At 40.4% G+C, this 144179-nt stretch overlaps 1 protein-coding gene across 2 annotated transcripts; it reads left to right on the forward strand.

Annotated features, from left to right (window-relative positions):
- The first annotated feature begins 14552 nt into the window (after positions 1-14552).
- Positions 14553-80877, forward strand: PDCD6IP (programmed cell death 6 interacting protein). 2 transcript variants are annotated; one of them, XM_047769798.1, is made up of 18 exons: positions 14553-14921; positions 22750-22804; positions 24484-24553; positions 31704-31831; positions 34098-34251; positions 35553-35653; positions 37923-38054; positions 47219-47441; positions 50063-50186; positions 52490-52667; positions 56631-56742; positions 57641-57810; positions 65776-66024; positions 66369-66503; positions 67653-67747; positions 74512-74635; positions 76084-76301; positions 77345-80877. In XM_047769798.1, exons 1-18 carry the CDS (start codon positions 14713-14715, stop codon positions 77517-77519), a joined length of 2652 nt encoding a protein of 883 aa, XP_047625754.1. In that variant the 5' UTR covers positions 14553-14712; the 3' UTR covers positions 77520-80877. The 2 variants fall into 2 exon arrangements, with proteins under 2 accessions (XP_047625754.1, XP_047625763.1); XM_047769807.1 differs by having other exon boundaries at positions 37938-38054.
- The last annotated feature ends 63302 nt before the right edge of the window (positions 80878-144179 follow it).

The following is a 144179-nucleotide window of genomic DNA, read 5'->3' on the forward strand; positions in this document are numbered from 1 at the left end:
ATCCTGAGGAACAAAAACCAAATAGGAAGCATAACTCTCCCAGACTTCAGGCAATATTCAAAGGTGCAGTCATCAAGACAGTGTGGTACTGGTACCAAAAAAACCCATACAGACCAATGAAACAGAATAGAGAAACCAGAAATAAACCCTGACACCTATGGTCAATTAATTTTCGACAAAGGAGGCAAGAATATAAAGTGAGAAAAAGTCTTTTCAGCAAGTGATGCTGGGAAATCTGGACAGCTGCATGCAAATCAATGAAACTGGAACACACCCTCACACCATGCACAAAAATAAACTCAATGTGGCTGAAAGACTTAAATGTAAGACAAGACACCATCAAATTCCTAGAAGAGAACATAGGCAAAACATTCTCTGATATCAACCTTACACATGTTTTCTCAGGTCAGACTCCCAAAGCAACAGAAATAAAAGCAAAAATAAACCAATAGGACTTAATCAAACTGACAAGCTTTTGCACAGCAAAGGAAACCAAAAGGAAAACAGAAACAGAATAGGACAAAATAGTTTCAAACGATGCAACTGACAAGGGCTTAATCTCTAAAATGTACAAACAACTTAAACAACTCAACAGCAAAAAAGCCAAGAACACAATAGAAAAATGGGCAAAATACCTGATAGACATTTCTCCAAGGAAGATATACAGATGGACAAAAAGCACATGAAAAAATCCTCAGCATCCCTGATTATTAGAGAAATGCAAATCAAAATTACCATGAGATACCACCTCACACCAGTCAGAATGGCCAGCATTAATAAGTCCCCAGATAACAAATGCTGGCGGGGGTGTGGAAAAAAGGGAACCCTCCTGCACTGTTGGTGGGATACAACCACTATGGAGAACAGTATGGAGATACCTTAGAAATCTATACATAGAACTACCATATGACCCCGCAATCCCACTCTTGGACATATATCCAGACAAAACTTTCCTTAAAAGAGACACATGCACCTGCATGTTCATTGCAGCACTGTTCACAATAGCCAAGACATGGAAACAACCCAAATGTCCACTGACAGATGATTGGATTAAGAAGATGTAGTATATATACACAGTGGAATACGACTCAGCCTTAAAAAAGAATGGAATAATGCCATTTGCAGCAACATGGGCAGAACTAGAGACTCTAATACTGAGTGAAGTACGTCAGAAAGAGAAAGACAAATATCATATGATATCACATATCTGGACCCTAATATATGGCACAAATGAACCTTTCCACAGAAAAGAAAATCATGGACATGGAGAACAGACTTGTGTTTGCCAAGGGCGGGGGAGGGAGTGGGATGGATAGGGAATTTGGGGCTAATAGATGCAAACTATTGCCTTTGGAATGGATAAGCAATGAGATCCTTCTGTATAGCACTGGCAATTATATCTAGTGGAGCATGATAATGTGAGAAAAAAGAGTGTATACATGTATGTGTAATTGAGTCACATTGCTGTACAGTAGAAAATTGACAGAACATTGTAAACCAGCTATAATGGAAAAACTTAAAATCTTTATTAAAAAAAGAAACGTGGTCATGCAAAATATATGACAAAAATTATTTTCTTAGCAAACAAAGAATACTTATAAGTCAATAAAGAAAAACATGAGTAATCTAGTAGAAAATTAACCAAAGGATAAAAATAAGCAGCTAACAGAAAAAAAACCATGTAAAGAGTTTTTATTTTTCTCATTAAACATAAAGATGAAAACTATGAGATGCTACTTTTCATCTAATCAATAAATTATTAATAAATAATAAATATAAAATAGGATAATAAGTAAGTTAATAAATATTAAAAAGTAGGATAACATTTACTATTAGCGATGGTGTGAAGAATCTCATAAGCTATTAGTGGAAATAAACATGAACGGAAAATTTTGGAAGGTAAATTATTAACATATATTCAAATTTAAAATGCATATACCAGGAGTTCCCATTGTGGCTCAGTGGTAACGAACCTAATGCACATGAGTTCGCTGGTTTGATTCCTGGACCCACACAGTAGGTTAAGGATCTGGTGTTGCCGAGAGCTGTGTCTAGTTTTGCAGACGAGGTTCAGATTTGGCATTGCTATGGCGTAGCCTGGCAGCTGCAGCTTCAATTTAACCCCTAGCCTGGGAACTTCCGTATGCTGCAGGTGCGGCCCTAAAAAGCATATACCCTGTAATCCAGTAGTTGTTCAGAATTTAGGAATATTTTCCAGTTATTGTTTCTGTATCATTGCAGATGTATTTTATTTTACTTTTTTTTTTTGTCTTGTTATAACCACACCTGCAGCGTATGGAAGTTCTCAGGCCAGAGGTCAAATCGGCTACAACTGCAGGCCTACGCCACAGCCAACAGCAACACCAGATCTAAGCCTCTTTTTTGACCTACACCACAGCTTGCAGCAACGTTAGATCCTTAACCATGGAGCAAGGCCAGGAATTGAATTTATATTCTCACAGAAACAATGTCTGGTCTTTAAGCCGCTAAGCCGTAACAGGAACTCCCAGAGGCATTTATTTATAAGTAAGAGAAAATCCAATTTAAACAGGTTCAAACAACAATGGGGATTGACAAGACCATGGACCTAGAACTCAGAGACAGGGTGGGCTTAGTTCTGGTTTGATTCAGTGTCTCAGTGATATCATCACTGACCCAGCTTCTTTCTAGCTCTCCTCTCTAACTTCTGGCATGTCAATTTCATCTGAAGTTTAACTCTCCATCAAGGTCATAAGCTGGTTGTCAAAAGCTTCAAATGTATGGTGGACATACCCATTCCTTTTTTTTTTTTTTTTCTTTTTTTAGGGCTGCAGGTGCTGCATATGGAAGTTCCCAGGCAGGGGTCGAACTGGAGCTGTAGGGATCGAACTGGACCTGCAGCGGCTGGCCACAGCCACAGCCACAGCAATGCCACATCTGAGCTGCGTCTGCGACCTACACCACAGCTCAAGGTAGGGTCGAATCCTTTAACCCACTGAGCAAGGCCAGGGATCGAACCTGAGTCCTCATGTATATTAGTCGGGTTTATTACCACTGAGCCACGAAGCAAACTCCTTCTTCCCACATACTTTAAATCATCTATAGATTGTTTATAATACTTGATACACTGGAAATGCTATGTAAATAGCTGTCAGCCACAGCAAATTCAAACTTTGCTTTTCAGAACTTTCTGGAAATTTTTTCCAAATATTTTCTGCTATTGGTTGAATCCACAGATGGGGAATGTGCAGAGGTGGAGGGCTGACTGTACACTTCTAAAAAATAAATCTCACCTTCAGTACTTCTGACATTTTGGGCAGGATACGTTTTTGTTGTGTGGGATGGTTTTATGTGTTGTAGGTAACATCCTTGGCCTCTACCCATTATATGCCAGTAGCAGCTTCCCATCCCCAAATTTTGACAATCAAAAGTGTCCCCAGTCATTGTTAAATGTTCCTTGGGGAGCAAAATTACCAGAATTTGAGAACTACTAGGTTTAGACAAATACCCTGGGGGAGAGTATGGTGGGTGAGTCCTGTCATACTCCAAGTTAAGGTGGGGTATCCCGACCCCACAAAGAACAAAATAGGTGAATGAACTCACTGCTACTGAGAGTTTTAGGTGAGATTCTTTTTTTTCTATGAAAGATGCTTCAGGTGACTGTTGAGTCATCATCTCCCAAAGACAAACATTACTTTCCATGGAGAATATAGTCTAACCACAAAGTGGAAAATATATACTTTCTCATCTGCCCTATAACTTGCAAGGCCACATCTCTCATAATGAGGTTATTATTACACATTATTCACAGCAGACTTAACCCACCTATTTTGCTTCCAAATGTATCCTCTTTGCATCATCCCTGAGTGATACTCCTTTTAATTCTCTTAGATACTCAAATATTTAGCCAAAAGATTTGAAATTGTTATTTATAAATTTAACCTTGCAGTGTCTTTTTTTGTGTGTGTGATGGTGGTTGCTGTGTTGATACATAGATATTTTAGGTTATCTGATACATAGATATTAAACCCTACAATTGTGGCTTAGTTATAATTTTTTCTGGACAATTTTTTTCTTTAACATTATGAACTATCTCTAATCATATTTAAATATTTTGGGATTGAATTGTCTGATATCAAGATAACCACCTCTGCATTCTTATTGTTTCCATTTGTTTGGTATCTCTGTCTATTTCTTTCTATTTGTCCTTTCTAAATCACCTTGTTTTATGTATATTGCTGGTAAGTGCAATGTTGGTGTATGAGTTAGCTTTTGTTATATAACAAACTGTAACAAAACTTAGTGGGTTAAATAAGAATCATTTATTAAGCTCTTGATTCTGTGGGCTGATTGGGTATTTATGGTCTAGGCTGGCTTGGCTAAAACTCTGCTGGACTTACTCATGTAACTGACATCAGCTGGGGGTTGGTTGGCAGCTGAATGATCTAAAATAGCTAATTCACCTGTGTGACAATTGGTTAGGACTGGGGGATGACTAGGCCATATGTCTTTCATAATCTGTCAGGCAAGACTTCACACAGAGAGGACACAGGTTTTAAGTGCAACAAGACAGGACAAGCCCTGATGGCTGAAGTGTCTGGTGCATCACAATTACTAATGCCTCATTGGCCAAAGAGATTTACATCAACAACCCATACTTCAGAGTGGAAAGACAGGATTCCCGCAATGGGATCAAAGGCCTCATGCGAGCACTGGGTCTTTGGTTTGATCCTTGGCCTGGCAGAGTGGGTTAAGGATCTGGTGTTTCACAGCTGCAGCAGCTGCAGCTTGGATCTGATCCCTGGCCCGGGGAACTCCATAGGCCATGGAGTGGCCAAAAAGAGGAGTCGAGAGACAGACTCCAATTGTTGATGGGTGGAAAGAAAGGTCTACAATGCCACACTGCAAAGTCATATATGAAGAGAAGAATTTTTTTAAAAACAATCTTTCACATTTGGGTTTTCCCTTTTGATTTCAATATAAAAGTCTTTTTCTTTCAATTGTTGATTTATTACATGACTGATCTCAATTTGTCATATCATTTTGTGATATATTTATTGAGTGCATTGTCATTTTTTATTATGTTTCTGACTGTGGTCTGTTTGCTATTTTAAATTTTCTTTTGGTTTTAGGAATGATTATATTTTTGTTTCAATGGTTATCTTTATACTAACATCTTTTTCTTAATTATTAGGTCCTCTCTTTCTTTTTTTGTCTTTTCTAGGGCCGCACCCTTGGCATATGGCGGTTCCCAGGCTAGGGGTCGAATCGGAGCTGTAGCTGCTGGCTTATGCCAGAGCCACAGCAACACGGGATCCGAGCCTCATCTGCGACCTACACCACCGCTCATGGCAATGCCGGATCCCCAACCCACTGAGCGAGGCCAGGGATTGAACCCGCAATCCCATGGTTATTAGTTGGGTTCATTAACCACTGAGCCACGACCGAACTCCCTAGGTCCTCTTTTTCTTTACTTCCTTCTGCTATTTGATTTGTCAGCTTTAAATGACATTTGTTGATATCATTTAGATAATATCTTTTGACTTCCATCTATCACTCATTTACCAATCAGGTCACTTTTTTTACTTTTCCTTTCTGATGTTTGCAATGTACTGTGAAATGGATCAAAATAAGTGATGGATGGATGGATAGAAGGATGATTTGATAGATGTGTGATAAAGACAGATATGTGTGATAGTAAAATGTTAGAATCTAAGTAGATGGGGATGTAGATGTCAACCGTAAAATTCTACACTGTTTGAAATTTTAAAAAATAAATATTGGGAAAAAGAACATAGGAGCCAGCCTAGAGGTGCTTCCATTAGTCAAACCTTGGACAAATAGAACGTCAAAATAAATAATGATAACAGTAAATCATAGTCTAGTGAATGAAATAAAAATCATGAGACCATGCTGGCATAAACATATAAATTAGTAAATAAATAGAAAAAGAGAAACTCTTCCTTATAAAATAATGCCAACTAATAAATGATGGATAAGAAACTTACTCTTTTACAACAATAATAGATATAATAGTGTCAGGTGAGATTCAGCAAAGGATGCTAAAACTAGTAAAAGAAAAAAAGTTTAGGGACTTCCCTTGTGGTGCAGTGAGTTAAGGATCTGGCGTTGTAACCACAGTGGTTCGGGTAACTTGTGGTGTGGGTTCGATCCCTGGCCCAACTTCCACATGCCTCAGGCATGGCCAAAAAAAAGTTTAATGAGGAACTACACATTTATATAGTCTCCCAGGTATATCCCACTTTTTTCTTATCTTTTCTTTTTTTTTTTTTGTATTCTGGCCACACCTGTGGCATGTGGAAGTTCCTGGGCCAGACATTGAACCCATACCACAGAAGCGACCCTAGCCATAGCAGTGACAATGCCAGATCCTTAACACACTGAATCACCAGTGAACTCCCCCCACAGATTACGTCTTAATTACAAAGATAACAGTAATTTTTCCAAGAAGAAACCTGATGGACACAACTTCGAACAATTAGTGTGTATCATGACTGTAAATGTTGTTACTTTATCAAGGGATGCACTATGATTTTATTTTCTTACTTGCTTAGTCTTTTGTTTTTCTTAGCATGTTGCAGCCTTTCTTTTGTTCTTCTTTGTAATAATTCCTACTTTTTTTTCTAAAAGCTCCATCACGTTAGGTATTTTAATCCCTCTAATTCTTTTTTTCTTATGGACCTTCTTTCTGGCAGCCCTTCATCTTCCTGTTTTAATCTGGGCTGGCTACTCTGTTGCACAGCTACCATTTAAGACTTAACTGCTTTCCTAGACCCCCTCCTATGAACCATCTTCTGAACTATTCTCTTTGAAGGGTGAAACCAAGATCTCTGTAAATATATGCAATAGATTGATGCACTAGTTTTGGAATCCTCTAGATTTAAATTTTGCTTGGCACATAAAGGAAATTGAAGATATATTTGCCTTTTTTTTTGGCTGTGGCCATGGCATGTGGAAGTTTCTGGCCCAGGGATCAAACCTGAGCCATAGCAGTGACAATGCCAGATCCTTAACCACTAGGGAACTCCAAAGAGATATTTGCTGAATAACTCAGTATGACCATCTACAAGTTACTGATAATTTCCTTTGTATCCTGAGACTTAAAGGGTTTGATTTTTAATATATGATCATAAATACTAAATAACATAAATGAAATCATGGAGTTGCCGTCGTGGCTCAGTAGTTAATGAATCCGACTAGGAACCATGAGGTTGTGGGTTCGATCCCTGACCTTGCTCAGTGGGTTAAGGGTCCGGCATTGCCGTGAGCTATGGTGTAGGTCATAGACACAGCTTGCATCCTGCGTTGCTGTGGCTGTGGCACAGGCCAGTGGCTATAGCTCTGACTGGATCCCTAGCCTGGGAACCTCCATATGCCACGGGAGCGGCCCAAGAAATGGCAAAAAAAACCCCAAAAAATAAATAAATAAAATAAAATAAAATAAAAAAGCATAAATGAAATCATGTATGTTCTGTGTATAGGCATGCTTTTCTTACAAGGAAATTCAAGAGTGTTTAGTATGAGGAAATACCAGTAAGTATTTACTTATTGGTCCCTAAATCTGAAACAGAGAGCTAGAGTATGCTGGAGGGAACAGATTAAAGACACTTCATATAGCTCTAAAGGCAAATAACAGAAATCAGGGTGAGAGGGTTAGGGAGCTCCTCTTCAACTGTGGATACCACTTAAACAGATAAAGGATTTTAGTGAAAAGTAGGAGATGAATGCCCTCAGTGTCCAGATACGCATAAGATAATTTCCAGCTGTCCAGAATTCTTTTTCTTTTTTAAAAAAATTAATTTTTATTTTACATTGGAGTATAGTTGCTTTAGTTGTATTAATTTCTGCTATACAAAAAAATTTCTGCTTTACAGCAAAGTGATTCAGTTATACATATATGTATATCCATTCTTTTTCAGATTCTTTTCCCATATAGGTTATTACAGAATATTGCATAGAGTTCCCCATGCTATACAGTAGGTCCTTGTTGATCATCTGTTTTATTTTTAAAATTTTTTTATTTCTTGGGCATGCCTGCTGCATGTGGAAGTTCCTGGGCCAGGATCCTACCTGCACCATAGCAGTAACTCAAGCCACTGCAGTGACAACACCTGATCCTTAACCTTCTGGGGACTCCCTCTGTTTTATATATAGTAGTGTGAATCTGTTAATCACACACTAAATTATTTATTTTTTACTCTATAAAGCAATTCCTTCAATGCTGATATCTATTCCCAGAAGTTATCTCACACAAGTAAAACAACTGTTGTCTAAGAGAGACACTGGTGGAAAAGGACAGTAGTTATTTAAATAGCTGTGAATGGTATTAGAGAACTGGCAGTCGATGAAGACATGGTCTTAAGTATAAAGAATGAGAATGGGCTTGCACAGGGAATAATTCTAAATAAAAGGCTTAAGAATTTCCTTATTTCTCTTTAAAAATTTAGAGGCCATATGGACAAAATTTACATACTCGTGTACAAAATAGGTAATTTTCCCTTCTTGTAGTATTTATTTATTTATTTTAATTAAAAAAAATTTTTTGGCTGCCCCACAGTATATGGAGTTCCTGGGCCTGGTATCAGATCCAGGCTGAAGTTTCAACCTAAGCTGTCAATGCAGCAACACTGGATCCTTAACCCTCTGTGCCGGGCCACGGCAACTGAACCTGTGTCTCAGGCTCCCAAGATGCTGCCAATCCTGTTGTACCACAGCGGGAACTCCTGAATTTTTTAGTTTTTAAAAATTAAATATGCACAAGGGTGTCCTGTTGGCCTAGCAGTTAGGGATCCAGCGTTGTCCCTGCTGTAGTGCCGGTTTAATCCCTGGACTGAGGACTTCCTCATGCCACGAGCATAGCCAACAAAATTAAATATGCAAATAGTTCTCTATTACATGGTGCCAAAAACTCAGTGCCCTGCTCCACACCATTCTCCTCTTTCCATTCCATACACGTGCTGTGTCTCCAATTTCAGCAAGTCTATTTGAACACTTTTATTCCATGCTTCCTTCCCATTAGGTTTACCTTGAGAGTGTGGAGTAAGGAAGTGAGGACACCTTATTAACCTTTTGCCCTTCACTTTCTTTCTCTTGGACTCTTCCTCCTGGGACCCAAAAGGACTTTCTTACATTGCAGGGTCTTTCCTTATGCCAAATCCTTGTCCTATTTACACTCTCACTTACTGCAAAAACTCATTAGTCTCTGGGCCTGGCTTTTTTTTTTTTTTTTTTTGGCTGTGCCTGCAACATTTGGAAGTTACTGGGTTAGGGATCAAATCCACACAGCAGTGAAAATACCATATTCTTAATCTGCTGAGCCACCAGGGAACTCCTGGGCTTGGCTTTTATAAGCTTCTTTTCTTCTCAGCAAAGCTTGGCTCCTCCAAGGATCACAAGTGTTAACTTTCAGGCTATTGTCCCAACATGCACTTGAAAAACTCTATTGTGAAACTGAAAGCTGTTTTCAGCAGGGTTCTGTCCATCCAAAGAGGATTGTTTCCATCAGTTCTTGCATTGGGGGTAATGATGGGATTAGATGATTATCACGGAGGGAAAAAAAAATCTATTGATTTAATATTCCCCCAAACAAGGACCTACTGTATAGCACAGTGAACTAGACTCAATATTTTGTAGAAACCTATAAGGGTAAAGATTCTGAAAAAGAATATATGACTTCCTGCTGTGGTGCAGTAGGTTAAGGATCTGGTGTTGCCACAGCTGCAGCTTGGATTCGATTCCTAGCTGGAAACTTCCATATGTCGTGGGTGCAGCCAAAAAAAAAAAAAAAGAAAAAAGAAAAAGAAAAAAATAACATATATCTGAATTTCTGTGCTCTATGCCTGAAACTAACACAATACCAAAAATCAACTATACTTGGAGTTCCCGTCGTGGCTCAGTGGTTAACGAATCCAAATAGGAACAATGAGGTTGTGGGTTTGATCCCTGGCCTTGCTCAGTGGGTTAAGGATCTGGTGTTGCCATAAGCTGTGGTGTAGGTTGCAGACACTTTGGATCCCAAGTGGCTGTGGCTCTGATTTGACTCCTAGCCTGGGAACCTCCATATGCCACAGGAGTGGCCCAAGAAATGGCAAAAAGAAAAAAAAAAAAAAGAGAAAAAATATAAATCAACCATACTTGAATTAAAAAAAAATAAAAACAATAAAACCAAATATTCCCCTGAGTGTTACACTGTGGATACACTCTCAGAACATATTTTATGGAGTTTCATTATATAGACAGATAATCAGTGTTACCATAAGCATATTTGGAAGCTGTGTAACGCATGTTGGAATGCTCACTAGAGCACAGAGAAGACCACCCTTCCAATCCCATTCCAGTTTGATGGAGCCAGGTGAGAAGTTCTAGCCAGTGAAAGCTAATGGGAGAGCTGAGACAGTGAAAAGCTGCTCCGTGGTGATGTCATAGATTCCTCTTCCCCCTTTGAGAGTGGAGTCTCACGGTGAGATGGCTGAGCTACAAAGATCAAACCAGTCTAAATAGTTCCTGAGTGGCAAAGTACATTAAGAAGGATCTGGCCTTGTTGCAGCAGTGGCACAGGTTGCAACTTTGGTCCAGGTTTGACTCCTGGCCCGGGAACTACCACATGCTGCAGGTGTGGCCAAAACCAAAACCAAAACCCAAACAACAAACTAGTATGAACAGTAGTCAGCTTGGAAGTCAAGTAGTCTGCTTGGAAGTCAGCTACCCTGGATAGTTGCTTGTCCCATAGAAGACTTTGTATGAACAAGGAACCAATTATTATGCTAAAAGGCTGAGATTTATTTATTTATTTTTTTGCTTTTTAAGGCTGCACCTGTGGCACATGGAGGTCCCAGACTGGGGGTCAAATTGGAGCTGTAGCCGCCAGCCTACACTACAGCCACAGCAACATGGGATCCTAGCTGTGTCTGCGACTTACACCATAGTTCATAGTAATGCCAGATCCTTAACCCACTGAGTGAGGCTAGGGATCAAACCCACACCCTCATGGATACTAGTTGAGCTCATTACCGCTGAGCTGGTGCTGAGATTTTAAAATTATTATCAAAGCATGAGCTAGCCTACCCTTATATACCCTCCGCTGGTCACTGTCCTGTTTAATCAATGAGGCTACCTCTTATTGAGGGTAAGGTGTTATTTTGATAGTAGAAATCTAATCTTTTTCAAGAAGTGAAATTCATTTACTCGCGTAAAAATATTGAGTAAGTTGCCTACAAATGCCAGGGCTAGGAATGTAACAGTACACAAAACAAACACTATTTTTGTCCTTAAGGAGCTTATTTTCTTATGGGGAAATCAGAAAAAAATTAACTAACAAAACACTTACCAGATAGGATAAGTATTATGATGCAGATGGACAATGGCTGAGTTAGACATTAATGGGGCGGGGGGGAATCTACTTTAGATAAGGTTTGATGGGGAGGAGATATTTCTTCCTAAATATGAAGAAGGGGTAAAGTATTCCAGGTCATATGAGGAAAGATCTTAGTGAGTCTGAGAAACTGAAAAAGACTAATGTGACTGGGCAGTAAAAAAATGAGAAACAAGCAGCAAAACATCAAGTTGGAGAGATATGCAGAGATAGCTCTTGTTCCATCAGATAAGGTCACCCTAATCTTCCTTTGATCACACAGTTAACCACATCTATGTTTATTTCCTTTTTCCCTCCATCTGCCTCAGCAAATGACACATCCCTCATCTTATGACAGTGAATCCCTCCCTGTGTATGCTCCTTGCTCTGGTTACCCTTTGCTCTCCACTTTTATTTATTTTTTTCTTTCCTCTTCTCCTTTGGTTTCTTTGGTTATTCTCAGCTCTTCTGAATCGTCATTCTGTCCTCAAAGGATCAGTCCTGTCAGCCAACCTATAAAATACTCAACTATCTTCTGTCTTAAATAACACATAATCTAATACTGTATTTCCTGACAGTTTCTGACCTTTTTCTATTTCTTTGTGTTCCTTCATAGTTCCAGAGACTTAAAATTAATTTGTATGCTGAATGTTGATTCCCAGACAAGGTATCTTCTTGGAGCTCTAATCTCATATACCCAACTGTCAATTTAATGTCTCTACTTGAATGCTTGGGTATAAACACTTTCCATACTCTGGCCCCATCAGTGGGTTATCCATCAGTATTTTTTTTTAAAATATCAGTAAATAATTCCACTGACTGTTCAGAAGTTCAGGCCCTGGAGTTCCTGTCGTGGCTCAGTGGTTAATGAAGCTGACTGGCATCCATGAGGGCTCAGGTTCGATCCCTGGCCTTGCTCAGTGGGTTAAGGATCCAGTGCTGCCATGACCTGTGGTATAAGTCACAGAGGCAGCTTGGACCCAGCGTTGCTGTGGCTGTGGCGTAGGCTGGTGGCTACATCTTGGATTGGACCCCTAGCATGGGAACCTCCATATGCCACAGGTGTGCCCCCACCCCCCAAAAAAGACAAGACATTCAGGCCCCAAACCCAGGTGCCTGGCTCACTAATACTAATATCAGCTTTCATGATCCCTTGCCAGACCTTTTTTTGGGGGAGGGGGGTACGCCCACAGCATGTGGAAATTCCCAGGCCAGGGATCAAATCCCAGCCACAGCAGTAACCTGAGCCACCACAGTGACAATGCTGAGGCCTTAATTGCTAGGCCATCAGGGAACTCCTTGCCTGGACTTCAAGATTTGGCTTCCTGCTTCTAGCTTGCCTTCCTCTAATGCATTCTCTACATAGCACCCAGTTACTATTTTATTTTAACCTAGAACATTTTAACTAAAATAAAGTTAAAAAATTAAAAAAATTGTGGCAAAATAAACTTTCATGAGAGAAAGTAGCATATGCTATAAAAAGTTACACAAAAAATATAGGCAAAAATAAATAAAAGTATACATTTCCATTTCCAAAGATCACTTACAACTGCTAACATTTTAGGGTATAATCCTTCTAGACCTTTTTTTTTGTAGTACATAAGTACGGGTTTTTTTTTTCTTTTTTTCTTTTCAGGGCTGCACATGTAGCCTATCAATGTCCCCAGGCTAGGTGTTGAATTGGAGCTGTAGCTGCCTGCTTATGCCACAGCCACAGCAAGGCCAGCCACATCTTTGACCTATACCACAACTCACGGCAATGCCGGATCTTTAATCCACTGAGGGAGCCCAGGGATTGAACTGCATCTTCATGGATACTAGTTGGGTTCGTTTCTGCTGAGCCACAATGGGAACTACCCATATGCGCATTTTGTAATCAAAATGAGATAGTGCAACATACATACAGTTTTGTGACTTGCCCTTTTCATTTAATGACCTCCATCTTTCCATGGCCATACATTTTCATCTCATATTCAGTCCATCTATATTCAGATTTCTTTAACTGTCCTGAAAATGCATTTTATACGTGGTCTGTTGAAATTAGAACTCAATCCAGACTCTATGTCCCTCAAATTCCTTTTCAAAGGCTTTTTTCATAACTATAAATTGTTCAAGAGATGGGGCCAGTTATCCTGTGGAATGTTCCACCTTTTGGATTTATTTGGTTACTTTTTATGGTATCATTTGGCTTGCTCTTCTATTTTTTATATCTCTTATAAATTGTGTGTTAGATGCAAAGAATCGATAGATTCAAGTTAAACGTTTTTGCCTGGAATATATCATAGATGGTGACATTGTAAACTTCATACTATATCTCATCAGACTGATGCACAAGGTGGCTTTTAAAAAATGTAAATTGTATCATGTCACTGGTGCTTAAATGCCATTCATAACTTCCTTTTCATTTATTCTATAATACAAATTCTTTAACTTGGCGTGCAAGGTTCTGAAAGATTTGATGCCTATATACTCTTCCAACTTCACTTCATCCCATTCTCTACTTGCTTTTTATGTTTCTTCCACACTGTTTGCTAATACTCCCTAAACATGGGAAGTGCTTGTCTCCTAGGGCCTTGGCCTCTTGCTCTGGGAGGCTCTCTCCTGCCAATACTCTCCTGGACACTCCTCCTTTCTCCTAATGTCAAGCATCTTCTCAAACTGTAGATTTTCTACAGGTCATCGTCTCTAATTATCTAATTATTATTATTGTTTAAACTAGGTTCTTTTGAGAACCTCATAACCCATATTCCAAGCACTCTGCTTTTTGCACCATGATACTTTTTTGGTCCACCTTAATATCTGTTTCCTTACCTGACAATAAGCTGCACAATGGCAAGGACCTTGCCTACTCAGCTCACTGTGCACGCAGTATTTGTATAGAGGAGCCCCGTGAATAAATTACCATAGGTCACAATATACCCTGAGGCTGCCAGGTCTTGGATAGGTGGTCGAAAACTCGCGCAGGTGGCAGTAACAGGAATACATCCCTGGGAAGTTATTCCCGTAGAGAAACATTTATCTTCACTTGAGAGTGCTTTGCCCACCCGCCGAGGCAATACGCAGAAAGCAAAGAATTCCGCAAGAGGATAGAGCCACGACCTTACGGCTGAGCCTGGGTGCAACCGGGCCCAGGTGAGCTGCGCCGTCGCGGGAACTCCCTCACGTGACCGCGGGCGTCGCGCCGAGTGCGCCTGCGCGGAAGCTCCCGGAAGTGGCTGGACCCCAAGCGCAGGCCGGGCGCACGTCCGTCAGCCAGTCCAGTCCGCCGGTGGGCCGGTCCGTGGTCCCGGTACTCCGCGCGCCTCGGCTCTTGTCGCCGTTCCGCGGTCTCTTCGGCCCTAAGGGCGGCCGAGGTGCTCGCCATGGCGACGTTCATTTCAGTACAGCAGAAAAAGACCTCGGAGGTGGACCTGGCCAAGCCGCTGGTGAAGTTCATCCAGCAGACGTACCCGAGCGGCGGGGAGGAGCAGGCCCAGTACTGCCGCGCGGCGGAGGAGCTCAGCAAGCTGCGCCGCGCCGCGCTCGGCCGCCCGCTGGATAAACACGAGGGCGCGCTCGAGACGCTCCTGAGGTGGGCCTGGGGTCTGGACGGGGGAGGCCGTCGGCGGCCTGCCACTCTCCTTGCTTCCTCTGCCCTCCCTGCCTCCCTCCTTTACACCCACGGCCCCGGGCCCGGCCCCGGCTTGCCTGGCCGCGTAGGTGTGGTCTGCATTCCTTCCTGTTTAGCAGGACCCGCCTAGCAGGCCCCGGTGACCCTACCCGCTTCCCCTGGCTTCCCACCCCGGCCCTTGGTCTGCTGGGACTCGGTCGGTCTGGGAAGAACGCTCTGCCACGTACTGATCTATCTTGCCACATTTACCCAGAACTAGTTTTCTTCACTTTTTCGGGGGTTCTAAATGAGACTCCTCCCTTCACTGCAAAACTTTCCTGGTCAGGTTTGGATTTCATAATGCTAATTGCTTGAGGGAAGTGGCAGAATTGGGACATTGGAACACATGTTTATTACCTAGTACACTGTCCATTTGAAATGAGCCATCTTCCTAAGTCCTTCGTAACCAAATAATTATGTAGGTTAGGAGCTGCCATTATTTGAAATTAAACTTGACTGTCAGAATGTTCAAGGTAGGTTGCTTGAAGTCAGTTTGTTCATAAACAAGTAGGCACATAATGGAGTAAATTTATCTTAGCAAATGTTTATTGAACTCATGCTGTATTTAATGGGAGTTCCTTTTGCAGTACTTTCCAGTTAGGATGGCAGAACATTTCTATAGCGCTTTGTAGTTAAACATTTCTTTGCTCTACCTTGTTAATGATCTCATTTCCTATGTGTAACACTTTCTCCTTATTTCAAGAGAAAAACACAGCTCTGTTAGAATGCAAGTAAGGAGAAGCTCAGGTTAAACTAGCTTGTTTGTTCTAGAAAAGCCAAGGAATATTGCTCCCTTAGCTTTAGGCATTCCTGAAGATCATCTTGCCTCCATGATTCCCTCTTAGGAGGGCTTTGTTCCTTTATTAGGAGAGATGGCCACCTGCTGTACTGTAATTACAGTGGTCCTTAGCACTCTGGATCTTACAAAAGAGTTCTTTTTCTCCGTCCTACTGAACGTCCAAGAGAGGCCTCTGATTGGCTTGGCTTCTGCCCGTGTGTGATGGTAGGAAATAGCCTAATTTAATTGCCCTTGGCTGAGTCACTCTGCTGGTTTAACTTTTCCATGCACCGTGGATTAAAGTAATATTGGCATGGCCTGGGAAAGAATTGGTTCTCTAGAAGGAGGACAAGGAATAGATTGCTTAGAGAGATTATGACCCCTTGGTGTCAGTTTTAAAGATAAGACTGTTGGGTTGCAAAGATCAGTAGTTTGATACTTAGTATAAACTTATAGGCTTTTTTTTTTTTAAGTTCACCCGTGAGTACTTAGTCATTCTTCAGAATTAACAGACTTAAAAAAAATCTCCAGTACAGCAGAAATTACCACAACATTGTAAATCAACTATACGTCAGTAAAACTTAAATCTTCAAAACAGGAGTTCCCGTCGTGGCGCAGTGGTTAACGAATCCGACTAGGAACCATGAGGTTGCGGGTTCCGTCCCTGCCCTTGCTCAGTGGGTTGACGATCCGACGTTGCTGTGAGCTGTGGTGTAGGTTGCAGACACGGCTCGGATCCCGCGTTGCTGTGGCTCTGGCGTAGGCCGCTGGCTACAGCTCCGATTCAACCCCTAGCCTGGGAACCTCCATATGCCGCCGGAGCGGCCCAAGAAATAGCAACAACAATAACAACAACAAAAGACAGAAAAAAAAAATCTTCAAAACAATACTTGCGTAGACATGAGTAGCATTTAGTGACGATTTTTCACTAGTAGTATTAAAAAGCATAGGTTGTGGAACAATGAACACATGAATAAAATAGATGGAAGATTGGTCCCAGCCCTTAAGGAGCTTGGAGTCTACAGAGACATTTCGTACATGAGTAACAGAAGAGAGAATAGTGGATAGTGGCTCTGTGAACTTTAAAACTTCATTTATTCATTCCTTTAGTCTTTTCTCAAGCATAAATGTGAGAACTGTTCCCATAGGGCTCTTGCAAAGAAAATCTCCTTAAAACCTCGTTTCACCAGTCACCTCTGTGTTATCCTTATATTAGCATATTCATTCAACAACCACACTTTGTTCTTCCTCTTCTAGTGGACTTAAGATAAGCTGATAGATGTACTACAGTCTAATGGAGGTGTGTACAAAAGTACCTTTGGTATACATGCTGTAAATAGTTGTGGGGTGTTCATTGATTCAAGCAGAATATTGTAATAAAGAATATTGTAATAATTGGATAATTGTGTAAACTGAACATGAATTTACATATTTTTAACTTAATGAACTTTTAAATAAAAATTTTGGAAAAGAAGCTTTAAGCTTACTCCTAAAGAATAGAAGCTAGTTTGAGAAGTACTGATGCACTGCTCTACATACAGGTCCAGTGTTGGACTTCTTTTTTTTTTTTTTAAATTTTGGCTATACCTGAGGCATGGCCAGGGAACCTGTGCCACAGCAGCGACCAAAGCCGCACTAGAAATTGCCAGATTCTTAACCTACTGAGCGACAAGGGGACTCCAACTTGCCTTTTTATTGTTAACTTGCAGATGATATATTAAAATGTACACTTACGTGTTATAATATTAAGGGTGAATGGCATTTTTATAAGGTGACTTTGCAAATTGATTAGGAGAGCCTTGGTAAATGGTGAATTTTACACTAGGGTGATAAGATAGGAACCCTGCCTTTTTTTTTTTTTTTTTTTTGGTAGGGGGAAGCTCCAGATATCAGCTTCCATGTGTTTTGTAGTGATTAGTGTCACTTCAGTGACTTCCAGTCTCCCTCCATGAAAAAGCCTGGTCGACAGCTTTCTGAAATTTGATTGGGGGTTGGGTGGGGGCGTGGAAGTTTAGGATCTCAACAATCATATATACAGGTTTTTTTTAATAATGTATGTTTTAGTTTGCTATCATCTGTTGTACTGCATTAGGATTGGATTCAGCTGTATGTGGTAGATCTCAAATGATCAGTGAGGTAAATATGATTTTACTCCTGTGTAAAAAGTTGGTAGGTGGGTAGTTCTGATAGTCTAGCCATGGTAGAGTGGTTCTGTGAAGTTCATCAGGCTTAGACTTCTTCCAGTGGTGTGCTCTGTAAAACCTGGAATCTTTGTTCTCCAGGTCCAGATAGCAGTCATACCCAAATTTTAGACAGGAGATTGGAGGCAGGGAGAAAGGAGATAGAGAGCTCAGCCTCCAGGATGTTTCCTGGAAACTGCCTCATAACATCCTGCTCTTGTGTTTAGCTCCCCCCTACCTACCCCTTTGGCTGTGCCTGTGGCATGCAGAAATTCCTGAGTCAGAAACTGAACCTGCTCCACAGTAGTGACAATGCTAGATTCTTAACCTGTTGAGCCAGCTGGCAACTCCTTAGCTTTTTTTTTTTCCTCATCCGTTTGCAGAGCCAGTAGCTTCATCTACTACTACTTGCTTCCTTGTTCTCTTTAGAGCAGAGGTCAGCAAAATAAGGCTTGCCTAGCTGCCTGTTTCTTTATGGTCCACAGGCTTTCTTCTAGCAGATTGGCACCGTGAGCCTTGAACACCTAGCTAGGATGTCCCCTTTATTCCCAGTATCTGCCTCCCTGGCCAGTGGCCATGCCTCACTGCCGCCCAGGGCTTCCTCTGGTGCCACCTCTGCACTGGGCATTCTACTTGGCAGTGCCTTGGCAGTGAATGGTGGAATCTCAGACTGGTGATTCATGACTCAGCAGATTGCCTTGTGTCCTGTCAGCTGTGCCAGACACCTACATGAGGTGGCTGGACTCTCTGGGAGGAGCGAAGGGTGTGCCAGAATTTGAGTGTCACTGGGGCAAAGAATGAAATTGACTGTTGGCCACTACCCACACCTCTCCTCTGGTGCACAGTAACTCTTAGTGTATCTTTGTTGAATGAGTGAATGAGTAAGGACAAGAAAAATGGGAAATTTTGATGAGAAAGTTTCCAAGTACAGAGAAAAAATGGATGAAGGTGCTGAGCCGAGAGAGAGCATAGAATTTTAGTGACTAGAATGTATAGTGAATATTCTGAGATAAGGATGGGGAGTTGAATGATGGTCAGGTAAGCCACATTTTTTTTGTGGATGTAGTTTTCTGTATAATGAGAATCTGTTAAAGACTTTGAGCACTTTGTACTTCAGAGTTCTTTCCTAAATAAAGAATACTCTCCTACATAGCCACAGTACAACTTTCAAAATCAGGCAATTAACATGGATTGAATATTACCATTTAATCTGTAGAACTCATTCACATTTTGTGGATTCTCTCGATAATGTTGTTTACAGGTCCAGGATCTAATCCCAGATCCTGCGTTACATTTAATTGCCTTTTTAGTCTCCTTCAATCTGGAACAGTTCCTTGGTTTTTCTTTTGTCTTTCGTGACCTTGGCATTTTTGAAGAGTATAAGCTAGTTACTTTGTAGACTGTCCTTCAGTAAGGGTTTGCCTCATATTTTCTTGTGTTTTGTGCCTTTTGGGGCTCTAGTGCCATCCATGTGATACTGTGTTCTTTTTAGGGCATATTAGGAAAAAGGTTGGTTTCCTATTGCTGGTAATGTTTAACTTTTATCACTTTGGTAAGATGGTGTCTGTCAGGTTTTTTGACCTTATAATTAATAAGTAAGTTGTACTAATTAATATTTTTTTGGAAGATACTTTGAGACTTTGTAATATCCTATTTCCATCAAACTGTCATGTTTTAGCTTCTATTAATTATTTTACCTGAATCAGGTATTATATTATGAAAGGTGCCAAATGGTGACTTTTCTGACTTCATCATTTCTTCTAGATTTATTAGTTGGCATTGTATAGTAGGGAAGAGCTTTCCCTATTCATTTACTTTAGGATGGTTTTCTTATTTTCCTCAGTGGGTTATGATTTATTATTTATTTAAATTGTTCTGGACTTGGCTGGTGGAAGCTGCTTAAAGCTAGTTCCTGTGTTCTTTTGACATGTCCTTATCATTTTTTTGTGTTCTTCCTGAACTTTTTGGCACGGCTAGATGTTTTAGGCTTGACTCCTGAATTTTCTGTCTTAGCGTGGGAGCCAGCCATTTCTTTAAGGAGCATTGGCTCCCTTTAATGCAAAGCATTGTTTATCTGCACTCTAGGTATGCTTATTGCTACTGAGGTATTATTGCTTCTAGGGCCTCTTAGCATATACATTTAGGAAGTATGCACATCTACACATATTTACTGTTTTTTGTATCTCTATTACAGTGTTATAAAAAATGAGTTCACACTGATAATTCCAATCCAAAATTGTTCTTTTCCTAGCCTTCTACCTTTCCATACTTGTAACTTCTTTCTCTGATAGTTAGAAACCTAATTCTCATTATTTCCAGTGTATTTACTTAATTGCTCAGTTCTTCTTCTTTGTAACCAAACTCGTGGCCAAAAACTTGATTGTGGGACATGTTGCTCCCACCCCTCTGGAAAACTGGACCTCAGAAATAACAATAAAAATAATAACCTGGAGTTCCTGTCGTGGTGCAGTGGTTAACGAATCCGACTAGGAACCATGAGGTTGCAGGTTCGGTCCCTGCCCTTGCTCAGTGGGTTAAGGATCCGGCATTGCCCTGAGCTGTGGTGTAGGTTGCAGACACGGCTCGGATCCCGTGTTGCTGTGGCTCTGGAGTAGGCCGGTGGCTACAGCTCCGATTCAACCCCTAGCCTGGGAACCTCCAAATGCCACGGCCCAAAGAAATAGCAAAAAGACAAAAAAAAAAAAAAAAATAAAGAACCCTGAAGATGGGAGGGCAGGGGGAGGAAGGTGATAAGGGAAGGAGGAAATATTAAAGGCCAGTTAGAAAGCTTGGCTGGCTCCCCCGCCCCACCCCACCCCAAACTTCCATGCTAGCTCAAAGGTCAGCCTGATAAGGGAAGACTGCTTCCTGTTCGATGATCTTTCTAGCTGCTACTGGAGAACGGTTTAAAGAGAATTAGAAAGGATACGGAGTGATTGGCTAGAAAGCTTTTTCACTGGTCTACTTTCAAGGGAGAGTGGAAGCTTTGATGAACTGTATAGCAGTGATGGAGGTAGACAGGAGTGGCCTGCCCAAATCATGTTTGAAATTGGTAAACTTGTTTGTAATCAGTAGTTTACTAGAGGTGTTAATCTCCCCAATGGATACAAACAGTTATCTTAAGAAATACTGCTTTAAGAAGTAACACTGGAGTTCACATTGTGGCTCAGTGGTTATGGAATCCAACTAGGAAGCATGAGGTTGCGGGTTCAATCCCTGGCCTTGCTCAGTGGGTTAAGGATCCAGCGTTGCCGTGAACTGTGGTGTAGGTCGCAGACGCTGCTCTGATCCTGAGTTGCTGTGGGGTTCTGGCATAGACCCCTAGCCTGGGAACCTCCATATGCTGTGGGAGTGGCCCTCAAAAAGCAAAAAGACAAAAAAAAAAAAAGTAACACTGGTAACCTTGGGACACATTAGGTTGCTTTTAGCCAATAATAGCTGGTAAGTGTTTTTCTTTGGCGGTAAATTTTTTCGTTGATGGGTTTTTCTCATTGCATGCATTTTAGCTACAGATTTACACATTAAAAGACAATGTTAATTAACTTAAAAATGGCTGATTGAAATTTGATTTGCTGGCCACTGAAAGTAAGCATGCATAATTTTAGTATACTCTTAAACTAGTTGTATTTACATAAATGTGTGTGATGTATATATATCACTGGCAATTTAAAGTTTTGATCTGTTTTTATATTTAATTATTTTATATATATATATATTTTAGGGCCACACCTGTGGAATATGGAAGTTTCCCAGGTTAGGGATCAAATTGGAGCTGCAGCTGCCACCTTATGCCACAGCATAGATCCCAGCCCTGTCTGCGACCTACACCACAGCTCACAGCAATGCCAGGTCTTTGACCACTGAGCAAGGCCAGGGTCGAACCTGAGTCCTCATGGCTACTAGTTGGGTTCATTACTTCTGAGCCCCAATGGGAACTCCAATTAATTATTTTTTATAGTTCTTTTTTCTTCCTGTATTGAGATAAAATTGACATGTAGCACTGGGTAAATGTAAGATGTACTGCATAGTGATTTGACTTATATACATCATGACACCACAGTAATTCCCGTGAACATCAATCATCTCATATAGATACAAAATTAAAGAAATAGAAAAAACATTTTTCTCCTTGTGATAAGAACTCTGGATTTCCTCTCTGAATTTTTACATATAACATAGAACAGTGTTAATTATATTCATCATATTGTACTTGACCTAACTAGTACATATTTAACTTATAACTAGAAGTTTGTACCCTTTGTCTTCATCCAGTTCCCCCTCCCCTCAGCCTTCACCTCTGGTAACCACAAATCTTTTTTTTTTTTCTGTGTTCGGTTGTTTGCTTTTGAAGTATAATTTACCTTTTAGTTTCTATTACACAACGTAGTGATTCGTTATTTCTATACATTTCAAGGTAATCACCACAGTAAGTTTAGATGCCATCTGTCACCATATAAAGATAGTACATAATTATTGACTGTATTCCCCACATTCTACATTACATATCCGTGACTCATTTATTTTGCAATTGGATATTTGTTCTTAATCTCCTATATAGTAGGGAAAAGACAGCCTCTTTAACAAATGGTATTGGGAGAACTGGACTACTTTCTCATACAATGTACAAACGTAAATTCAGAATGGATTAAAGATTTAAATGTACAGCTTGAAACCATAAAGTTTTAGAAAAAAACATAGTATGCTGCTTGACATGTGTCTCAGTGGCATTTTTTTGTATGTTTTTCAGTCTGGGAAACAAAAATAAATTTGCTCCTTTTTTTTTTTAATTTAGATATTATGATCAGATCTGTTCCATTGAACCCAAATTCCCATTTTCTGAAAACCAGGTAAGTTATTACTTTTAATTTGTTTCAAAGTTATGTTATGGTAAATCACCCATTTCCTCCTACCAGTGGTGTTTTATTAAAATAAATGGTGCCTTTTCACTATCACTAGATTTTTATGAGACTTTTAAAGTACAAATTGGAGACTTTTAAGTCCATCTGGCATGAATCTGTGTCCTTTTGAAGAGTCTCTTGGAAGTTCTGTTCATGTCATTCTTCAGTCACTTCTGGGTTCATGTAGCATATTGGATTGTATTTTTTTTTTCCTATTTTTTTTTTTAAATCAGTAGGATCTATTGACTAATCTGTGGTATGCGTTCCTTTGGTTTTTACAAAATAAAGAAGGAAACTGTATAATCCAGGAAGTATTTACTCTCAGTTTATGTGCTTTAAAAATTATTTGCTAGGAGTTCCCGTCGTGGCGCAGTGGTTAACAAGTCCGACTAGGAACCGTGAGGTTGCGGGTTAGATCCCTGGCCTTGCTCAGTGGGTTAAGGATCCAGCGTTGCCGTGAGCTGTGGTGTAGGTCGCAGACTCAGCTTGGATCCCACGTTGCTGTGGCTCTGGTGTAGGCCGGTGGCAACAGCTCCAATTAGACCTCTAGCCTGGGAACCTCCATATGCTGAGGGAGTGGCCCTAGAAAAGGCAAAAAAAAAAAAAGACAAAAATTATTTGCTAGATACTGAAAATGTTGATTTTTTTTTTTACAATTTTATTTGGGAGACTTGTTAAAAGTTTTAATTTGTGTAGCATTTCTAAATTTTAAAATAGTTTATACGAAACACTTTAAACATTCTTGTACTAAAGTTTTTACAGGTCAAATAATGTGGTTGATTTCTAAAATATTTCAGTAAAAACATATATGTGTATTGTTAGTGGGGTGGGGAAGTGAGGGTAGATGAACCAAGAAGGGCAAAAGGCTAAAACTGGTGATGGGTATATGAGAATTCCTTGTGTTACTCTCTCTAGTTGTGTGGTACTGAAGATTTCTCTATCCAGAGTTAAGAATTTTTATATTAGATTGCAATACATAATTTAAAAGAGCCTAAGTTCTTTTTAACCTTCATATGTGAAATATTTGAGAGTAGAGTGAAAGGCAGTTTTTAATTGAGTAAACTTTTTATTTATGTATAACATACATACAGAAAAGTGAACATATCATGTGTATAGCTTGAACCTTCTCAAAGTGAATGTACAGCTACCACCCAAATCAAGAAATAAAATATCTCATCCTTTCCCCCAGAGGTAACCATTCTCCTACTTCTGTCATCATGGCATAGTTTTTAAATTTATCTTCTAAGACACCTGTAGAACTTATTTAGTTGCCTTTGCTTCTCTTGGTTTATTTGACAGTCATTTATTAAGTGCCTTGTTCTGTTCAGGTCATTGGGTATTTGTAAAGATGAGTAAGATTGTGTTTTCTGAAGAAGATAATGTGTGTACAGTTACTAAGGTGGAATGACCATTTGAAATATCCTAATGCCAGTATTTAACTTTAAAAGAAGAAAAGTTTATGGTTTACAAAAAGGAAAAGGAGTTGGCTGTTCAGAAAAGATGGCATTTTAGACAAGTTAAAGTTTTTGTCCTTTTGTTCACGGTGGATTTTCTTCAAAAGAGACTTTTATCTATAATGCGATCCAGGAAGGTAACATAATTTTCTGCTTTTTCTCTTTTTTATCAAGATCTGCTTGACATTTACCTGGAAGGATGCTTTTGATAAAGGTTCACTTTTTGGAGGATCTGTAAAATTAGGTATGTAATTTTTAAATAAAAATGATAGGGAATTGGTCTCAATACTTTGTATTGTTTTAGGTTTTTAAAATTGCTCTCTGAACAACTCTTATAAATAATAAAAATATTTACATTTCATTTCCTTTTTTTTTTTTGGCTTTTTAGGGCTGCACCTGCGGCATATGGAGGTTCCCATGCTAGGGTCAAATTGGTGCTACAACTGCAGGCCTACACCACAGCCACAGCAACGCCAGATCCGAGCCGCTTCTGCACCCTGCACCACAGCTTATGGCAACGCTGGATCCTTAACCCACTGAGCAAGGCTAGGGATCAAACCTGCAACCTCATGGTTCCTAGTCGGATTCATTTCCACTGTGCTATGAAGGGAACTTCTCATTTTCTTTTTAACTTCAACTTTTAATGCAATTTCCAATTATTTGTAGAGAGCCTACGCCTTGCCAGGCACTGTCCTAGTTTTAAAAATGGGTAAGATAGTTGTGCTCAGTCTCATTGGGAAGACATTTGATGATTCTAAGATATAGTAGGGAGTAAATTAGTCTGTGGACAAAATTATGGGAGCATAGATGAAGAAGTAGTTAATTCTGCCTGTTGAACATAAGTGATGTTTAAGTGAAGCCTTGAAGGATGAATTTGGCTTTTCAAGGTAGAAAATAATATTACAGGTGGAATACTATAACCAGAAGTCAGAAGAGTCAGTGCTTTTTGATCTACTAGCTTGGCAAGTTAACCTTTCTGTGTGTTCATTTTCTTATCTGTCTTATCTTAGTAGTAGTGAAGTATGGTATATTTTATTGGGTTCTTGTGTGCATTAAATTGAGTGTACATGGTAAATTCCTTAGAACGATGCTCAATAAATGTTAGCTGCAAGAAATATTATTTTACATGTAACTATGTAATGTATTATAAATAATACATATGCATTATAGAATATCATGTAATATTATATAACAATATCATATAGTATAAATTACTGTATGTAATACATACTAATATAATTACTGTTAGGCTTGAAACCATAGATGAATTAGAGATTATGGGGAGTTGATTGTTAAGAGTTGCAAACATACTATGAATTTGTGCTCTTCCCTCTCATTTGTTAATAGCTGCTATTTGTCGAGTACTTATTCCACTCGGACACTGGAAACGGCTTTACACACATTATCTTGCCATATTCCCTGACAGCTCAGTGAGGAAAAGTGCTATTATTACCAGTTGCACAAACTGGGTTCTAAAATCATATGGCAGAGATTTAATGAAGCTGGATATGCCTCCAGGAAGCCTAACTCCTGAGACTAGAAAGAAACAAACCAGTTGACTGAGAGGTGATGGAATTAGAGTGGGTAGTGTAGTGGGTCGGGATGGGTTTGAGAGAGCGTTAAGAGATGAAACTGATGGATCTGTGGGCTTTGTGTTGGAAGTAAGAGGAGGAGTTGAAGGTTAACTCATTTATAATTTGGTTTGACCTGTGGATAATTATTCCTTTCAGTAGGTTGAGTTTGACTTTTCTGTATTGTATCAGAGTAGAAACTTTGGCATTTGGAAATAATGTATTTAAAGCTCAAAAGAGGTAAAGACATAGATTTGGGAATACTTTTCATTAAATGATAATAAATTTATCTCTTCTGGTAGACTGTAGATTGGGAAAAGTATGAATGTAATGCTCAGGGGAAATAGAGGAAGAGGTTCCTGGGAATGAGGTTGAGAAGAGGAAACTAGCAGGTTGAGGATCTGGTATTGTCTCTGCTGTGGCGTGGGTTCAATCCCTGGTGAGTGTGGCAAAAAAAAAGAAAAAAGACTTTCAGATCTTGGAGGAGCCAGGGTGAAATAGAGACATGAAATTGAATGCCAGAAGAGTTTCAGAGGCCAGTGGTAGGCCATTGGTTCCCAGACCTGGCTGTACATTACAGGTATCTTGGGAAATAGATTGTATCTTTAAAGATAAAGATACTGAATGCCAGATGTGATAGGAGGAAATTTCAGGGTGAGCCAATGGAATTCATTTCTTTGAAAATACTTTCAGGTGTCTCTGATGTTGAAACATCATTGACAGAGTCATTGTGGCAGAGGTCAAAACATAGAAGGTTGTAGAATTCACTGATCTGGCAGAGAAAGAAGTTTCATTAGGGACCTGCTAAAGAAGCCAGATTGTCTCAGGTTGAGGGGTGGACTAGAAGTGAGGAAATGCAAACAGCATGTGTGGGCTGCTCACTCCAGAAAATATTCAGTGAAGATTTGGGATAAAGGGAGGATTATGCTGAGAAGGAGGCAGGGTCAAGGAAAGGACTTCTAGTGCTGTTGTGACAAGCAAATTGTTAAGAAAAAGGAGCAGATAGCCGGAGAACTAGGAGGTACTTAAGTGAGTTAGGTTAAGTTAATAAACCAAGGCCCTAGAAGAACTGGGACACACAAAAAATTGAGAGCATTGCCACAAGCCATAGGTCACAGATGTGGCTTGGATCTGTTGTTGCTGTGGTATTGTAGGCCAGCAGCTGCAGCTCCCATTTGACCCCTAGCTTGGGAACTTCCATATGCTGCGGGTGCAGCCCTAAAAAGAGCATAAATAAAGCAGGAGGTAGGTCACCATGGCATTTCTGGTAGTAAATAAATATTGGGGATTAAATGTCCATCAGTAATGTTTTGGTTACATAAAGCATGGGCTCCCCATTCATTAGAATATTGTATAGTTTAGAATATTAAGAATGATAATGCAAATATGTATTTGTTGACATGTAAAGCTTTGTCCACTTACTATTCAATAAGAGGCCTATTACAGGTCAGAGCTACTGCATTGTATAACTCAGGGCCCCAGAGTTGGTTTCCTTGGGACACCATTTGTGTAGAGCCCACGGTGATGGCTTCTTCCTGGTGGTGTGCATTCCAGGCACCTTGTATATTGTGTACTGTTTGTGAAAAATTGGCTATGTGAACATGTATGTAGTTGTCAAGATATTCACCAAGAATGAGGGGGTAACTCTGGGAGGTTGCATATTGGATGATTTTTAATTTATTTTCTTTTGTGTGTGTGTTTTTTAGCACTTGTTTGCATTTTATAACTTTTTTTTTTTTAATAATGAAGCTATTTTCATTTTGAAAAGCTTAATGAAAAAGAGCTCAGGTGTAAAAAGCAATGGAGTTGAATATTGGGAAAGAAGAGCTCTTTGAAGAAAGGAGAATCGAACACTTATTAAAAAAACAACAACCCTGATTTAAGTTTAGATGTGATAGAAGTCATAAAAAAGTTAATTACAAGAAAAAGTTTTCACAAAATCTCTTATGCATGAGAAATTTTCAAAATAAAATGACAGGGAGTTCCCAAGTGGCTCAGCAGGTTAAGGATCTGGCATTGTCACTGCTGTGGCACTGGTTTGATCCCTGGCCTGGAAACTTCTGCATGCTGTGGGTGTGGCCAAAACAAAAACAAAAACAAAAAACAGGCTACCATCAGGGGTGATAATATTTATGAGAAATGTAAGTTTGGAATAACGGTTTGGAATATTTATCTTCTATGTAAAAAGTTTACTTTTATCTGTTGCTTGGAGTATATTTCATTATTCTTGAAGTCTACTGAGTTTCTGTCATATGGTGGATGAGTTACTTAGTATTTAGACTGTGACTTTCTTTTTGTTTTTTTTTTTTTTGCTATTTCTTCGGGCCCCTTCTGCAGCATATGGAGGTTCCTAGGCTAGGGGTCTAATCGGAGCTGTAGCCACCGGCCTACGCCAGAGCCACAGCAACGTGGGATCCGAGCCACGTCTGCAACCTACACCACAGCTCATGGCAACGCCAGATCCTTAACCCACTGAACAAGGGCAGGGACCGAACCTGCAACCTCATGGTTCCTAGTTGGATTCGTTAACCACTGCGCCACGAAGGGAACTCCTCTTTTTGTTTTTTGCTTTTTAGGGCTGTACCTGCGGTATATGGAGGTTCCCAGGCTAGGGGTTGTATTGGAGCTACAGCTGCTGGCCTATGCAACAGCCACAGCAACTTGGGATCCAAGCCATGTCTGCGACCTATACCACAGCTCACGGCAATGCCGTATCCTCAACCCATTGAGCGAGGCCAGGGATTAAACCTGCAACCTCATGGTTCCTAGTGGGATTTGCTTCTATTGTGCCACAATGGGAACTCCTAAACTGTGACTTTCTTTATGGCTGTGTGGGTGTTTAGAAGTTTTAATTGCTTCACCACATTCATTCTGTGCTTTTGTCATATTCTCAAGATTTTCCAAACTCTCAGTCTTACTTTTTATGTCTCTGGACTCCCCTTTTCCTGAGAGAGTATTCTGTTTCCTTTGGTCTTTTCTGTTTCTGTTTGCTTGCTTGAATCTGGACTGTTTGCTATTCACAGCTACTGCATTTCTATTATCCCTTAGGTTAGAGCCATTTTATGGATAATATGTCTTTCTCTTTTGCTGGAATATATTCTTAAATAACTTTCTCAGAAGAGGTTAGATTTCTAAATCTTTGTGAAAATGTCTATATTTTGCCCTCATGAAATTGGTTTGAAATTCTGGCACCTGGTGCTTCAGTCAAAAACCTTGGAGTCATTCTTGGTATTTTTCACTTCATTCCCCACATTCATTGAGCTCAGCAGCAAATTCTATCAGATTTTCTTTTGAAAGAGATTCAAAATCCAGTCGTTTCTCGGCACCTCTACTACTGCCTTCCTTGTCAGAACCATCCTCCCAGTCTTTGCTGCAGCACTGACTGACCGAATCTCCAGCTCCTACCAGTTCTGCTTATCTACAGTCTTCTCCTGTTTACTTCCTGTGTCACTCAGAGTAAAGGCTAACGCTTAACAGCATAAGTTGGTTCTCTTTTACCTCCCTAACATCATTGCCTTCCATTTTGTCCCTTGTTCCCCCTTTTTCAGCCATAGTGGCCTTAACATATCTTTTTTGAATTAATTAGAATTATATTTTTTCACAACTTGAAGGCATTATTTCCTTGCCTTTTACTGTCCATTGTTGCTGATGAGAAGTCTGTGAGTATTCTTTGGTAGGTGAGTTGTTCCTTTGTTCTTGGGAAGATTTTTATAATTTTCTCTTATTCTTTCATAGTTAGAAATCCCAAAATACCTATTTGGCTTTGATCTTGTTCTTTGGGTATGTAATTTTATTGTTGGCCCTTTCAGTTTGAAGATTCATCATATATCTCCCTACAGCCCTGGGAAATTTTCTTACATTTCTTTGATTTCTTCTTCATTTTTTCCTTCTCTTCTCTTTGAATGCTGAGTTCGCCAGATGTAGGCTGTTCTGAGCTACTTGTTCGTATCTTTTTCACTTTTTATTTTTTTCCCTTATGGCCTGCCTAGGTATTATCTTCTAACCTTTCTTTTGAAAAGCTTTTAGCAGTCATGTTTTTAATTTCCAGGAGCATTTTCTTATTCATGGATTGTTCTTTTTAAATAATGATCCTGTACTAGTTTTATGGATGTTCTGTTTTTTGAGTATGTTAGGCATGCAAATTAGAAATGTTTTCTTCTATTGTTGGAGTTGTTTTTGTTTACTTTGGGCTCACATATTCAGTTCATCTTAATCTTTATTTTGCTGCATGCTCTACTTGTATCGTGGTTGTTCTAGATTTTTTTAATATGTTTATTTAAGAGAGTAGGTTATTTAAGAGAGTAGGTTAGAGTAGCTAGTGTGTGTGTCTCCTTTACTTTATGGTGAGGAGGCTAGAATTAGGTTGGAGGTAAGCTACAAGCTTGGCATAATTACAAGGAAGACTATTAAAATGCTATGTAACAGGGAAGGTTTTATTGTATGGCACTACTGTGTGGCACAAACACACAACTGTGGTGTTCTGATTTTCCTAGATGGTTTGATGGTTTGCTCAGTGTTTTAAGAAGTCTTCTAATTATTTTGTTTGGTGCTCAAATACCTGGTATTTTATGTAAGACCTTGAATGTCTCTTTGAATTTGTTCCTCCTTTTTTTTTTTCTTTTGTGGTTAAAAAAAAAAAAAATCCATAATATGAAATTGACTCTCTTAACCATTTCTAAGTGTACAGTTCAGTGCTGTTAAGTATATTTACATCGTTGTGAAACACATCTCTAGAACTTTTTGATCTTGTAAATCTGAAACTCTGTATGTTCTACACAACACCTGCCCTTTTGCTTCTTTCCCCATTCCTTGGTAACCACCATTCTTCTTTCTGTTTCTGTGACTTTGACTGCTTCAGATACCTCATATGAGTGGAATCTTAGTATATGTCTTTTTGTGACTGGCTTATTTCACCTAGCATATTTTTCTCAAGGTTCATCCATGTTGTAGCATGTGGCAGGATTTCTTTCCTTTTTAAGGTTGAATACTGTTCCATTCTAAGTGTATACCCTATTTTGTCTATCTGTTCATGAATCAATGGACACTTGAGTTGGTTCCATCCTTTGGCTGTTGCGAATAATTCTGCTACGAACATGGGTATACAGATACCTCTGAAACCCTGCTTTCAGTTCTTTTTAGTTTGTATCCAGAGTGGAATTGTTAGATTATATAGTAATTTTATTTCTAATTTTTTTGGGGACCTCTATACGGTTTTCCATTGTGGCTGCAACATTTTACATTCCCACCAACAGCATACGATTCTAATTTCTCCACACAACTGCCAACAATTGTTATTTCCTACTTTTTTCAATAGTGGCTATCCCATTGTGTGTGAGGTGTGTGGATTCTTAGCCAGATAATCTAGTTCTCTGAGAGAAGTATTGGCCTAAAGGTGTGAGAAGCTAGCTAGGAGGTGCTTGCATTGGTTTAGCTTCGTAGTAGTGAAGAACTGGATTAAATGTCATGGGAAGGTAAAATTTTGAGCAAGGTGATGGAAAAATGGAGATAATTTATTTGGATTGAATTTGAAATGACACGAGAATGACTTCATTTGAATCTGACTAATAGCAGTGTGGACATTAAGGGAAGGAAAGATGAATTTATGGGTCTTTAGGTTTTAGGTGATGAAAATATTGTTGTGGAAATAAATGCCTGGCAGGGCAGCTAGAAATATGGGTGAGTATAATGGGTGAGAAAACAGGTCTGGAAACTTGTTTTTGTGAGAGCCAGTGGGGTAGAGGTCACAGTATTTCTCTTTGAAACACTCGTTTTCCTTAGAAAATATAATCTGATAAATTTTTCCTTCTCAATTTTTTTTTACAGCTCTTGCAAGCTTAGGATATGAAAAGAGCTGTGTGTTGTTCAATTGTGCAGCCTTAGCTAGCCAGATTGCAGCAGAACAGAACCTGGATAATGATGAAGGATTGAAAATCGCTGCTAAGCATTACCAGGTATGCAGAACAGTAGTTAATACATAACCATTAACACTAAGTTGGATTATGGTGAAAATAATTCTCGTTTAGATTTAATAGATTTTTTTTATACATTTTCTTGAAAAATAATGTACTTTTTAATGAACCGATACATATTTTTGAAGCCCTTAGGTAGAGTGCTTACCTGTGGATCTAGCTCTGTTTTTCCTCACTATGGTATACCCAGCCCCTAGCACAGTGCCTGGCACATAATAAAGGCTCAATAAATGTTGGGAGAACAAATGATTAAATATTTGATGCGAAATCCTTTGTAAGTACCTTTCACATTAATGACCTCATTTAAAAAATCTGTACATTAGTTTTACATAATTTTTCTTAGAGAAACACACACTTAAAATTTCACCAGTATCAGAAAAATTAAGACCTCTTGGCAAGAAAGTTTTAACTCTGAGACTTGTGGTCAGATATCTAATGTTTCCAAGTCAGCTAAATTTAGATTTTAAACATGATTGTTTACTAATATGGCATATTATTTGGTGGCAATACATTATTTACTCAGCTTTTATTTTTTGTTTTAATTTAAAAAACAATAAGTGGTGATTTGCTAGGTGATATTGTCTGTAATTATGTTTTCATGTTTTGTACTGCTTTATAATTTATAGATTATCTTTGTGCTCTCACATAAGCTTTTTGATACATATTTTATAACATCATTCTCACTTTACAGACAAGGAGTCTAAAGGGTAGAAGTCATTGGGATTTCAGGTGTTTGGATTCCAAATTTTGTGAAATTCTAAATAGTCCTTACTACTCTCTCCCATGGCTCTGAAATTTGCTTGTCTCAGAGGTGGAGTTTAATAATTCCTGTTGTTGAAGGTTAGGGGAGAGGTAAAGAACACTATTTTAAGAAAGTGAGAGGAAGATGAACTTTAAGCAAGCAGTGTCCTCCAGATTGTGATATGCCTTAAGTTTTGGATGGGCACAGGTGACAGTTATGGTGCATGTACCTTTCCTTTGTGAAGCTATAAGGGGCAAATAATTTTTTTTTTTTTTTTTTGGTCTTTGTGTCTTTTCTAGGGCCGCACCCATGCACATGAAGATTCCCAGGCTAGGGGTTGAATCAGAGCTGTAGCTGCCGGCCTACGCCAGAGCCACAGCAACATGGGATCCAAGCCACATCTGAGACCTATATACCACAGCTCATGGCAACGAAGGGCAAATAATTAAAAGTGTTAAAATGAAATGAAGTTTTATTTAGTTTTCTATTAACTCTAATTTCATTACAGTTGGCAGGTGAGATCTTAGAGGGCATTCTGAGTTATTGAGGACACATTCCAATCTGTGAGTCATCTCTGATTCACAGCAGGTACCCTAGTGTGATGGAAAGAGATCTTAGGTCCCTGTCTAGGCTGTAAGCTGCCAAACAGCTCTGTGCCCTTGTAAGTGTCTTAACCTCTGTAGGTCTCCAGACCACATTTGTGAATGAGAGACTGAATTCCTTGTGGTTCTAGTCTGTGATTCTTAGTTTCCTAAGCAAGTCAGCTGATCCCGCCTTGGAGGCATTCTAGTTTTATGGTACTTCATTACTGCAGCAAACATGAGGTTCATGTCAGTATAGTTAACCTTGAGTTATCTCGCTGCAGCTCAGCTGCATAACCCACAGCACCATTTAATCCCAGACTGACGTCTTTCTTTTTCCCGGGGTCATTTGTTTCATAAAAGCAAAGTTATTTTAGCGTTAACCTCAGCAAAATATAATTGAGAAGAAAAATCTGATGGGGAACATTTCACCAGGGAGCTCTAAAAGCCAAATAAAAAAATCTTTAGCAGTGGATCGTCATGCTGTTCCCCAGAAACTAGGCATCTGTACTATTTGAGGTTTCTCCTAAGTATGGGAAATATTTGTGAGACGAATTTGGGAATAAAGCAAGAACATTTTAGTTCTAAAAACACTTTAATAATGTTTTATCCCTGCCTCTGTTCTCATGTTAGTTTTGGGAAAGTATTTCTAAAAAGTTTAATGAATTTGTCCCCAGTTTATTTTTTTTTTTGCTGCACTTGACTTTGAATGTATGTTAAATTTCTTGTTATTCTGTGGTGTTTCAGAAAAATACCCATATTCTCTGTAGGTCAGGTGTTTTAGATTGGTTTTTCACAATATAAACATTAAAGTACATTAACTGTTCAACTGAGTTAACATTTGAAGTGGTTTTGTGTGTAACAGTAGAAAACTGACTTGCTGGGTTCCCATAGGTTTTAAAGAAATTCTTTTCTCCCCCTCTAGTTTGCTAGTGGTGCCTTTTTACATATCAAAGAGACTGTTCTGTCTGCCTTGAGTCGAGAGCCTACTGTGGACATATCTCCAGATACTGTTGGGACCCTCAGTCTTATCATGCTGGCACAGGCCCAAGAAGTATTTTTTTTAAAAGCTACAAGAGGTAATTCCACTTTGTCCTCTATTTTGTTACATGTGAAAAGAAGCGATGGGCTTAGAATAAAGTGATTATAGTATGTTCAACAAAGAGCTTTCGCCTTTCAACATGACACATGGATTATTGAGAAATTTTAGCTGTCCTTTTCTGACCTTAAAGTGGTACAGATGCACATTTAAGAATATAGGCTGTGTTAGAAGTCTTTTATGAAATGGATAGTTATTATCTTAAAACCCTGAATTTATGTAGGTTTGTTGTATGTCAAAAAATTCATTCATTCAGCAAATATGTATTGTGTATGTCTATGCCAACCACTGTTCTAGGCTCTAGGTAGAATGAGCAGACAAACAAGATTTCTGTTTTCAGGAAGCTTATATTTTATTGTGAGGGAGATGATAAATAAGAAATTAAATAGCTAAGGTAATTTTAAGAGGTAATTGCTATAGAGAAAATAAGATGTGATAATGACTGGTGGTCTGGCTATGTGGTGGGGATGTGGAGAGAGAGTCATGCTAATTTTAGTTTCTTTAGTCAAGACGAGTTTCTTTGAGAAGGTCTTGTTTAAGCCAGACTTAAATTGACAAGAAGGAGCCATCTGGACAGAGTCCCTGGCTTTTTGAATGAAGGAGTAAGAACAGTTCTTATAAGTCATGTAAGTTAGTATGAGAGATTAGAATAAAGACTGGATATGTTAGTACAGAGAAATTGAAAATAAGGGAATAGTCAGCAGGTGAAAGCTAAATGAACTGGAAATGTTTTTCTTTTAAAATAATAGCTTAGCAGTTCCTGATGGCTCAGCAGGTTAAGGATCTAGTGTGATCACTGCTGTGGTTCGGGTTGCTGCTGTGGCATGGGTTTGATCCCTTGTCTTGGAATTTCCACAGGCCACAGGTGGGGCCAAAAACAAAAAAAAACCCCACAGTATTTATATTGAGATGGAATTCACATAACCCCTTTAAAGTATATAATTCATTAGTTTTCAGTGTATTTAGGGTTTTGCAGCCATCACTACTGTCTTATTTTAGAAGACTATCATCACTCCAAAAAGAAATCCTATACCCACTGGCAGTCACCCTCCATTCCCCTTTTCCCTCAGCCCCTGGCAACCACTAATCAATTTTCTGACTCTCTGGATCTGCCTGTAGAGTAATTACATTGTATGCAAAAGATTTGATATCATCAGTAAGGTTTTTTTTTTTTTTTTAGATAAAGGCACAAACTTGTGATCTCAATGTCTATACTGAGCTATCATGATATCTCAGATTATTTATTTTCATTATAATGATCAACTTAATATTTTATTCTAGATAAAATGAAAGATGCCATCATAGCCAAATTGGCTAATCAGGCTGCAGATTATTTTGGTGATGCTTTTAAACAGTGTCAGTACAAAGATACTCTTCCCAAGGTCAGTTATTGTTTTTTTGTAAACACTTGATTATTTTGCATGTGGAAATATTGGACATTTTTGTGTATAAGAAGCAAGTTGAAAATTGTCTTATAAAGAAATTTGAAGTTTAATGAGAGGCATTTGAAGGATATACTTGTAGAAATAGTGTTTTACTTAAGATGCATGACAAATTCTTTTGTATTTAGGGGATGCCTTTGCTTCTGCTCTTTACTAAACTTGTTTTTACAAGCTAAAACTCTTTCTGGGAGATTTTGAACACCTGTCTCCAATAGTTTTTTCAAGTTAGGGTATTGTGTAGTTCTGAATCACTGGAGATGTGGTACAGCATGAGTACTTGAGCATGTTGATTATTCACCCTTTTAATTATTGTCCTGTTTTCTTAAAGATGAATCTTAAAGCGCCAAAACAGACATAAAGACAAAAGGAAAAGGATATTTAACAAATTCATCCAATACTGTGATTAGAATTTTGCCAACAGGGATAGAAAATTGGGCTGCTATTGGACAGCTAAGGAAAACAACCATCTAAAACCACATATCCCAGGAAGTATTGTTTTAATGTAAACCTTTCTGACATGGCATTTGATAGGATTAGTCAGTGATGGTCATTTGAAAATGACAAAGCAGATGGTGAGACTAAAGTAAGTTCAGAATGGTTAAAAACTGAAAGTTACAGATTGAGTGAAATGTAGTGTGATTCAACTGCTTTCTTTCAGAAATGTTCAAGGAATTAATTTTGTATGATAGCAAATGGCATTTATTACATCATCTTTTGTAGGGGAATTTATTGGTTTATAAGTCTTTCAGGAATCTTTACAAATTATGAAAATGCAGACAATTTTGTGGTGAAGTAAAAAAGCATGTAAGTACATCAACACATTAGTCAGAAAATGAGCAATAAGGAATTTTTTGAAGATTCTTGAAGATTTAAAAATATACTAAGAGATCCATAGAACTTTGCCCAGGATTTTTGGGTGGTAATAGTGTTGCCTGTTAAAAGAGACTTGGGATCTCCTCTCACCTTTTTTTCATCTGAAAGACGTCATGTTCAGCTGCACAGTGTACCATTACATCCTGTTGGGCCTTTAGTTCAGTCCTGTCCTGGAGAGAAGAAGGTCACCTACAAAGACTTGGAAAACTACCTCTGCACCATTTCTGGTATTCATTGAAAATCTCCTGTTTAAGTACCAAGTTGCTAGTTGCTCTATACTTACCTTGAGAACTGGCATGAGTGCAGTCTGAGATTTAGATGTATTTATTTTTGCCTTTTTACTAATAAAGCTCATAAGGTATTTTCATATTCTAGTTATAAAACTGGAATATCTGCAAGTAGTGACCCAGGAAGCTAGGAAATTATTCACTGGGAGACAGGAAAGCACACAAGGTAGTAATCCAGTTTTTGATTCTCTTATTTTTTTTTGTCTAGACAGTGATTGTCTAGTATATTTCTTGGATATTATATATGGCATGTATTTCCTAAAAACAATGAGGTTGTAGGCTAGGATTTGACATTTTGAAAGACCCTCTACCAGTATAATTGCTTTTTTGGTTCATATTTTTGGATCTTCTGAAATTAATTTTGACTGGTTTTTTTTCCAAAACAAATTAGGGCAGAATAGCAGTTTATCATATTAGTCATTAATTTAGCATATCTGTCTGTTTACTGTATGCTTTTGAGTATATGATACCGAAATACTAGTCTTTATGTGATTATGGCTAAAAATCATCTTTATTAAGATGTCTCAGGATATGAATTTAAGAGGGAACTTATTTTATTCTTTTGTCTTTTAAACATGATGAAACAGTCAGCTATAGAGCAGTTTCGTTAGTGTATGTGAGTAATGGTGGTTTAGTTAACTCTGAGGGCTGGGTGAAGGCTCCTAAGAAAGCTTCTAAAGCCCTGTGCTTGGTACGTCTGTGAATGTCCATTCTACTTCTCTTTCTAATGCATACTTTCCTTTCTTCTTTGTAAACAAAATGTTGACTTCATGGCTCCATTAAAGAGAATTTTAAAAACTTAAATTGGCTTCACTTAACAGCTCAAAAACAAAACCAAAAAAGCCCTTAATTCTAATTGGAAGAAAAAACCCCGAATTTGTTGAATCCAATCCATGCAAAATCATGTGGTCTTCTCTGTTTACACCTAATAACTAACCTATCTTTAAACCATTAATGGGGTGATTCTAATTTCTGTCTCCTTTTCCTTTTTCTTCCTGCATCCCATGTTGTCTGTGATGGTTTGTGTGGTTGGACTCTCCCCTGGTCAGTATTTTTATTTCCAGGAGGTGTTTCCTGTCTTGGCTGCAAAGCACTGTATCATGCAGGCCAATGCTGAGTACCACCAGTCAATCCTGGCAAAACAGCAAAAGAAATTTGGAGAAGAGATTGCAAGGTTACAGGTGAGTTTCTTGGAAATAAATATTTAAGTAACTTGGATTTCCTTTTTTTTTTTTTTTTCCTTTTTCTAGTGAGATTCCCAAGTTTGCTTATAAAAAACTCTCCCGATCATTGCCCCTGTCAGCAGAGAAAGGTGATTGTTATTGTTTTTTTAGGTTATACTTACTATGAGCTTTTTTTTTTTTTAGTCTTTTTTGTCTTTTCTAGGGCCCCACCTGCGGCATATGGAGGTTCCCAGGCTAGGGGTCGAATCGGAGCCATAGCCACCGGCCTATGCCAGAGCCACCGTAACGCAGGATCCGAACTGCATCTGTGGCCTACACTACAGCTCACGGCAATGCCTGATCCTTAACCCACTGAGTGAGGCCAGGGATCGAACCCGCCACTTCATGGTTCCTAGTCAGATTCATTAACCACTGAGCCACGATGGAAACTCCCTACTGTGAGCTTTTTGAAGACTCATATTAAATCTAAAAATTTCATGCAACATTTACATTCAGTGCTCTTTTATTTATCCATGTTTATTTAAATATATAATATTCTAAATTAATTATGCTCCAGAAAGCATTGCAGTGCCTAACTTGTGGCCTAGCCTTGATATAAATTGGGTCATATAATTCCACGGCTTGAGAAGGACAGTGGTAATATGTATAAATAGACCTTGTGATCAGCAGAGTACCTTCTCTGCTGTTGTATCACACTGGGTATGTGAGAAACTTGCTGTGACATCTGGGGCAACGTCACAGCAGGGTCAAGGACTGTTGTGTGAGTTGTTTGTATTTTGAGGACTGGTAAGCAGAGAGTAGGAAGAGGACTGTTAAGAGGAACTGTAAATACAGACTGGATATTAGAGGATACTATGCAAGTATTACTTAGGAAGTTCAGATTAATTAGTCTTTTCATGGGAAGAGAAACCCAAGTTTTATAAAAAATAAAATGTATGCTTGTATTATACTCTACCCTGACAAAATTAGAAAAAGGCACACTCAGACACATTTCATTTGTCCAGGGGCTCACTTTGATTTCAATAACTTAGATTTTCATATGAGAATACTTCAAAGAAGGGGGTTTCTGGGAGAAAGTTTTTTTTTTCTTTTCAGGGAAGCATATTTAAAGTATTTAAAGTATCAACTAAAATAAAAACATAGCATAAGAGTTGGAGTTTTGTTTTATTCAGGCACCTTACTGAGAACTGTAGCCTGGGAGATAGCCTCTCGTAGTTTTGTGGGAACAGCTATGAAGAGGTGGAGAATACGTACAGTCAGGCTTATGTCTTGGTGAGATATTGCTGCTAGTCACAAAGAACAGATATCTCAAGTTAATGACTTTAGTACTTTCCTTTTTATGGGAAGATGAAAAAATCTGGGTTCATTAAAATTCTTCCTGAGATATGCATCTGACTGTCTAAGGGCCTGTTTTTCCAAAACGTTAGGTGCTTCATACTGTTTTTCATTCCGAATTCCTCTCTCAGGTTGCATTGTTGGTTAGCACTGCAGTGGATAACGACTGGTGGTGAGCACTGCTCTTTGTTTAATGGAAGCTTAGGGTTTTTATGTTTTTGTTTTTTGTCTTTTTAGGGCCACACCCACAGCATATGACAGTTCCCAGGCTAGGGGTTGAATTGGAGCTGCAGCTGCTGGCCTATGCTGCAGCCACAGCAATGCCAGATCTGAGTTGTGTCTGTGACCTGTACTGCAGCCCATGGCAACGCCAGATCCTTAACCCACTGATTGAGGCCAGAGATCTAACCTGTATCCTCATGGACAGTAGTCAGGTACAAGTCAGATTTGATGCCGCTGAGCCACAACTAGAACTCCTTAGCTTCTTTATTTTTGGGGAATTCTGGGGCTGTTATATTCAAATAGGTCTTTTTTTTTTTTTTTTTTAGTCTTTATAAATTAGTCATATAAGAGTTTTTTTTTTTAATTTTAATCTAGTTTTTAAAACTCTGGAAAAAGGAAACTATTTCAGACTCAATAAGAGATTTTTTTTTCAATTATAGACACATAAGAGTTCATATCTTCAGTTTTGTAGTTTTAGTCATGGGTCAGATGTTGTAGGTTAGTCATAGGCACAAATACTTCCTGATTCATGTGTCAAAGGGCTGTTCCTCTTTCCTTTAGATACAAATTTTTTTTTTTACTTGATTTGAACTCAAAAATAGGCACATAGAACAAAACAGACCAAAAAGGTGACCAGTAAATCATATTCTTTGCAGTCTCTTACTCAGAAGACCCCATGAACCTGATGGTCACACGGTTCAGTAAGGTTTGTGAGCATGGTTAGCAGGAATGGGGAGAAAACTTACTGGTCATGAGCAAACCAGAAATGAAAACAAAAATCACAGGAGTCAGGAAAATCACAATAGGTAAAGTAAGAAAGGGAAAATTGCTGCTAGTGATTTCTGCGGCCAAGAAAAATTGACCCTGGGCTTATACAGCCCATGAAGTATACTTCTTGGACAGTATAGTGTATTTGGCTCCAGAAGGTGGGCCCATATGATCATCTTGGTGGTGCCTCTAAAACTGCCAAGGTACAATTTTCAAAAAGGCAGAAATACAGTTGGCCTGTGAGCAACGTAAGTTTGAGCTGTCTAGGTCCACTTTTTGCAGGTTTGTATCAGTAAATAAATATTTGGCCCTCCATATCTGGAGGTTCTGAATGCACAGATTCAGCTAGATGCTGGTTGTGTGCTATGTTTAATCTGCAGATACAGAGTCTGTGGGTATGGAGGGCCAGCTATGGGATTTGAGCATTCGAATTTTGGTGTCTGGTGGTGGGTCTTACTTAGAACCAGTCTCCCACAGATTCTGAGGGGTAACTATATGTAGATGTAAAAATGTGACTCATATAGAATGAATACATACTAGAAATTTAGTTCATTAAATAGGGACCTAATAAGGTGATAAAACTGATTTTGTGAAAATATTGTGTTTTTTTTTTGTTGTTGTTATGATAGTAGCTTGTAGGTGTGAAGGAGATTGTCTATTAGGAGATATGTGCTGAAGTATTTAGGGATAACATGATGCCTGAACTTTAGTTTCAGATGATTCTGGGAAAAAAAAAAAAAGGTCCATGTATATTTGGGAAAGAGAGAAAAATATGGCAAAATTGGTAACAGTTGTTTAACCTAGAAGAGGGTCTGTTGTTACTCTTTGTTCTTTCCGTTTTTCTGTGAACTTGAAAGTTTTTCAATATAAAAATTGGGAGAAAATAGGTATACACTTCAACCCATCTTTCTACCTTTTCCCTTCTATTTTGCTTCCTCCATCTGCCCCCACCACTCCATAGGTAATTTTCATCCCTTCCTTGTTTAATCCTTTCAGTGGCTTTTTTTTTCCTCTTTGAAATACAAGCAAATATGTACACACATGCATGCACATTAACACATATTCTTTTTTTAATCTCCATGAATTTTATTACATTTATAGTTGTACAATGATCATCACAACCCAATTTTATAGCATTTCCATCCCAAACCTCCAGCCCATCCCCTCCACCCCGCAACCTTTCTCCTTGGAAACCATAAGTTTTTCAAAGTCTGTGAGTTACTGTTCTGCAAAGAAGTTCATTACATCCTTTTTTTAGATGCCCCATATAAGTGATAGCATATGATGTTGGTATCTCACTGTCTGATAAGTTTTACTTACCATGATAATTTCTAGGTCCATCCATGTTGCTGCAAATGCCATAATTTCTTTCCTTTTTATGGTTGAGTAATATTCCATTGTGTAAATGTACTACTACATCTTCTTTATCCATTCCTCTTTTGATGGACATTTAAGTTGCTTCCGTGTCTTGGCTATTGTATATAGTGCTGCAGTGAACATTGGAGTGCATATATCTTTTCGAGTCATGGTTTTCTCTGCGTAGATGCCCAGGAGTGGGATTGCTGGGGCAAGTGGTAATTCTATTTTTAGTTTTTTGAGGAATCTCCGTGTTGTTTTCCATAGCGGTTGCACCAATTTACATTCCCACCAACTGTGTGCTATGATTTGATACATGTATACATTGTGAAAAGTTTCTCACCATTGACTTAATGGACACAGCCATCTTTTTGGTGTGAACACCTAAATTCTACTCTCTTGGCTAATTTTCAATCGTACGATACTGTGTTATTAACTAGTCACCATGCTTGCTGAACATTAGATCCTCAGACCTATTCACCTTATACTTGAAAGTTTGTACTTTTTACCAACTTCTCCCTATCACCCCCACCATTCCTGGCAACCACCACTCTACTGTTTCTGAGCCCAACTCTTAGAAAAAATTATTTTATTTTATTTTATTTTTTTTGTCTTTTTGCTATTTCTTGGGCCGCTCCCGCGGCATATGGAGGTTCCCAGGCTAGGGGTCGAATCGGAGCTGTAGCCACCGGCCTACGCCAGAGCCACAGCAACGTGGGATCCGAGCCGCGTCTGCAACCTACACCACAGCTCACGGCAACTGCCGGATCCTTAACCCACTGAGCAAGGGCAGGGAGCGAACCCGCAACCTCATGGTTCCTAGTCGGATTCGTTAACCACTGCGCCACGACGGGAACTCCCTAGCACTTGTATTTTAAATTCCTTTACACCTGAATCTTTGTTGCACTTGGAGTTTATCTTACAGGTGATGTGTGAGGATGGATCCAATTTTTATTTTTCCAAATGGCTACCCAGTTGTCTCCAAACCATTTATTGTAAGACATTCTTTACTCCACCGATTTGAGATTTTGATTATGACACACACACACATACACACACCTGTATGTATGTGTGTGTGTGTGTGTATTTATATGTGTGTTTGGGCCTTCATATATATTTGGGTCTACTTCGGAACTTTTTATTCCGTTTCATTGGCCTGCTTATCTGTTCTTGTTTCAGTTCTATACTGTTTGACTCACTGACACTTTAGAATGCTGTAAGTCCTCATAGATATTAGTCATCTCTCATTTTCTGAATTTTCCTGATTGTTCTTATGTATGTTTCTAACTTAATTTTTTTTCTTTTTTTCTTTTTTTTAATTTGGCCACGCCTGTGGCACATGGAAGTTCCTGGGCCAGGGATTGAACCTGTGCTGCAGCTGTGGCAATGCTGGATCCTTAACTTGCTGCATCGCAAGGGATATTTTTCTGAAATGTCTTTTTACAGTTGGTTTGTTCAAATCAGGATTCATACAATGTTCTCACATTGCATTTGGTTGATATGTCTCATGAGTTATTAATTTGTAATGGCCTTTGCTCCCCAACTACCATGTTGAATTGTCCTCACTTTTAGCTTCTTTTGTATGTTTCTTAAATTGATTTCTCTGATGTTTCTTATTCCTTTTATGTTTCATGTATGACTGTTTCAGTCTTTCTTTTAGAAACGATTTCATATTTGTCTATCTTTTTTGAGTTCTGCAGGTTCTGTTTCACATTCTCTTGCTATCTGACTATAACCCACTGTTATCTGGGCCATCTTGTCCCCTGTCCATATTTTGTATTCTTTTGGCATTGTCCTTAAGTTTTTTAGGTTTTTTTGGTATGCTTTGTTCTTTGCTTTGAGACAATGTTTCTTTGGTGACTTTTCATTATCTATTGGAAAGTTAAACTGCACATTTTCATCCTTTTCCTTGTGGTTTCTTTGTGTTGAGGCAGATACCTTTTTGGTTACTCCTGTTTGAATGAGCTTGATTTTAGTCTCAGAATAGAAGAGGTACCTGGATGGGTAGTGCCCAGGTACTTTCCAGGCCTCCTTGTGTGGGTCCTTCCTCAGCTTCTTTTCTTTGATTCTCAAAGCCTGCTTTAGGAAAGATTCCACTCTGTGTCTCTTTTCCCCTGAGTTCCTCACAGCCCCTTTGCTTTTAGAGTTTGTGTGTTGTTGATGTTTTCTGAGTGCTCATCTCCCCACTTCTCAGTCCTCTTTTCTGCTGCCCCCAGTCTCCCTGCCTTTGTTGTGCTCAGCAGCTCCTTCTTGGGAAGAGGCCCCTCAGTATTTCATTTTCCCTGTACCCCCTGGGTAATTCCATGCTGCCATTTGGCTTTACCTTTATAGTCTGCTGGCAACTGTCACCTAGTTGCATTTCACTGTTTTCGGATTAAGCACTTTCCCCTGAGGGTGAGGCCTTTAGCAGCACCTTTTTTCTCCCTCTGTAGTCAGCATTTCTTATGTTCCTAATGCCAGTTTTGCTGTTTGGAGGGGTGTTTGGTTATTCTTGTAGAGCAAAGTGGTTCAGTTATACAAATACATATATCCATTCTTTTTCAGATTCTTTTCCCATAAAGGTTATTACAGAGTATTGAGTAGATTTCCCTGTGCTATACAGTAGGTCCTTGTTGACTATTTTATATATAATAGTGTGTATATTAATCTCAACCTCCTAATTTCCCCCCCCCCCATATTTCCCCTTTGGTAACCATAAGTTTGGTTTTGAAATCTTGAGTCTGTTTCTGTTGTGTGAATAAGTACTTTTGTATCATTTTTTAGATTCCATATATTAGTGATTTCATATTTGTCTTTTTCTGACTTACTTCATCATATTAATCTTGCATGTCTTTTTAAAATTTATTTCTGAATGTTTTGTATGTTTCTAGTTAACAATGGATTTTTTTCTTTTGTTATCTCTTCAAATTGCTAGTTGTTTATATGTATTTACTCTGTTGATTTTGTATCTAAGCTACCTCTCTTTTTGAATAGTTGATTTCTTAGGTTTTGCTGGTATACAAACATATTACCTTTAAATAACATTTTTTTCCTTTTTTTAATTTTATAGCTCTAATTTCATTCTTTTGTGTGGTTATTTAGACATTTTCCTTGTTCATGGTGATACTGGTAATCTTTGTTTTATTTGACTCTAGGAATATTTCTTTATTTTTTTGCTAAGCATGATATTAGCTTTGGGGGGTTAAGATTTCACATATTAAGGAACTGGGTATCTATTAATATTTTACTAAGATTTAAAAAAAAGTCTAGGAAGTTCCTATTGTGGCATAACAGAAATGAATCTGACTGGTATCTATGAGGATGCAAGTTCGATCCCTGGCCTCACTTAGTGGATCAGGGATCCAGAGTTGCCGTGAGATGTGGTGTAGGTTGCAGATGTGGCTCGGATCCCTAGTTGCTGTGGCTGTGGCATAGACCAGCAGCTGCAACTCTGATTTGACCCATAGCTTGGGAACTTCCATATGCCTTGGGCGCGCCCCCCTCCCCCGCCCCCCAAAAAAGCCTAGTGAATATTCTATCAAGTGATTTTTCAACATCTATGGAGATAATTTGATCTTTTTTAAACTTAAATTTATTATTTGGTTAATTACATAAGTAGGCTTTCTGATGTTAAACCGTTCTTATAATCTTGTAATTTTGATGTTTTAGAGTTGCTTTATCTTCATGTGATCACTTTATGTAGATAATCTTCATATGTCTGGAAATATTATATATTCTCTATTTATGGAATCCAGGGTTCTCCATAGCTGATTTTATCAAAGTCATTAATTGTGTTGTTCAAATCTTCTGTAATCTTATAAATTTTTTATATATACATGGTCCATTCATTGTTGAGACAGAAGTGTTAAAATTTTCCATTCTAATGATGGATAGATTTATTGATTTCTTTTTCTTTTTTTCTTTTTCTTTAGCTGTCTTACTTTTTTTTTTATTTTCCCAATACTCCAATACATTATTATTATTTTTTTCTACTGGTGACGCAGTTACACATACATGTATACATTCTTTTTTCTCACATTATTATGCTCCATCATAAGTGACTAGACATTGTTCCCAGTGCTACACAGAAAGATCTCTTTGATAATCCATTCCAAAGGCAATAGTCTACATCTATTAACCCCAAGCTCCCAATCCATCCCACTCCTTCCTCCTCCCCCTTGGCAACCGTAAGTCTATTCTCCAAGTCCATGATTTTCTTTTCTGTGGAAAGTTTCATTTGTGCCATAAGATTTATCGATTTCTCATTGTAATTGTTTATGTAGATAAAGTCTTTTTTTTTTTTTTTTTCCTTTTCTAGGAACGCTCCCGTGGCATATGGAGGTTCCCAGGCTAAGGGTCTAATCAGAGCTGTAACCGCTGGCCCCCGCGAGAGCCAAGCAACACGGAATCCGAGCCGCATCTGCAAATTACACCACAGCCCAAGGCAACACCGGATCCTTAATCCACTGAGCGAGGCCAGGGGTTGAACCCACAACCTCATGGGTCCTAGTTGGATTTGTTAACCACTGCGCGACGATAAAGTCTTTTAAATATAAAATTTAAGAAGTTTTATATCTTTGCGGCAAATGGGCAAATGTTAAACATATACTGAATTTACTCCTAATAATGCTTTTGGTGTATTTTGTCTGATGTTACTATACCCAACACTACCTAAGTAATTTGAGCCCTAAATTTATGTGAGGCATATGTTCACCTTATGTATTACAGGGGCAACCTTTAAAGAAAAAAATTCCTGTTGATGCTGATACAACATGCTTCTTTGTTCATTTCCTGTGTTGCATAATTTTCTTCTGATCTACTGTTTCATCACAGATGTAGCATTTTGAGGTTCCTGCCTTCTTGCAGCGGGAGGTGAAGAGGATATTTCTTAGTTTTTGGTCTTATGTAGTTTCATGACCCCTGTCTTGTCTCCTGAAGGGCTTTTTAATGCATTTTAATTGCTAGTCCTTTGGATACAGAAATACCCAACAGCCAGAACCAGCTTTCCTCATTGTCAGTTTATAGTTTTCTTTTATTTCTTGGTAATTCATCCATGTGTTTAAAGGGATGTTTGATTCTGATATTTTGTTATTTTATGATGCAAAAATTTCTGTTGTTCTGTTTATCATATTACTAGTAATGCCAGTCCTCAAAGAAAGATTTTTTTTTTGTCTTTTTGCCATTTCTTGGGCTGCTCCCGTTGCATACGGAGGTTCCCAGGCTAGGGATCCAATCGGAGCCAGCCACGTCTGCGACCTGCACCACAGCTCACGGCAATGCCGGATCATTAACCCACTGAGCAAGGGCAGGGATCGAACCCGAAACCTCATGGTTCCTAGTCGGATTCGTTAACCACTGTGCCATGACGGGAACTCCAGAAAGATTTTTTTAAAAAAACCAATGCTTGGATACTTTGTTGAAAAAAAAGAAAGAAAACATTCTTATTTTTTCTTTCTTTCCCCTCTCTCCCTTCCTTCCTTTCTTTTACATTTTCTTATTAGCATGCAGCTGAATTGATTAAAACTGTGGCATCTCGCTATGATGAATATGTCAATGTGAAGGATTTTTCTGACAAAATCAGCCGTGCCCTTACTGCAGCAAAGAAGGATAATGACTTCATTTATCATGATCGAGTTCCAGACCTTAAAGATCTAGACCCTATTGGCAAAGCCACACTTGTGAAATCTACCCCAGTCAATGTACCCATCAGCCAGAAATTCACTGGTATGTCAGATATTTACATGTACTTTAATCTTATTTACTTTTCTCCAGTTTAATCTATTTTGCATAGCTAAAATCACATAGTTGATATTGTATGCTTTGAATGTAATTTGAATTCATGTTGTTCAAAGTGAATATAATTATAAGAATTACAGTGAGGTGTTTTTTTTGTTTGTTTGTTTGTTTGTTTGTTTTTGTTTTTTTTTTCGTAAATGGCCTCACCCACAGTATATGGAAGTTCCCTGGCCAGGGTCTGAATTCAAGCTGCAGCTGCGACCTATGCTTCAGCTGTGACATTGCCAGATTCTTTAACCCACAGTGCCAGGGATGGGATTGAACCTGCACCTCTGCAGTGACCCGAGCTGCTGTAGTCAGGTTCTTAACCCACTTCACCATAGTGGGAGCTCCTACAGTGAAATTTTAAAATGGAGAGTAAATGGTAGTAAAGCCTAAGTATACAACAAAGTTCAGAGAACTTGAAACTGTATGTTTGAGTAATGATAAAAATTTTGTTATTTTTAGATTCTGCTATTAAAACTAAACGTACATAAATATGGCTTTAAACATATAAACTTTGGACTTATGGTTGTATCAGATTAATAAATTTTCTAATATCCTTGAATATTGTAGGTATATGCAGTATGTGGTCGCTTCTAGCTGAGATCCCAAGGATAATATTCTAAGTAATTGAGTGATAATTTTACACTTGGCCCTCTTTATCTGTGGTTTCATAGCTGTGGATTCAAGCAACTGCTGATTGAAAATATTTACAGAAAAAAATTTCCAGAAAGTTCCAAAAAGTAAAACTTGAATTTTCCATGCTCTGGAAACTTTTACATAGCTTCTATGTTGATTAGGTATTATAAGTAAGCTAGGATATCAGAGGATATGTGTAGGTTATATGCAAATACTGTGCCATTTTATATTAGGGTCTCGAGCATCCATGGATTTTGGACCCCCACTGGGGGTCCTCGAACCGGTTCCCTGTAGATACGGAGGGACCATTGTACTTACTTCTTTTAACTAAGTTTTTACCATGTGCCAGAGACTTTTAAATACTTTACATATATTAGCTGATTTATTGCTAACAGTAGCTCCATGAGACAGGTGCTATTATTATTACCTTTTGACTGATAAGAGTACTGATGCATAATGGTAACTTAAAAGAGTACTGATGCATAATGGTAACGTAATTTGCCCAATGTTGCAGAACCAGGAAGTGGTAGAGCTGGAAATCATAGCACTGTGGCCTCTCACCCAGTTTTTTTTTTTTTTTCCTGTCTTTTTGCTATTTCTTTGGGCCGCTCCACCAGGCTAGGGGTCAAATTGGAGCTGTAGCCCCCGGCCTACGCCAGAGCCACAGCAACACAGGATCCGAGCTGCGTCTGCAACCTACACCACAGCTCACGGCAACGCCGGATCGTTAACCCACTGAGCAAGGGCAGGGAGCGAACCCGCAACCTCATGGTTCCTAGTTGGATTCGTTAACCACTGTGCCACGACGGGAACTCCCTTACCCAGTTTTATCAACAAATGAGCATTGTTTTCTCATGAGTAGTTATTCTTCCCCAAAGATTCCTTAATCTTAATGATAGATATGTCTTTAAAAGCTAAGAAAATGAAGTCAAAAGAAAAAGCTTTCTTTATCATTGTCCATGAATATAGTGATCTAAAAAGTTCTCTTCATCATTGTACTTTTTTCAGTAGTACTTTAGCTTGCTCTTTAAATATTTGTAGACTTTTTTTTAAATTTATTTTTTATTGTTAATTTCCCCCAACACACTTTTTTTTTTCCCACTGTACAGCATGGGAACCCAGTTACACATACATGTATACATGTAAATTTTTTCTCCCACTGTTGTGCTGCATTGTAAGTATCTAAACATAGTTCTCAGTGCTACACAGTAGGATCTCATTGTTAATCCTATTTGTAGATTTTTTTTTTTTTTTTAGGGCTGCAATCGTCATATGGTGGTTCCCAGGCTAGGGGTTGAATTGGAGCTGCAGCTGCCACCTTAACAACCACAGCAACATGAGATCCAGGCCTCGTCTGCGATAAACACCATAGCTCACGGCAGTGCTGGATCCTTAACTCACTCAGTGAGGTCAGGGATGGAACCTGCATCCTCATGGATACTAGTTGGGTTTGTTAACCCCTGAGCCATGACAGGAATTCCTTTTTGCTTTTTAAAAAAATTTTAATTAATTTATTTTTTGTCTTTTGTCTTTTTAGGGTCGCACCCATGGCATATGGAGGTTCCCAGGCTAGGGATCAAATTGGAGCTGTAGCTGCCAGCCTACGCCAGAGCTACAGCAACGCCAGAGCCACAGAAACGCCAGCAATGCAGGATCCGAGCTGCATCTTCGACCTATACCACATCTCACAGCAATGCCGGATCCTTAACCCACTGAACAAGGCCAGGGAACGAACCTGCAACCTTATGGATACTGGTTGGATTCGTTTCTGCTGTGCCAAGATGGGAACTCCTTTTTTTAAATTAAAAAAAAAATTTTTTTTTTTGTAGACTTTTAATATGAATGTTGGAAAGGAAGTATGAGTAGTGACTTTACAGTTTTCGTTTTTGGTCTTAAAATTTTGTTGAAATTTGTGTTCCTAATTTTAGATCTGTTTGAGAAGATGGTTCCTGTGTCAGTGCAGCAGTCATTGGCTGCCTATAATCAGAGAAAAGCTGATTTAGTTAACAGATCGATTGCTCAAATGAGAGAAGCCACCACTTTGGCAAATGGGTAGGTAGAGCTTACCTTTCATGAATTTACCTCTAAAATTCTAATGCTTCTTTATCGATTGTTTATGAACATTTTAATTTTCTGAGCTCAGAGATGAGTGTCAAGGATATTTGAAATAGCAAATACACACACACACACACACACACTTCTCGGGGACACTATATTTACTGAGACCTAGAAAATACATTATAGTTTGAAGAAATTACTGAAACCAAGTGAAAATATTTGTGTTTTAGGGAATATTTGAGGTAAATGACAGAAATTAACTTTTAAAGTTAAGATATATGTATCTTCATTATTCTGAACCAGTTTTTGGTAGATTGAAGACTAAGAAAATAATTCATTGTTTTAAATAATACCTTAAGTATAATTTTATACAATAAACTACACAGTATATACATTTTAAGTGTATAGTTTAGTTCTTTTTGATAAATGTGTGTACTCATGTAACTACCACCACCATAATCAAGATAGAGAACATTTCCATCACCTTAAAAGATTACCTCATGCCTTTTCTTTCATTTCTTCTTCTTTTGCCCCCTAGCCACTACTGATCTGCTCCCTGTCAGCATAGGTTAGCTTTACCTTGTATGCAGTTTAATATAAATATAATCATCATAGCATGTGCAGTTGTGCTTTACAGTATATAGTACATTACATACAGTAAATAGTACATTACACCTTATATATAGTACATTATATACAGTGTATAGTATTGCTACAGTATGTATAATATGCAATACTTAAAAGTATTTTTGCATGTACAGAGTATATTAAAAATGTGTTGGTCTTTTTCCACTTAGCATAATCTATGTTTTGTGTATTAGTTGGATCCTTTTTATTACCTAGCAGTGTTCCTTTTAACATTTTGTTAAATTTTTCACCTATTGTTGGACATTTCAGTTGCTGTGAACTTTGATGTACACATCTTTGTGGGGACATGTTTTATTTCTCTTGGGTCAATGCCTAGGATTAGAATTGCTGAGTCATATTGTTAACTTCATACAATATGGCCAGATTTTTTTCCAAAGTCAGTGTTCTAGTTTATATTCCACCCACACTGTCTGAGCAGTGCACTTACTCTTCCTCCTCATCAGAACTTAGTATTGTCAGTATCTTTAATTTTAGCCATTTCAGCTTGTGTAGCAACATCTCATTGTGGTTTAATTTGCATTCCTCTGATGGCTAACCATGTTGAGCAACTCTTCATGTGCTTATGAGCCATTTGTATAATCTTTTGTGGAGTGTTTGTTGAAATCTTTTGCTCATTTTTTAAAGTTGAGTTTTTCTCCTTATTAACTTTTAGAGAGTTCTTTACATATTTTAGAGGCAAGTCCTTTGTCAGATATGTATTGAGAATATTCTTTCCTAGTCTGGTTTGTTTTTTCATGTTTTTAACTTTGATGAATGCATAGGTTTTGATCTCATTTTTCTTCTTCCAGCAAGAGAACAACATGAGTTTTAATACCACCCTCTGTTACGTAAATGAAATATCAGAGTAATTGTTAATGTGCTACAAAATAAAACAGATGAAGATTTTGTATTAATATGTAGATCAGCTATGTTCTCTTGACATCTTGCCTAGATGATATGAAGTTATAACTATTTTGTGTATTTTTTCTGATTCGTTAGTGACAGTATAACAAGAGTGTGATAAAGGATTGCCTTTTTGAGATAGAATTGTTTACTTTAAATTAGTTAGCTTGGAAGAAGTTAAGTTTGACCTGTGAGCCAAAGTTATCTAGTATATTTTGCTGTATATTTCTTGCCTTTTGGCATTTAGTTCTGAATTGTGAACTTAATACTTTAATGATTTTGTCTTAATTTTATCAATCATTGGTTTTCTTTTTTTTTTTTTTGTCTTTTTCTAGGGCCACACCCGTGGCATATGGAGGTTCCCAGGGTAGGGGTCTAATTGGAGCCGTAGCCAGCAGCCTATGCCACGGCCACAGCAAAGTGGAATCCGAGCAGCGTCTGAGACCTACACCACAGCTCTTGACAACACAGGATCCTTAACCCACTGAGCAAGGCCAGGGATTGAACCCGCAACCTCATGGTTCCTAGTTGGATTCGTTAACCACTGAGCCAGGACAGGAACTCCGATCATTGATTTTCTTTTTTTCTTTTATCTTTGTTTTATGTTTCCATTGACAGGGCTTAACTACTTTTTTTGGGTGTTAACTCAGCTGCTATTAATTTTTATTTTATTTATATATTTTTAGCTGCTATTGATTTGGATTTAGGAGATTAGTGTATTAAAGGTGGTTTAGAACACTAGATGACATAGTATCCCATTTTTTCAGGGTGTTAGCTTCCCTTAATCTTCCAGCAGCAATTGAAGATATATCTGGAGATACTGTACCTCAGTCTATATTGAACAAGTCCACATCTGTAATTGAACAAGGAGGCATCCAGACTGTTGATCAATTGATTAAAGAGCTCCCTGAGCTTCTGCAAAGAAATAGAGAAATCCTTGATGAGGTAAGGGGAATTGTGATTGAGTGAAAAATAGGTTCATAAATGTCTTAAATGTACATTAATGAGCTTCATACAGACATTGTGTAAAACTAGTTTTTTCAGTATCTCAAGAGGATCACATGTTTCTTTTTTCCTTCTACTAATACAGAATATTACATTAATTGATTGTTTGATGTGAACCACCTTGCATTCCTAGGATAGCCCACTTTGTCATGGTGTAGAATCCTTTTCTTTAAATTTTTTTTGAAAATTTTTAATGATTTTTACTTTTTCCACTATAGTTGGTTTACAGTGTTCTGTCAGTTTTCTACTATATAGCAAAATGACATCGTCACACATATGTACATCCCTTTTCTCACATTATCCTCCATCATGCTTCATCACAAGTGACTAGATAAGAGTTCCTAGTGCTATACAGCAGGATCTCATTGCTTGTCCATTCCAGATGCAATAGTTTGCACCTATTAACCCCAGACTCCCAGTCCATCCCACTCCCTCTCCAGGTATAGAATCCTTTTAATGTGTTGCTGGATTTGGTTTGGTAGTATTTTGTTGAACATTTTGCATCTATATTCATAAGGGATATTGGTCTGTAATTTTCATTTTTTGTTATGTCATTGATTTTTAACTGGTGTGTCCTTATGGTTGTGTCTTTTATAAAGAGCATATAGGAAGATTTTTCCTTTTCTTTTAGTTTGACAAACTTCATTTGTATTCTTGGAGAGTTAAATCCATTTATATAAGCCGTGATTATTCATATATTTGGTATCATGTTCTTCTGTATTTTCTACCTGTCTCACTCTTTTGTCTTCCTTATTTTTTCTTTTTTTTGGTCCCTCCTCACCCTTACTTTTTCCTGGTTTTGAGTTCCATCCATTTCTTTCATTTTTTCTTTTAAACAGTAGCATGGAAGTTATACACTTGTTTTTCTTCTTTAAAATTCATTATAATGTGTCTGGATATGGGTTTCCTTTCATTTACCTTGCTTGATATTCCACTGGATCCAGTGAATTTGAGGTACTGTCTTTCGTCTATCCTGGAAAGTTCTTAGTTTTCATTTCTGTGAATATTGCTTTTTCCCTATTTTCATTATTATCTCTTTCTGGATCTCTGATGTTCAGTCTTTTCACTTTATTTCCTGTTTTTCTGAACCCCTCATGTTTTCTATTGCTCTAAGCTGTGTTGTAGGCAGTTTGTTCTGGTTTGTCTGTTAATTTAGTAGCTCTCTTCAGTTACATCTCAGTAGTTTTTAACTATGGTAATTTTCTAATTTTATTTTACTCATTTCCAGAAATTCTGTTTGGTTCTTTTTCAGTTCTTCCCATTCTCTTTCTCCTATGTCATACTTTTAATTTATCTCTTACTAGTAAATGTATTTATTTATTTTATATCTTTGTCTTATTATCTCATTGTTTGCAATGTTTGTGGTTTGCTTCTGTGATTAATCGTTTTGCTCATAGTGGTTTTTTTCCTCTTATTTCAGTGGGGTTTTTTTGGTGTGTGTTCTTCTACTTTATTACTTTTAACTTGGAATTCACATTTATGGAAAAGCTGTAAATTTAGTGAGGATAGTTCCTTCACCCAGCTACCTCAAAGTAAGAATCTTGTGTTGCTATGGTCCATTTGTTAACAGTGGTATAATATCATTACTCAGATTTTATCCATTCTTTTATTAGTGTCCTTCTGTTTTAAGATCCAGTTCAAAATACTACATTGTATTTAATATTCGATGATTTTTCAATTAATGAATTCATATTTTCTGGATCTTCGTTTGTGGGAACTCTTAGAGGTCTAGATTTAAAGTAAATTCATGTAGGAGTTCCCATTGTGACAGAGAGGAAATGAATCCAGCTAGTATCCATGAGGATTCGGGTTTAATCCATGGCCTTGCTAAGTGGGTTAAGGATCCAGTGTTGCCATAAGCTGTGGTGTAGATTGCAGATGTGGCTTGGATCCTGTTTTGCTGTGACTGTGGCTGGCACCTGTAGCTCAGATTTGACCCCTAGCCTGGTAACTTCCATATGCTGTGAGTGTAGCCCTATGGGGAAAAAAAAAAAAAGTAAATTCATCTAGAGAGACTTTGTGTTTGCTTCTACTATAAAAAGGCATTATATACTTGACATCTTTTTAAACTTGGGAAGAATTTTTTAGTTGTTATGTTTTAATCCAAAGTTCATTTTAGAACTTTGTGTCACACTGGGATTTTGATTTCCAGTCCTAAGTTCAGGCTTTCACTTGGACTCTTAAGCTGATACTTCTTTTCTTTCCTATTTAGAGCCAAGGTTCAGACAGGTAAATTCCCTTCTGTTGGGCAGTTTCCATTAAAAAAATTTGTCCACTGAGTGTCACAAATTTGGAAATGACCCAGTTTGAGGAAAATTAGTGACTTTGATCTGACCTCCTCCTCATATTAGCCCCATCTGTTTTTTGTTTGTTTGTGTTTTTTGTTTTTTTTTTCTTTTTTACCACTGTTCCTACAGTATATGGAAATTCCTAGGCTAGGGGTTGAATCAGAGGTATAGCTGCTGGCCTACACCACAGCCACAGCAGTGTGGGAACTGAGCCGGATCTGTGGCCTATGCCACAGTTCATGGCAATGAGCCTGGATCCTTAACCCACTGAGTGAGGCCAGGTATCGAACCCAAGTCTTGATGGATACTAGTTGGGTTTGTTACTGCTGAGCCACAGCATGAACTCCCCCACCTGTGTTTTTTGACTCCTATGCATGTTCTGTTAAGTTCACACTCTAAGCCAGTAGAGAATGTATAGTGGGTGAACTGTAGTAGTCCAACTCCACCTTGTGACTTGTTTTTGTATGGTTCACTAGTTAAGGATTTTTTTTTTTTTTTGCCACATTTAGAGGGTTGGAAAAAAAGAAAGGAAAAGAATATGTGACAGAGATTGTTGTCTACAAAGCCTAAAATATTTACTCTAGCGTTGACAGAAAAGTTTGCAGACCATGCTCTTAGATATCAGAAATTATTAGACACCAGTGACTCTAGCACTTACGTCCACTGGTGATTAGCACTTTCCTTTTTAAAAGAAATTTATTTTATTGAAGTATAGTTGATTCATAATGTGTTAATTTATGCAGTAAAGAGATTCTGAGATATATGTATATATATATCTCACAGATATATATACACAGACATTCTTTTTTGTGTTCTTTTCCATTTTGGTTTGTCACAGGATATTGAATATTGCTCTCTGTGCTATACAGTAGGACCTTCTTGTTTATCCATCCTTTATATAATAGTTTGCCTCTGAGGGTTAGCACTTTCTTTTGTTTCTGGCCTTTTACTGCCCTGTCCTCTCAGCTGTGCATTAAAAATGCATTTTTCTGTATGTTCATTTTCAGTTTGTTGTATTGGGATTGAAGTATGAAACTTTTATTTTCATGAATTGGTTTTCTCTTTGTTTATGGCTTCTAAAATTTAAAGGCTTTCAGTTTATTTTAATCTTAAAAAAATCTTTGTTTAAGATAGTCTTGGTATGTGTATGTATGTAATCTCTTAATCATTTTTCTTAATTTTACCGAGTAAAATAGTGGATAACCTAGGCTTAAATTTAACATGATTTTTTTTGTTAAATATATCATAACTTTCTGCAACAAAAATTATTGTTCTAGTTTGTATTCTGACTGGTAATGTAGAAGTCTCAGCTCACCAATTCTCACCGATAATTGAGTATGATCATTTAAAAAAATGTGTTAATAGTTTCCACTGTGGTGCAGTGGGTTAAGAATCTGACTGCAGCGGCTCAGGTTCATGGGTTTGATCCCTGACCCAGTGCAGTAGGCTAAAGGATCTGGTATTGCCACACCTGCAGTGTAGTTCACAGCTGCAGCTTGGATTCAGCCCCTGACCTGGAAACTTCCATGGGTCATGAGTGCGGCTATTGAAAAATTAAAAAAAATTTTTATACCGGAAATAATAGCTCATCATTGCTTTGCCTCTTTTTAAAAAGTCATTAAGATTGCTGGATGAAGAAGAAGCAACTGACAATGATTTAAGAGCAAAATTCAAGGAACGCTGGCAAAGGACACCATCCAATGAACTCTATAGGCCTTTGAGAGCAGGTAAAAATGTGAATAAATGACTCACTTGAATAAGTTCTCAATTTTGATCCACATTTTTACTTGATTAAATTAGGCTCTGTTGTAAACCTGTTTTTATGAAGACTCCTGTTATGAAAATACATGTGTTTTTCTTCAGTTTGGTGTAAGATAAAAAATAACAGGGGTGATCCATGTTTATTATGAGAAGCTCAGATTCTTCAGAAGGGTGTACAGGTGAAAATTAAGATGATCCTATGATTCATTTCCTATTCCAAGCTCTATGCATATTTTAGAAACATAAATGAGATAGTATTATAGGTATGATTTTGTGATTTCATTTCACTAGTAGCAAATCCTGGGTGGCAAAAGAATGAGTTTTAACAGTTAATGTGAAGCCAAATTATTTTTAAGACTGATTAATAAGATTGTGTGCTTATTAAGATAAGTGATGTCTTCATGGTAACTAGACTTGTTTTTATTTCTCTGTAATAGTAATTAATACTATTGAGGTTTTTCTAAAAATATATCTGCTTTTCTTTAAAGTCACATTGAAGGAGTGGTCCTTTGAGAGAGGAATACTTTTGAAATAAGTTGTAACAATTTTTGGAGTGAATGTTACCTTTCTATACTGAGCTGTAGGAAAAGATTGGACTAATGTTAATTGGCTATTATTTGGTTGATAGTAACTACAAATTTATTTTAAGGTGTAACTATGCTTTTGCTTTATAATTAATTTGGTTGTTTTTCCAAAAACAAACATGCCAAGGCTGTCAGGAGCTCAGTTTCTATTATCTAGTGAATTGGGGCTTATAGAAGAGGGGAAACAAAGTTGGAGAATGGCATTAACAGTACAACCAGCCCATAAAATTACTGTTTAAAATCATTACTGTGCTCTGGTGACATTCTCCCCACCCCACAGAGGGAACCAACTTCAGAACTGTTTTGGATAAAGCTGTACACGCAGATGGACAGGTAAAAGACCGTTACCAGGCTCACCGGGACACCATCGCGCTCCTGTGTAAGCCAGAGCCAGAGCTGAATGCTGCCATCCCTTCAGCAAATCCGGCAAAGACCATGCAGGGCAGTGAGGTAAGGAGGTACTTTTTGATGTGGGTGGTCATCTGCTCATGGAAACTATGTTCAAGCCATTCTCTACCATGAGTGGCTAATTTTTTTTTTACTGGCATCTTTTTAAAAATGCCTGATGTACATTGAGGTACTTGTTTTTTAAGTTGCACAGTAAATACACTGTGTAAAGAGTAATTATACTAATACTATCCTCTAATAATAATTTCCCTTTACTGAATGCCTCCTGAACTGGGTATGATATTCTAAGAACTTCATATGCTTGCACTGTTTAATTCAAGTTTTATAAAAGGGAGAGGCTTGGAAGTGAAAGGACTTCTTGAAGTGGAGGGGCTGGGTTTGACCAGATATTCTTCTGACCACAGATTCATTATTTCTTATAATATTCTTTACCACCATGCCCCATCATTCACTAGGACTGTCTTTAAAGGGAAAGTTGCCAGGGCGTGCATGTTAATAAATGGATGATGTCATCAGTGACCTTTCGATCAGTGATAGGAAGGAGAAAATCAGTGGTGGGGCATGTGGTTTGCAACATCCCCAAAGAGGAGAGTATGGCTGATCACGGCATGATCATGTAGAAGGATGAGATGGGGCCCTGAAACCAACAGTAAATACCACTCAAAGGGTAAGAAAATTTCTTGAAGAAGCTGAATTTCCTGGCACAGTAGTCAATACTGTTTGTCTTGCCATGGAAGCATTTTGTGTATTTATTCAGCCAAGAACTTAATGGATATCTCCTATAAGGCACTGTTCTTGGTACACATGATTCGCAGTCTTCACCTTCAGTTTACAGCCCAGTGTAGGGGGCAAGACGTGGACAGTGATGGCTGTAATGCAGGGTAGAAACTGAAAAGGGTTAAAACTATACAAAGTGTGCTGTGTGGATGGAAGTGACGAAGTACTTACATTTCAGCATTTGGAGCTCCTCTTTTAGGAGGCTTCTTAAGAAAGTGGCAGATTATGAGAAGAGTAGACAGGGTGAAAAGTGAACATGTGTAGGATGTGAGAAGATTGAGTGCATGCATGTGTCCAGAGTGGCTAACAGGTGGGGGTGGACACCAGCCCCTGGAGAGAGGAGGAGATAGCATAGTTGGATAGTCACAGATCCTGAATCTGAAAGCAAGTGTGGGGGTACTTGATGGAACAAGACTTTGAATCAGATGCTTTGGGTAAGTGGAGGAGAAAAGGAAGGGGAGTAGAAGATTAATTTATGAAGAAAAGAGATTGCAGTCCCACAGAACTGCAACATATTCTGCCCCCCCTTTTTATTTTAGAAAAAACTTATTTAGTATCCTCTTTTTAATGTCACATACATGCCCTAGAACTTTTATGGCTTTTGTCTTTTGATTCTCCTGCTTTCTATAGAAAAGCAAAAATGGTTTTTGCTGAGCAAAATTAGAATTAGCATGTACTGAGCTGTTATTTTTATTCACTTATAGTAATAGCTGCTTTGTTAATCCATGGTGGTATAACATAGGGGAAGAAAATTTTTACAGTCAGTATGAAGTTATTTTACTGAAATTAGATTTTCTGCATAGAGATAACCAAAAATTTTTCAGTGTTCTATATATTCAGTTATCATGTGTACTTATAAAAAAATGGAAACATCATGTGTTTAGCAAAGTTGTTTCAGATAGGTGTCGTGTACTTGATGACACATTAACCAGAATTTTTTTGAGAAAAACTTGGTCATTTACTATCTTTTATTAAAGTGATAACAAAGCACATATTTTATTAGGAGGTCCAAGCATAAGGGGTTGTTTTATTCTTTTGTTATGAAGAGGCCAACTGTCTAGTTACTTATCTTTGTTGTATCTGGGCATCTGGTTTTAGATACTGAGATACTCTGAAAAATTATTCAGGCTATTGGTAGTTTATATTTAAAGGTCCTTTTAAAAATACTTAGGACCCCTGCTTGTGATTGTGTGCCTCTGATCAGCTGGGGTCTGGAAAACCTTGTCGGTGCTAGGCCAAGACGGCTGAGATAATACCTGCTGATACAGGGTTGTATCCCATGGGGTGATGGAGGGGTACATTTGAAAAACCTTCATCTCTTCGGTGGTAGTGCATGAAGTAGCACTGTCCAGAGCTGTGTGCTCCAGGTGTTGCTTTTTTCTGGTTCACACAAAGACACCTTAAAGACTAGTGGATGATTTGCAAACACAGCTTTTATACTTAGTTTTTCATAATAGAGAGTTTATGGACAAGTGTTGAGAACTGGCTGGCAACTGTTCATTCATTTGTTCACTGAAGAGTTGTTGAAGTCCTACTGTATACCAGGCTCTGTGGCACCAGGGTCCCTAACAGAGAGATGGGAAACCCCTCTCTAGGTTAGCTTTAGTGTAAGGTAAATGCAGTCATGTTCCTGTATTCTGTTGCTGTGTAGATGCTCCAGTGTCTGCCTTTTCTGAAAATGAAATGATAAGGTCTGAAAAGTAAAGTTGAAAATACCATTGAAAGCATTTCTTATGTGTGTATATTATTTGGTGCTATCAGATATGACAGTTTTATCATTTAAAATGGAGGTTGGCAGGAGTTCCTGCTGTGGCGCAGTGGGATTAGTGCTGGGAGGTAAGTTCGATCCCTGCCCAGAACATTGGGTTAAAGGATCTGGCGTTGGTTCAGATCTGATCCCTAGCCTGGGAATTCCATATGCCACAGGGCAGCAAAAAAAGAAAAAATGAAATGAAAAAATGAAATGGGGGTTTGCAGAATAAGGCCTGTGGTCCAAGTCCTGCCTGCCTCCTGTTTTGTATGGCCGGTGAGTTAAGAGTGCTTTTTACACTTAAAAAAAGTCAAAAAATAATGTTTAAGGACATGTGAACATTATACAAAATTCAGATTTCATTGTCCATAAATGAATTATGTTTGGGTTATAGCCACAGTCATTCATTTGTGTTTTGGCTGTGGCTGCATTTTGTACTACAAAGGCTGAGTTGAATAGTTTGAACAGAGACCATAGCTCCCAAAGCCTTAGTTTGGTACTTTACAGGAAAGGTTTGCTAGACGATCACGCCTTTCTGTTTGGCCTCACCTCCCACCATGCTGTCTTTTGTTTACTATGCTTCTACTGGACTGGTCTTTTTTCCTTCCTTTGAACATGCTAAGCTTGTTCCTGCCTCAGGACTTACAAATTTGCTTTTTCCTTCTGTTGGGGTCTTTCTTCTCTTTGCATGGTTACTACCTCTTTTTCGTTAAAGGCTCAGATGTTACCCTTTCCCCTTCTCTGTCATTGTCTACCATATTAGTCTATATTACTCTATTTTTGTGTATTTGTTTAATCCTCCCCTCCTATACATTGCCCCCCAAATGAACGAAAGGACTCTGTTTTTGTTAATAGTTGTATTTTAGAACCTAGTACAGTACCCAGTACTCAGCATTCAAAAAATTTGTTCATTGAATGATAGCTCCTGGCAACCTAGCTTAATAAAGAGATGTAATTAATTGCAGTTGAAAGCTAAGTGGAGGAGTTCCCTGGTGGCTCAGTGGGTTAATGATCTGGCATTGTCATTGCTGTGTCTCTGGTCACAGATGTTCTGTGGGTTTGATCCCTGGCCCAGGAACTTCTGCGTGCTGTATGTGTGGCCAAAAAGAAAGCTAATTGGAGCTGTTTGTAAAACATAGAAATAAATATAGCATCCTAATTATTGTTTTTCACCTTTTTATTTTCAATTGAGATATAATTGACATGTCTATTGTATTGGCTTTAGGGGTACATCATAATGATTCTATACTTATGTATATTGCAAAATGAACTAGAAAATAAGCCTAGTTAATATTTTTCACCGTACATTGTTCATAATTTTTGGGGGGATGAGAACTTTTGAGATTTATTTTCTTAGCAACTTTAAAATATGCAATATGGTGTTATTAACTAGAGTTACCGTGTGCATTAGATCCCCATGACTTACTGATTTTATAACTAGAAGTTTATACTTTTTGTCTCCCTTCACCTGTTTTTTTCCACCCCGCCACCCATTGCCTCTGGAAACTACAAATTTTTCAGTATCTCTGAGCGTAGGTTTTGCTTATTTATTTTAGGATTCAACATGTAAGTGAGATCATATGGCATTTGTTTTTCTTTGTCTGACTTAGTTCACTTCACTCAAGGTCCTCCATGTTGTCAAAAATGGCAAGATTTCATTCTTTCTCCTGGCTGAATCATACTCCATTGTGTATATATACCATATTTTCCTTTTCCATTAGTCCATTGATGGGTGCTTAGGCTATTTCTGTATCTTAGCTTTTTAAAATAATGCTGCAGTGAACATGGGGTGGGGATGCATAGGAATTCTAATTATTTATATCCTTTAACTTGATAACATGTTAAGTTTCAGATGAGTTTATTAGAAAATTTAGGTAGCTTTTTTTTTTCTTACTATCCTAGTCATTTGTTTGTAGAAGCAGTTTAATTCATTTTCTATTTTATTCACTGTTAAAGTGAAGCCAGTATTATACAATCTAAAATATGGTTAAACTAGTGTATATGACAGTTTAAAAAAAGAGGATTTTTTTTGATATGAATTTTTTGATAAGAATTTCTAGTTTTATGTGGTTGTCTGATAGGTCATTTATAAATTGGCTGCTTCAAATGGCATATATATATATATATATTTTTTTTTTTTTTTTTTTTCTCTCAGAGAATTAGAATAAGCATTTGGCAGTAAATTAGGACTTACTAAATAGCTATTTGTTTCTCCTTTGTCCTCTGGTTAGAAAACTGACTACCGTAAAAGTTAGGAAGTTAGTCCTTCTTCATAATGGAACTGGTATTAGAACTTGTGGTTCCTTAAATTCTAGTGGAGTCCTCTTTACTCTGCTGGCCTCTGTGTGGATAGTTTTCCCTGGAGAGGACATTGTATCCATGTGAACCATGTTGGTCTTCTCATATTACTTACTAGCTCATTTGAGGGTATTATCACTACACTTTTTGTCCATTATTTGATGAGAAGATCTTAGTTCTTATACTATGCAAGAGGTACATGGTCTTTTTCAAGGTAATGGTGTTCCTGACTTTCACCTTTGTTTATTAGACTATTTTTTAAAATCAGTTATGGATATTTCTGTTTTTCCTCCAGCTTTACTTCTCTTGACAACTTAAAACAATTTTTTTTCTAGCTTTTGTTACTTTATATATAAAGAAAAATGACATTTCTTACTCTCTTAGCCAAGCAACCTTCACATAAGGTCCAGGTCATTGTTGAGGTTCCATTTTCAGTTTAAATATGTCAACACATAAAACTGTCAAAACCTTTCCAAATTTATATGCTGTTACATCCCCTCAATGCAAATGTGTCAAATGATTACAAGATAATTGCAGTTAGCAAAATAAAGATACTCAATTCGTTTTTTTTTTTTTTTTTAATTTTGGCCTCATCTGTGGTATGTGGAAGTTCCTGGGCCAGGGATCCAACCTGTGTCACAGCAGTGATAACACATGATCCTTAACAGCTTGGCCTCTGGGAATGCCTAATTCTTGATCTATTCCTTGTTGTTCCTTTTTTTTTTTTTTTCATCTTTGGAAGCCCCATCTTTGGAGCTCCTGGGCCAGGGATCAGATCCTAGCTGCAGTTGCCACCTAAGCCGCATCTGTGGTAACACCTGATCCTTAACGCACTGAACCCATGTTCCAGTGTTCCCAAGATGCCACTGACCTTGTTGTGCCACAGTAGGAGCTCCTTTCCTCTGTTCTTGTCTGAATGCTTAAATGCCTATGCCTCTTTAGTCCACAGTGCACATGAAGTATAGAGTTAAACCTGACTTACAGTTAATAATAATGACTACTACTGATTGAACAGTTAGCTTGTGTTAGAAATTATATTGAGCACTTAGATGGATTATTTCAGTCTTCACAAAGTCCTGACATACAGGTATGCTTATCATTCTTGTTTTGCAGATGGGAAAATTGAGTTTTCCAGATAAATTGTTCTTGGTTACATAGTAACTAAGCCCATTATATTCACTAAGGGAGTGTATAGTCAGAGTTGAAAATTTTTTATTCAGTGTAGTCATGTTTCACTTTGCTGGACAACTAGGTTCATTTGTTTCTACATTCAAGTTTTGATTTAAATTTGTATTTTAGACATGTAAAAATTATGTTAATGATTTGAAAGGAACATGCAGAGAAATCTCATACCTCTTCATTCCGTCTTGTTCTCATCCCTTCTCTTTAACAACCTTCATTAGTTTTTGCTTTGTCTTAGCGTTTTGCTTTTTGCAAAAGATACATATGCACATAGATGTATATACTATATTATGTGTGTGTATATCATTATATTCTGATTTCCCTTCTCTCACTCAAAATGCAACATATTATATATATGTCTTGTACCTTTTTTCATTTCACGATATATCCTGGAAATCATTTGGAAGCAAGACTTTGGTCCACTTTGCCTAACATCTGATTCTACTAGATCCCCTATACAGACTTTGCCATGTCCATCTAGGTATGATTCTTTCTCCCTTTCCTTTTGTCTGTCTGTCTGTCTATCCATCTGTCTGTCTATCTGTCTATCTACTTTTTATGGCTGCACCTGTGGCATATGGAAGTTCCCAGGCTAGGGGTTGAATCAAAGCTGTAGCCAGAGCAATGCTGGGTCGGAGCTGTGTCTACAGTCTGTGCCACAGCTTGTAGCAACACTGGATCCTTAACCCACTTGAGCAAGTGATCGAACCCGCTGAGCCTCTGTGGTAACTCCCTCTTTCTTCCTTTTAGAGTGTCTGTGGATTGATGCTTCTTTCCACTGTCCTGCATGTTAGGAGACTCTGAATTTAAGATAGGACCCTTAGGAGATGTGGTAACAGAGGCCAAAACTTAGAGGAAACTTAAGGCTTTTCCTCAGGTCTTTGATCTTCACATGGGAAGGTCACTCTGGATACTTTTGTCAAGGAGCTAACTAGGGCCATGGTCTGAAGAGCAGGACAGAACTTCTTGGAAACAGGCATTAGGTGAGCAGATCCTTTGGAGTTGGAAGTGCTGCTGAAGAAGAAAGACGGGTGCAGATGGAGATCATGGATGGCCCCTTCTTCCTTGTCTTTCCCCACTTTCTTTTTGTGTGAGTATCCTTGGGGCGAGCAGAACAGGGAGCTTGGGGTTGCTATTCTCCCTGCTGGTTCTAGCAGAAGTATGAAGAGACGTGAGTGAAAGGGGCCAGCTTGTAAGTGGTCTTGGAGGGCACTTGAATACTATGACACTATACTAGAGAGGGGAGTTTATGAATCGTGTGGACTGAATTTATGGGGAGTTTATGAACCCTGGGCTGAATAAGAGTGGCTTCCTCCTTCTCTCCCAGGATATAAAATAAAGATGTGGTTTGCAGTTTTCTATCAGTCTCTCTCTTTGTTTATCTAGGGTGGTCTCTCCTTGTATATATCTCTATCTCTGTATTTATCTCTGTGTCTCTGTATATCTCTCTCTCTTGCTGTGTTGACAGAATAGCATCTACGCAGTTGACAAAGACATACCTTCCCCTACCTCTTAGTCCTGACAGGGAAGCAGTATAGTGTAGCAGGTTAACAGATTGGTTTTGGAGTTAGGCAAACTTAGGTCTCCAAGTTCACCTCTGCTCCTTAGTAGCTGTGTAACCTCAGACATGTTACTTAATTTTTTTTTTTTTTGAGATTCAGTTTATCTGTAGAATAGAGGTGTTAAATATATCCCTCATGAGTATTGTAAGGAATACGTTAAATTATATTTGTAAGGTGTTGTAGGATAGTGCCTGGCACATAATAAATGTTCATTAAGTCATAGCTCTTGCTACTGTTATATTGCTGCTGCTCTTATAATATGAAACTGTTAAAGTACAGCATCTATATCTAATTAAATCTGATGTATAATTTATATTTGGGTCTCTGAGAAATCATTTCTCCCTAACCTAGGATGAAATTTTGTATATAATTCCCTTCTTGAAATTAGCTTCCATTTTTTTTGGTGATTAAACTAAGAGTTTTTAAAAAATTCTTTAGGTTGTAAGTGTCTTAAAATCCTTATTGACAAATCTTGATGAAGTAAAGAAGGAAAGAGAAGGGCTGGAGAATGACCTGAAATCAGTGAATTTTGACATGACGAGCAAATTTTTGACTGCTCTGGCTCAAGATGGTGTGATAAATGAAGAAGCTATTTCTGTTACTGAACTGGATCGAATCTATGGAGGTCTTACAACTAAAGTCCAAGAATCTCTAAAGAAACAGGAAGAACTTCTTAAAAATATTCAGGTGAAGTTTATATACTTTAATATTTTTTTTTTTTTTAATTACAGAAAGGATAAGCCAGGACTGAATCTTTGTCCATTTAGGATTGTTTTTTTGCAAGCATTACGTATTAGTAGAAATCTGTAAACATTATTGGTTATATTTTGATACCATTGAATTTGTGATATTTTTACTTAAGGAAAGATATGAAGTACTATCACTCCAAAAGGAATATATTAGGTAAATTTTTAGTATTTCTGCATGTAATTATATGTGATTTTCATAGTTAGAAAAGTATCATTACAAATGTTATGAGCTATATTAATTTGATAAATAAACACAGCTGCATAAATCTTTCTTTTAACAAGGTCTCACACCAGGAATTTTCAAAAATGAAACAATCTAACAGTGAAGCCAACTTAAGAGAAGAAGTTTTGAAGAACTTAGCTACTGCATATGACAACTTTGTTGAACTTGTAGCTAATTTGAAGGAGGGCACAAAGGTATGAAGCACAAAAGAAATAAGAGCTCACTCACCAGTGTGAATGTGAAAACAGAGTTTGGGGAGTTAATTGATGTTTCTAGTTGGACCAAATAATTTTTTGTCTCAAATTTCTTAGCTTTAATGATTTTTGCCCCTGAGAGCTTTGTTATAAGTGGGAGGAAGTTTAGTGAAGGTAGCAGTATTTCATGGGAACTTTGAAGAATAAATTTTATATTTCACCAGGCAGTGTAGGGTGTAGGCAATCCAGATAGCAAAAATTGGCACAGAGGTGTCAAAAATCAATGATACTTTGTTGGGGAATAGAAAGTTGGTCATTTTGAGTGAATTATGAGGGAAGAGGAGTAGTTAAAGCTGAAATGTGATGGGGAAGGGGGTGGGTATGGCTTTTATATTCTGTGTTGATGGTTAGGATGAGAATAAATTTGTGATCTGTCTGTTCTCATCTTGCATACTCAATATGATTAAATATTTTCTTGCCTTTCCTTTAAATAGTTTAGGGAAGCACTTATATTTGTTTTTACCAGTTACTTTGTTTTTGAAGGGAACAAGTGATTTTTAAGTTTTTCAAATCCATAATTTCTTTTGGTACTTTAACGAATACTTAATAAAGCTATCTTGATGTAAATACAGTAGATATGTCACACTCTCTGAGGAGCACATAGTAATACTGCAAAGCCTTCCATAGAGAAAGGATGGTAAAATACCATTTTAATTTGGTTTAAAATGTTTTGTTGAAATAGATAAGAAGAGAAAACTCTCCAGAGAGCCTTTGGAAATTCTTCTGAGGTTTTCTGAAATGATGCCTGCATTTCTGAAGTGAATGTGCAAACCTGATACTTCTACCTAAATAGTCTTAGTATCTTTACTAAGTAGCTGACTTTTCTCTAGGAATTGAGAACACGTTCACGATTATCAGTCTTTTCACTGTTGGTGACAGAACTCTCTAAAGGCAATTTTGTTATTTTAATTTTCTTAGGAAATCTTAGGTCGTATTTAACCTTAAGTTACTGAACTAAGTAATATGACCATGTCTTTTGCAGAGTTTACCTTTAACCATTGTTGACAAATGAGCTTTAGATTTTGTTCCTCTTAGATTAAAAAAATTGTTCTTTTTTTTAAATTACTTGTGCTTGTTCTTTGCTTATAGTTTTACAATGAACTGACTGAAATGCTCGTCAGGTTCCAGAACAAATGCAGTGATATAGTGTTTGCACGGAAGACAGAAAGAGATGAACTCTTAAAGTAAGTTTCTTTGTGATGAATTGTAGTTTTCTATTTTCTTTTAAAGAATTATGTTCCTGCCACCTCTTAAAGAAAAATCATACGTGGAGACTTTTGTGGTGACTTGGCAGTTGAAGTAACAATTTCCTTCCTTTCCTCTGTGGTGTTTTACAAAACAACAAACAAACAACTGCATGATCTGAGAACAAAAGGATGAAAAGGAGTGTAAAGTCTGGACATAGGAAGTACAATGATGTCACAGAAATGATAACAGAACAGTTCAGGGTGATAAATCTCTTGAAATGCCATTAAATATAAGCAGTTTACCCTGAAGTGGCAAGTAGGTTCCTTTCATGAAACTAGAGGTACACAACATGAGGAAGACAGGGTAAGGTGAATAGCTCAGAAAACATCAGCAAAATCACTTTCTGAAGGAGCCTACTGAGAAAGCTAGGTGAGTAACATAGATTTCATTCTGTGCTGAATAATCAACAGAGTTGACACAGTATCGATACACAGATACAGTATTCATTGAGGTGAGAAACAGAACAAAATTTTGTAAAACCTAATAGATGAAGAACATTCACCAGAGTAATATTGTTACAGAACAGATGACAATTCTGAATGTTTTACCATGGATTAAAAAAAAAAAAGTTAGGAAGCAGCCGCTTTAAGGATTACCACAAACAGAAATGTCAGAACTCAAGGAGGGTGGTAAGAAAACTGAAAGTGATAAAATGTGAGGTGTCAGGATTCAGAAACAAGTAGGAGAGAAGAACAAAGCCATCAGGGATTTAAGGTGAAATGAGGAAGAGCAAAGACTAGACAGTGAAGAAAACAGAGGAGCACAGAGTAGAGAAGAAATAAAAGAAAAACTGAAGTTAGGAAAGAATTACAAAGGATTAGAGAAAGTGGGCAAAGAAGATCCAATATATGTAAAACTGAATTCCCTTCAAAGAAGAAAAATCAAAACAGTGAGCAGAACAGATATTTAATGATATTATTCAAGAACATTTTCCTAAACTTAAGTGAAAGCTTGTTGAAAGGGTATATGATATGGTCAGGAAAAATGATCAGGAACTGTCAGCACCAAGGCTATATAAACTTATTAGCTGTAAAAGATGGTGCCAGAATCTTAAGGTAGTCAGGCAAAAAGATCAAGTCAGCTTATAAAAAGGTGAAAAAAATGTAGGCTGGAAGCATTGCATGCTAGAAGAGAGTGGAGTGATCACTGTTGGAACTCAGGGAAAGCAAATATGAACCAAAGATTTTGTACCCATTCAAACTGTCCTTCAGGTGTGTACAGAGCCATGTGTTTATCAGTAATGAACATAAAGAATCTGGAGACAACTATTCTCAGGAGCCTTTCTTGAGCCCTCCAGACGACCGGATTATTATTCTTGTCTCTGTCTGTGTTTAAACAGTTTTCCATAGCAGAGGTAGGAGAAGTTAAGAGTTTCTTCCTTCCACCCTCAAGAAAGAGCAGGGCCAGTTGTTTTTGGTTTTTCTGCTAAACTTTTAAAAAACAGTTAACTAGAATGCTTTTTAAATGGTTCTAGAGGCTAAGAAACAAAAACCAAAAATACCCCTCCAAACTAGTCTTACTGATAAGAAAATCTGAAGATATAAGCAAGTTTTCAGACCAGTTTCTTTTTATGAATATGGATATGAAATTTCTAAATAAAAAACTTGTCATTGATATTCTTCAGTATGTTTATAAGGAGCCACAGCCAAAGGGGAGGAACCAGTCAGTACTATATTGATTGGTTCAATATTTTTACATCTAAGGAGAAAAAGATTCTCTCCATAGAGGGGGAAAAAGCATGAGAATATATTCTGGTACTCAATAAAATAGGAATTGATGGATACTTCCTTAACATGGAAATATATGTGTGTGTGTGTGTGCATATGTGTGTATTTTTTTTCTTTATATGTGTAAAATTCAGCTTCATGGTTAATGGAGAAATATTATAAACATTCCCTATAAAGACAAATGCCCACTATCAACAATATTATTTAATATTGTATTGGTAGTAGCAACGAGCACCATTAGACAAGAGAAAGAAATTAGAGATATAAAAATTAGAAAGGAGTTTTCTGGTGGCTCATTGGGTTAAGGATCCCGTGTTGTCATTGCGGAGGCTCAAGTACTGCTGTAGCATGGGTTCAGTCCCTGGCCTGGGACCTACCACATGCCATTGACATGGTCAAAAATAATAATTAAAAACAAAACAGGAGTTCTTCCTGTGGCCCAGTGGGTTAAGACTGACTGTGGTGGCTTGGGGTGCTGTGGAAGTGTGGGTTCAATCCCTTGGCCCAGCATAGTGGGTTTAAGGATTCGGTGTTGCCATATCTGTAGCTCAGATTCAGTCCCTGGCCCAGGAACTTTCATATGCTGCGGGTGCAGCCATAAAAATAAATAAATAAATCAGTAAGTAAGTAAATAAATAAAAAACCAAAAACTGAATTCCCTTGTGGTACAGTGGGTTAAGGATCCAGTGTTGTCACTTCAGTGGCATGGGTTACTGCTGTGGCACAAGTTTGTGCCATGGGCACAGCCAAAAATTGCAAAGGATTAGGTAAAACTGTCACCACTTACAGATTTTGATTGTACGTCTTTTTATTTTTTTTATATTTTTGTCTTTTTGCCATTTCTTGGGCTGCTCCCGCGGTATATGGAGGTTCCCAGGCTAGGGGTCCAATCAGAGCTGTAGCTGCCAGCCTACAACAGAGCCACAGCAACTTGGGATCCAAGCCGCGTCTGCAACCTACACCACAGTTCACGGCAACACTGGATCCTTCCCACTGAGCAAGGCCAGGGATCGAACCCACAACCTCATGGTTCCTAGTCGGATTCGTTAACCACTGAGCCATGATGGGAACTCCTATGATTGTACATCTTGAAAACCCAAAAGAGTCAACCCCCAAACTCTGCAAATAATGAAATAATTATTACTGTGAAGATAAGTGTTTATGAAAATGTTTTGTAGAATTCAGTAGCTTTTAATGTTATTAAATAACACATAGACGATATAATGGTTCCTACTTGGATTCTTTAACCACTGAGCCACAGTAGGAACTCCGAGAGGGAAACTAATTTACCACATATTAAAATATATTAAATCATGGGGGTACTGGTACATGATTAGACTAAAGACAGGATAGAAGATAGAAATAGATTCAAGTACATGTGTAAATTTAGTGTAAAAAAGATCCTAAGTTGTTCATTAGAAGTTAGAGACAAGTGCCTAACCATTTAGAAAACAGAAGTTATTCTTATGTCAAAATAACTTCCAAATGGATCCTACTTGAAATGATATAAAAGGAAATGTGACATCTAAAGGAGAACATGAGAAAATTTAATAAAGCTGAAATGGGAAGGGTCTTTGTAACTCTGACTTAAAATCTAGAAGCCATTTAAAAAAGAAAGGAGTAAGTTCATCATAACATGATAAGCAGGGTCAAAATGTAATAAACTGAGGAAAACGTGTTGAAACATGTTTATGGGCAAAAGGCAAATTTACCTTTTTTACAAAGAACTTTATAAAGAGTTCCCATTGTAGCTCAGCAGGGTAAGAACCTGACTAGTATCTATGAGGATGTGGGTTCAATCCCTGGCCTTGGTCAGTGGGTTGAGTGTCCCTTGTTGCCATGAGCTGTGGTGTAGGTAATGGCTCAGATCCTGCGTTGCTGTGTCTGTGGCTGCAGCTCCAATTTGACCCATGGCCTGAGAACTTATATATGCCATGGGTGTGGCCCTAAAAAAAAACAAAACCAAAAAACTCCTGGATGTTAATGAAGAAGGAAAAAAACCCCAGTAGAAAACTTGGCAAAGGATGTGAGCAGAAATTCTGCAGATGAACTGTAAGTGGTTCTTAAGCATATGAAAAAAATACCTATCCTCATTCAATATAAAATAAATACCAATTAAAATTACTCTAAAATAACATTTTTCAGATTGGCAAAAACTTGGAAGTTAGAGAACATGCTGCTTTTTTAGCACACATGGGACAGTCCTCTAGTGGGACCTGGAAAGGTCTGGATTACAAATTGTACAGCTTTTAATCTAGCTATTCTGCTTTTGAGAATTTATTCTGACAGCATATTAGTCTATGCTAGAAATGACATACTCGTGAGTAAATTTATTTCTAAGTTGCTTGTATCAGTAAAATAATAGAAACAAATGAAATGTCCAGGGCTGGTGAAATAAATAAAGGTAGATCTGTATAGTGAAGTATATGCAGCTATAGTTAATGGTGAAAGAGAAAAGTAAGATACAGAACAATGTGTGATTTTATGTAAAAAGGGAGAAGATAAAAATACGCATCAAATTGGTTTATTTCAGATAAGGGGGAAGTTTTGGACAGATTCATAAGAAATAAAGAATAATGGTTGTCTGTGGGAATGAATGGTGGGTTGAGAATTGTAGAGTGGTCTGTCACTTTTTAGTTTTTGAATCAAGTGAATGAGGATATTACCTTTTCAGAAAGTTGATCTAAATAATTAAAAGGGTTTTATATATTTTTTATAGTCACAACCAAGTGGTCTTATTTTTCAGATTGTGTCCATACCCCTGGCCTTTTTTTTTTTTTTTTCTTCTTTTTTGGTGAGCTGTAGAACCCTTTGTTCAAACTCAGTCTTGCAGAGAAGCTCAGTTTGTGAAACATAAAAATGATTTGTGATTTAACAGCTTTGATTTATATAATTAGTAAGTGACTAGGAAATTTGCATTTGTCCTGTAAATGTGTTATTTACTGCAACCATCTGTAGAGTTTATCAAAGGAAAAAGATTGTTATGTTTTATATGCTTTAAAATATAATTATGCATGTTAGATATTGTATTATGTTTAAATATACTTGAATATCAGAATAATTATAATTAATAGTTATAGTAAGTATATAAAATTTAAAATTTAAATGTAATTAAATATATTTATTTAATATAAAAAGTATTTTATAAATATATAAATATGTGAAAGTTATATATAATATTTATATTTTATATTATTTTAATATTTAAAATATATTTAAAATATATGTAATTATATTTTATATTTAAAATTTATATTTTAAATATAAAATATAAAAATATAAATATGTATTTATAATTATGTATTATAAGTATATTTATGTGATATATTAGGTACTTCAAAATCTGACCTTTTCAAGTTTTAATATTATTAAAACAGTTTACAAGCATTTATTGCAGATTTACAGACATTAAGAAGTAGTTTTGATTTCTTGATGAATGTATGTTAGTTTTCTTTATATATGGAATGTCTAATTGTCCAGTCTTGGCGGGTGTTTTTGAATGTGGAAATGTGGTCTGGGAATCTCTGGGAGTTGCTGTTAATTGTTACATCAGGACAGTAGGTGCTGTTGCAGGCACTTCGGGACATGTCATATTTACTGCTGTGTGTATGACAGTCAGTACAGTGAGAAGTTGATGATACTTTAGGGTTTTGTTCAGTGAGCTTTTGGGATGGATCCCAATTTACTGTTAGAGGAGACTTTAAAATATAAAAAATTGGGGTTCCCATTTTGGCTCAGCAATAACGAATCTGATCAGTATCTCTGAGGATGTGGGTTCAATGCCTGGCCTTGCTCAGTTGGGTTAAGGATCTGGTGTTGCCGTGAGCTGTGGTGTAGGTCGCAAACTCAGATTCCATGTTGTGGGTTTGGTGTAGGCTGGCGGCTGCAGCTCTGATTCTATCCCTAGCCTGGGAACTTCTGTATTCTGCAGGCATGGCCCTAAAAAGCAAAAAAACCCACAAAAACCATATGTATATATAATTTTTTAATACTATATTTTAATGGCCCTTTCATCATCGACCTTTAATGAATTTACCTTAATAATAGATTATGAGGTATCTTTTAACATAAAATAACTCACTGCCACATTTTGAATATCTTCAGAAAGTTTTCATCAAGACATTTGCACAGTGGTTAACTTTTTCACTTGTTTTCTGTAATCACTTATATGATACAGTGATTAAAATATTAGTGGGGTGACTGAACAGTTGTAGTTTTCTGATAATTTTATATTATTGCCTTAGGAGTTTCTCATCTAGGGGATGAGGGCAGTCTTGTAGGATCACTTGCCTAGTTTGACATGTTCCTTACTCTAGCTGTAACTATGATCTCAGAAAAGGTTTACCTTTTTTATCCCCTTAGTCTTCAGAAATAGAATAAGAACTAGTTTTGATTTTACTTTATTGAACAAATATTTTATTTGTTGTAAAAATGTATGTTCAACTTCAGTACTGTGTTCACTATATATAAACTTTAGGCATTTGAAGAAAGAAGTAGTGATATCACTTTCTAAGTGATAGTTAAAATTGTTTTTCAAATACAAACCTTGAAAACAAGAGTTCTAATATATTACAGTAATTTATCTTATCACCAGCCCATGAATCTGCAGTGTTCTCTAAATATAATTGTGAGAACTAACTTTATTTAATAGTAGGAAGAAAGAAGATTTCAGTTATTTCTAGTCAAGAACAGAAATGTATATTTTAAAATACCACCATTGGGAGTTCACTGGTGGTGCAGTAGGTTAAGGTTCTGGCGTTGCCACTGCTGTGGCTCTGGTCACTTCCGTGGTGTGGGTTTGATCTCTGGCCTGGGAACTTCTGCACGCTGCAAGCATGGCCAAAACAAAAATCTTTGTTTTGAGTCTATTTTCTGTGTTTCATGAAGAAAAGAAAGTAAGAAAAAGATCTGGTATTTTGTATCTATTGGTTTTCAGCACTGTGTTAATTTTTAACACTCTGGTCTTTAATAAGGGACTTGCAACAAAGCATTGCCAGAGAACCCAGTGCACCTTCAATTCCTACCCCGGCCTATCAGTCCTCTCCAGCAGGGGGACACACGCCAACTCCTCCGACTCCAGCACCGAGAACCATGCCGGTCAGTAAGCAACCATGTTTTTTAAATGGAAGTTTTATTTTAAATGGAAGTTTTACGTTCATGATAGCTTGTTTGCTGTAAAGGATAAAACAGACTTTATAGGAATTCCCTGGGGGGCTTAGTGGGTTTAAGGATCGGGCATTGTCACTGCTGTGGCTCGAGACACTGCTGTGGCTCGAGACGCTGCTATGGCATAGTTTTGATCCCTGGGAACGTCCCCTGGCTGTGGGCATAACTTAAAAGCAACAGAAAAAGAAACAGAATCTACATGGTAGAGGTCTAGTGATCACCACTTTCATCAGATGATCAGCCTTCTCATTTTTGTAGTATAAAGAGTACAGCATCACACATGAATTCTTACCCCAAAATGTTCAACTTAAGTCTTTAGAACCAACTTGCAGTTTACAGCAAATACAGTGATAAAGTTAGGTTGTGCCATTAGGAAACACTTGGACAATCTAGAACTTGGATATTCTGTGAGATACTTGGCTTGATCTTTTCTAAAAGCAGACATCATAGACAGAAAAAAATTGCTGAGGGGCATATTCTAGATTAAAAGAAAGGAAAGATTCCTAATAATCAAATGCAGTACATGAATCTCAGATCTTGGTTCATAAAAACACCTAGAAGAGTTTTTTTTCTGGAAAGTAGGAATCTTGAATGTGGAGTAGATACTCAGTGATATTAGAGAATAATTATTAATTTTCTGAGGGTGAAATGGTATTGTGATTATGTGGATAATATTAGGACTTGTATACTGAAGTCTTTATGGCTGGTGTCCTGAAGTTTGCTGCTTAACTTGTAAATGGTTCTGTCAGTATATAAATAGATGAATATATGGATATAGCTATAGATAAAGCAGATATGGCCAAATGTTAATAACTAATGAATTTAATTGATAAATGTGGTTGTTTATAGTATTCTTTTAAGTTTTCTAGTGTTTGAAAATATTCATATAAAAAATCATGGGGCCAGGAGGAGATTACAGTAATAAACTGTACCTTATCTGCTCCTTCCCCCAGCCTGCCTCAAATGTCTAACCATTGATGGAAGCATTAATGAGCAGTAAATGATTAAATATTAGGCATCAGGGAAAAGAGCAGTGGCTGTGGGGTATCCACAGACTGGAGAATTGTTTTCAGTTATGGTACATCTCTAGAGTAATAAGCCCACATTAAAGAATGGAAGTTATGGAGTTCTCCTGTGGCTCAGTGGGTTAAGGACCTGGCGTTGTCACTGCTGTGGCTTGGGTTGCTGTTGGGGCGTGGATTTGATTCCTGGCCCAGGAACTTTTGCATGCTGTGGGCACAGCCAGAAAGAAAAAAAATAAATTAGAAGTGTATTTGGTTGAATTCTAGAGTGTCTCACACACCCTCCTTTATTTTAATTAATGGCAATTTGACAGAAATATGACACATTTTGTAGTCACTGATGACTTTTTCTTATAGCCTACTAAGCCCCAGCCCCCAGCCCGGCCTCCACCTCCTGTGCTTCCAGCAAATCGAGCTCCTCCTGCTACTGCTCCAGCCCCAGCCCCAGCTCCAGCTCCAGCTCCAGCCCCAGCAGGCACTGGGACCACTGCACCAGCTCTATCACAGACTCCTGGTTCAGCTCCCCCTCCACAGGCCCAGGGACCCCCGTACCCCACCTATCCAGGGTATCCTGGGTAAGGCTGAAACTTTGTATATCCAATGAGTTAGGTAATTTTTCTAGCTCTGGTTAATCTTTTAAGAACAGGGCTACCCATTCTGTGAATGGAGGTGTAATGAATGAATAAGCTACATTGCCAATTCCATAGAAATAAAAATAATGTCATAGTCACTTTATTTAAGTAGTTGAATGGCCATTTCCCAGGCTCATTTAATGTGTTTTTAGTTTTTACATATTGGGCTTATATTAAGTATATCTCCTGTATGGAATTTAGAATGTATTTCCTTCATTGTCTTTATTTAGGTGATAAACAGGTAGGTGCCCTTTCTGAGCTTAGCATAGCAAGATTGATAAGGCCTTGTTTATATACATATACTTTGAATTCTTGATATTCTGATCAACTCTTGAATAGAAATCTAATTATGGCATGTGTTTTCTTAAAGATCAGCTTTCTTTGTGATAATTCTTTTAATCTTAAAAATCCAGACATTTAACTTCCCTTTAAGATGTCTTCCAGACTTTATTTAGCAATTACATTTAATTTTCTAAATAGTAAAACTTCATAAGTAGTAAATTTGTGAGCATTACAGTGAACATTGAATCTTGTGAAACATTAAAATGAAGGGTCTCTGGGGAGCTCCCTGGTGGTTTAGTGGCTTAAGGATCCAGTGTTATCACTGTTGTGGCGTGGGTTCAATCCCTGGCCCAGGAAGTCTGCATGCTACAGGTGCAGCCAAAAAAAAAGGAGGGAAGGTTTCTGTTTTTATTCCTTGTTTATAGTTGAATATTTAGTCCTCTTTCCTTCAGTAATCTTATTTTCTAGGTAGTATTAAATACTTGGTTTTCTTTCATATCATTTAGTAATAGGATAGAAGAACACTTTTCTCTAGCCAAGTACCCTGAAACAGCTGTTTTTTTCCTCTACTGTTCTTTAATAGACTAAGAAATAGAAAAAAATGGCCTTCTTGAAAACATTTTGTTTTAGATTGATTATTATATGTTTCATTTTCTAGTGTTTGACTTACCAATGCAGTTTTTTTGTGTTCTTCTTCCTATCAGGTATTGCCAAATGCCCATGCCCATGGGCTATAATCCGTACGCATACGGCCAGTATAACATGCCATATCCACCAGTGTATCACCAGAGCCCTGGACAGGCTCCTTACCCAGGACCCCAGCAGCCTTCATACCCTTTCCCTCAGCCCCCACAGCAGTCTTACTATCCACAGCAGTAATATGTCAGCTCAGAAGCTCAGCTGGTTCAGTTCAAAGGGAAAGAAATACCATCCCTGCAATAAGGGTACTAAACTCTACGCTCTGGTTAATATAACATACTCTACTATACTGAATGCAGTGTATAATTTCTGTCTGCGGCTAAAAGCTGTGCCCCAGTTCCACAGTTGATTGCACATGTGAGATTTGCTGCTGTTGCAGTGTAAACACTAGGTATAGTAGGATTTGAAATAAATTACACTATGGTTCATAAAAGTTGAAAATGAGAAGTTAAACCCACACTTGAAATGTTTGAAATTATTATACTTATGTCTGCATAAGACATGATTGGAAAATCAGTTACTTACAATGATGGTTTAAGTACTGATATTCAAGAAAACTCAGTTTTCTTTCTCTTTTTTGGTTTATTGATTTGGTCTAATTTTCATTATGCTATTTTGCATAATCAAAACATTGTAAATCTTATAATTTAAAAATAAATTCCTTAAGAACAGTTGTCATTGTTATGTTTTGTCATTGATTCTCATTACTGTCTAATTTCTTTCTGATATTAGTCTCTCATTTTATGTGTACATAAGTTGAACAGATACCGTGTTAAGTGCATGATTAGTACAAGTTAATAGGTTCAAGTACATTTTACAGGCAAACCAAAAGAATAATACCATAATTTATCTTTCATATGCTGATGAGTAATTTTGACATTTATTTTGAAAAATCCTATAATGTGGAATAAACACAATTGCTACCAAAGATTCTTCAAATAAATATGTGTATTTAATGTTTTATTATTAGCTTCTCCAAGAAATGGATACAAATTCTGGTAATATTTTTTTTTTCTTTTTTCATGACCTGGTTATAATAAATACATGTCACTAATAATGTAATGGAATTGTTTGAAGAAAATTTACTGTACCCTTCGATTCCTTTTTCTCACCTTAATGTCCTAGCCTAGTAACATTTAATGCACAATGTGTATGAATAGATGTAAACCCTTTCATTTTTATGCTCTGAAAAGATCAGACTATTTTATAAATCAGGGAGTGCACAAAACAGTTGTTGGGAGCACATGCCAATTCTGGAATAGGCTGTGTATTTAATACTAGTCTCTGCTGTTAGGATAACTCATCACTGTATAAACTTCAGTGAGGCTTGCCTAGTGGAATGCATAGATATGCATCATGGAATGAGAAGAGAAAGGAATGAGTTGCCTGATGTCACAGTCAGATCTGTGCTGTGTGAGGTTCATTTCTGAATACACCAGAGCAGATTTCCAATGAATCTGTTTATTTTTCCCATTTTAACACTGACCTTTCCTTGCCATGTTGTTTCCTTTAAATAATATACTGTTGGTCTGCTTCTGTTTTCATTTTGACAGTTTGGGTTTATCTTTTAAATGTTGGACTGAAGGTGTGATTGTAAAGGGAGTGAATTGGTTTAAAATATATGTATACTTTAAAAAATCTTTGTTGTTATATGTAGAAAACTTGAAGGCATGTTACTTCAATATAAATAACCTTTACATAGAATACAGAAATTGGTTTAAAGTTGAGTAGTTAAAACCTTGGTGAACTATTTTTACATATTATAGCTAAGTTTTATTAATGTGGAAATATCAGAGTGTGACATGGGCTTGTTTGACTCTTGTGTAAATGGAATTTAAATTCCTCATTCGTATCACTCAAGGTATTATTAGTAACATGAGATACTCAGTGAGATTAGGGGCATTCTAAATTGCCAGTTTATAATTCTCACTAATGCAGAAAAAAACAAAAAACAAAAGTGGCCTGAATATTCTCTTGGGGAAAGAAGACACCAAAGAAAAGAGTAAGTGCATCTGAGGGCCAAGAGAGGTTACCAGGCCATTTGGCCCATTGCCTGTGCTGAGCTAGGCCTCCTCTCAGAGAATCATGGGAAGGTTGGACAGAATCTTTAGGGAAGGAGTCTCCCCAGGCGCCAGGGCCACCTCCCCAGCATACCCAACTTGCTCAACTCGTTAGCAAACCCAGGCCCATTCCCTCTTGTCAGTTCATTCATCCTTTGATGAGTTGTTTGGGGATGCCCTCTTGGTCACCTGTGTTTAGGTACAGATGACCAAATTCATGCAGCTTGATTGCCGACTCTGTCTTCAGAGGGCCATCTCATTTCATTAAGGTGGCTCATGGAAAGAAGTTTCTCTTGGGTCTATTTTGCATTCTAGCAAACAAGAAGGAAGCCCTCACTGGGATTATTTTTGTCACCAAACTTTTTATTCCTTTGCTTAACTTTTTATATTCCACAAAATACTCTAAAAAGTCGTTATGTGTAATGTGTAATGCTTTTGTATTTAGAGGTATGAGAGTGTCACTCTGGCTCAGGTGTATTGTAATAATGTTTATAATTAGGCTTTTAGATTATCTTCCTAAGCTAAAGAAAGGACACTATTCTTATGTTTATTTATGTTGGGCTTTGGAATACTATTTTGAAATGATCTATACTTGAAGTGATGAAGCTCTGTGTAGATGAGCTGGTCTGAAGTGGGGGAAAAAACTAACTTCTTTTATTTCTAGTTGGAGACAGTTGGCTTGACTTCTCTGTCTGGTGTAACGTACTGGTCTACTCCTGTGCCCCTTGGTCTTTATTCGCATTTAAGAAAAATAGTCATATGTCACTGTGTACCCAACTTCTTTGCAATTTATAATCTCCTCCTCCCCAAACCTAAGTAATCACAGAAAAGAAGATTTCACAGAGCCGTCTGTCCCTGATTTTCTATCCCAGTCAGCAGCCTTTCTGGTCAAAGCAGATTTAAAAAATGTTTTCCATTAGAGCTTTACAGTTTGCAAAAGTGCTTTGTGCACGTTTTCTAAACATGGCAAAATACAGTTTGTTAATTAGGTTTCAATTGGCTAATGGGGAATTTTTCTTTTTTTTAATGATCAGTATATCTTGGAAGAATCTTGCTGCAACCCAGTGGCATCTCCCCCCCTCCCCTTTGGACACTTCTGCAATTATTAGTTGATTCACAGTACAAAACAGGATACAAAGTAGGAGGAAAACAGTGCTATAGCATTATAATTACTAGTTAAAAATAGACTTTAGAACTAAGTGGTTGATTATAAGATTTACATGGAAAGCAAAGAAGGAAAAATTATATTTTTAAAGAAAAAGAGAATATTCAGGCTTTATTTCTGGTATGAAGTTTATATTTTTAAAAAAATCCTATATTATCACACCAGAGATTTTAGATTTCTTTTCTGGTTACAAGCATTGCTGGTAGTTGGATTATATTTTTATTGTATTCATTTCTCTTAGGGGGAAAATTGTAAAGAAAACAAAAGGTTCCAGATGAAATGTATCCTAGAAATAAAAGTTGAAAGATTCTTACTTCCTTGTAGTATGAATTCTTATTTAAAGTGTTTATCCTTCAGCTTTTATATTTCTATAAACTCTAACAGTGGATTGGGAAATTAAGAACTACCCATTTTGACTAACTGTATGAGATAAAAAGAACACAGTGTTGTTTAAATGTTTTCTTATAGCTGTTCAACCCTATAAATTGACCGTAGTTTTCATCACTTATGATTTGACCCAGACCTTTCAAATGAGTAATCTCTTTGTCACGTGTCATTTTGGGGGTTAATTTTTGGAAATGTTTGGCAATATTACCACATTCAGTTGAGCAGGGAAAAGGGGGAAGGTTCAAGGTGTTTGCTTCTTAAAACATACTATTTTCTTCCTACTCCCATGTTTTATGCTCAGATGCAGCTATTTTACTATGTAGCTCAGAATATACAATTTTTCAGAGGTGTCGATTTTCTATGTCTTTCAAATATGTGGAAGTTGAACAAGCTAGCTCTAGGAATGAATCAATAGTCAAATCCTTGTATACATTTAAAGTATATAACTACTTGGCATAGTGAAATCTTTGCTTTCATTTACTGGCCTCTGGATTGGAGAGTAGAGTTCTCACTGAAGGGCTTGGGAACCTAGTCATGTGGGTGGAGGGACATCGGGGACCTAAGGGACCCTCTCAGGAACTTGGGCTCAGCTGCAGCTGAAGGACAGTGAGGAGTTCTACATGTCAGGGCTGTGACAGTTTATGGCCGAATGGTGGGTGGATTGACCTGGGCACTGTTTATGAGCGGATGTGAACTTGCTTAGAGCCTGCACACTAGAGAGCCCAAGGGCCCTACTAACCAGGGTCCCCTTCTACTGACCAGTCTTGCCTTTGTAGTTATTTCATCTGGAGCTCAACCACATCAGCCTTAGCACTCTGCCCACAAGGGCCCCTGGTTCCTGTCAGCTTTGTGGCTTCTAATTTCCTTGTTGCTTAGAAGCTGCTTAGTTCTTTTTCAACCAATGACACCCAAATGATAAAGGTGAATAGATTCAAGTCTTTTACCTTTGTGTTTCTTTTTATTATTTATTTATCAAGTATCACAGTGTTTATTGATATGTACAAGTATATAAAATCAGGTCATGGCCATGACTTGATAAATTAAGTAGACTTAATTTCAATAAGAGGGACCAATTCAAAATCTCACCATTTGTTTCACACCTGCAATCATATCAAGGGCATTTACGATCTTTCAAAACTGATGAGAGCTACTGTGTTCTATTGATATCATGGTTCCCTGTTATTATTTTTTTGTGTGTGTCTTTTTGCCTTTTCTAGGGCCAATCCTGCAGCATATGGAGGTTCCCAAGCTAGGGGTCTAATCAGAGCTTTTGCTGCTGGCCTACGCCAGAGCCACAGCAACGCGGGATCCAAGCCATGTCTGCGATCTACACCACAGTTCACAGCAATGCCAGATCCTTAACCCACTGAGCAAGGCCAGGGACCAAACCCACAACCTCATGGTTCCTAGTCGGATTCGTTAACCACTGCACCACAACGGGAACTCCCATGGTTCCCTATTTTTATTTCATATAATAAATGGCTCAACACTGGCTCTGTACTTACTGCTTCTAAGGACTGTACTGAGTCTTTAAATAATAATTCATTTGTTGCAGAAGAACCTTATGAAACAGATACTACTTTTATCCACTTGTGCAAGTAAACCATGTTTCTTTTAAACTTGCCCAGGCTCAAGGATATTAAAATCTAGCACATAAAGCCCATTACTAGAGGTAGAAATACAGGCAATATACTCTTAGGGCAACAACTATCAATTACAGTTAAGAATTTGTGTTTTCTTTTTATGTTTTTTTGATATTTGTAACTTTTAATCTCGACATATGTTGAAGCCATGTGACTTATAACTATGCCAAGTATTGTGAACATGAAGTGACCCTTTTTTCACTTTTTAATGTATTTTATTATTAATATCACTTTTTTTTCTAGATGCCTTAGCGTTTTTCTCATCTAATAGGTAAGTTTAATTTACATCTTTGTTAAAATTATATGATCTTGTGACATTTTGTGTGGAAGAGGTATTTTGTTCTTTCTCTTTCCTTCTCCTGTCTTTCATTGCTTTGGCCATATTTTCTTTTTTCTTTTTTTAGTTATTTGGAACACTAATCCTCTATTTTCTTCCCTCCCATCCTCAGCCAAGTCTTTTCTTTTTCTTATGTATATTTGTAGACAGGGTTTGGGCCTATATTGTTTTTTGTTTTGTTTTCTTTTGGTTTTGGTCATGCCCACAGCATGCAGAAATTCTCAGGCCAGGAGTTGAACCCGTGCCACAGCAGTGACAACACTGGATCCTTAACCCACTGAGCCAACCTGGGAAGTCCTGCTGGACTTATGTTATTATTAATGTATTATTATTCTTACATTATGACATTCTGAATGTCAGCTTGGTTGCTTCTAGTTTTTGTTGACTATGAATCAAGCTATGTGCTGCACATTTTTGCATTTTCTCCCAGATTCTGGCTCTAGTGGCTTCTGTGCCCAGTAACCTGTGATTCTCTGTCTTCGCCAGTGTCTCCAGTTTGGGAGTTTTGCCCTGTGATTTCCCATCTCATCTTTACATTCTGATGCACTCTACTCATCTCACCTCTTGAGTCCACAGCTACTGTGTTCTATTGATATCATGGTTCCCTATTTTAATTTCATATAATAACTGGCTCAACACCAGCTCTGTACTTAACTGGTTCTAAGGACTGTACTGAGTCTTTAAATAATAATTCATTTGTTGCAGAAGAACCTTATGAAACAGATAATTACTTTTATCCACTTTTTGGAAACTGAGCAATTTGCCCATGGTCAGGTGGCTGCTAAGCAGCTGATCTGGGGCTCTTTCCCAGCCAGCCTCTGATCTGAACAACTGTAATAACTTCCTCTTGTGTGTTGCTACTGTTAAAAGTAGCTAACATCTACTGAGTGCCTGCCCTTTTCCAGGTCCTCTTCTAAGCACTCAAAATCCATTAACTTATTTTAGCTGAGTGGTCACTAGTGAGGTGTCCAAATATTTCACCCCACTTTGCAGAACAGGAGGAAACAAGGCACAGAGGGCCTGAGTTCCTAGGGCTGTCTGGTGATAGTGCTGGGATCTCACTGAGATGAAGTTAAAGGCTTTCTAAAGCTTCTCCTGTCTTGGGAGTTCCCTGGTGGTTTAGTGGTTAGAACTTGGTGCTTTCACTGCTGCAGCCTGGGTTCAGCCCCTGGTCTGGGAACTGAGATGTCACATCAAGCTGCTGCATGCCTTGGCAAAATAAATAAATAAATAAATAAAAAGTAAAATGAGATTAAAAAGTTTCTCCTGTCTCTTAGAGTATATCCTTTACAGTAAGACACTTGCTCTCATTCCTCACATCCATCTATCCATTCACCTATTCATTGTTTCCCTTCCCAATAATTCAAAATTATATATTGAGAGACTATGGGCTATTCTAGGTGCTGGGAATACAACTGTGTCTTCGAGGAATTAATGTTCCTGGAAATAGTGAAATTGAACTGGGAAAACCAGTAAGTCTTTAGGCGGATGTTAAGTGTGAATTTGTGGGAGTTCTCTGTTTCCGTTTCTTTCCTTTCATCACCAACCAGGTAGCTAAACCGCTTGTGTGATCCTGTCCTGGGAGTTTTTCCCTGTGTGGAGAGCAGAGGCTCAAGTCTCTGGGGCCAGCAGTTAAAGGAAGCAGCAACATCTCAGAGGGGATAGTTTTCGCAGAGGGATCACAGCAGGCCCAGAGGGTGTCAGACTCCACATAAGGTGAAGCTTGCATATCTGAAGGGACCATGAGGCTGGGCAGCACGCAAGGGTGGCACCACCTTGGGCATTTGTGTGAGGAGCCAGTAATGACTGAGGTTGAATTTCTCATCACCCTGTGGGATGGGCTTTAGAGTTGGAAATGAATGACCTCAATCAATCAATAGATATTTGGAGTTCCCACTGTGGCTCATTGGGTTAAGGACCCAACATTGTCTTTATGAGGATGTGGGTTAGATCCCTGCCCCTGCTCGTTGGGTAAGGATCTGGAGTTGTCTCAAGCTGCAGCATAGGTCACCGATGCAGCTCAGATCCGGCTTGGTATGGCTGTGGCACAGACCTCAGCTCAGCACCTATTCAACCCATGGTCTGAAAACTTCTAAATGCCATAGGTGTGGCTGTAAAAAAGAGAAGAAGAGGAGTTCTCATCGTGGCTCAGCAGGTTAGGAACCTGACTAGTATTCGTGAGGATGCAGGTTTGATCCCTGGCCTCGCTCAGTGGGTTAAGGATCTGGCATCACCATGAGCTGTGGTGTAGGTTGAAGATACGACTCGGATCTGATGTTGCCACGGTTATGTTGTAGGCCAGCATCTGCAGCTCCAATTTGATCCCTTGCTTGGGAACTTCTATATGCCTCAGGTGCCGCCCTAGGGGAAAAGAAGAGTTCCTGTTGGTGCTCAGGGGTAATGAACCTGACTAGCAACCATGAGGATGTGGGTTTAATCCCTGGCCCCACTCAGTGGGTTGGGGATCTGGCATTGCTGTGAACTGTGGTGTAGTTCGCAGATGCAGTTTGGATCTGGCGTTGCTGTGGCTGTGGTGTAGGCTGGTGGCTGCGGCTCCAATTGAGGCAGGATAATAACTCAGATAGTGTAGGAGCATGGACTTTGATGCATTCTTTGATATGGCCATTGATTAACATTTGTGGCTTAAGAGCTCCAGGGAGTAATATCCCCACAGGCCTTGTTTACTATAGGGAGTGTACCTGTTTCACATCCAGGTAGGCATTAATCACCAACCCACTCCTCAACTGATAGAAAAGCAATGAGAGGAATGGCGACTCTGAGTCTAAGAAAGAGAAGAGCAAAGAAACCATAAAACTTACAGGGCACTTCCACCTCTAAGAACCCTATTGGATGAGGACTGATATAGGTAATTGGACAAGGCCAATGGGACCCCACGTTGGTAATCCCCATCTTTAAGGGATAAAAACCCCTATAGGACAGTGGCGGGCAGTGGTGGGGGTTACTCTTCTTCTTCCTCCCAGCTGTCCTGGAAGCTGTTTGCTTTCCTGTAATAAAGACTTTCCTTGCTTGCTGTCTGCATGTTCTTGAAGTTCATTCTTTGGCTCTGTGAACAAGAATCTAGATTCAGGTAACATCTTTCCAGCATCACGGTTTAACCTCTAGCTTGGAAACTTATATATACCAAGGGTGCCGCCCTAAAAAAGCAAAAAAAAACCAAAAACAAAAACAATAGATATTTCTTACATAGCTGAGCTGACCGGCTTCAATTCACAGCTGACTTTTGCAATTGCTCAGTCTCTGGGATGGCAAAGAATGCTCATGCCACACACTTGCACCCCTGGTCTGATGACAGCATGGCATCTTCGGATGGGCTGAGACCCCACTGGTGCATTGGTGAGCAGAAGTAACAGGCTCCTGGAAGCCTCTGCTGGTGTTTTAAAGCACGACCTGAATGCTTTCACCTGTTGGTCAGATGGGGGATTGACAGGATGGAGGGAAGCTAAATCAATCATTAGTGCTAAGGAAATTCACGTATATCATTCCCATCAGAAAGTTCCCTGGACTTAAAAAAGAGCTGTCTGACTCCCCAGGTGGCTCCAGCCTGGTCATGCCAGGTCAGAATCAGGCCAAGGAGTGCCCCAATTGTGGGGAAGCCTGTCCTGCTGCAGTGGAAATGAGCCCACCAGAGGCTCTGGGTAGGGAATAGGGTGGTGTCTCCACCTGCTTGCTGGCCTGGCCTCAGCGTGCAGCACAGGGCCAAAATGGCGACCTCTGGGGAGCTCACAGGCCGCTAATTCCCTGGGCCTCTGCCTCAGCATCCTGCTCCCACTGTGAGCCTCTGCGACCCTTACCTCCCCAGGAGACCCTCCAGGGCCTGCAGGTAGGTCTGGCTGAGGTGTTTTCTTTGCCCTGGAGCCCAGTGCTCGGGAGGCCCTGTGCGCCCACCCAGAGGGGAGTCTGTTGTCCCTAAGTGGGGCCCTTACACTTCAATGTCCCGCTGGCCTTCAATGCCAGGTGCTCTGAGGACTCCTCCTCCCTATGCTGGTCTCTCAGGACCCCAAGGCTGGGGAGCCTGATGTGGCACTCAGAGGTCTCCTGTGAGAGAACCTCTGCTGTGGTATAGGTTGAAGGTGCAGGCTGGATCCCTTGTTGCTGTGGCTGTGGTGTAGGCCAGTGGCTGCAGCTCCAATTTGACCCCTAGTCTGGGAACTTCTATATGCCATGGGTGCGGCCCTATAAAGAAAAAGAAAAAAAAAATCCACCCGTCCTGTGGTTCCTGTAGTGGGGCCAGTTTCAAGGGTGCAACCTTGAGAGAATAAACTCTGGGCTGAGACCCTCTGGACGGTGGAAATGATGGAAACCAGCCAAAGCCTTTGCAGAAACCTGTCAGATTCTGATGAGTGGGTGTGAAGACCAAGACCAGCCTTTTACGTTCCTCTGCTTGTTAAAGTGTCACCTATGATTTGGAGAGGCTTCTACTTTCTTGGCTCTCTCCCTACACTCGGGAGTTAGTTTTAGATTTCACCCCTGAGCTCACAAATTTACAAACCACCAACAGCACTGTGCAGAGGTTAAAAACTGGTTGTTAGAAGCAGCCTGACCTGGGCTTGATCCTGTGTGATTCTGGGCAGGACATAGGCTGTTAGCCTCCATTCATCTGCCCTTTGGGGCCACAGGAAAGGAGCAGGGCCAGAAGGACCAGCTGGGGCAGGTGCTAAGATGCTGCTGGCTGTTGTAATTGTTCCCAGCTCCTTGAACACCCCCTCACTCGGGAGAATTTGGTGAGATTGCTGGCCCTTCTCTGACTTCACATTTATCTGTATTTCATCTCGCTGAAGTTCGCTTCCATTTCTGCACATTCAGGCAGGATGGAACAGAAGCTAGGGTCTTGGTGTTCAGAGCAGTATTGTTTCAGTGTTGGATTGGCCATTTCATTCAGTTTCCCCTGGTTCTCACACCCTGGAGCTAACAACAGCATTCCCCCCCCCCTCCCCTGAAATATACAAAATTGGTAACCTCCTTGCCTCAGGTGGAAACACTGCTCCATGGATAGATTAATTAAATAGACTAGCTAAGGGGATGGAATTCTGGAGGTCAGAGGTCATCTTCTCTATTAGAATGGAAAAAACTGGGGCTTTGCATTTACTGACCTCTCATTGAAATAGAGAATTTCCTTCAATTGTAAATGGCAACAAAATTAAAAACTGACCTTTATAGTATTGCCAGATCCTGTGAATTTGTCCCTTCTCCAAATCCTAGTTATTCGTATATCACATTAAAGTTGCTTCTGATTCCTCTAAATGTCATTTATACTCATCATTACCTTACAGTTACGGTAATTAGACCTGCCACCAGGTCTTGTTATTTATCATTCAAAAGGCACATATGTTTAATAATTGGATAAATGCATACATATATATATATATATATATATATATATATATATATAAAATTGATTTTCTTTGTAATTCCATGTCTTGTACTTGATAAATTTGGGAAAAGACCTACAGGCTCTCTGATTGTTCACATGGTTCACGGCACAAAAAATGTAATAACCTCTAGACATTGGAAAACTTTCTGGGTAAGAACTGCAATTCCCATTTAAACCACCAGAGGGTACTATTTCCCAACTAATGCTTTGAATGAGCACAATAGGGATTTTTATTACTCTTAACTCTTGTTCTAAAATTGGTTCAAGTTTTCTTCTTTACCAGTTAACAATGTAATTGGGGCCTTGGGATGAGGCTCTGAGCTGATACCCTGCCAAGAACTGAAGCATCCTTGTATTTTGAGTCTAGGAAGTTGTGATACAAAAAAGTGGGTCTCCCAGGCACCAAATGAGAAACTAGTTTAAGTGCCCACAGGTGTTTGCAGTCTTACCTCCATCTGCCCCCCCTACCCCAGTCCCCCGCTCCCGGCCCTCAGCCTGTGAAGCAGAGAGTATACTTGGTTTGTTACTCTGGTAAGAACAGACATTCTATTAGGACAGAAACAAAGCTGAAGGGTTTTCATGAAGTCAGTGGCTGTATGTGTGTTGGATGGGGAGGGGCAGGGGGGATGGGGAAGAGGGAGAGAGACCCGAACTTGATAAGGAGAGAGGCCACAATCCTGTAACAAAAACCTGGGGACCCAGCTAGGCCTACCACATGGTTATGCAGTGGTTGCTGCAGGCCTGATTTTAATGGGAACACTTTCAAATGTTCTTGATCCTGGCCAGACTGCACATGGGTATGTATTTAAGACCTTAGCGTGGAGGTCTGAGAGTGTCTAATTGCAAAGGGCAGCAGCCACTTTTACAAGTCAGCCTGGGACAGGGGAATAGCCCTATCTATCAACCCTCCCTGCCTCAGGAAGTAGGTCGGGCTGGAGGAAAGCTCAGCAAAATGACTTTGTGGGCAGAGTCCCTGGGTGGGGGCTGGAGGGCTGGTTCTGTGTTCTAGTATCCCTCAGTGACTCAAAAATTAACCTTTGTTATACTCCCTGCTCCTCTGACCTTTAAGGATTGTTGGCTGTTATTTTATAGTATTTTTTTGTTTTGTTTTGTTTTTGTCTTTTAGGGCTGTAGCCATGGCATATTGAGGTTCCCAGGCTAGAGGTCCAATTGGAACTGTGGCTGCCGGCCTATATCACAGCCACAGCAGTTCGGGATCCAAGTTGCGTCTGTGACCTACACCACAGCTCAAGGCTATGCCAGATCCTTAACCTACTGAGCGAGGCCAGGGATCAAACCCACGTCCTCATGGATGCTAGTCAGGTTCGCTAATTGCTGAGCCAGGACGGGAACACCTTGGCTGTTATTTTAATTATGAACAACACTGTTTCATTTCTTCCTTCATTCCTTTGTGTAAGCATGCGTACCTTGAGGGACTTGAGCTAACCTTTTAGGCTCCATTTTGGCTGCTGCAGCCCAGGGAGAGACACCACCCAAGGGGGTGGCTGTGCAGTATCTTAAAACTCAGGACATGTTGTGTGCAGGTGGCCACTCTGAACAGTGCCCTTTCAGATATATCTGCTACATGACCTATCAGGCATATTCTTGATCCTCTCTGAGCCTCAGTGTATAAAATGGGAATATTATTACCTACCTCAGGAGAGTATTGTGAGAATTAAGAGAACAAAGTGTGTGCACAGTAAGCCACGCCCGGCTGTTATCATAGAAGATCATACCTTTGTCCCTGAGTTGCGGTGAACTTGGGAGAGCAAATACCAGCAGCCTGGACTGTGAGTGAGTGGCTGCCTTGTTCTGCTTAGCTTGATGGCACATGTACCCCCAATAACCCAGGGAATTTAACACATGATGTTCATTAACATGGCTGAGATTTATTTTATGAGATGACAGTGTAACAAAGTGGCAAGAGCATGGGCTCTGCGGCTGGGGGTCTGACACATTAGCTGTAGGACTTTGAAGCAAATGACTTGGCCTCTGGGCTTCAGCTTAAAACAGGCTAAGTAATGGCACCTTCTGTGTAAAAAATTATCATGACCTAATTAATGCATGAAAAACTCTTGGAGTTCCTTGGTGGCTCACCAGGTTAAGGATCTGGTGTTGTTATGACTATGGCAAACCTGGCTCAGGGAGCTTCTGCATGATGTGGCTGAGGCCAAAAAAAAAAAAAAAAAAAAGAAACAAAGAAAAAAACACGGAATTATCTCTGGCATTTGAGTGAGCACTCAAAATTATGAGCTACTGTTATTATTGTTGCTGCCCTAGGCAACTTGTTAAATGTTCTCTGATGACCAATGTAAATATTTGTGTCTAGGAGTTCCCATTGTGGCTCAGCAGATTAAGAATCCAATTTAGTGTCCATGAGGATATCAGTTCAATCCCTGGTCTCATTCAGTGGGTTAAGGTTCTGGCATTGCTGCAAGCTCTGGTATAGTTTGCAAATGTGGCTTGGATCCGATGTTTCTGTGGCTGTGGTATAGGCTTTAGCTGCAACTACAATTCAGCCCTGGCCTAGGAACTTCCATATGCTGCAGGTGCAGCTGTAAAAAGAAAAAAAAATAATTTGTGTCTAGACCAGTGATCTCTGGTCTCTGGACCTTTTTTCCTCAATGTGCTGCAGTGAGGATGCATGGGGTGGGTGAGCGAAGGAGCGGTGCTGGGGGAATCCAATGGGAGGACGTGACTGGCAGTTGATCTGAGAGCTGGATCTGAACTGTTGGAGGTCCCCCCACCCCTGCTTCCCCCTTCCTTGGTCCTTGGAATGTACATTCGGATACGATTCCCACATTGGAACCAGTTTTAAGGATGCAGCCTTAAGAGAGTAATGAGTTGTTGGGACCCTTGGGGTGGTGTACCTGTCTGAACTCAGTTACGGCCTCTGTTTAAACTTGTAAGATTCTGGCAGGTGGGAGGGGAGATCCCCTTGACTGACAGTGCCCAAGACCTCTTGTGTAAGTTCCCTTGCTTATTATACCTGCCACCTCCCCATTGGAGTGGCCTCTTTCCTTGGTCTTTCCCTGCCCTCTGTGGATGGGGTTAGTTTGCAAACCAGCATGTGGTGTTGGGGTGATGGTGGTGGGGGGTGGATGTGGTGGAGTGAGGGTGGGTTGTTACTGGTGATCCCGATGGGGGGTGGGGGAACGATGATGAGAAGCTGATGATGACAGAGGAGCCACGGATTGACAGAGGTGGTGCTGGGGCACTAGGGGAACTCGATAGTAAAGGAGGACCAACCCTCCCCTCTGACTCCTAGGAGCTGAGCTGTGACTCCATCTGAGCTGTGACTCCAAAACGGAGCCAACCAGCCTGTTTCCAGTTCCACTGCAGGTTGGGCATAGCTCCCCAGGACCCCAGGCTGTGCTCCCAAAGAGCCCAGGTGCTCCCCCAGCCTCAGTCCGTCAGGGCTGAGCTGGCTTCCTGAGCAGCAAGGCCGCTTGCAGCATGTGGTCTCAGAACTTGTTTCATTCGCTTTGGGGTATGCCTATACTTTATTTTACAGTCTCACCTCACATTATTATTTTTTTTTTTCTCTGAGGAATCGCAAGCACTTTCAAGATATTGTCCAAGTGTTTCTTATAACATCTCTTTGATGTTGGGGTCAGATAAAAGAACCATGCTTTATGGGTGACACAATTGAGGTGCTTCTCCAGGTCACATGTTTCTTAAACTATTGAGAGGTGGAATCTGGTTTACCACCCTTCCTGGGGCTGCAGAATTAATTTTGGTTGGAAAAAAAAAAGAAGCCATTTTGTTATATTTCAACTGGCCCTCAACTACGGCAAAAGAGATGACATGAAAAATTCTTTTCTTTTTCTGAGTCATGCTGGGCCGCTTCCCTCCTGTGTGTGTCTGTGACCCTAATTCCTGATGAGAGCGAGGGGTTGGGGTGTGGGGGCTGATGCTGCAGGAGTGAGTGAGGAAACAGGAGCAGATGAGAAGTTTTCTTTTTTAAAAAAAATTTTATTGAAATACAGTTGATTTAAAATGTCATGTTAGTTTCAGGTGATTCAGTTTTATATATATATATATATATATATATATATATATATATATATATATATATATATAATTTTCCAGATTCTTTTCCATCATACTTTACTACAAAATACTGAGTGTAGTTCCCTGTGCTATATGGTGGGTCCTTGGTTATCTATTGTACATATAGTAGTATGTATCTATTAATCACAAACTCCTAATTTATCCCTCCCTTTACCCCTTCCCCTTTGGAAACCATAACTTTGTTTCCTGTGTCTGCAAGTCTATCTCTGTTTTGTAAATAAATTCATTTGTATCCTTTTTTAATTTTTAATTTTAATTTTAATTTTTGCTTTTTTAGGGCTGTGGCATATGCAAGTTCCCAGGCTAGGGGTTGAATCAGAGCTACAGCTGCTGGCCTACACCACAGCCACAGCAATGCAGGATCCAAGCTGCATTTGCAGCCTATACCACAGCTCACGGCAATGTTGGATCCCTATACACTGAGCGAGGCCAGGGATGGAACCCACATCCTCATGGATCCTAATTGGGTTCATTACTCCTGAGCCTTGACGTGAATTCCCTGTATCCTCTTTTTTAGATTCCACATATAAATGAAATCATATCATATTTGTCTTCCTCTATCTGTCTGAAGTTTTTACTTTATTTTTTATTTAAAAAATTTTAATTAAGGTACATTTGATTTACAATATTGTGTTAATTTCTGCTGTACACCAAAGTGATTCAGTTACACACACACACACACACACACACAGAGTCTTTTTTAAAATATTCTTTTCTATTATGGTTTATCATAGGGCCCTGAATATAGCTCCTGTGCTATACAGTAAGATCTTGTTGTTTATAGAAGTTTTCTTTTTAAACTTTGGTGAGTGAGCAGTGTTTGCACTACCCTTGTCATCTAGGGAAACATTTTGGAAAGGGGAAAAAATACCCAACCGTATCTGTCATTTTAAAAAAAATATTTGTTCCGGGCTCAACGGGTTATAAACCTGACTAGTATCCATGAGGATGTGGGTTCTATCCCTGGCCTCGCTTAGTGGGTTAAGGATCTGATGGTGCCATGAGCTGTGATGTAGGTTACAGATGCTTCTCGGATCTGCTATGGATGTGGCTGTGGTTTAGGCTGGCAGCTGTAGCTCCGATTCGACCCCTCACCTGCGAACTTCCATGTGCCGTGCATGTGGCCCTAAAAAGCTATCTATACGTGTATCTATATATCTATATCTATATATTCCACATTCAGTATAGCTGAGCAGGATCACATTTTCTTTGGTACAAGAGTTGCGGTTTCTTGCAACTCCTGTCACAGGTGGTCTCCTGTCATGTAAGGACCAGGACAAATGCAGCTGGCCTTCATGTCCATATGTTTAAACCAAAAAGGAAATAAAGAGGTAGACTTCAGGACAAACCCATCTCCAGAAGGCTACTTTCTAAAACTGCTGCTTGTGTGCGTTAAACAGCAGCGACAGGCTCCCAGCAGCCTCTCCGGCTCCTGTTTGCAGATGCTTTATGGAAGTGCTTCAACCCTTAGCATTCTTCCTTTTTTCCCCTCTGGTGACAGATCTTGGTGCTCTCAACTCATTAACTGTGTTCCTGTTATTTGCCTGCCACTGCAATCCTCTGCTTGTAATAATGTGGCGTCGCGCTGTCCGGGGAGGTTCAAGTCACAGAGGTGGCCCTGATGGGTCATCAGCAGTGATGGCAACTTTGCAAATTTAAGAACAGCACATACGACAAAAATGAGAAGCAGTGTGGGAAGTGCTGATGAGGAGGACTTTTCAAATATTCCTGTCCTGTGCTTTCACGTACTATGTGGGCCAGGAAAGAGGCAGAATTGGGAACACTTTGGTGCTTGGGGTTGCGATTCTCAGAGGCCTAGCTGTGCTGCTTTGTGGTGTGAGTTCTTGGAGCATTTGTTCCACAGACACCCAGGGCACCGGGTCAGCACAGAGGAAGCCACAGACCCCTTCCTGAGGGGAGAAACAGGCTTTAGGGACAGAGGTAGTGCGATGGGTGTACTGAGGAGAGGAGTACAGAGAGAGAAATGGTGCAGCAGAATGTTCCAGATAGGATTCTCGACAGCTAACGGTGTGCATGTGCAATGTAGAAGCCATGGGAGGTGAGTTTTGCTCTGCTAGCTTGGAGCAGGTCAGAGAGGAAGGGATTGTCACCGACCACCCACCAAAGGCACTGGGAACGCACATGTAGTTGAACTTGGGTTTGCAACTTGCTCCAGGAAAAGAGAACACACACCCCAGGGAACCATGGAGTGCTGGGTCAGAGGGGTTTGGAAGGGCTTCATAGAGGCTTTGGGCTTGAGTTTGGTGATTTAAGTACAAAGAAGTGGAGTCTCTTCTTGGTTAGTGTTATTAGAAAGCTAGGCAGTTTGGTGACTAAGTATTTAGCATTACCTAATACTTTGAGTCTGGGGCGGGGGAATGGATTTGGGATAGAAAAGCTTTGGGAAAGAAGCCTTGGCAGCTCATGCCAGCCTCAGCAGGGAGGTGTGGTCCTTGTGGTTTTACGTTGCCTCTGTTTTCAATCTCTTTTCAGGTATGCTTTCAGAGGGCCCATTTGCATCTTGTTGAAGTTCTCAACTGATATATTCTGTGAAATTATTTCATCAGGGGAACATCACAGCCCTGCCAATAAGGGACTAGGGCCAGTGACTAGCGAAAATCTCTCAGGGTTGCTTTTATTTCTCTCAAAATGCTTGGTCTGGGCACTGAAGGATGAATAGGAGTTTTCCAGCTCAAAAAGGGAAGGCATCTCCCACAGGGAGAGGTAATAGCTGGAGGGCAGAGAGGGGGGCTTGGAGGATGATAAGAGGCTGAGAATGGTGTAAGCAGCTCAGGTCCCAGAAGTGAGGGTGTGTGAGGGAAAAAGGCCCTGGATCAGAGGGCTGGTGGGCCTGGCTATGAGCTTAGATCATATCCTTTGGCTATTGTCATCAGAGTGCTCAACTCAGAGCAGCTGGTCAACAGGTGTTTATGGACTTGGGATGGCTTTCATTTTTTCCTGCACATGCTTCTGTCTTTCACACCATGTATGGCCATCAGTGCCCAAAAGGAAAGCTACCTGAGGGAGGGATGTCCTTCCAGGAATTCAGATGTGCGTCTCTTGAAGTAACTCTTGGGATATATAGGAACTAAGCTGGAAGCCTGAGCTGGCATACTTGGTCTGCTCCCATCTTTCACAAAGTGGGGCTTGAAGCTGCACAGGACAGTGTACTGGCTTGAGATGCCACAGCAAATCCTGAAAGACAACGATTTGACCTCTCATCTCCTGCTGCCTCAACTTTGCTCTTTTCAGAACTTCCCTGAATTAATGCTTACATAACTCTGGTAAACCCTGGGGCTCCACTTGGGGGGTCTGCAGAGACTTCCTTAGTGGCAGAAATAAAATGTAGCAGCCAGAGGTACTTGAGAAGGAATTCCATTGTTACAGGACTGTGCAGAAGACCTTAAAGGGGATGCTTTCTGAGCTCTACTAACACTTCCAAAGGCCTTTCCTGCTCTCCTCCCTCAGCTTCTCCAGGCCTCTGTGCCCACATGCACAGGCTTCCCTAAGCACAGTCTGGGGCTGGGTCCTCTCTTGCCCCTGCCTTCCTCTATCTGGTTCTTTATTAAATGGATTGGCCTGGCCTCTCTGTTCACACCCTGCCCCTCTTCCTCCTGTTTCTCAGTGCCCATCTCACCTTTATATCAGTCATGGTGGTGTCTGGTTATATGTTATAAAAAGCTCACTACAGTGGCCAAAACAAATAAGAGGTTTCTTTTTCTCCCCAGGGAAGACCATGGCAAGGTCCTCCATGGCCGGTCCAGCCACTCCTTTTGCTTTTCTGCCCTGCCATAAATGGTATGTAGCTTTTCTTCTTCATTCTTACAGGTGGCTGCTACATCTTTAGGATCCTGTTTGCATACCAGGCCAGGAAATAGGGATATGGCCAAAGGCAGGAGACATGTGCCTAAGAAATGGTTTCTTTATTAAATTTTTTTTTAAATTGAACTATAGTTGATTTACAATGTCGTCTTAGTTTCAGCTATACAGCAAAGTGATTCAGTTTTCAGATTCTTTTCCATTATGGTTTATTATAGGGTATTGAATATAGGTACCTGTGCTATACAGTAGGTCCTTGTTGTTTATCTATTTTATATATAGTAGTTTGTATCTGCCAGTCCCAAAGTCCTAATTTATTCCTCCCCCACCTCCTTTCCCCTTTGGTAACCATAAGCTTGTTTTCTAGTTCTATGAGTCTCTTTGTTTCATATATAAGTTCATTTGTGTTGTATTTTAGATTCCACATATAAGTGATATCATACGGTATTTGTTTTTCTCTGTCTGGCTTACTTCACTTAGTATGATAATTGCTAGGTCCATCCATGTTGCTGCAAATGGCATTATTTCACTCTTTTTTATGGCTGAGTAGTATTCCATTGTATACATGTACCACATCTTCTCTAGCCAAATGATTTCTTTATCTCAGAAAACATTGCTTTCCCAGAAGCCCCATCAGATTTCCACTTACATCTCATTGGCCATAAATTGTTCTCTGGCCATCACCAGCTACAAGGGATTCTGGGGAAGTAAGCATAGCAATCACCTTGAAACCCTGAAAAAAAAAAACCAGGGTCCTGTTAGTAAAGAAGAGGAGAATAGATGTTGGGTAAGAAGCTGGCAATGTCTGGCATACTCATCCTCTAGATTTTGCATCTCAAGAATTTTGAGGGCTGATTTTGCAAAACCAGCATTCTTATCCATGTTGGGATGGGGGAGAGAAGCTGATGGAACAAAGTTATCCATATGTGAATCTGTATCTGCTTAAATGAGCATGATCCATTCTAGAACATGTTGATTTTCATTTTTCAAGTTTTTCACCTTTAAAAATCAGTTAAATCTAAATAGGCATTTAAGATACATTGCCTATAGGAAACTAAGTATGTTTTCCTAATGCATTCTACTCAGCAGCAGGACTTTGAGATATCTCCATTCCAAGAAGACAAGTTTCCAAATGCATTCTTCTTAGAAAGATTAGAGTTGTTTTTCTCTTATTATGCATGAAAATAAAATAATTAACAGGAAACAAAAACACAAAATCTTGGTACTGTAATTTCAATTCTCACTTTTGTCATTGTACATAGAGGCATTTGATGTTATTGCAGTGGGTGCATACCAGTTGGTAGTGATATGTTCTTTTTCCATTTAACATTATTTTATAGACAGGGTTTTATGGACTGACAACTCATATGGTTGTTTTTGGTGGCAGTATAATATTCTGATATGCTATAGCTCACTTAGCCATTCCCCTTCGATCAGGGGTTATTTTAAAAGTATTGAACAACTTGGAAGAGACCAGGCTATGGAAACAGAGCATGTCCTAATGCCCCTGCTGGACTTTGCCTTAGCTCTTGTTGCTGGACTGTTGAGTGGTCAGGGGTCCATTTGTTGGTGATGGAGCATTGGGTAGTGAATATTTACTAACTGATATGGAAGGAATGCAAGAATTCAATAACCAGTTGCATCAATTAGCTTTTGCTGTGTAATAAGCCATTCCAAAACTTAGTGACTTAAAAAAATAACACATTTAACTCATGATTCTATGGATTGGCAATTTGTGCTGAGGTCAGGTGGGTGATTCTTCTCTGGACTAGGATCAGTCATGTGCCTGTGGTCTGTTGCTGGTCAGTTAGACAGGCTGCTGCTGGGTGTTGCAGGGTCACCTGGCATGGTGGAGGTGACTTCGTCGTACATGTTTCAACTTCCAGAAGGCTGGATGGAGCTTTTCAATGGTTGTGTGGAATTCTAAAAAGAAAAACCAAAAAACCCCACAAAATCATGTGAAGACTCCTGAGGCCTGGGCATGGAATGGGCACATTGTTTTTTCTGCCATACTTATGTGGCCAAAGCAAGTCCTAAGGTCAGACTCAAGGATGAAGAAATAGACTCCACCTCTGATGGATAGATGCTGCAAAATCACACTGAAAAGAGGTATGGATGCAGGGAAGAGAATGATTTGGGCCATTTTTGCAAAAAGCCGCCATGCTGTCATATACCAGAATGACTGGCTGAATATCACTGCTAGAAATGAAGCATTTATTATGTGCATTATTCTGGACATTACATACATCACTGCCATGAACATCACATTCTTCCTGATGATTTTACCCTTCTCAGCACTAGAGAAATACTGATGGAGCAGGGCTGGAAGATCTTCACTCATTTGGGAATCATTCATTCAGCATCCCTCTGCAGTAGGTGCAGGTAGCAAAAGCAGAAGAAGCATGTTTGTTTGGGGTCCAGCAGGGAAGATGCATAGCTGTGGACAGCACAATGTGGAGTGTGGTTTCTGTTTTGGTAGTGATATGTCTGGAGGGGCCTGGGGGCATGGGCATGTGGCTCAGAGGAAGGGATGTGGGTAGGGATTGTGTGTGTGTGTGTGTGTGTATGTGTGTGTGTCTTGTGTAAGGCAAGGCAGCCCAGGGGTAGGTAATGACTGGCTTTAGATTTGAAAAATGAGGGAGTTCCTGTTGTGGCTCAGCAGGTTAAAAACTTGACTAGTATCCATGAGGTCAAGGGTTCATTCCCTGGCCTTGTTCAGTGGGTTAAGGATCCAGCATTGCCACAAGCTGTGGTGTAGGTCATAGATGAAGCTCAGATCCAGTGTTGCTGTGGCTGTGGTGTTGGCAGCTGCAGCTCAAATTCCACTCCTAGCCCTGGAACATCTATATACTGTAAAAGGAAAAAAAAAAGATTTGAAAAGTGAGTTAGCCAGACAGTGAATATGATGAAGAGTGAATTCCAGTAAGCATAAGGCATTTCATCCAGATAATGAAGGTGCTCTGGGGAAGGGAGCAAGCATGGGGCTGAAAAACAGGGTGAGGTCTTAAGTGCCCTCAGTCTGCCTTTGACCTTTATCTTGGAGGCAGTGCAGGGCTACTGAAGATAGCAAGTTTTATTGTGAGGAGGTGGCTTTGACCAGTGCAGTTAGAGGAAGGCTCTTATCCTAGAAACAGAAAGAATCATTTTTCTTTTTCTGAATGCACCTTGGTTCTCTGAGAAATTGCACTCGGAGAAATAAACTTGGCCTCACCTCGTATCTTCCATCAAGATAGGATCTAGATGGAGCAAAGATTTAAGTATGAAAAAAATAAGGTCATAGAATATTAGTAGAAAATATGAAATGGCCTTAATCTCAAAATGGGCAAGACTTTCCCAGAAGTCATAGTAAAAGAGATTGATGTATTTGACTACAGAGAGCAGAAACAGAAATAAAAAACACCTGTATTGTAAAACACACACACACACACACACCCCACCATATGCAAAGTTAAAAAACCAACAACAAACTAGGGAAAAATATTTGCAACGTGGCAGCCCTACTATCTGGTTATTTAGTTTTCCTCACATTATTTTGTTGAAAAAAATCTCTTTCTTACTGATTCAAAATATCATCTTTATCATATGTTAAATGTTTATTTATACACACATTTATTCATGGATCTTTTTTTTTGGCTTTAAATTCTGTTCCTTTCATCTATCTGTCTGTCCTCTCATGTGCCAGCATCATACTAGCTTAATTACTGTAATATTGTAATATACCTTAATATCTGGCAGTCCTCTCAAATTGCTTTAAAAGAGACTTTTCTTGGAGTTTTCCTGTGGCATAGTGGGTTAAGGACCCGGTGTTGTCACTGTGTGGCTTGGGTTACTGCTGTGGCTCTGGTTCAAGCCCTGGCCCAGAAATTTCCATATGCCACAGGTGTGACCAAAAAAATTGAATAAATAAAAGAGATATTTTTTAGCCCAAATTATCTTTTATTTTTTTTTTGCTTTTTTTAAAAAATTACTCAAATGAATTTATCACATCTGTAATTGTATAATGATCATAACAATCTGAATTCACAGGATTTCCATCCCACAGCCCAAGCACATCTCCCCACCCCCCAAACTGTCTCCTCCAGAGACCATAAGTTTTTCAATGTTTGTGAGTCAGCATCTGTTCTGCAAAGAAGTTCAGTCTGTCCTTTTTTCAGATTCCACATGCCAGTGAAAGCATTTGATGTTGGTGTCACATTGTATGGCTGACTTCACTTAGCATGATAGTTTCTAGGTCCATCCATGTTGCTCAAAATGCCAGTATTTCATTCTTTTTAATGGCTGAGTAATATTTCATTGTGTATATGTACAACATCTTCTTGATCTACTCCTCTGTCGATGTACATTTAAGTTGTCTCCATATCTTGGCTATTGTAAGTAGTGCTGCAATGAACATTGGAGTACATGTGTCTTTGCGAGTCATGGTTTTCTCTGGATAGATGCCCAGGAGTGGGATTGCTGGATCAAATGGTAGTTCTATGTTTAGTTTTCTGAGGCATCTCCATACTGGTTTCCACAGTGGTTGCCCCAATTTACAATCCCACCAACAGTGGAATAGTGTTCCTTTTTCTCCACACCCTCTCGAGCACTTATTGTTTGTAGACTTTTTGATGATGGCCATTCTGGCTGATGTAAGGTGGTACCTCATAGTGGTTTTGATTTGCATTTCTCTAATAATGAGTGATGTTGAACATTGTTTCATGTGTTTTTGGCCATCTGTATGTCTTCTTTGGAGAATTGTCTGTTTATATCTTCTGCCAATTTTTTGATGGGGTTGTTTGTTTTTTTTGGTATGGAGCTGCAGAAGGTGTTTATAAATTTTGGAGATTAATCTCTTGTCAGCTGAATCACTTGCAAAGATTTTCTCCCATTCTGTGGGCTTTTTGTGTTGTTTAGGGTTTCCTTTGCTGTGCAGAAACTTTTCAGTTTGATGAGGTCCCATTTGTTTATTTTTCCTTTTATTGTCAAAGGTTAAGGACCTGGTGTTGTCACTGTGTGGCTTGGGTTACTGCTGTGGCGCTGGCTCAATCCTTGGCCCAGAAATTTCCATATGCCATGGGTGTGACCAAAAAATTGAATAAGTAAAAGAGATATTTCTTTAAAAAGTTTGCTGTTTTCTTTTTCTTTGCATGTGAGGTATTTCCTATTTAAGAATATGGTATATCTTCCTATTAATGCAAGTCCTCTTTTGGTGTGCACCCCTCAGAGGTAATTAAATTTTCTTCACATCAATTTTGTACATCTTAGGTCATTTCTGTATATCTTGTCCCTTTTGCTTGTCACAAGTGAGTTATTTTCTTCCTTGATAACTTCTAACTGGCTATTACGTTGTTCATATTAATTATGCATCCATCCAACCTGAACAGTTTTTTGTATTGCCTTGGAATTTTATTAGTTGATAATCATACCACCTGCAACTACTGATAATTTTGCCTCCACTTTAAAATTTTTGTACTTTATATTTCCGTTTGTTGATTGCATCAGTTGGTACTTCTAGACCACGTTAAATAATAAGGGTGATGGCAGACATTCTTGTTTTGTTTCTGGCTTGAAGAGGAATGGTTCTTGGGCATTCTCATTAAACATTATGCTTGTTTAAAAAATCAAGATAGATATGTACCTACTGCATTAGGGAACCATCCCTCATTAATAGCCTCTGGTACAACTAATTCCTTTGGCTTGTCAAGTGTCTGTGTGTATATTTTCCCTGTGTAGCACATCCTCCATCCTATAAGAGAAACAGAATCCAATTGGGCCTGCATCTGGGTAAAAGGCCAGGACCTCAGGGTGATGCACAGTCCTGTCCATCTGATCACATAGTCTTGATCTGGTGGTTTTTAAACTAAAAGGTAAATGATCTAATCACAGCATGGCCAATATATAGAGACTCACTGCACAGAGGATAATCACAACAGGAACTTTGTTTTGAAAAGGGAAAATGGAAAATACTATCAACATTGGTCCATGGCAGAGATTACACTGGCAAATATTTCCTTTTCTATCTGCAGAACGCATTTCATGGTTAGTCTGTTTAGACCACCTCTTTCTGCTCTCTGGGAGAAAATCATTGTTCTTTGAAATCCTCAGCTCTGCCTGTAGGAAACTTTCATCCTTGTCTTTTATCCTTCAAAGCCATAAAAGTACTGGACTGCCAGTCAACTTAGATTGCTGGGCACCGACAGAAAGTACCTCTCCTCACAAAATTATGTCCCCTTCCATCTCTGTTTGTGACTGGCCGGGTATAGATTGAGTTAATCGCTCTTGTAATGTTAGGAGGAAGGGGAAAAAAGGCAGCTAAAGCCCACCAAAATTTGGAATTTTCCCCAATGCTTACCTTCCACTGGAAAGTTGTCTATCTTCCAAGACAGCACCAGTGATGGTTTAATCAAGAACGCTGTATGGAATAATAAGCATAACTGGTCACAGATGATCAGCCTATGATACCATTTTTTATGTGAGATGTTAGTGCTCGCTGGGTACCTCTGACTCAACAATGTTAAAATGCAAAAAATGGCCTATGGCAATTGTAATGTGCTCTTGGTTGAAAGAGGCAAATACATTTCAGAGATATTTAAAATGGGCAAAAATACACACCTTAGCTATGATGAAATGTCAGGTCTGCACCCTTGCCATCCGCTGTCCTACTGACTCTACTTGGTCAATGTTGCATTTTAGGCTTGAGGCTCCCCACCTGTGGGACCAGATTCTTTTTGAATTAGAATGAATTGTTGTTCTGTCCTCTTTAGCATTCCTTTTCCACTTATGGTCCAAGGTGGTTGCTTCAGCACCAGGACTCATGACCACTTTTTCACCAGCAGGAAGGAGGGAAGGGAATAAAATGGATATATCCCTGACTCTGTCGGGCCCCTTGTCCTGTAGCATAGGACATAGGCTGTCACTCTCAATCCATAGCAGCTTTGCAGAGCAGAATCAAGCTTTTGTTTTTGTGATTCCTTGATTCAAGCCTGCTCCCCCTCCCCCAGCATATAGACCCCACCAGGGAGAACAGGGGTTATATTTGCTTTGCTCAATCACTGGGAGTCTAGTAAGTAGTGGATGCTCAGTAAATTTCCAAAGAATAAATGAGTGGATGAGCAGTCCCTGTTTTGTTTCTGAAGGAAGGTTCCTAAAGGAAGTAGTGAGTATCTCTCTGCCCCCTGCCGCCCAGCCCATTGCTCCCTCCTACATGCAGCAGCTCTGAGAGACAGTTAATAGGACAGGTGGGTGGCTTCTGGTGTGAAGGCTGCAGCTTCCTGGCCCACCTCCTGGGAGCTGTGTGGACATGAGAAACTTTGAATTCATGGCAGGGGTGGGAGGAGTCCTGGGAGCCTTTGCTGAGAGCTCTGCGAGGAGAAGTGCACAGAGCCATCAGGGGGCCAGGCTGTGAGGCCATTATCACCATGAACAGGGCTCTCTTGGAGAGACCTGGCCAATTACTGGCAGTGCAGGTGGCAGGAAGGTGCGTTCGGGTTCACAGAAGTCCCAAGCTGCTGGCGTATTATCTAATATGGCAGGCCCAGCATGACCCTCCTGCCTTTTGGAGCAGAGAGGTGCCGTTTAGCATTTTTGGACTCTGGCAGGAGTAGCAAAGTAGGCTGAGGAATCTTTTTCTTGCCAAGTCATTAAGGATTGGGCTGGAGCCTCAGGAAACCTGCAAATTCAGGCCTTTTAGCAGGAGAGAAGGCCCTGAGGCACTTCCTTACCTGCCTGTCCTCTCCCTGCTTTATGGCTTCCCTTTTGCTCTCTTGGGGAGGCTAGAGTGGAGGCTGGAGGAAAGAGGGTGGGTGAGATGCTTGTCTCCCTAAAGCTTCAAGGTCTCCTCACCTTTGTCGGGGACCACAGGTTTGAGGGGCTGCGTCCTTGCAGCTGTAGACCTCCTATGAGTCCAGAGTGTCCTCATGCCAGGCTGGCTCGGTGTTACCAGCATTTATGGAACTTCTACTGCACCCCAGGCCCAATGCTGGGTTCTCGAGGCCCCATGGTGTTCAGTACACACGTGGAGATCAGGTGTGTAAGCAGGTGCCCTCATTGTGAAGAGACACAGGCAATGATAGAGGTGTACCCTTGACAGCAGGTATGCCCAGGAGAGGGTGCTTGGGCAAAGGAGGGTATCTGGGAAGCTTCTAGGGAAATAGGAACATGAACAGGCTTTATGAGATGAATGATGCTTGGCAGATGGACAAGGGCATTCCAAACTGAAAAGTCACAGGGATGCATGGCATGGCGCATGTTGAGATTTCTTGCACCACCATGTGACTCCTGGTTAAAGTGTGCTGCTCACTTACCAAGGACTGGGAAGGTTTTCTGTGCTCTCTCTGCTCTGTCTGTCCTCACAGTAGCACTGGGAGGAAAGAACCATTGTCCCATCCTACAGTTCAGGACCAGGGGCACAGGGAGGTTAAGTGATGTATCCAAGATTCACTGTTAGTAAGTAGTTAATGAGGATTGAACCAGGCTTGTTGGACATTAAAGCCCATAGTGATGATAACGATGACAGCAATAAGCAAATAATAGTAATTAACACTCACCACATGCTAAGCACCAGGTGCTGTGCTAAACATTGTTTCAGTTAATTCTCAACACATGCAGGTTTGTCTTGCCTTATCCCCACTCACAGATGAGGGCTCTGGGGAATGGTTAAGTGACTTGCCCAGAGAGGGAAGTGCTTCACTGGCAGGGTAAAGATTTGCTCCCAGGCAGCCTTAAGGCAAAGCCCATGCTCTTAGCTGCTGTCCTTTTCCTGCCAGGGCAGAGTGAGGGAAGTTGAGTCTGGAGAGGGAAGGAGATAGGCCCTAGGCCCTAGAGGGCCCTCTGTGTAGCACATAGGCCCAAAGCCACGAGGCAGGGCAGTCATGGAGTCGGGCTGTCCCCTGCAAGGTCCCACAACTGCACCGGGAGCCTGCTTTGGAAGGGAAGCCCCAGTGCCAGGGTCTCCTCCATGAGTCCCAAAGGCATCCATTGTCCTTGAGTTCCATTTTTTTCCCCTCTAACTAGACTGTCAAGATGGGGTGAGGGCTATGTCATCTGCATCTCTATGGTCTCTTCAGTGGCTGCCATGCTGTTAGGGTCTGATGACAGGATGACTGGAATGCTTGAGAGAACCAGCCCTCATTGCTCAGGCTTCCTGGGTGGCCTTGGCCCTGGCTACAGCACCCTCTGTCCACTGAGCTGTGTGCTTGCAGAGCTCAACACCATAGCCCATAAGCCTGCTCCTTTCGGCCTTCCCATGTCTGTAACTGGTAGCACCAGGGTGATGGTTCATTTTGTGTGAATAGGTGCCCATGTATTTGTCCAAACATTATTCTGAATGTTTCTGCAAGTGTGCTTTTGGATGAGATTAACATTTGAATTGGTAAAGTAGATTGCCCTCTGTAATGTGGGTGGGCCCCTTTCAAGCATTTGAAGACCCCATTGCCCTTTGGATCTTATTTGCACCATGGGCTCTCCTGGGACTCATGCCTGCCCTCCCACACTGCAGATCTGTACTGTAGCCCCCATAATCGCACTAGCCAATTCCTTATAATGAATCTCCCTCTCTCTGTACACATTCTGATAATTCTGTTTATCTGTGGAAGCCTAATACAATTGTTCTCCCAGATGCTCAAGCAGAAATGGAGGCCTCATACTCTCTCATTACCCCAGTACTGTGTCAGACACCACGTCCCGTGGATGTCATCTCCCATGCCCATCCGCTTTCCATCACATCACTGCCACCTCCTAAGCCAGGCAGCCTTCCCCTTCCCCTGGGGGACAGCAGCACCTACTAACAGGTCTCTAAGCTAGTCCTGCCCCTTTTCCACACAGTGGTCGCATGACAGCCAGAGCAATTCTTACAGAGGCGCACCTCACCCTGTCACTCAGCTGTTAAATCCCTTCAGAGGCTTCCCATGAATCTCAGGATAAAGCTGCGCTATAATTAGATCTTGCTGCCAAGCATAGTGGCCAAAACTAACAAACATTTATGGTTTATGATTGATAAGTTGGTCTGGACTCACCTGGTGGGTCTTCTGTACTCACCTTGGCTCATTTGTGAATCTGGGTGTGGCTGGTAGGGCAGCCAGGAACTGGCTGATCTAGGAGGGACTCAGCTTGGATGGCCGGGCTTTGCTCCATGTAATCTTTCATATTCCGGGATCTGGGAAGGGTTCTAGGAGAGAAAGACAGCAGAGGCTGCCAGACACCTAGAGGCCTGGCTCAGAACTGTGACATCACTTCCTCTGCATTCTTTTGCCTCAAGCAAAAGAAAAGTCCAGCTCACATTCAAGGCATGGGGACATGGATTCCATAACTTAACGGGAAGAGCTGAAAAGTCTTGTTACCAAGGGGCTATGTCGGAGTTCTGTTGTGGCTCAGTGGGTTAAGGATCTGAGGTTTTTTCTATGAGGATGCAAGTTCGATCCCTGGTCTTGCTTAGTGGGTTAGGGATCTGGTGTTGCTGCAAGATGCAGTATAGGTTACACACGCGCCTTGGATCTGGTGTTGCCATGGCATAAGCTCCAACTGCAGTTCCAGTTCAACCCCTGGCCCTGGGCGCTTCCATATGCTACAGGTGCAGCTGAGAAAAGTAAAACCAATTAACAAACAAGGGGGTAGGTCTAGATAGGGGAAGAACTGTGGCCATTTTTTTGCAAATGATCATAGCCCCTTACCCTGGCCTCTGTAATTCTTTGTGATTTGGTCCTTGGCTTCCTTTCCAGTCTCACTGATACTACTTATCTTCTTTTTCTTGGTGTTCCAGCCCCAAAGGCCTCTTTTCAGTCCCTTGAATTTCCAAGCTCTTCCTGCTCCAGAGACTATACGCATGCTGATCCTTTGCCTAAATGCTGTTCCTTCATTCACCCAGATGGTTGGTCCTCATCTTTCAGGTCTCAGCTCAAAGTTTCCTTTTTTTTTTGTCTTTTTGCCATTTCTTGGGCCACTCTCATGGCATATGGAGGGTCCCAGGCTAGGGGTCGAATTGGAGCTGTAGCCACCGGCCTATGCTAGAGCCACAGCAACTCAGAATCTGAGCCACGTCTGCAACCTACACCACAGCTCACGGCAACACCGGATCCTTAACCCACTGAGCAAGGCCAGGGATTGAACCCACAACCTCATGGTTCCTAGCCAGATTCGTTAACTACTGCGCCACGACGGGAACTCCTCAAAGTTTCCTTTTTGAAGAAAATCTTCGTTGACTAATCTAGACTAACCAGATCATGTTCTCTAGTTATAAGTTTGAGGTGCACATCATTCTTTTCTCAATAGTGCTTACAAGAGTTGGAATGAAGTAATTATTACTTTGAATGTTTGCGTAATATCTGTCTCCTCCTAGACTGTAGACTCCATGGACTTTAACTAATCAGCTCATCTATTTAAGGGGATGTTTATCGAATGTCAGTTATGTGCTAGGCATTGTGCTAAGGTCCTGAGGACATGGGAAAGCAATGAGATCCTGCTGTATAGCACAGGGAACTATATCTATTCCCTTGTGATAGAACATGATGGAGGGTAATGTGAGAAAAAGAATATATATATATATATATATACACACATACACACACACAAACATATATATATATATTTATATGTGTGTATAACTGGGTCACTTTGCTGTACAGCAGAAATTGATAGAACAATGTAAATCAACTATATTAGAAAAAATAAAAACCTAAAAACACAAACAAACAGATCCGGTTCCTTTCTCAGGGAACCTATAATTGGATGGGGACACCAACATTAAGAAGTAATTACCAAAACAAAAGTAAAATTGCTGCAGAGGTAGTCCTACAAAGAGGGTTACGTGATACTCTGAGCCTCTCTATTGGGACAATTTGAGGTCTGAGAAGGCTTTGCTGAGAGCTGAGATGTGGAAAGTAAGTGTCAACTAGGCAAAGGCTGAGGGTGGAGGGGGCAGAGCGAGGCAGTTGTGATCAGGCTTCTGGAGGGAGAGAGAATGTGGGCTACAAAGGGTTGACAAGGCAGGCTGGAAGGCAGAGAGATGGGGCCTGGATTCCGTATAGCATGGGCTGGGGGCTCCCATGAATTTGGCTTTTAACATGTTGAGTTTGGGGGTAACTTGGAGCTATTCAAAGTTGTGCTTGAGTGGGCAGTTTTACAGATTAGGAGTTCAGAAGAGGGGTCTGAGCTGAACATACAGGTGAGTCGGTGATAACTAAAGCCACGGTCATACTTAGGATCCCCTAGGGCAACAACCCTTTTTTTGGTATGCCTTGGATTCCTTTGGCAGTCTGGGAATGCCTATGATTTTAAATGTGAGAGAAAATGTATAAGATAACAATGGAAACCAATTATGTTGAAATACAGTTATCAAAATACTAAAAATAAATTTGTGGTATCAAAGTATATAGGCTGCTTTATTAACTCATTAAATAACAATACCCAGTGGCAGTTCTAATAAGTACTCTAATTTCAAAGTAGTGATGAGTAGAGATTTTGTGACTTCAGCAACAACTGTCGTGTGGGGTGAAGATCCCTGGGATTTTCGTTGGGGACGAGGAGAAGGATCTGCTAGTACTGCTCTGGTTTGTTGCTTGCATTCATAATGGAAAGAATTGCTGCTTCTCAGTAAGAGGAGAGTGAAAACGAAGATGCAGGTGTTTTCACATCCAAGTTAACTGACCCCCAGGAGTTCTCTGGTGGCTCAGTAGGTTAAGGCATTTTCACTGCTGTGGCATGGGTTCGATCCCTGAGCCAGGAACTTCCACATGCCATGGGCAGAGCCCACCCCTCAAAAAGGAATAACCAAGTTCACTGACCCCAGGTGGCCTAGAAGCCCCAGGTTAAGACTGAAAAGGGCAGAGCAAGGTCTAGGAGGTAGGTAGGAGAATGAGTTTTGTCTGTACAGTTCATGGGAAACCAGTGATCCATGAAGGGGGTGGTCAGTTGTGTCCAATGCTGAGAAGATCAATGACATGAGGACTGATAAATGTCTGCTGAATTTGGTGGCTTCACCGGGAGTATCTTTTTTATTGCTTAATTCCCAATGCATTTCAGGACACATGTCAGCACTTGGTATCTCTGGAGGGAGGGGATGAGCAGCTATCTTTCCTCATCAGGTCCCCTGGGAACTTGTGGGACACCCCATAGAGCTTGTAGATTTCCTGACTGAGGTCTGTGGAAGCTTCGGAGATTCCATAGGGCTTAATAAACCCACAGGGTTTGGAGGCTCTCATGTGTGTGCTATGCCCTTGGGATGGAAGGTAACATGGCCCTTCCCCATGCAGGAAGGTTGAGTGTGAGGGCCTGGGCTTCAGAGTGGCACTCACTCCAGCCCGCCCACAGCCCCCTGGCTCTCATACTCATACTCCGAGCCAAAGGGCTCCAGGTGGAGTGACTTCCTCTGAGGACCCACCTTCGTCTTCTGTTCTCTGCTCTTGCCTGGGAGCCACAGAGAAGACCCTGTAGTTGAGAAGTGCTGTGTGTGCTGGAAGGCTGGGGTTACCACCGCAGCTCTCACGGCATTTGAGACTTCCCACTCGACAGCATCTTCCTGGGCAGTAGGGTCACTTTTGTGGGTTGTCTCTGACTCAGACTCCAGCGCTGTGGTGTGAGGGAACCCCACTGGGTCATGCTTGGTCACCTTAAGTGAAATGACCATTGTGAGTTTTTGTCATGAAGGTGTTGCTATGGTAGGTCTGAACTGTTTAAAAGAGCAGACATCCTAAGACAGTGGTTGGGTCAACGGAGGCAAGAACTTGGAAATGAGAATAACATAGTTTGAGTTTTGGTGAGGATTTAAAACTCAGTCCAAGGGGTTTTAACCCATGTCCCAGCCATCCCAAAGGGCTCCAGAATGGGGAGAAGAGAGGCTGATCAGGTGGGACTCAAGGCTCGCATGGCCTCCTGGAGCTTCTCCCTTATATAGTAGAGCATCTTTTTTATACATCAAGCATGTCTACGATACCATTGGTCTCTTTAAAAATTATTTTAAAAATTAAAGTATATTTGATTTACTACAGTTCCTGCTGTGGTGCAATGGGATCTGCAGTGTCTTGGGAGCGCTGGGATGCAGGTTTGATTCCAGCCCAGCACAATGGATTAAGGATCCAGCATTGCTGCAGCAACTGTGGCTTGCATCTGATCTCTGGCCTGGGAACTCCATGTGCCACAGGGTGGCCAAAAAAAAAAAAAAAAGTGCTTTTGGTTTACAATGTTGTGTCAATTTCTGCTGTGTAGCAGCGTGACCCAGTCATATACATATACACATTCTTTTGCTCATATTATCTTCCATCATGTTCTATCTCAAGAGATTGGATATAGTTCCCTATGCTGTGCAGTAGGACCTCATTGTTTGTCCATTTTAAATGTAATAGTTTTCATCTAACCCCAAACTCCCAGTCCATCCCACTCTTCCCCCCTCCCTTGGCAACCACAAGTCTGTTTTCCATGTCTGTGAGTCTGTTTTTATTCTGTTGATAGGTACATTCTTGCCACATTTTAGATTCCACATATACAAGAATATCATTGGTCTTATTCTGCTGCTCAAAATTTTGAAAAATCACTGATTTTTTCCATCTCCTTTATTTGACATAAAAGACAGCTTAAGCCCAAAGACATAGAAAAGCTATGTCCACAGTCATGTAGATAGTTGGTAGCAGAGTGAGAACTGGAACTCGGGTGGCACTGTGTAGTCTTTGTTGTGGTTTGATTACATAAGTACTTATGAGCCTGTGCATATCATCATTTATTTGCCAGTGTAAGACACCATTGTTATACATGGGTCATGCATCATTTCTTTTAACTGCACATCCCCATGGTGAGTTGATTTGCTCTGAAAGGGGTTTGGGGAGGGGTACTTAGGATTCTGAAAATTTAGAAACTCTTTTTGATTTCTCTGGTTGAAGAAGTGCAAAGTAAATGGAGCAGATCTATGAAGATGTTGAGTTTTCCACATAGAGAGAAAAGAAACCTCACCCTCCATCTCCCAAGAAATGGTCTAACAGGGTTTATAAAGGTCAGCATTACTTGGGGACTTGAAAAATTAATCTAGACAGCTAAAACCTCAGAGGGGATAATGAAATTGTGAAGCACCAGTCTGCATATGGAAAAGTCTATAAATAGCTTCCAGTTCTGAATCGCCTCCTGAAGCTGTGAGAGCCTCTGTATTCACTTCAGCTGCTCTGTGCCAGGATGGTACCCACCCTGAGTTTCTTCCAGCTGCATCCAGAAGACCCCTGCGGTGCCTTCAGCCATGACCAAAAGAGTGGGGGTAGCTAGCTGGAAGGCTCCTGGTTATGAATTTTGTGCCACATCCCCTTGAAGTGAATGATGAGGGAGCTGTGCCCGTGTGTGTGTGTGTGTGTGTGTGTGTGAGAGAGAGAGAGAGAGAGACAGAGACAGAGACAGAGACAGAGACAGAGACAGAGACAGAGAGCCAGCCAGCCAGCCAGCCAGCCAGCCAAGACAGTGTTTCAATATGTGTAGTGTTTTTTTTTTTTTTTTTCAGGTCTGCACCCACGGCATATGAAGGTTCCCAGGCTTGGGGTCGAAGCAGAGCTGTAGCCACTGGCCTATGCCACAGCCACAGCAATGCAGGATCTGAGCTGCATCTGCCACCTATACCACAGCTCACCACAATGCCGGATCCTTAATCCACTGAGCAAGGCCAGGAATTGAACCTGAGTCCTCATGATACTAGTTGGGTTCATTACCACTGACCCACGATGGGAACTCCAAAGTAGCACACTTTCCCTGACTGGGAATCAAACCTGAGCTGTGGCAGTGAGAGTGCTGAATCCTAACCACTAGACCACCAGGGAGGGGTATAGTGTCTTAACTGGACTATAGCATGCAGGCCTCCTGAATCTTACAACCCTTTTTTTTAATCATCATTTTTTTTTTTTTTGTAATGGGATTTTGGGTAACAGAACATGGTGGACTCATTTGTGAACCTAGGGCTTGTCTCATTCAAGCCCCTCATTTTTCACAGCAGCGGCCCTCTGTGGACTAGAGAAGGAAGGTGACTGGCACTGCTTCTGCAGCCAAGGAAGCAGGCTGAGGCTTATGGAGTTGGCCCCCTTCCTCTGTGCTTTTGAAACTCCTTGTCCTGCTCCATCAAATCCCATCTCAGCTGGTATCTGTCTCCCAAGAGTCTTGATGGCAGGGACTCTGTCTAATTCAACTCTGATGCCCAGCATCTGGCAGAGGGTCTTGGCACATTACATATTTTCAGGAAGTCTTTGCTGATGGATTGAATGAATGAATGAATGAATGAGATTTCTTAGGAGGAATCATCTAAGAGCTAAATTTTCAATAAGGAGAGACAGGAGGTCATGGGAAAAAATTTTGAGTAGATGCCAAGCACTGCTTCCTTTTTCCAAATTAAGAAGTGATAATGTCTTCCACTTCTATAAAATTTATGGTTTCAAAAAATGTTCATTTGATCATCCTGATAATTTGTGAGAAAGATTGGGAGGTGTTTGTTATCCGTCCTTCATGGATGTGGAAGCTGAGGCCCTGGGAGGCTCACCAGTTGCTCAAGGCCCTGCAACTGCTGAGAGGCCAGATTTAAGTTCCTCAGGCATCATCCAGAGCCATCTTCCTTATTGCTGAAGCAGGTGTCTGATTGGATTGTCTTAGAGAAACCTTGCAGAAAATCTCTGAGTATGGGAAATCATGGCCAGGCATTTGGTGAAAGAAAACCAGGGTTAGCATCTGTTTTGTACTTTCCAGTCCTTTTTTTGTGCTTTCTCATGAATCATGTTGTTGGTCCCTACTACACCCCTGAGATATGTTGTTCACATTGCACACACAATGGGATCAAAGCCATTGATATGCTCCTATCCCCTCATTGATAAATGATGGCATTGGCACTGGGCTCAGGTCCTCAGTCTCCTGAGTCCCAGCTCCTGCCATGCTATGTCAGGCCTCAGCCCAGAGATTGACAGGGCAGGTCTGAAAGCAAGAAGACTTCAGCATCTAAAGAACCTGGATCCTGTGTAGAAGATATTGGGCACTTCTCTAGAACCAAAGGAGAGAGCGGAGCCGAGAGAAGAAAAGTTTCTGCAGAAGATGGGAAAGCAATCAAAGCCAGAGGGACAGGAAAGAAATTAGTGATTTTATCAGCAGAACCTGGGTAGGAAAAAATGATGTAAGCCAAACACATGTAGAGAAATAGAACATACAGTTCTCTCTGTGAAATGCCTTTAAGCTGCAAAATGTAAAGAGATGTTATTTTTGTATTTCCAACATTTTAAGCTTCAGCTACTTGAAATTGAAAATGAAAAAAGAAAATCCCAAAGTACCCTCAAGTATTTGTTACTGAGTTAAGGAAAATGACAGAGGAATGACACGACCCTTAGTGGCTAATGGCCATTGACAATCCACAAAGACCAGCATCAGCTTGCTTGCTTGCTTATTTATTTACTTATTGCACAAATCTTGTTAAAATTGAAGAATAGGTGATTTTATGATGTTGTGTTAATTTTTGCTATACAGCAAAGTGATTCAATTTTACATATATATACACATTCTTTTTAAAAATGTTCTTTTCCATTGTGGTTTATCATAGGACATTGAATATAGTTCCCTGTGCTATATAGAAGGAGCTTGTTTATCCCCTCCCTGTATAATAGCTTACATCTGCTATCCTCAGCCTCCTACTCCATTTCTATCCTAGCCCCTCTTCTTGGCAACCACAAATTTATTCTCCTCATCCTTGAGTTCGTTTCTGTTTCATTTTATTATTTTTGTCATATTTTATTTTATTATTATTTAAAAAATTTGGAGTATATTTGACTTACAATGTTGTGTTAGTTTAAAGTATACAGGTAAGTGAATCAATTATAACGATATGTATCCATTTCTTTTCAGATTCTTTTCCCATACAGGTTATTACAGAGTATTGAGTATATTTCCAAGTGCTACAGGGTAGGTTCTTGTTACTTACCTGTTTTACATATAGGGGTGTATATGTGTTAATCTCAACCTCCTAATTTATCCTTCCCCCAGTGTTTACCTTTTGGTAACCATAAGTTTGGTTTCAAAATATTTGAGTCTCTTTTTTTTTTTTTGAGTAAGTTCTTTTGGACTTTAACACCCCACTTAAATTAATGGGCAGAAAATCAATAAAGAAACACAGGCCTTAAATGATACATTAGACTGATTGGACTTAATTGATATTCATAGAACATTCCATCTGAAAGCTGCAGAATATACATTCTTAAATTATTATACTTAAATTAATGGACAGAAAATCAGTAAAGAAACACAGAGCTCAAATGATATATTAGATTGATTGGACTTGATTGATATTTACAGAAGATTCCTTCTGAAAGCTGCAGAATATACATTCTCAAGTTCACATGGAACATTCTCTAGGATAGATCACATGCTAAGCCATAAATCCAGCCTCAGTAAATTTAAGAGAATTGAAATCATACCAAGCATTTTTTCTGACCACAACACTACGAGACTAGGAATCAACCACAAGAAAAAAACTTCAAAAAACACACACACCTGGAGGCTAAATGATAGACATGCTAAACAACCAATGGATCACTGAAGAAATCAAAAAGAAAATAAAAATTATCCAGAGGAAAATAACAATGAAGACATGATGATCCAAAACCTATAGGATGCAGCAAAAGAAATTGCAAGAGGGACATTTATAGCAATACAATCTTACCTCAGGAAAAAAGAAAAATCCTCAGCTTATTAAGAACATACATGTTCTGGGAGTTTCTGCCATGGCTCAGTGGGAACAAATCTGACTAGCATCCATGAGGACTCAGGTTTGATCCCTGGCCTCGCTCAGTGAGTTAAGGACCTGGCGTTGCCATGGGCTGTGGTGTAGGTCACAGATGCAACTTATATCTGGAGTTGTTGCTGTGGTGTAGGCCAGCAGCTAAAGCTCTGATTCAACCCCTAGCCTGGGAACTTCCATCTACCACAGGTGTGGCCCTAAAAAGACAAGGGAAAAAAAAAAGAATATGCATGTTCTCAACTCTTATGACATTAATGCTGAGGGAAAGGTGGTGAGCCAAGGCCATAAAACCACACCGGGACCCATGAATCACAGGAAGTTGAAGAAAATGAACAATATCAGGGAGGGCTGGCCCTGGATACAAAGTGCAGACTGGGTCACCCATTCAGAGTGAGGAACGGGGGACCCGATGGGCATTCCTGGCTTTTGAGTCCCCTCTGCTCTCCAGACAGGAAGCCACTCTCCCTCTAGGCCTCAGCCCTGCAATCTGGTTCTCTTGGTTTGAGGTTGTGACTGATCTTGTATTTTACTTTGTCTTCTAAGATTTCCTGACAAACCTCTGAGCAGGAAATAATATCTTTTTCTTTCTCTTCAGTGAAAAGAGGGCAGGATCTTACAATAAGTTTCTTTGTGAAAGAGGATGGATTGAGAAAGAGGAAGGAATTAAAAGAGAATCTGATGCCAGAGAGGGTGTGGAGAAAAAGGAACCCTCCTACACTGTTGGTGGGAATGTAAATTGGTACAATCACTATGGAAAACAGGATGGAGGTAACTCAGAAAACTAAATATAGAACTACCATATGACCCAGCAATCCCACTCTTGTGCATCTATCTGGACAAAACTTTCCTTGAAAAAGATACACGCATCTCTATATTCACTGCAGCACTATTCACAATAGCTAAGACATGGAAACAACCTAAATGTCCATCAACAGATGAATGGATTAAGAATATGTGGTACATATATACAATGGAATACTACTCAGCCATAAAAAGAACAAAATAATGCCATTTTCAGCAACATGGATGGAACTAGAGACTCTCATACTAAGTGAAGTCAGTCAGAAAGAGAAAGACAAATACCATATGATATCGCTTATATCTGGAATCTAATATAAGGCACAAATGAACCTTTCTACAGAAAAGAAACTCACGGACTTGGAGAGTCTATATATATATGACTGGATCACTTTGCTTTGAATAGTTGAAATTGACAACACTTGTAAATCAACTATAACAGAAAAAGTAAAAATCATAAAAAAATTAAAAAAATAAATAAAAGAGAGTCAGGCCTGATGAGTGAATGCCAAACTATGATGAGTAGCTGCTGTGGTCAAGTTACCCCACTCCCATCCCCTCCATGCATTTCATCCTCATCACCACTGCCTCCTCCTCTGCCAAGAAATGTTCCCAAATGGAATGGATTCAAAACCAGACTGGAACTTCTGTGCTGCCTAATGCTATTGGATTTGTCAAAATAAAATATTTGAAATGCTAAAAATGCCACTCCTACACATAGAGAATGAAAGTGTGTCGAAGGTTCATTGAACTCATTAATTAATGAGGGAATTTGGCAGTAAGTTAACAATGTTACCAAGATAGGCTGGTGGCCTTGAGGTCTAACTCTTCCTGGGAAAGGACCCTTCTTGGCTCTACAGGGTCCCACAGTGTGGCCACTGCTTTTGTGTTTTGCTGCCATGACCCCCAACGGCAAGTGTGGGGGCTGGGGGGAGAAGAGAGAGGTGGCACTCCTACCTCCCCAGGGTGCAGAGATCTGCCAGCGCCCAGCCTTTCTGTTGTTAGATTTTAAAGGAGCACCTGCTTCCCTTCACAGCTCTGTGTTGTAACAGATTCTTCCAAGAGGTGAATTGGGCTGTTCTCTTTGGAAACTGAGTTGAGAAGGATTGATTTTTAGGGGGCACCTCTTTCTCAGGCAGGTTTAAGATAAAAACAGGCAGGAGAGGTGATGGTGAGTAGGAATTTTGAAATGGAACTTGAGAGCCTTGTAAAGATGGCACTCATTTGTTTCAGATGCTCACTGATTCGTCTAAACACAGTAGTTGCTCAGAAAGAGCATAGTAGGTGTCTGCTGAATGAATCATCTCAGGACTGTCCCTTAGGGCAGCAAGTACCTCTTTCCCAGGAGGGGGTGTTGAAGGGCTGGTAGGAAGTGGAGGCATTGTGCTCATTGCTGAGAACAGTTTCTTGCCCTCTCACCCTTGTTTCATACCCACTTCTTTTGAGAAGATGAGTTGGAGGTTATTTCCTCCTGTTCTTCCTCATTTCCCCCCTCTTTGTGATGATATCATTGTCAAAATCCTCTGGGCTGGCACTTTTCGGTGACTCACCACTTTGCTATTTTGGTGGCTGTACATCTCAGGAGATAATTGTCTTCCCCCTCCCCCTGAGCACAACACCTGCTCACATTTGGAGACTTCCAGAACCACAGCGCCTTGCCAGGCATTGGCTCCCCAAGCTGGGTGGTGGTTGGGGAAGAGTAATTATGAATGAAAGAGGGAAGTAACACAGTGGCAGCAAAGATAGGCCTGCTTCCGGAGCCCAGAGCTCTGTCAGTCCTAACATCACCCTGAGGCTCACGTCTTCCTAGACACCAGGATGAGAGGGGCTCTGCCTGGAAATGAAGGCAGCACCCCTGAAACTGAGCACAGTATGCATATGCTAAGTGTTGAAATTCTCAAGATGCTCCTGAGAGAGAGCATCTTGAGATGCTCTCTAATATTTTATTTTGACAAATCCAATGCATCTTGGTCTTCTGAGGGAAATGTCTAGAGCATGGTGTTCTGGGGTTTTGTGATGTCTTTAATAGGAACGACTATTCCTTCCTTTTCTGGGAAATCCTTTCATTTCTTCTGAGGGGGCCTGGTCCCTTGTTAGGCCATGTTCAGGTTGGCTTGAACATCAGAAACTGGCGTAACATTGTAAATCAACTATACATTAATAAAAAACAAAAAAACTCCCCCTCTCCCCAATTCCCCGACCCCTATGTTCTTCCTCTCTGACCTGTCCTGCTTTAAGGGACACTGAGTGACCTCTGCTGCCCCAGACTTTCCTATAATAATATTCTTAAGAGGCCACAGGGTAACTTTAAACATACCTGCTTTTTGTATATCTTTCATGATGATTTAAAATGCTTAACTCTTTTTTTTATTGAAGTATAGTTGCAAAGTTGTATTGGTTTCAGGTATACAGCAGAATGATTCAGTTATATGTACATATTTTTTTCAGTCTTTTCCATTATAGGTTATTATAAGATATTGAGTATAGTTCCCTGTGCTGTACAGTAGTTATTTATTATTATTTTTTGTCTTTTTAGGGCCACACCCATGGCATATGGAGATTCCCAGGCTAGGGGTCAAATCAGAGCTGTGCTGCCGGCCTACGCCACAGCCATAACAACGCAGGATCCGAGCCACGTCTATGACACAGCTCATGGCAACACTGGGTCCTTAACCTGCCGAATGAGGTCAGGGATGGAACCTACAACCTCATGGTTCCTAGTCAGATTCGTTAACCACTGAGCCATGATGAGAACTCCTTGTTTAACTCTTAATACACTGAACTTTTGTGTATCTTCCTTGTGCTGTTTTGGCAGCTTGACTTATGCACTCGTCCTATCATGTCTATAAGACTGCCTGAAATAATTAAGAGGATTGTGTCATTTGATGAGGATGGAGGACTCTTCAGTGAATAGGGAATCACTAATTCCATTATACCAAAGCCCAGTACCCTTAGCATAGGGATTTTTTCTTAGAGACTGAAAAATCTTGATAGGTCACAAAAGATGACATCCTTTGTCCTTGTTTAACTTTCCTGACAGTTAGGACTCATCTTCCAAATAAGACTTTGTGCATTTTGAGGTGGGGGTGATGCATTATTGTTCACTGACTCCCTTGTGGCAAGAGGCACAGGGCTTTTCCTGTAGTGAGTGCTCCGTGATTCCTCGATGCGATTGGGGGTTTCGGCTTAATCATGAACCCAGGCTCGCTGATGAATTCATTCATTCCACACAAATTTATTGAGCATCTACTGTGTGCTGAGAGCTGTTCTAGGCACATGGGCCTCAGTAGTCTCTGCCCTCATGGAGCTGAAATTCAGGTAGCAGAGACAAGCCAATTCAGAATATCTATATTATAGCAGGTAACAATAAATGCTAGGGAGGAATAATATAGGAGGAAAGGTGGACTTAGGGTGTTTGGAGGTGATCAGGGAGACTTCTGAGTGAGGACGGAGAAAGTGAAGGAGGGGGCCTTATGCATCTCCTGGAGAAGAGCTCTGCAACAGCAAGTGCAAAGGCCCTGAGGCAGACGCATATCTGGCATGTCCAGTCATCCTAGTTCCAGCCCACCAGACTCGGGATAGTTCTCTGGCTTCTGGTCTCTGTAACCTCACCTTCCCCACCACTCACTTGTTCTCTGCACGCCAGTCATGCTGGCCTCCTGCATGTGGGAGGGAGTGACCCTTCATGACCTCTTTTCTTCCTCTGTCTCCAGAAGAGCTTCAAGGTGGGCAGAGCTCCTCTGACCTAGCCCTTCATCCTGTGGAATTTGAGCTGAGGTTAATGTATCTTAAAAGATCCTCAGCAGGGGACCAGCCATTGGCATCTTTTGGAAGGTGGATAAGACTGGCCTGCTCAGAGCTGACCTCAATGGGAAGTTTTGACACCAGGGCTTCGAAGGACTTGCCTCAGTGTTGCCTTTGTAACCTCAAAGTCATTCTTCCTAAGGCTTTTCTAGAGATTTATTATAAAATGCTCCAGGTCTGCCAAAGATTTGCTGCCTTTTAAAAAAGATTATTTTATCTGAGAATTGCCATTCAGATACAGGAAAATGAATGGAAAGGGGCTTGGGAAGAATCAAAACAATGCAAATGCTATTTACCTCTCAGTGCTTTTAACGCTTCCACTTATGGCTGTTTCTCATGGTTGATTATGGCTTCAGATAACCAAGAGATTTGGTAGGCATGAAACACTTTCTAGCTAACAGACTGAGGAGGCTGGAATTAGGAATAGACTTGGTTTAAAAAAAGGTTATGATTTTTATTCCTTTATCTGGGAATTTTGATGCAGGTTAGTCTGGTTAAAAGACTATCTTGAATAAGCAAAATAACTCCTGTCCTCCCTAATTCCTGACTGAGCCCTTTAGGGTCTCAGGCTGGGAGCTGAGCAGGATTGCTGTGCCTACCCCTGTCCTGGTGCATGCCCTCCACACCTCCTGCTACTGTTTCCTGATGGCACAAAGCTCCCCTCCCACCCCTGGGCTGGGGCCTGCCTGCGTCTCCCTCTGCCTCATGCCCATGGGGTAGGAGCAAGGCCGGTTGTACAGAAACAAAAGCCATCAGCACCAAGTAACAGAGTGGGGAGGGGGCACATGTGAATGGCCCGGTGACAGCCCCTGTGCTGGGCTATCAGTTGTCATGTTCTTTGGAGAGCCATTCACAACCGACAAAGCAGGTTCCAGAGGCTTTGACAGAAATCAAGAGGCAATGTCAGTTATTACCTTGTCTGCCTCTCCTGTTCCTCCTCTTGACCTCCCACCTTTTTAAAATATCAGAGTCTGTTCTTTCAGCCTCCAGAAGCCCCTTGCCTATTGGAATACTTGTCATCTCTTAGAGAACAAATAATAGTCCGGGGCAGCAGGATAGGGAACTTGGAGCTTTCCTGACAATGAATGAAGATGAGATGGAGCTACTCAACACCAGCCATGGGCCTGATGATTGCTTTATGCGTCTGATCCCTGAGGAGTGTCACTGTCCTCATTTTATAGAGGAAAAAACCAAAGGTGACAAGGGTCAGCGTCTTTCGTGAGGACACGCTGTAAGTAAGATTTAAGACCCCAAGCTCAAGTATGGAACCAACCCCCACACCGCCTGCTCTGGAGCAGGGGATCCTGTGGACAGTGCTGGAGTGGCGTGGGCTGCAGCAGTGCTGGGCAGTTCAGAGACAGAGCTGAGACTCCCCCTAAGGATTTCTTAGCTGCTAATTAATGCCAATGAGTCTCTCCTGCCCTGTTGCACCTTAATATTTGGCACGGTCTCTGGACCAACAGCATTGCCTGGGAGCTCATTAGAAATGCAGAGTCTCAGGCCCCACTCCAGTGCTACTGCATCAGAATCTGCATTTTTAACAAGACCCTCTTGTGATTGGAATGCACGTAAAAATTGGAGAAGCCCTGCTCTGGAGATGTTCAGGGGCTTTTTCTGGAACGAGGCCCAGGTCAGCTGTGACAATAGCAAGCTCCCTGCTGTGTGTCCCCAGTGTCAGAAATTCCCCAGTGAGTGGTGGACAAAGGCAAATCCACTTGAGTATTTATTTACAGGGGAATGAACAAAATTGCTCAAGGAAATGTTCTCAGCAACTGGAGACCTGACAGTGTGCGAACGCTAGGTGGCAATGGATCGCCAAGCATTGGCAGAAAACAGCCTTTATGCTGTCACCACCAAGGGTCAAGACAAATGATAAAGGCGTGGGTGGGGGTGGCTGAGCACAGTTGGGTCGTGAAAGGAGATTGTCGGGATGATATTAAAGAAACCGAGACTTCACCAGCAAGCCTGGGAAGGCTGTTCTGTGCAAGGGGAGATTTGGGCAAGAGTAATTGCTGCTTTTTTTGCCTCGAGCTGTGCTAACCACACACAATCTTCCCACAGGGGAGGGCTGTCAGCAGCTGGGTATGGTGACGATGAAGGGAATTAAGAGTGGGTAAAAGTTCCCAATCTACTTTGTTCTGCTCCCCGAGGTCAGGGAGACAGTGGCAGCCAGTCTGTGGCGTGGGTTAGCCAAAGCCGGCCTGCGGGGAATGAGAGCATCCTTTCCCACCATGCACTGGGCCCGTAGGATAGGCCCACCTGCTGCCCAGTGCTCTTCCAAGACCCTCTAGTTCTGAAGGAGACAGAGAGCTGATCTACTTCCCTCCTGTGTCTAGCTGTTTAGCTGAATCCAAACTGGAGAAAAGAATGTGCAGGGTTATCTTGGCTCCTTAGGTGTCCTGGGACTACACTCCAGGGCTCCTGTGACGCCCATGTTCAAGGGGCTGGGATCCATCTTTGAGTTCTAAGAAAACAAGGGCAAAATAAAGGTTTCCTGAAATTGCCCAGATTGTGTGGTCACCATGTAGAGCCCAGCTTCTTTGACCCTCTTGGTTCTTAGACCTGGTTGGTTCTCTCGTGGTGTCAGTGGCCCCCAAAGTTGGAGCAGTGCTGGAAATCTATTCAAGAGACAGTCATGTTTTCCTGCCCTGATGGGAGTGCCATCTGAAGACACCTCCAAGTTACATCAGGTGGGTGGAGTCACATTATTCTTATAGATTTCAGTGTTTAAGATCAAGGGCTGGAGTTTTCCAAGTTATTCTCTATCTCTAAGCAAAATTTAGGCTTGACTGGATCACTGATCCCTGCAGAAGTCTACGCACCTATTGGTGAACAGGGTTGTAGAGCTAAAGAGCAAACGTTAGAGATTGTCCTGTCTCTGCCCCATTTTTTTTCAGTTGGGAAAACTAAGGCCCAGAGATTTCCATTTACTTGATTTTAGCAAACCTTAGATGAGGGGCCACTCTGTGCTAGGGACGGAGGCCAAAGAGCCTTAACAACAGTCTCTATCAGTTTATGGATCAGCTTCTGGCCCAGGTGCCCTGATGGTGAGTGGTGAGTACAGGTACCGAAGAATGGCTTTCTGTCTCCCTCTTTCCTTCTTCTTTTTTTCATTATATTAGTTTTCTTCTCCATTTCTATCTTCCTCTTTTTTTTTTTTAAATTTTGATGATTTTGTAGGCCCTCAGGGGCTTTGTATTTACCAGGTGGAAGTGAGTAAGAGGCAGTATTAGCAATTCCAAGGACATACTTGATCACTTCTATCTTCCCCAAAGGCCTCAATACAAGACAGAGTGCTTTCAGACCTGAGGAAGCAAATTTTATTTTATTTTTTATTTGTAGGAACTTGTTTTGAATCCTGAGAGGAGGAAAATAAACCAAGCTAGTAAACATAAAGACTTTTTTTTTTTTTGGCCTCAGGAAAGACACCCTCTGTAATAGATAAACTCAAAAATACTGTCCAGGTGAGGTTGTCCAAACTGTAATCCAATCACAGTTTATGGTAGGCTGCCTGAATTCTCCAGGTTCTCACCTCTCCTTCTCTTTTAGGGCTTATTACTGAAAATAGGTTTTGCGGGTAGCAAGAAGTGGTGAATTAATAAAGATGTTACCAACTGTAACCGGGAAAGTGCTAGAGAAAATCTGTACATGTTATACAGTGGTATTCAGTGATAGGAAAATGGCATGAGAATAGGCCCCTAGCCTTCCTCACTGTGGTCAGATCTGGTCAAGGCCATTGTCTGGGCGTCTGTGTCCTTGCTGACCAAGAGGAAGAATTAGAGTCCTGAACATCAGGCACCTGAAGTTTGCATATAATTGAGCTGCCGGGTCTCTAAAAATCTTACATTTTATTCACAAACACAGGCATCTGCTACTAATTAAAGTATCAGGGTATAATTATACCCTTTCTTATTAGTAGATATGGAACCTGACAGTTGCTTAGATACAAAATAAGCAAGTGCAGATTGCGTTCTGCACCCTTCACAGGCTGGGGAGACAGAACAACAGAATTTTCAAACGCTCTGCGTCAATGAGTCTTGTTGCCCAGAAAACATAAAGTTCTGAATTATCATTGGTAAATTTGCCTGGAAACAGATGTTAATCCCATCACAAGTCTATCTGTGGTTTGAGTGTTAATATCATTCAGGGATCTCCCTGGTTTGGTCCTTTCACCTCTGTACTACACACCACCACCCCTCAAAATTAACCCTACTCTACAGAGAACAAGGCAGCTCTTAGCTTCTTCAAGGCATTCTGGAGCCAGAAGATACCCGTCCAGGAGGGCAGGGCTGTGTGGTACCTGGCTCAGCCTTTGGGTTTCTCAAAGGTTGAATGTGGATTCAAAGGTATGGAGTTAGCATCCTGGGGAGCCTTCTGGTCATTCTCAGATAGCCTCTCCTCCTACCCAGGTATGTCTTAAGAGAATACAAGTAATTAGGGAACTTCTCTGCTGACCCATCATCATCAGGAATCCAGGGTCCAGGACCTGTTTGGGTCACCCAGTGTATCTCCAGGGTCCAGTATGGTGTGTGGCACTTGGAAGGTGTTCAAAGACTACTTATTAGAAGGATGGGTTCTGTTGAGTCCTTTATATACAGGTCCCTGTGGGAGAAAGGATACTTTCAACCCCAGTAGGCAATTACTTCCCAGTGTGTGAGTCAATAGAATCAATCTGCTACTGCCCCAGGGCCAAATGCTGCCTGCCAACCTGTTTTTGTGTGGCATGTGAGCTAGGAGTGCTTTTCACATTTTTATTTTATTTTATTTTATTTTATTTTATTTTTGTCTTTTTAGGGCTACACACATGATATATGGAGGTTCCCAGGCTAGGGGTCGAACCAGAGCTGCAGCTGCTGGCCTACCACAGCCACAGAAACACAGGATCCTTAACCCACTGAGCGAGGCCAGGGATCGAACCCGTGTCCTTATGTATATTAGTTGGATTTGTTAATTGCTGAGCCACAGTGGGAACTCCCAACTTTTTACATTTTTAAATGGTTGGGTAAAAAAATCAAAATAATAAGAAATGAAAATGCCATGAAATCCAAATTTCTGGGTCCATAAATTAAAGGGTTGTTGGAATACAATCATGCCATCTTGTCCTCAGCTGCTTTTGTACTGCAGTGGCAGAGCTGGGTTGTTGCAGCAGAGACCTGTGGTCTGGAAAACCTAAAATATTTGCAGAAAAAGTTAACTGGCCTCTGGCTTCTATCATTCCCTATGGTTAGCCATTGATATTAGGAGGAGTGGGATACAGGAGAGAGAGTCAAGGGGCAAATCATGGGGGCAGGCTCACTGGGAGGAGAGAATAACCAGGAAGTCTGGAAGAATAGTACTTTAGCCCTCTTCACACTTTTGCCAGTCCTGGCCGTTCCACAGTGGAAGTTTCCAGTTTCTCATTGTAATTCTGATGAATGCTTTTAAGGAACGCGGTGCTAATCATTTGTCAGACTGGCGGTACTGCTCGGATGAATGCAAAGGACTGTATCTTTCTGTTGTTTCTTGGTCATTGTAAATTCCTCGTTCAGAAATGCTCCTTCTTTCTCAAAGACATAAAATTTTGCTTCTCAGTGTTTGGGTAGTAAATCTGCATGTGTGAGCAAGTGAGACCTGAAGTTTGTCTTTGGAAGCAATTGTCTTTAGACTCCAGCTGCCCAGCAGGCACTCCCTGCAACCCCACCACCTTTTAGCTTCCCAGTAGCCTTGAGCCCACTGGTTGGATGGCAGAGGCTTTCTGTTTCTAAGCGCCTAGCTAGGGTGGAGGCCTCCCCTTCCGGAGAAGAGCCTTTGTGATTAAGCTGGCAAGGATGCAATCAGCCTAGTTAAAGCCTTGATAATCCACTTGATCCATCCCAGTTATCCGTCCAAATCCCAGGAGGCATCTGGTTGACCTGAGTTCTCATTTCTCTGGGGTTTACAAGAGCACCTCCCAGAGCATACGGCATCATACCATTCTCTTATTAGCCATCTAAATTCTGAATTAGAGTCTAATTTCCTCCAAACCCCTTACTTTATTTGGAAAGAGGTTACTTCTCTCTGGGCTGGTCTCAGCGTCTGGCTTCCTGGAGGCCTGACTCATCTATTGGTGGGTATAAAAAAGTCTCCTTGTCTTTTGATGGTGTATTTATTGGGTTGGGGATAGATTTGCTTTCTGAGTGACAGTGATTAATACTGGCATTGTTTACTTTAAGTAAACTTGGGTTTTGAAAATCATATCCAATAAGAGGATTTCCATGTCTTTTTTAAAAGGATTGACTAGCAGGGCTTCTTATGGGAACACTAGCCAGTTATCTGATCTGAAAGGGTTTATATTTACAGTAGGAAATGGGAGAGATGGACTGGAAGTTTGGAGTTAGCAGTTGCAAACTACCACATATAGAATGGATAAACAAGGTCCTACTGTACAGCAGAGGGAACTCTATTCAATATCCTGAGATAAACCACAATGGAAAAGAATATAAAAATGAATGTATCTATTTATCTATATATCTATAATGAGTCACTTTGCTGTACAGAAATTAACAGAACACTGTAAATCAACCATACTTCAATTTAAAAAACATTAAGGGAGTTCCCTTTGTGGTTCAGTGGTTAACGAATCTGACTAGGAACCATGCATGAGGTTGTGGGTTTGATCCCTGGCCTTGATCAGTGGGTTAAGGGTGCGGCGTTGCGTTGCCGTGAGCTGTGGTGTAGGTCGCAGACGTAGCTCAGATCCCGAGTTGCTGTGGCTGTGGGTCTAATCAGAGCTGTAGCTGTGGCGGCTACAGCTCTGATTAGACCCCTAGCCTGGGAACCTCCATATGGCGTGGAAGCGGCCCTGGAAAGACAAAACAAACAAATAAACAAACAAAAAAAAAAACACAAACACAAACAAAACAAAACAAAAAAACCCCCCAAAACCCCAAAACATTAAAAAGTAGGAAATTGTTTGTGGAAAGAAAATGTAATTTTCAACTTTCTAAATAGTAGTAGTTGTTACATCTATCACGACCTAGATATTTCTCTAGGTATTCTATACGTATTTCTCTAATTCTTACCCAAATCCTATAGAATAGATGTTATCATCTCCATTTTGTAGAGGAAACTGGGACTTAAATAGAATGAAAGAGTTGCCTGAGGTTACATAGACAGGAAATGTCACAACTAGGATTTAAACCCACAAAAGTGCAACCTCAGAGCACACGTGTGTGATGTTACATGCCACCAGTCCTCAAAAATTACACACCAGCCACTTCCTTTTGTAAGGATAGACAGAACTTTACAAAGAACCAAATACAAAGACATTAACAAACTAGCTGCTAGAACCAGCAAATGTGTGGTTCTCTGCCTTAACTTGTACAGGGATCATAAAGTGCCATATTTTCTTTAAAATTTTTTTTATTGAAGTATAGCTGATTTATAACATTGTGTTAACTTCTGCTGTACAGCTAAGTGGTTCAGATATACATACATACATATATATATGTATACACACACACACATATATATACATTCTTTTTTAAAATATTCTTTTCCATTAAGGTATGTCATAGGACATTGGATCTAGTTCTCTGTGCTATAGAGTAGGCTGGTGGTGTTTATCCCCTCCATGGGTAATAGCTTACATCTGCTAGCCCCAGCCTCCCACTCCATCCCCCTCCTTCTTGACAATCACATTTCTGTTCTCCTTGTCTGTGAGTCTGTTTCTATTTTGTAAATAGGTTCACTTGTGTCATATTTTAGATTCTACATGTAAGTGATATCATATGGTATTTGTCTTCCTCTTTATGACTTCACTTAGTATTATAATCTCTAGGTCCACCCATGTTGCTACAAATGGCATTATTTCATTTTTTATGGCTGAGTAGTATTCCATTGTATATATGTTCCACATCTTCTTTTTTTTCATTAAATGTTATATTTATTAACTCTTTGGTTTCCCACCATAATTAATACCTCACCCTCTAAGGAAATTCACACTGGAAAGAATATTACCTCATTCACGATTCAAAAACATATCAAAGAATGTGCAAAATAAATTATTGTGATAACTAAGACAGAAACAACTTTCCCTCAGATTCTGAAATTCAATTCTAAAGAAACACAAGCAAGTTCTAAACTAAGAAAAAAGAACCAAAGCCAAGTAAAATTTGTGATCAAAATGTTAATGTAGAGCTCCTACTGTGTCACAACAGGATCAGTGGCATCTCCGCACTGCGGAGGATACAGGTTCAGTCCCCAGCCTGGCACAGTGGGTTAAAGGATCCAGCATTGCCACAAGATCCGGCATTACTGAAGATGTAGCTCACATCTGATTCCTGGCCTGGGAACTCCATGTGCCATGGGGAGGCTTAAAAAGAAGAAAAAAGAAAAAAAGAAAACATGTATATGTAGATTGGTAGCTTCAAGAGGAAAATCAGGGTCTTCTTTTATAATGCACAGTTTTCTTGGAAATAATTCTTAGATGACACTCTTTGAAATTTAAGTTATAAGAAAGTATATTATAGAGCTGATTGTCTTATCAGTGTCCAGAAGTTTCCTTAGTCATGTCTGTCTGAGTGACAACATATGTCTGCCTCCCTCTTCTGAGTGAAGTGAAAAAAAAGATATGTGATTATTGACCTTGAGCACATTTCAAAACACCTCTTGAGAAGTAAATACTTTGTTAAAACCCCAAATCCTCCATATGTTTCTCTGAGTCCTGCTTAATATTTTCTAAGGATTAAATCACTATTCTCTTCCCTTATGCAAATAATTATAGAGATTCTTTTAAACATTTTCTGTTTCTGATTTTTTAAATAATGATTTTTATTTTTTCCATTATAGCTGGTTTACAGTGTTCTGTCAATTTTCTACTGTACAGCATGGTGACCTGGTTACACATACATGTATAGATTCATCCCAAATGATTAGACATAGTTCTCAGTGCTATACAGCAGGATGTCATTTCCTATCCATTCCAAATGCAATAGTCTGCATCTTTTACCCCAGACTCCCAGACCAACCCAGACTCCCAGACCATGTGCCACATCTTCTTAATCTATTCATCTATCTTTGGACATCTAGGTTGCTTCCATGTTCTGGATATTGTGAATAGTGCTGCTATGAATATAAGTGTGCATATATCTTTTTAAATTTTGGTTTTGTCTGGAAAAATGCCCAGGAGTGGAATTTCTGGATCATATGGTAACTATATTTTTAGTTTTCTGAGGTACCTCCATACTGCTTTCCATAGTGTTGTACCAATTTACATTCTACCAACAGTGTAGAAGGATTCCCTTTTTTTCCACAACCTCTCCAGCATTCGTTATTTGTAGACATTTTAATAGTGGCCATTCTGATTAGTGTGAGGTGTACTTCATTGTAGTCTTCATTTGCATTTCTCTAATAATTTGTGATGTTGAGCATTTTCTTTCATGTGCCTCTTGGCTATTTGTATTTGTTCTTTGGAGAAAGGTCTTTTTAGGTCTTCTCATTTTTTGATTGAATTTATTTGTTTATTATTTATTTATTTTTGTTGCATTGCATGAGCTGTTTGTATATTCTGGAAATTAAGCCCTTGTAAGATGCATCATTTACAAATATTTTGTTCCATTCTGTAGGTTGTCTTTTCATTTTGTTCATGATTTCCTTTACTGTAAAAAAGCTTGTATGTTTGATTAGGTCCCATTGGTTTATTTTTGTTTTTATTTCTACTGCCTTGGGAGACTGACCTAAGAAAACAGAGGAAACTGGGACTTAAATAAGATGATGATGTATGGTTGATGACAGAGTATGTTTTGCCTATGTTCTCTTCAAGGAGTTTTATAGTGTCATGTCTTATGTTTAAGTCTTTAAGCCATTTTGAGTTCATTTTTGTGCATGGTGTGTTATAACTTCTCTGATTTACATACAACTGTCTGACTTTACCAGCACTACTTGCTGAAGAGACTGTCTCTTTCCCTTTTCATGTTGCTACCTTCTTTGTCAAAGATTAATTGACTATAGGTGTGTGGGTTTATTTCTGGGCTCTCTAATCCATTGATTCATATGTCTGTTTTTATGCCAATACCATACTATTTTGGTTACTGTAGCTTTGTAATACTGTCTGAAGTCTGGGAAAGGTTATGCCTCCTGATTTCTATTTTTTTCTTCAGTATTGCATTGGTGATTCTGTGCCACATATTGTCTTTAGCTAAATGTTCCTGTCTCTTTCCTTTTTAGACATTAAAAAAAGTTTTTTATTTTATTTTATTTTTTGTCTTTTTAGGGCTGCACATGCAGCATATGGAGGTTCCCAGGCTAGGGATCAAATCAGAGCTGTAACTGCCATCCTACACCACAGCCAAAGCCACACTGGATCCAAGCCATGTCTGAAACCTACACTATAGCTCATGGCAAGGCTGGATCCTTAATCCACTGAGCAAGGCCAGGGATCAAACATGCGTCCTCATGGATACTAGTCAGATTCATTTCTGCTGAGCCATGACAGGAACTCCAAAATATAGGCTTTTAGAAAAGACTTAGTTGATCTCTCAAGGCAATAGAAATAAAAACAAAAATAAACCAATGGGAAAAAAATAGTTGCAAGTGATGCAACCAGCAAGGGCTTAATCTCCAAAATATACAAACAACTTATACAATTCACAGCAAAAAAACCCAACCCAATTGAAAAATGGGCAAAGACCCGAATAGACATTTCTCCAAGGAAGACATACAAATGGCCAACAGGCACATGAAAAATGCTTACCATCACTAATTATTAAAGAAATGTAAATCGAAACTACAATGAGGTACCACCTCACCCCAGTCAGAATAGCTATCATTAATAAGTCTTCAAGTAACAAATGCTGGAGAGGGTGTGAGGAAAAGAGAACCCTCCCACACTGTTGGTGGGAATGTAAATTGGTACAACCACTATGGAAAACAGGATGGAGGTACCTCAGAAAACTAAATATAGAACTAGATATGATCCAGCACTCCCACTCCTGGGGCCCTATGTGGACAAAACTGTCATTGAAAAAGAAACATGCATCCCTGTGTTCACTGCAGCACTATTCATGATAGCCAAGCCATGGAAAACAACCTAAATGTCCAAAAGATGAATGGATTAAGATGTGGTATATATACACAATGGAATACTACTAAGTCATAAAAAAGAACAAAATAATGCCATTTTCAGCAACATGGGTAGAACTAGAGACTCTCATGCTAAGTGAAGTAAGTCAGGAAGACAAATACCACATGATATCACTTATATCTGGAATCTAATATACAGCACAAATGAACCTAGCTACAGAAAAGAAACAAACTCATGGACTTGGAGAGCAGACTTGTGGCTGCCAAGGGGAAAGGTAAGGGATTTGAATGGACTGGGGGTTTAGGCTTAGTAGCTGCAAACTATTGAATTTGGAGTTGATAAGCAATGAGATCCTGCTGCATAGCACAGCAAATGATATCCAGTCACTTGTGATGGAACATGATGAAGGAGAGCGTGAGGAGAAGAATATATATATATATGTATAACTGGGTCACTTTGCTGTACAGCAGAAATTGACAGAAATTGTAAATCAACTACAATAAAAAATTTAAAAAAGGCCTAGTTTAAGTTATTCATTTATTTATTTATTGTTTGAATGGGTTCAAAGTCCAAAAGGGTTAAGAAGGCACATCAAGAAAAGTCTGGAGTTCCCATTGTGGTGCAGCAGAAATGAATCTGACTGGGAACCATGAAGTTGCTCGTTTGGTCCCTGGCCTTGCTCCTGTGGGTTAAGGATCTGGCGTTGTCATGAGCTGTGGTGTAGGTCACAGACTTGGCTTGGATCTGGCGTTGCTGTGGCTCTGGCATAGGCTGGCAGCAGAAGCTCTAAGTAGACCCCTAGCCTGGGAACCTCCATATGCTGCAGCTGAGGCCCTAAAAAAGACAAAAGACCAAAAAAAAAAAAAAAGAATAGTCCATCACCCACCCCTGGCAATTTTCTCTCAGGCCTCTTAACAGGAAAGCAGTGTTGCTGTTGTTGATTGAAAAATGGCCATAGTTCTGTTACTTCCCTCTATCCACTCCTCTTTGTTCTATGACCTTGAAGCTTCTCTCATCAAGAGGTGGAGTGTATTTCACCATCCCTTGAATCTGGACTTGCCCTTGACCTGTTTTGGCTAGAGGAATGTGGCAGATGTGACTAAGGTCCTGGCTTTGGCCTTGAGGGGCTCTGTGTACTTCCTCCTTTTCTCTCAGAAACTTGCTGAGTTACCATGGCAACATGCCAAGGCCAACCTGCCGGAAAGTGAGGGGTCCATGAGTGCAAAGGCCCTCAGCACAGAGGATGTGATATCTGTGGAAAGTAGTCAGGAGGCCAGACTGAGGGGAGTGCAGTTAAGGGGTGAGGCTGGAGAAGTCACCAGGGGTCCTGTAAGCTGTGATGAGGACTCTGAATTTTATTCTCAGTGTGTGAAAGTAATGACAGAGCAAATGAGTAAACAGACTGAGGGATGTAGGAGTGAATGGTCAGCCAGGGAACAGCACAGAGCATGGTTCTAACAAGTAGAATAAGAAGCCATGGATGCGTCATCTGGGATTCTAAACACCAAGAGCAAAACCTGCATTGTTCTGTGACAGGCTTGACTCACAGCGATTGGAACTGGAGAAGACAGAGACCAAGCCGTGGGCACCAGGTAACCTTATCCTGGTGGCTTTCTTTCCTGTATGAGTATGCTCAGTGGACATCACATTAGTTCTGATATGGGTTATCAATTTTCTGAGACTGAGGGCTCAACCACAGTGAGGTGGTGATTATGAGCAAAAACAATAGGAGTTCCCATCACGGCTCAGTGGTAACAAATCCAACTATTATCCAGGAGGATGCAGGTTTGATCCCTGGCCTTCATGAGTGGGTTAAGGATCTGACGTTGCCATGAACTGTGGTGTAGGTCACAGATGCAGTTGGATCCTGCGTTGCTGTGGCTGTGGTGTAGGCCAGCAGCTACAGCTCTGATTTGACCCCTAGCCTGAGAACTTCCATATGTTGCAGGTGTGGCCATTAAAAAAAATTTGGCAAACTAAACTAGAGGCCTCAACCCCCCAGGGCTTAGGATGATGGCATGGAAGAAAACTAAGAGAAATAATGACCAGTCCCAGCTGCAGATCTCTGCTAGTCCATTCAACAGAGTAGTTTCCTCTCCTAAACAGAGTGAGAGAGATTTCTGATATCACTGGACTTTGATGATGTCACTGGACTTTGATGGTACCTGCAGTGATAGAGAAGGAATCAGGTTTCTTTTGCAATGATTCTTCTGACCTGGGATGACTTGAATGATCTTATCAGGGTTTTCACAGTTTGTGGGCAGTTAATTGGTTGGCTTGAGACTCATCTAGGATGGGCTTATGATGGACAGGCTGTCAGATGGCATGTCTCAGTTCTCCACTTGGGTTCTTATCCTCCAGGAGGTTAGCTGAGGCTCATTCATAAGGTAGGTGTGTCCATATGGCTCCGTGTGCAGTAAGGGAGGGTAAGACCAAATGTGCAAGTGCTTTTCAAGCCTCTGTTTACCTTATGCTTGTTGTGAAAGTATTCTTGGCCAAAACATGTCCCAGGCCCAGTCCAGATTCAAGGTGTGAGGAAATTGACTTATTTCTTGATGGGAGGAACTATGAAATCACATAGCAAAGAAATCATGGCTATTTTTTTTTTGCATAGAATCTATCCCAGAGTATGAGGGAAAGGGTATTTTTTTTTTTTTTACTCAAACCATTTTTTTTAAGAAACTGATTTTTAAAGCTTAATTTCTCCCAGGGCAGGGGGCATATGCTAATTCATGTGGCTGGCATAGATCTTTATGATTTTATCTGTGCATATTGCAAAGAATTGAAATTAAAGGTGGATTTTGGGGGGGGGAATAACTTTCTTTGGAAAGTATGATGACATATGATCATATATAATTTGCCAAATAATTTTTCTACCCTTTTAATGTCTTAACAGATCACTATTCACCTAGTTATGCTGTCAGTAGTTAAATTCATGTTTACATTGGTCTCAGACGCTGCCTGTGATACAAGAATATGTCCCTCCTTCAGAGATGAGGGTGTTGTTCAAAGTTAGGAAGAGAATATGATGCCCGGGGAGAGAGCTCCAGGGACATTTCTATAAGAAAACATACTTTCTAAGATCTGCTCTATTGTAAAGTATATGCATTACCTTGGGCAAGTCACTGAATTTTTCTGAGCTTCAGTTTCTTTAGGTTTAGTACAAGAGGTTCCTTTTGGTGCTCAAGTCTGGGATAGTTCCCCTGGGCTTCCTGGAGCATCACATCTGCCTGCAGAGGGTCATTACCTCCTCCAGGGCTGTCCCTGAATAGGTTTGCTTCATCTGGGCTTCTGGATAATTTGAATTTCTTGAAAGGTGAAGAGTTTGGTTGGAGCCTCTTTCTTTATAAGGGCAGGAGATGGACATGCCAAGGCCTTGCTGGCTGTGAGCAGCTCCACTGAAGATGGAGAGGTCTTGACTGCAGCCTCCTTCCCAGTGAGGTCTATAGGTAGTGGCGTCTCCTTGGGAATGAACGTGGGAAGGTGGTCAGCTGCAGCCCGAACCCTCCAGCTGCTCTTTCACCCAGGGCTGCTCTGCTCTTGGCAAGAAGGCACAGGCCAGAGCAAGGTCTGTGGAGGAGACGGCAGCCACCCACACAGTGGCCTCCACAGGACTGCCTCCATGTCAGGTGTTCATGCACTAGTACTGAGTGAGGCTGAACACCAACTGGCCCCAGAGTGCAGCCCTCAGCTGGGCGACAGTTCTGACCCCTGCTTCCCCTATGTCTGGCCATGGCAGCATGTTACACAGCCTGCTTCTCACCTGTCTGCTCTCAGGGCTCTTGGCTTCCACTTCTGGCTTAGCTGTCTGTGATCACCTGATGGACACTTGGCTTACCTCCCTTCCTGAATTTGGCCTGAGGTCCTGGACCAGTTTCTGACTCCCTCCTTCTCCAGAGACACTAGGTAGGGAGAAAGATGTCACATACTGCATGGTGTGTTCCTTTGGGTCATTCCATTGTTATTAATGCTCATGTTATGGGGCTGAAACTGTTCAATGCCTTGAGGATTCAGAAGGTGGGAGAAATACATGAGTTAGGCCAGGTATCACATTATTAGGTGTGGTGGGGCTTGGTGTGAAATGGAATTGGCACAGTCCAGCTAAAGACCTTTAGGTCTGGTATTAAACTTCTCAAGCTCTTGGTCATGTCCACAGGCTACCTGGTTGAGTCCCTCCAGAATTAAAATGAGTTTTGCATGAAACCAGCCTGATTTGTTGGAAGCCAGAACGATGAATTTTTTTTTTCCTATTAACCTAATGCCGTATTCTTAACTGAGGCCCCAAAATCCTTTTCTCATTTTCCTTGGGGTAGGGCTTTTGATTTTCTGCTCCCTGCTTGGAGTGGCTTTTAGGGACAAGTCCTCAAGCAAAACGCCCTCAAGGTTGCTGGCTTGATTGGCTCCATATTTGGTGATGGGCAGAGACAGATGCTGAGATGTGGGGAGAACCTGCTATTCTGTGATGCCAAGTTTCTCCTGAACACCTTCCTTCTTGGGGTACAGAGGTGTGTCCTCCCTTCCTGGGCCTCGTTTTGAACTTTATCCCAGGTATCATTAAGCTCAAGGAAATTAGAGTGGATGAAGTGTTGGGGGTGGGAATGGAAAGTTGGCTGGATTTAAGAGATAGTGAGGAATGAAAAGGGACTGCATTGGATTGGATGTGGTGGAGAAGGTACTCTCTGGGCTAGTACCCAGGTTTGTTTTGAGTAATAAGAAGGGTGATGATGCCATTTTGGGAGATGGGGACTTATATAAAAATAGTGGATGACCACTGCTGCCTTGAGTGTCTCTCTGTTCGTAAGTCATCAGCTATCTCAATGCTCTGTTTCCTCAAGAATAATCACATCAAATGGTCCTTGACAGGAACATACAGAGAAGGCTGGCAGCTCTAAGTATTCACAAACAGGAAATAATTTGGAGCCTCCAAAGGAAGCCCCCTGGAATGCCAAGGCTGGCTGCTGTCCCCTACCCGGGGCTGTTGAGTTCAAATCACTGAGACATCATTGATGTGAACAAATGAAGAATAAATTAACTTGCTTTGGAATGAATGATTGGATCTCTTTCAGACTTGAGTGCTTGTGTTTCCTGAAAACTCAATTTATTTTTGGTTTGAGAGAGTGCATTGCTCTTCGGCCCCAGTCATCTCTAATGGATACAGCTTGGGGTGGAGCGAAACCCTTCAGACTCCAGGAAGGGGCCAGTGGTGATGCATGCCATGCATGCCTGAGCCCAAATCTCAGAGCCTGAATCTAGCTTGGCCCTCTCCAGGCTACCCTGACAGCCATCAGTGGGTAGAGATCTTGGTGGAGGCACCTGTGTGCAGCCTGGAGGGCGCCTCTTCTCTAGCAGGGGATAGGATCAGGCAGAAGGCCCAGCATCCTCATGTCCCAAGGCTATGGCTATCTGTGTCTTGGGCTGCACCTTTTGGGATGGCTGGTCTGTGGGGAGAGAGGTTATCAGTGCAAAAAGATAGATTTGGCCTAGTGGAGGTGAGGGAGTTTGACATACACACACTTCCCTTCTCCCACATAAAGAAACTGCTGTCCAAGAAATGAGGTAGTTTCATGGAGTTCCTGTTGTGGTGCAGTGGAAACGAATCCGACTAGGAACCATGAGGTTGTAGGTTTGATCCCTGGCCTCGCTCAGTGGGTTAAGGACCCGATGTTGCTGTGAGCCATGGTGTAGGTTGTAGACACGGCTCAGATCTGGTGTTGCTGTAGCTCTGGTGGCAACAGCTCCTATTGGACTCCTAGACTGGGAACCTCCATATGCCGTGGATGTGGCCCTCAAAAGACAAAAAACAAAAAACAAACAAAAAAAAAGAGGTAGTTTCAGATAAATGTGTACTTTCTGGAGTATAGCCTTTCTAAAGTATATCCTTTCTAGAGTATATTGTTAGTTTTTTTTTGAAAAGAATGGCTTTAAAATGTATGATGCAATTTCCACCTTTGTAAAACTGAGTACACTTGGAGTTCCTAATGGCTCAGTGGATTAAAGATCTCACACTGTCACTACTGTGGCTCAGGTTGCTGCTGTGGCTCAGGTTTGATCCCTGGCCCTAAGATTTGACATGCCACAGGTATGCCCCCCCCCCAAAAAAAAAAATATATATATAGAAGAGTACCCTAAGATCAATTCAGTCTTAAAATACCATCTTTTATTACAGAAAAACTCAAGCATATGCGAAAGTGAGAGAATCATAATAAACATTGTGTACCCGAGAGTCAGCCTCAAGAATGATCAATTCCTGACCAACTTTGATTTTGTCTATATTGCACACTTGGCTCTACCCCAGATTATTTAAATTTACCCTGTTTATCCTGAAGGTCATCACCAGGACAGCGTTTTGTGGTACACGTAGTACACATCCCTTTCTCTGTAGCTCTCATGTCTGTATCTTTGCCTTTACAAGGACTCTCTCTAGTTTTTCTCCTATAATCTAGTTTGGCAAAGATTCAAGGGAGTTAAAATTTTGTGTTAAGTAAAAGCACATATGATTTGAGAGATTTGAGTCTTTACTACTTGGATTTTAATACTGAGTTTATCTTAGACATTCAGAGGCTGTTTTTGGAAGGTTGATGTTTAGGACTTTCCATTTCTTGCTTTCTCTCTTTTTTTTTTTTTTTGGCTTTTTAGGGCCAACATCTGTGGCATATGGAGGTTCCCAGGCTAGGAGTCTAACCAGAGGTACAGCTGCTGGCCTACACCACAGCCACAACAATGCCAGATCTGAGCCATGTCTGCAACCTATATCATGGTAATGCCAGATCCTTAAAACCCACTGAGCAAGGCCAGAGATCAAACCGGAAACCTCATGGTTCCTAGTCAGATTTGTTTCCGCTGTGCCATAATGGGAACTCCCCAGGAATTTTCATCTCTTAAAAAGGAGAGGGTGTGTGTGTGTGTGTGTGTGTGTGTGTGGCTGTAGTATGTGGAAGTCTAGGAACTGAACCTGTGCCACAGCATTGACATGATTCACAGCAATGACAATGCCAGATCCTTAACCCACTAGGCCAACAGAGAACTCCAAAGGAGGGTTGTATTTTTCTTTTCTTTTCTTTTCTTTTTTTTTTTTGCTATTTAGGGCTGCACTTGTGGCATTTGGAAGTTCCCAGGCTATGGGTTGAATCAGAGCTACAGCTGCTGGCTTACACCACAGCCACAGCAACTAGGGATCCAAGCCAAGTTAGTGATCTACACCACAGCTCACAGCAATGCTGGGTGCCCGACCCACTGAGTGAGACCAGGGATTGAACCCTTATCCTCATGGATACTAGATGGATCTGTTTTCTTTCCACATGTGAAGCCCCCAAGAGAGTGTTTTATTGTGCTGTCCTAGAGCTCTTTTCTTTGAAAATAAAGTCATTATTAACAGATGCAAAGAAATGGAAAAATACTAATTTTTGAGAAAGATTTGAGACATAAATGAGGAGTCCCAAGTATACCCAATATGTCATTTGTTGCATGAAAATGATGGAGCTTGTCTTGTTTTGAGGTTCAGCACCATCTCCTGTGGCTTCATTCAAGAGCCATTTTGAGGAATTGTGCTCAGTTTTGCACCAAATGCCTCCAAACTGTTGTTTTTTTCCCACCCTTTGCTCTCTGTTTGCTGTGTTTTTAGATTATATGATTGCTCCTTGTCCCCACTGTTTGTAGTGCTTCTGTGGGTATAACATAAAGAGGAACTGACAGTGGCTGGGTCTACCAGATAGCCGCAACTGTTAGAACAGGAGCATATCAGTGTGTGTGAAATTGAATCCCTAACAACACCCCCGCCTGCCACCCTACTTTGCAAAAACATGAGAACTCTCTGGGTTCAGAGGTGTGTCCCAATAACAGGCTCTGAGGATGAAGGTGCAGACAAGTCTTAAAGAGCTGGAGTGTGTAGGTAGTTCAATAAGTGGGGTGAGGTGGAAATCTTGAGGGTCTTCTACAAATCCTTGGTGCCTTACAGTCAACCAGGGCTACTTCCACCTTCTAACAACTTCCAGCACCCTCGGCACCATGAGTCACTCCCTAGAATGTGTGGAGAGTAAGCCTGTGCATCTGAGGGTGCAAGTGTTCTGGCTATTTGGGGGACATTTAAACCATCCTTTAATGGAAGAAACTAGGATGCAGAAGTGGTTTTCCTTAGCCGCCTTCTCTGTTCCCCCCTAATCCCTGCCTTCAGCATTTTCCCTATTTATATTATCTGCCTTTCACAAATTTTTGGCAAGGACCATTGGAAGGCAAGCCATCAACCCTTGAACATAGAGGGCATTCAGATGGGTTTTTCTGGGGAATAAAACCAACCTTAGTTTATGTTATTAGCTGCTGGTCATGGGGAGAGGAGCCAGATGAGGGGTAGGCCAAAGGTGGGTGTTAGTATCACAGTGAACATCTCTATGGTGCAGGTTTATGAAGTACTTCCTGTCACCTTGGGATGGAGGTGGGAGTTCATAATCTGGTAGAGGAGCCAGGAGCCCCAGAATGTTGAGAATTTTATTTTCAGCAAACTGCTAGAAGGTTGGGACAGTCTAGTCAGTCAGAGGGGAGGATATAATTCAAGTTAAATGACATTATGAGTGAATTTTAGACTTTTTTTTTAAAATTGAGGTTTAATTTACATACCATAAAATGAACAAATCTTAAATGTCCAACTTGATGACTTTTTACAAGGGACACACCCATGAGACCACTAGAACATTTCCATCATCTTAGAAAATACCCTTCCAGTCCATACTCACCTCCAGAGAGAACCACTTTCCTGACGTGTTACCAATACTGGTTTTGACTAATCTTGTACTTCATAGAAATGGCATCTCCAGTCTGTATTTTTTGGAATCTGGCTTCTTTCACTCAACATAATGTCCATGACATTCATCCCTGTTGTTGCATGTGTCATCAGTGTGTATTTCCTTGATGAGCAGTATTCTATTTTATGAATATACCAGAGTTTATTTTTCTCCCATTGACAGATATTTGGGTTGTTTCTATTTTGGGGCTATTTGGAATAAAGCTGCAGTGAGCATTCACGCACATGTCCTTTTCTGGACATGAGCACTCTATTTTATTTAATTTTATTGATTGATTGATTGCTTTTTCAGGGCCGCACCAGAGGCATATGGTGGTTCCCAGGCTGGGGGTCTAATTGGAGCTACAGCCGCTGGCCTATGCCACAGCCAGAGCAATGCCAGATCCAAGCCGTGTCAGCAACCTATACCACAGCTTATGGCAACACCAGATCCTTGACCTGCTGAGTGAGGCCAGAGATCGAACCGCAACCTTATGGTTCCTAGTCAGGTTCGTTTCTGCTGCGTCATGATGGGAACTCCGTGAGCACTCATTCTAAAGTGAATAAAATGTAGGAAGGTAAACAGAGTCAACATGTTTTCAGTTATTCAATGTACTGAAATATATAATATTATATAGAGCAGAGAGAGAAATCCAAGGCCGACTGGATTTCAAGACGGGCTAAATGTGTCTCTTTGGAGAGGCATGAACTTATTTGAATGTGTTCATCACATGAGCTAGTGTGAGGAAATGAATGCCTTTATGGTGCCTTCAGCTGGGTCACAGAGTTCCCTGCAGGAAGGGGGCTCCCAAAGGACCTCACCTTCAACATGCCAGGGAATGAGAGACCCTTGGGAGTAAAGCTAAGAGATTTCATCTTGTATGTTGAAGGGGGAACCACAGCCCCTCCCCACCAAAGTGTGTAAGGGGGTTCTGAATCTTCCTGTTGGCCTTGATTCCAGTTTCCCAGCGATAGTTAAGGGCAAGGGGGAAATGGATTGTCCTGCTTATGGTTGTTGGAACTCCAAGTCAGCAGATCCACTGAATGCCAGTGGCTGGCATCTCCCCTGGTGTGTGTGTGTGTGTGTGTGTGTGTGTGTGTGTGTAACAACAGGGGAAGGCCAGCACCTTATGACAGACAGTTTAATCTTACCTGCCTGCTGTGAGGTATACTCACTATCCCAGAGAACTGCAAAATATAAATTGTCTCTTAACACTGATAAACAGTAAGGAGAAGGACATGCCTTAACAAAATATTACAACTTAATTGTCTTTCTCAGCTGGGCTCAGGAAATCTGCTTCCTCCTTAGGCTAATGCTATTTACCAAGCCTCCGAGCTCCACCATAACCATTTTTTTTTAACTCTTGGTGCGGATCACCTTGGCATGGGCTGGGACTGCACTGTGGAGGCTACTCGCCCCAGATGCTCAGCTGTGGGGGCGGTTGCCTTCATCAAGTGCTTGAATCACTGAGCCTTCTGGCTTCCGGCTGGGCTGCCAGGGGACCTAGGAGGACAGGCTGCCCCTGAGAATAGGGGAGATGGGGGTGGTGATGAGGAGACATGACTTTCTGCTGGCCTGGTTTTCTAGTGCACAGGTGTTTGCAATTCTAAATAAATGTGCAGTGTCAGGGCTCAGAAGCTGATCAGCTGAGACTTCTAATGAGGACTGAGCAGGGAAATAAGATTGGCCCTCTCTGGGCCCTTGTCATTATGTTGGATGAACCCCAATTCAGGCCTAATTAAGAAAAACAATAGCCTAGGAGGACTGAGACTGGGGGGTGGCCACCTGTCAGAAATATTGTATACTCCAAAGACCCTCCCCCCATGGAGCCTGGGGGCTTATTATTGCCAGTGTCATGGCTTTTGGACCATGAGAGGCATCTTCATGCTTTCTGGACAGTTTTGGAAAACACTGTATCTTGAACATTCATCCCATGGGGTCCTTGAACCTCTATTATCTCTCTCTGAGTTTCTCCCCTCTTCTCATAGGGACCTCCATCATTTGGATGAAGGGCCCACCCTTCTCCAGTCTGACCTCATCTTAGCTTTACTAATTACAGCTGCATGACCCTATTTCCAGATAAGATCCCCTTCTGAGATTGAGGGAAAGATACCTGTTTGGAGAGGACACTATTCAACAAATAAAACTGGCAGTAAGTGCGTGGCAGCAGTGCACGATCAAATGGACAAACAGACAGACTAATGAAGGAGTGGATGGTCACCCAGTGGACACCAGCCACCATCACTCTCCAAGACCACCAGATGGACCCGTGGACATTGCTCCATGATGGGGAAAGGCTTTGCCACCTTGGGCCTCTGGGATGGATGTTTTGAGCTAGGTTGTGAGGAGGAGAGTAATAACAAGGGAGGGTCTGACATGAATGATGGAATGGAGTGGAGTGTGGTACCATTTACAGAGCAAAGGAACACTGGAGGTGTGTGAGTGTGTGTGTGTGTGTGTGTGTGCGCGTGTGAGCAAACCTCCAACTTTTGGCGGTGTTGGCAGTGATGCTGTATTAGGAGCCTTCCAGCAGCCTCAGTGGAAAGGAGGTGAAGCCTCTGGAGGGCTTTGATTCTGAGAAGGCGTTTGCCCTTGTGGGTGACTGAGGGATCTTCAGTGAACCATGGATCTTGGAATATGCACACACTCGGGCAGCCCCTCCCACATGAACCTGGGGCTTGGCTTGTGACTTGCTCTTGCCAGTGGGACATCAGTCAACATAAAACAAGCAGAGGCTAGCTAAGTGCTTGCACTTTGTGCCTTGTCCTCTTTCACAACTAGCCTCTCTTGGCCACTGGCCGCCAGGCTGTAAAGAGACTCAAAGAGATGACCCAATGATGCAAGGCCCTGTGGAGGACACCCTGCATGCTCAGAAACCATCCTGGAAGTTCTTGCCTGGATGCAGCCACAGGGGTAGTCACAGCTACACCACCTGGAGCAGAACTCAGTCCACCCACAAGGTGATTTGTGATAATAGCAACAGATAACTGTGACAGATGTCTTGAGACAGATGATGTGGGGAGTTGGGCTACTGCTGGGCTCTTCTGGGTGCAGAGTTTCCAAAACAGACATTTCTAGGCTGTCCTACCTGACAAGCTTTTCCTGTTACCCCTTCCTTTGCATACCTTCATTTGTCACTCATGGAGGGCAGTCTGTCTCAGGAATGCTGGTGGCTGCAGGGGACAATTATGGATGGGATGGCCTCTCTCTCCTTACTTCTCTTCTCTCCAGTTTTCCCCTTCACCATCCGTTCTGTGGTCTGCATCTATGCCTGGTTTTCCTCACTTCCTTCCTGCTCCCTCCTCTTCTCTAGCTCTGGGGAGCCCCCAAGGCTACAGAAACTTCTGAAACCTGGTTCAGGATATACCTCAGAGCCCACCTCCCTATTCTTTTTGTGCTTTGTCCTAGAACGGGAGCAAAATTAGGTCTCCTCTGTCTTTTTTTAATGAACAGTTTTAACTGCTGTAAGCTATTATATTGGACTGAAGATGCTGTTTGTGAGCCATTGTCAATCAAGACCCGGACCAACACTGCCACCTCCTTAATTATGTGCCATTAACGATGTACACACTGCAGTGAGGGGAACACTGAGGATTCACTCCTGCTTTAATTCTGTGCCATGTTATGTGAAACGCTAATGATTCCAGAATTCTCAAAGGTCATAATATGAATACATTTCCTTTTCTTCTTTTAGGGGAGTGGGGAGAGGATTCAAAACAATTAAAATGAGATTTACTTCATTATTTGGCTAACAGCATCCTCAACTGTACTAATTACACTGAGATATGTATTCATTTGCTGGTCATTTGGATGGATCCGAGTGTGCCTGATTTCTTGTAAGGCCCCCATCTTTGAGTTCAACACAGGGTGTTTTTTTTTTTTTTTTAAAGCTGCTCACCCTATTGATTATGAGAAATAACTGGGGAAAAAAATCCACCCAAACCCTTACAATATGGAAAGTGCAAATTTAGCAGAACAAGCATTGAATTTTCCAGGGAGTCATTTATCATCCTTACAAAGTTTTGGTTCTTTGCAAATAAAAAAAGAGAAAGGAATGGTAATTGCTCTGCTCAACTAATTGACAGAATTGTGTCAGAAAAAGGAGGCATTTCAACAGTGCCTCGGATGATGACATTTGAAGGTTGTTCCCATCCTCTCTTCACTGCTAAATTAGGTAATCATTATTTCCTCATGAATCTTATTAAGCTAATGCTTGCTTCTCCCCCACCCTCACTTAGATTTGAGATTCAGATAGAAATGTGAAAATGAAATGCCGAAGGTCAGATCATAGTTTGGCCAGTTCAGGTTTTATTCCCCAGTTTTGTGGTTCAGTGCCTGAATGGGAGAGGGTGAGAGGAAATTCAAGCCGTCTGTTAGAAAGGACCTTACATTATATGAATGGGACCCAGGTTTGAAGTCTCTGTTGGTGGATTTGAAGGGTGGGTTAGTCCACTGATGTGCCAGGGTGGTGGCGGCCAGGACAGTGCCTCTCCAGCTTTTTCTGTTTGGGGATGGCTTCGGTGGGGGCAGAGGCTTCTTTGTGTACTCAGGGAAAATGGCATTCTCCAATTTTTCACTGTAAAAAAGTATGATAAAGCCTATGCTATGGCTTTTGATGAGATGGAGATAATAACTGGCTTAGAAAATCAATGCTTGGCTTTCACTAGCTATTACAACCAAAATGCCAATTTATGATGGAAATAGAGCATACAGTCTGGTGTCCAAACCATCAGTTCCTTAGGCGGACAGATCAATAGCAGTCCTGGATGATGCTTGAAAAACAGCAGGATAGGATGTTATGTGATGATAAAGGAACACATGAAGGTTATTCCAACTGATGGTG

Source organism: Phacochoerus africanus, chromosome 1 (assembly GCF_016906955.1).
Source record: "Phacochoerus africanus isolate WHEZ1 chromosome 1, ROS_Pafr_v1, whole genome shotgun sequence".
Taxonomy (NCBI): domain Eukaryota; kingdom Metazoa; phylum Chordata; class Mammalia; order Artiodactyla; family Suidae; genus Phacochoerus; species Phacochoerus africanus.

Coding starts and splice junctions, on each gene's coding strand:
- PDCD6IP (XM_047769798.1), top strand. CDS start 14,713: ATGGCGACGTTCATTTCAGTACAGCAGAAAAAGACCTCGGAGGTGGAC. Junction 34,252..35,552: donor TTTTTTAAAAGCTACAAGAG/GTAATTCCACTT, acceptor ATTTTATTCTAG/ATAAAATGAAAGATGCCATC. Junction 35,654..37,922: donor ACAAAGATACTCTTCCCAAG/GTCAGTTATTGT, acceptor TCCCCTGGTCAG/TATTTTTATTTCCAGGAGGT.